Source organism: Silene latifolia, chromosome 6 (genome assembly GCF_048544455.1).
Source record: "Silene latifolia isolate original U9 population chromosome 6, ASM4854445v1, whole genome shotgun sequence".
Classification (NCBI taxonomy): domain Eukaryota; kingdom Viridiplantae; phylum Streptophyta; class Magnoliopsida; order Caryophyllales; family Caryophyllaceae; genus Silene; species Silene latifolia.
The window spans coordinates 92,864,293-93,008,471 of NC_133531.1; the positions used below are offsets into that span (position 1 = coordinate 92,864,293).

General features: G+C 40.2%; 6 protein-coding genes and 1 non-coding gene across 7 annotated transcripts; 3 read left to right on the plus strand and 4 right to left on the minus strand.

Annotated features, from left to right (window-relative positions):
- Positions 1-3,382: 3,382 nt before the first annotated feature.
- Positions 3,383-4,379, minus strand: LOC141588350 (uncharacterized). The gene is made up of 2 exons (XM_074409797.1): positions 4,174-4,379; positions 3,383-4,121 (listed from the first exon to the last, which is right to left on the minus strand). The coding sequence occupies exons 1-2, from the start codon at positions 4,377-4,379 to the stop codon at positions 3,383-3,385; spliced, it is 945 nt and encodes a 314-aa protein (XP_074265898.1).
- Positions 4,380-29,163: 24,784 nt separating this feature from the next.
- LOC141588857 (small nucleolar RNA R71) lies at positions 29,164-29,270 on the minus strand. Its single transcript, XR_012519825.1, has one exon. It is a non-coding gene; the product is annotated as a small nucleolar RNA R71 (small nucleolar RNA).
- Positions 29,271-30,493: 1,223 nt separating this feature from the next.
- Positions 30,494-43,999, plus strand: LOC141586991 (uncharacterized). Its single transcript, XM_074408400.1, has 2 exons — positions 30,494-30,707; positions 37,899-43,999. The coding sequence occupies exon 2, from the start codon at positions 39,518-39,520 to the stop codon at positions 40,505-40,507; it is 990 nt and encodes a 329-aa protein (XP_074264501.1). The 5' UTR covers positions 30,494-30,707; positions 37,899-39,517; the 3' UTR covers positions 40,508-43,999.
- On the plus strand, positions 35,701-36,810 carry LOC141588352 (uncharacterized). Its single transcript, XM_074409798.1, has 2 exons — positions 35,701-35,983; positions 36,098-36,810. Exons 1-2 carry the CDS (start codon positions 35,701-35,703, stop codon positions 36,808-36,810), a joined length of 996 nt encoding a protein of 331 aa, XP_074265899.1.
- A 44,558-nt stretch (positions 44,000-88,557) lies between the features above and the next one.
- Positions 88,558-89,226, minus strand: LOC141588353 (secreted RxLR effector protein 161-like). The gene has a single exon (XM_074409799.1). It carries the CDS (start codon positions 89,224-89,226, stop codon positions 88,558-88,560), a length of 669 nt encoding a protein of 222 aa, XP_074265900.1.
- A 25,773-nt stretch (positions 89,227-114,999) lies between these two features.
- On the minus strand, positions 115,000-127,692 carry LOC141586992 (acyl-coenzyme A oxidase 4, peroxisomal-like). Its single transcript, XM_074408401.1, has 14 exons — positions 127,546-127,692; positions 126,398-126,502; positions 125,719-125,825; positions 125,176-125,253; positions 124,974-125,097; positions 124,743-124,816; positions 124,601-124,660; positions 124,401-124,510; positions 120,529-120,688; positions 118,591-118,667; positions 118,121-118,292; positions 117,940-118,032; positions 116,753-116,876; positions 115,000-115,282 (listed from the first exon to the last, which is right to left on the minus strand). Exons 1-13 carry the CDS (start codon positions 127,595-127,597, stop codon positions 116,754-116,756), a joined length of 1,335 nt encoding a protein of 444 aa, XP_074264502.1. The 5' UTR covers positions 127,598-127,692; the 3' UTR covers positions 115,000-115,282; position 116,753.
- A 9,064-nt stretch (positions 127,693-136,756) lies between these two features.
- Positions 136,757-138,252, plus strand: LOC141588354 (uncharacterized). The gene is made up of 3 exons (XM_074409800.1): positions 136,757-137,332; positions 137,387-138,043; positions 138,097-138,252. Exons 1-3 carry the CDS (start codon positions 136,757-136,759, stop codon positions 138,250-138,252), a joined length of 1,389 nt encoding a protein of 462 aa, XP_074265901.1.
- The last annotated feature ends 5,927 nt before the right edge of the window (positions 138,253-144,179 follow it).

Sequence of the window (144,179 nt, forward strand, 5' to 3'; positions counted from 1 at the left end):
AAATTCAAAGTCAATTTATTTTTCCTTGCCTCGTAATTTATGTTGTCAAACCCATTTTTCTTCAAAAAATTAAATTACTAGATTTTGCTAGGAACTAGGTAGATTATATTTATTATGGGTCAAATTTGATTTTCCCCATCCCCCTCCCCTAGGTCGGTTTCTAGGCCTATAAAAGGCTGATTTGTATTTCATTTTTGATGATCTTGAAGAATTTAAAAATCGTTTTGAGAAGTTTTCTCTGAACCGTCAAAGCATTAGTGTGGTTTACACGAGTGTAGAGACAAAATTGAGATCGACGCATTTTCGAATCTCGACTTAGACCGCGGACGCGCTCCAACGTTTAAGGGGAACTTCCTTGTCGCGTTACGAGGATTCCAACCATTGTTATCGTTATAGGTCTAACGGTAGCAAATATCTCCACATTTCACACAAAACAAAAAAAACAAATCACTGTTCACGCGGTACTGTTCATCACCAAAAAAAAAAAAAAAAAAAATTCATCCGTCCAAATTCACGAAAATGGCATTCAATCACGAACAATTGCAAAATCCAAACCAAACCGCTTCCGCATCCATACCCCATACGTTGCAAAAGTGGTCTGTCAGTCAACTGCCTTTGTCTTGGCCTAGTGAAGGCTTGAAGTTGTTTTGTGAAAGGTTGCAGCAACTGGCTAGAGTCTTAAAGAGAATTTGTTTCACCCGGATTGTTGTTGAAAGAAGCTCACTCTTGTTGGTTTGCTTTAGAGCCTTGTCTGAACAAAAATGGTAACCTGATAGTGACCTTTCTTCTAACCATTTCCACCTGACTTGTGTCTGAATTGATGTTGAATTAAAATGAACTGATGCCTGGCCCTGGAATTGATTCTCAGACTGGACTAAGCTTGATTAAGGGGCCATTTAGGCACCCCAACACTAGACCTGGTAAACCTCTTTCTGACAGGTGGAGTTGATGTGGCAGCTGAGTCAGGATTGTTGCTTACCTGTGCCTCTGCTCCTGCTGCAACCTCTCCAAATTGAGAGGAGCTTGACCTCAAGCTAGAGTCTTCTTCATTATCAGACTCCCCATAGTATGGACTCAAATCTCCAACCTTAAAGGTTCCATATACACTATACTCACCAGGGAGGTCAACCTTATAAGCATTACGACCAGCCTTCTCAATGATCTCAAATGGACCTTCAGCTCTGGGCATTAATTTGTTCTTTCTTTTTGCTGAGAATCTCTCTTTCCTGAGGTGTAACCAGACTAGATCACCTGGTGCAAACTCCTTCTTCTTACATGAACTCTTGGAATGCTTCTGATAGGACTCATTTGTCTTCTCAATTTGCCTTCTTACTGCAGCATGCAGTTTGATAATCTATTATGTTCTTTTCTTGGCATCATAGTTGAGCTCTTCTTTAGGGACACTTGAGAGGTCTAAGGGCATCAGAGGGTTGACCCCATAGACTATTTCAAAGGGACTGTGCCCTACTGCAGAAGCTGGAGCTCTATTGAAGGCAAATTTAGCCTGTGACAGTTTGATATCCCAATCCTTAAGAGACTTGTTGACAATACATCTCAGAATTCTTGCCAAGGTCTTGTTTGTTGTTTCAGTTTGACCATCAATTTGTAGATGGTGAGATGCACTGAATAACAGCCTAGTGTTTAGCAGCCTCCATAGAGTTTTCCAAAAGTAGCTCATAAACTTCACATCCCTGTCAGACACAATGGTTTTAGGGACACCATGGAGTCTGACTACCTCCTTTAGATAGAGCTCAACAATGCTAGCAGCATCTTCAGTCTTCTTACAGGCTATGAAATGGTCCATTTTACTGAACCTATAAACCACAACCATAATGGCATCATTTCCCCTCTGAGTTCTTGGCAAAGCCACCATGAAATCCATGCTAACATCATCACATGGCTTGATTGGAACATGCAATGTGATGTAGGGGCCTGTTTGGAATGAACTCTTAGCTTGTTGACATACTGAAGACATTCTTAGGGCAATTTGGACCCCCCAACATTTTAGGCCAATATAATTGGTCCTGCAGAATCTCCACTATTTTTTGTACTCCAAAATGCCCACCTAAGCCACTAGAATGGACTTCCTTGATCAACAGTTCCCTGTAGGAACCTTTAAGAACACAGAGCTTGTTTCACTTAAAGAGACCCTTCCTGTAACTGATATTTGCTCCCATGAACCCTAGTTCCCTCTGTTAATAGTTTCCAGTCTTCAAAGAAATCAGGATCATCTTTGTACAATTCTTTCATGAATTCAAATCCCAGAACTCTTTGACTTGGAACAATTAACATAGAGTACCTCCTTGAGAGGGCATCAGCAACCACATTCTGTTTTCCTTCCTTGTACTTGCTGGAGAAGGTGAAAGATTAAAGGAACACAACCCACTTTGCATGCCTATGACTCAATTTATGCTGGCCACTTATGTATTTCAAGGCCTCATGATCAGAATGCAACACAAAGGGTTTGGATTTGAGTTAGTGGCTCTAATGCATGAGAGCCCTGATAATTGCATAGAACTCCTTGTCATAAGTTAAGTAACTCAACTTAGCTCTATTGAGCTTCTCACTGAAGTAAGCCACTGGCTTCCTTTCCTGAATTAATACAGCTCCAATGCCAACACTACTAGCATCACATTCAACTTCAAATAGACAGTTGAAATCAAGTAATCTGAGTATAGGAGCTTCACATAATAATTTATTGATCAGCCTGAAAGCTTGCAAGGCATTGTCAGTCCACTTGAACTCTCCTTTCTTCATACACTCTATGATAGGGGCAGCTAGGGCACTGAAGTTCTTTATAAATCTTCTGTAGAATGAAGCAAGGCCGTGAAATCCCCTTACCTCTGTAATGGTTTTTGGCACATGCCACGATTTAACAGCCTCAATCTTGTCTTGATCCACAGAGACACCTCTACCAGAGACAATGTACCCAAGGAACTTCACTTCTGGTGCAATGAAGGTACATTTCTCCAGCTTCCCAAACAGTTTATTCTTCCTCAGAATTTGGAACACAGTTTCAAGATGCTTTAAGTGTTCTTCTTTGGTGGTGCTATAAATAAGTATATCATCAAAGTACACTACAGTAAACCTCCCCAAGCAAGGACTTAACACCTCTATCATCAATCAAATAAAGGTGTTAGAGGCATTGGATAGCCCAAATGGCATAACCAGCCATTCATAGAGCCCTTACTTTGTTTTGAAGGCTGTCTTCCGTTCATCACCTTCTCTGATTCTGACTTGATGATATCCTTGCCTCAGATCAATTTTAGAAAATATCTGAGACCCACTCAGCTCATCTAGCATATCATCTAGCCTTAATTGGTATTAGGAATCTGTATTTGACTGTTATGTTGTTTATGGCTTTGTTGTCAATGCACATCCTCTATGAGCCATCCTTCTTTGGGACTAAGAGTGCTGGCACAACACATGGACTCACAGATTCCCTCACAAAACCCTTATTCATCAATTCTTCAATTTGTGTCTGTAATTCCTTAGTGGTAGTTGGATCACTTCTGTATGCAGGTCTGTTAGGGATTACAGATCCTGGTACTAGATCAGTTTGATGCTCTATGCCCCTGAGGGGAGGCAGCCCACTAGGAAGTTCATCAGGGAACACATATGAACATCCCTCCAACAATATCTGAACCTCTATAGGAATTTGAGGTTTCTCAGCTTCTGAGATTTCTTTGGCCAGTAATATGAGAACTGGTTGTTCTTGTTGTAGCTCCTTTACTATCTCAGATTCTGATAAGAATAAGACTCTATTGAGTCCATCAGTCACACTAGAACTCCCATAGCTTTTCTGATTGGGAGGTAAAGGAGTTAGGGTGATCTTCCTACTACCTTGCTTAAATGTGTAGGTATTGTTCCTCCCATGGTGAACTGTACTCTTGTCAAATTCCCATGGCCTGCCTAAGAGCAAATAAAGGGCATCCATAGGCACCATATCACAGAGGAACTCATCCTTGTAAACTATTCCAATGGAGAAAGAAATGAGACACTGCCTGTCTACCTTGACCTCAACTCCCTTGTTCAACCATCTGAGCTTATAAGGGTGGGGATGTATCTTAGTGTTCAGGTTAAGCTTTTCAACTAAGGTGACATAAGCCACATTGGTGCAGCTACCACCATCAATGATTAGGTTACAGACTCTCTTCTGAATGGTGCACCTACTTCTGAAAATTAATGACCTCCTCCTCAAGGGGTGCTTGTTGTGAGTGCATAACTCTCCATAAAACCAAGCTGTGGCTAGTGTCAGGTTGAGCCAACACAGCATCCCGACTAGGTTCCTTATCCACAGTCTTACTCTCAATAATCTCCTCCTGTTCATACTCCACTAGGCCATCTCTCTCCCATTCTTCTACTTCTATGGCAGTCATGACTCTTTTAGAAGGATAATCCTTCTTAAAATGTCCATAGCCTTGGCATTGAAAGCATTTGATTCTGTTTTCTGTGGGTGGGTGGGGGGGGGGGGGGGGGGGTTGGGTAGGTTTAGAGGTAGCAACAACTTTCCCCTTATCTGAGGTAGGTCGTGTTGTAGTTTTTGAGGTGTCACTGAATCTCACACCAGTGTAAGGTTTGAAAACAGGTTTGGTGATTGGTTTGGGTGTAACAGGTTTAGATCTCACCATTTTTTCTACCCTGAGTGCTAGGTTAACTACATCGTCATATGACCACAGTGGTTGCATCCTAACCTTAGCAGCAATGTTTTTATCAAGCCCTTCTAAAAACCTAGCAATCCATTGCTTAGGTTTCTCATTAATCTCACATTGCAAGGTTAGTTACTCAAATTCCCTTAAATAAGTCTCAATGGGTCTCTCATCCTGTCTAAGCTAAGACAATTTAGTGAACAAATCCTGAGTGTAGTCTTTGGTGACAAACTTATCCAATAATTTCTTTTTAAGTTTGGACCAAGATTTAACAGGCTCCTTCCCTTCCCTTAATCTCTGGAGTTTAAGGTTATCATACCACAATGAGGCATACCCTTTTAATTTCAACACAACAACCTTACAAGCCTTAGCATCATTGTAGTTTTTATGCTCAAATATCTTTTCAACATCCCTTATCCATTATAGTAAGTCATCAGGGTTAAGACTACCAGAAATCAAGAATTTCTACCTTTAGATGCGTGTATGTTTGCTCAAGGGCCTCCTCTTATGTCTGATTCTCTCATCTGAATCTGAGCCATAATCCTCTTCATGATGTGGCTGTCCTCTTCCTGCTCCCATATGAAACCCTCTGGCCCTACCTTGCCTCTATGTAGATACCGCATTTCTGCACCTCCCGCCAACCACCCAGTGATGATTGAGCCGCATGTTTGATACGCAGAACGATTTTATGACAGTTCGTAAGTTCATCGACAAGTGATAGCTCAAACACTCGATTCAACCTCACGGTCGTCTTCTACACACCGATACGGTCGTTTTGACAGTAATTAGAGTTCATTTGGAGTCCGGGTAAAAAACCGCTTCACTTTCTAAGAAATCGTTTAAATGCCGAGTCGGAATGTTCCGGGGTGTTCTAGAATTCTCTGGTTATTTATTCCTATTTAAATTTAATATTTTGAAGGAAATATCTTCCGTATATTGTGTTTCACGGAATAAGGAAGTGTATATCTACCGAAATTCCATAAAAAACGCGGAAATCTTTCTTGCTGAGGAGGAAACCTCTGGAGAAATGACGCAGCAGATGTTACGCCTCTTCCAAGAGTCGCAGTGGCTGCTGCGCCTCTTCCCCAACCCTCTTTTCACGCTTTTCAGACTATTTCCGTGATTTGTTTCCGTATCCGTGCCATACCTAAACTCTTTCGTTTGTTTAGAGTAAATAGAGACCTTCGGTCTCCATATTTGGCACGCGAGTGTCCGCCCTTCTCTTCTCTTTTTGCATTCTAGACCACGCTTTTGTTTTCGACGCCTACGTGCTTAATCAATCGACCACGTAAGCTCATATCATTCTGAGTCCCAGTCACGTTGCATAGACCGACCAATTTGACCAACCCCACTTAATCAATTTAATCAATCTCTTAAATCCTTTAACAAGGGCACTTTCCATGCATATTCGAGTCGAGCAATCACTAAACGATAAATTTAGTCAATCTCGTTTCGTCAAACATGTAAGTCTGAGGGTGTAAAATCCTATTTTATTTATTGTACTTTTATTTTGCATCATTAATGTAAGGTTTATATCAAAGGCACGTTCAAAACCGTCTTAAAAACCATCCTTTAAAACCGTATTTACAAAACAGCAAAGGTCTGACGTCAAGAAGAAACACAACAGTAGCTGCGCCTCTTCCTGAGGCTGCCGCTGCTCCTGCTCTTCTTCTTCTTCCTCGACCTTTCTACAATTTTCCTATTTCTCTAATTTCTTTCGTTTCTCTTGTTCGTATCGGTATATAATCATGTTTTATTAATTCCTTTCAAATTATAACGATTAATTCGACTTGAATCCCTTATAATCAATATTTGCGGGTTTTCGTCATCTATTCAAACCCGGATTTTAGAGGTTCGATTCGTTCATATCGATTCTCTGGAATTCATCTTTTGTACATGCTTTTCTTTATTTGATTTCAATTTATTTGATTTAATTCCGTTTTCAAGTTCAAAGTTCGTTCTTTTGTATTTCCGACACGAGTTAATCGTAATCATGTAAATCGCTGTAAATTCTCATCTTTAATTCGTTTTATGGCGATTCCAGATGCATGTAATCTGTTAAATTACTTCTACTCGAGTTCTAATATCAATAATCAACCTTAAATTACCAATGAACATTAACAATCCGCGGTTTTGACTTCACATCCAGAGTCCAACTGGAGAACAGACGCAGGAAGAGCTGAGCCTCTTCCAAAAGACGCAGCAGCTGCTGCGCCTGTTCTGCGTTGGCTTCTGTCCCTGAACTCGTTCTCGCTTTGACGTAGTTCCTAATTGTGTATTTAATCAACTATTATCCGTATTAACACTGCTAATCTGGCATATTTTCATATTTTAATTTAATTTTATTCTCTTTTATTTTTCTTCTTCAAACTCCCGTTTGAGCGTGCTTTTGACGTAGATCAAATAATCCTTGTAATTATTGTAATTTTAATTATTGAAATTTATTTTATTATGTATGATTTATTTACTTGATCTTTCACATGTAATTGAATCTAATATCCTACTTCGACCCAAATTGAGTGCTAAATTACGTGTTCATCGACATAGTCTAATCTCACATGCTAGGATTAATTTGTGTTTGTTGCATTGCATGCATTACATCGACGACATATCGAATATGAACGATTTCCCTAATCATTAGTAGAGGCCGCTATCGAGGCGGGCGAGATTAGGTGTTCGATTAAAGAGATTCCTAATACCTACCCTCACCCCTTACTCCACTTATCTCTGGACATCCATGTCCATTGGCATCTTTGAGAGTTATTCTAGACATAGAATACTAAGGGTAACGAGTTCTTAGTGTCTATGTCACTACTTTGTGTATTGACATGACACGAGGTATTCGAACGGTTTCCAATTTTTCCAAAATAAATTGGTGGCGACTCCACAAATGCAGGCTTATTCAACCTTTCATCGGTTTCAATGCCTCACCAATCGGCAACGGCCCATGACGTGCTTTGGCAAACCCAGGGCTCCGTGGGAGAAGTGCCGCCGCCTCAAGACCAACGCGTGGGTGGCCCATGTCCCCAGTTTGGCGACTCCGCTGGGGATGATACACTTATGTGTTACCCAGTGTGAAACTTGAACAAGGTTAGGGAATAGTTTATATGAGACAGTTGTCGGTTTTCATTACTTGACCTTCTTAGGTCGTTTTATTCGGCCTTCCTAGGCTTAACCCAACCCACTCGACCAATCGTCCCGTCCGGACGGTCCAAATTATTATCTGGGCCTAAGGATAGATAACAATTGACGTCAACCATATACCGTGGTACCTACTCATGTTTGTATCAAGGGCTTTCACTACTCGAGGAAATAGACTAGGAACCGACCTTACTCATGTTTGGCACGGACCTCTCCACAGACCAGGGTTTGATTTCTTGGTATGGCAACCCACCTTTTAAGCCCAAACCCTTTAAATGCACTTAGCATACCGTTATAATGTTCGTCTGTATGTTTTTATCATATACGTGATCACCGTTTTGCAAACAAAACCATGACGAAAATTTGTAAAATAAAATCCTTTTCAAAATGTAAATATTTTTGAAAATGGCCTAAAATAGCGCAAAATAAGTCGAAACTTTGTCCAAATGTCAAGTCAAAATTCGGGCCTCAAAAATCATTTCAAACCTCACTTCGAGTCAGCACTCCTACAACTCCACTACAGTTGTCTAGGACAAACATTTCAAATATTTTCATTTTCAAACCTCACTTGATACAATGGCACACGCTCACCTCACGAGTCGAGTCTCTTTTGAGTAAGTGTGCGAAAATGGTCGATCGTGTTTTGATTCGTCGTCGATCTCTTATCCTCAGTTCCAAAATGGTGGGAACTAGTCATGGAAGCATTAATGGTCAACCTCAACCGTCAGTAAATGGTAATGATCAAATCCTAGATGCACTCTGATGCGGTCGTTTCTACACCAAAAATAAATACCTAAGTACAACTAACTAATAGCTAGTAGTAAGTAGGGTCGATCTCCACAGGGAGGCTAAGTTGCTATTTATCTGTCTAATTCAGTCTGTCAGGGTGTCACAGAAATGGGGGTTTTGTATTGATTGTGAACTAACTAAACTACTGCAGCTAAGGGCAAGAGAAGAGGGATAAAGGAAATTAAAATAAGAGAAAGGAAGTATGCTAGGAGTCGGTCTACCGTGGCAGCTATACTATCGGTAATACTAAGGCGATTAGACTATTGATAAGAAGAGCTATGGTCGTCACCTTTCGGTCCTTAAACCGCCCTAGAGCGTAAACAGTTTAACTTTCGCCCTCACTGCAATACCCTATTGTAATTAAGCAAGCCTTTCCTTCCAATCTTTCGATCCAGGTCGGGGTTAACTAGATTTATGGTCTCCTGCATGCATTCATTCAACCGGATAACAATTATATTGCCTAATACAATTCTTATCGCAAGACTAACCTATATAAGTCAATTAAAACATTGCCACCACGGCTTCCCTAATCCTAACATACTACGGGATTTAGCTAGACATGGAAATAAGGGAAACAAACATAAAGGAAATAAGAATAATAAACATTAAATTAAAAGGAGAGAAAGGAAGAAAGAATTACTGAATTTAAAAGATCCGGAAATAAGGAAGTAACAAGCAACAGTAAACGTGATAGAAGAGAAGTAACGTGATAACTGGATGATTACAAATGACATCCTAACTCCTATTTATAAGAAAATAGGAGTATAATTAAACCTAATGACGGAATTAGAGCAAAAAGCCCAACCCATCAGCGAAATCCACTCGATCGAGTAAAGAAACCACTCGATCGAGCAAACTCAACAGAAAATGCACTCGATCGACCAAGTAAAGTGCTCGATCGAGTAAGTGCATATAAGGAACTGGTCGATCGACTACAAATTCTACTCGATCGACTGTTTATTCAATCTAAAACCACTCGATCGAGTGGTAAACTACTCGATCAGGTGGATCTTGACTTCAGCAGCTTATAATTCTCGTTAATTTGACCTTGACTTGTCCTTTTAGCGCCCGAAACACCTTCACGCATCCGAAGACAGCAATATTTCCCGCTCCAAATTATCTCTTCCTCCAAATGCATGCTAAACGGACGGTAAATAGCTTGATTTCACTACTTTCGGATCCATACCTGCAAATAAGACATAATAACCCAAAGTAGCATATTCGGGGCATTTCGTAGCATAAAACTACGATAAAAGCATAGAAATACGTGCATAAAATAGGCTAAAAAGACTATATAAAATGCACGTATCACACTCATTCGTCTTTAGACAAGCCAAGACCAAGCTTATGCTCGCCTTAATGCCATTGAAGGCCGAATTATCGCTGTAGAAGCTAGACTTCCTCCTGCAGAGGATGCCATTCCCGACATGGTCATACACGATAATATCCCACCCTTTGTTGGACAACCAGAAGTCAATCTTCCACCAGGTCCTACTGAAGCTGAAAAGCGACTCCAATATTTGGAGGAGCAACTAATGTATCTCAAGGGAGATGACATCTACAGGGAAAACAATCGCAAGTAAGAGGCAGTAAACGCTCAACTGCCAACTAACTTCAACATGACCGACATCTCGAAGTTTAAGGGGCATGAAAACCCGCTGAACCATACCCGTGCCTTCAAAGATTATATGTCTATCAAAGGCATCAAGCCAGAGATATTCCTAAGGATCTTTCCTTCATCTCTCGACACTATTCCTAAGCAATGGTTCTGCTCTTTGGAACACAAGAAAATCTCTACTTGGGATGATGATGCAATTGAGTTCACCAAACAGTATGCAAATAATGCTGAAATTCAAGTCAATATGCGCACTCTAGAGGTTCTTACCCAAAATGAGAAAGAAGGATTCACCGACTTCCTAAGTAGGTGGAGAAAGACTAGTACATAACTCGTCGAACGCCCAGATGAAGCTACCTTGTTGAAAAGTTAGTGGACAACTTAAGGCCAATCTATGCGAACCACCTAAGATACCAAAACATAAAGTCTTTTAAAGACTTGATTGTGTTATGCACAAGAATTGAAGACGACATTCGTAAGGGACTCTTGTCCAAAACGGTAGGTCGCGAATATCAAGGCACAACGAGTCGTTCTTATGGCTCCACTAGCAAGACCGACGAGGTCAACCTTGTCGAATCATCTACTAAGAAAAATGGCCCACAGAGGAAGTTCACCAACGTTGGTGACTCATACTCCAACGCTATGAAAAGACTGATGAAACAGGGTAAACTCCAACCTATAGGACCTACGCCTGACCCAGAGAAGAAGTCTAAGTTCTGGGATGAGAACGCCTACTGCGAGTACCATAGAGGCAAAGAGCATGATACAGAGAAATGTTTCAAATTAAAACATGCCTTTCAGGATATGATTGAGGATGGGCGCTTGCCTATACCTCCTACAACTAAGCCTAACAATACTCAGATTCCTCTTGGGGTCCTAATGATCACAGATGAGGAATCCACCTTGGATTGTTCACACCTCATTTCTCCAGCTGAAGACGAGGTCAATGCACTAGAAAATGAGGAGAGTTATTCCACCATCTCCCCTACTATCGCTGACTTTGTCGCATGGGCAAAGAGTACAAGTAGGCAAATTTCAAATCTAGAAGCTGTAATGGCATCCCTACGTAACACCAGCACTATATCTAGGAAAAACGGGTCAGTGGTTCCAAGTTTATCTCAAGAGTCCACAATGCACGAAGTGATCGCATTGACCGACGATCTAGTCGAGCAAATAATCAACCTAGAAGCTGAAATCATAAGCTTAAGAGAGCTTAATATCGTCAATGGGGTTTGGGAGGACGACAATAATGAAGATGTTTACCTCACAGTACATCCTCTAGTCAACGTTAGTGAGATCAAGATGTGGACCACCTTACTCGCTCAGGACGTCCATATCAAAATATCACTCAAACAAATGGTCCAGTCACTACTAACACCAATGTCATCACACCAAACGATGGCGAATATACTTCTCCTGACCATTTATTGAAACAACTTCAAAAGACAAAAGATGATCTTTCAGTCTGGCAACTAGTCGCAAGTTCATTTCCTCATCGTCAGGCTTTACTGCAAGCATTGGCTAAATTGAACGTAGCACATAACTCTACACCTGACGACGTCATCAACCTTGTCTTCCATGACTCGGTCAAGCTAAGTAACCCAATTACTTTCTCAGATGAGGACTTGCCTCCCTTTGGTGTCACTCATAACCTTGCTCTATACATCACAGTCACATGCTTGAAGAAAAATGTACTAATGAATCTGGTGGATGATGGCTCCGCAGTAAATGTCATACCACTAAAACAGCATACAAGTTAGGCATGAAAGAATCAGACTGGACTCCTACCAACCAAGGCATTCGCGCATACGACGGAACACGACGTAAAGTGGTGGGGCTAGTTAACCTTACCGTGGCCACTGTGCCGATCGAGCGAAAGGTCAAATTTCAGATAGTAGACATAAAGGCATCTTTCAATATACTTTTGGGTAGGCCCTGGATTCATGCTTCCAAAGTAGTAACATCCACCGTACACCAGAAAATCAAGATCCCTCTAGATGGCAAGGTAGTGACGATCACTTCGTCACCTATCAAGGCCGTGATAGAGAAAATATCAAGCAACCAAGTAATTGTAGATCCAGTGTATGAGCTTGGAGGATTTAAAATCATAAACCTTATAGAGAGCGAGCTGGCTCTCTTATACTTCAATCCATACTCCACCTTAGTGGTCAACCACATAATCAAATCCCAGGGATACTTCCCAAGAATGCCACTAAACCCTATCAGAAAGAATACCTTTGCACCTTTTAAGGAAGGAGAATCCCAAAAGATACCACTAGGCTTAGGGTACAAACCCACGAAAGCAGAACTCTTGAAATGCTTACTCAAGTTCGGAATCGCAAAAATAAGGGGGTCCAAATGCAACCCTATCTCCCTACACTAAATGGTTACTTCGTCAAAGAAGGGGACTGTGAAAATTTTTATGCATTTCCTGAACCTTGGAGATGCAAAGGCATTCAACTAGCTGGAATCGAGGTCTTCCACGATTGCTACTTCATTCCTCCAGAAACGGTTCATACCGTCAAAACTCGTCAGACACCTTGTGTCGACGAACAGGCTGTTAGCCTCCTGTTTGGAGAAGATCGATTCGTCAGGGCACCGCAGGATGAGATCATTACCATGATACTTCAAGACGACCATTTTAGCCCTACAGCATTGATCACCGACACCAACCCAAATTAGCAGAAAGGATGGAGAAAATCAATCAAATGGACCAACAATCTAGGAAAGTTCTTCAAGGTCACTACCGGAGAAGGAGAGATGTTCAAAGGAGAACCCGAAGACGATGAATTCGAATCAGAGTCGGAATCAGAGTCGGAGTCGGAAGCTAAGTCTAGAGAAGTTGCTAGAGAGTCTCCTCCTGTCTTCATTCCTCACCCCTCTATTTCACCTAGCATAGCGTCACCTAGTAACAGTAGCTTGGAGGATGCCCCAGCAACTGTCCCTTTACCGCCACTGACTACTGCGCAGATGGCTTCTTTGTTTTAGCTGTTTTAAAATTTTAATATGAATAAATCTGATTCTACTTACTCCTAATGCAATTCTATTTACGATGATAATGAGGATGATCCTGACCCAGAATCAATCGAGTTACCTCCCTATATAATCAAAGAAATACTAGAAGAGGGGGAAGGGGCACCAGTTATCGAAAACACCGAACCTATCAACGTAGGAACGGAATTAGAACCCCAAGAACTTAGGATAGGGACGACCCTAGACCCAACTGAAAGGGCCAATTTCATCGACCTCCTACACGAGTTCAAAGACGTCTTCGTTTGGTCTTACAAAGACATGCCAGGAATCAACAGGGATATTACAAAACATCGTATTCCAATCAAGCCGGGTTTTAAACCTGTAAAACAGAAGCTTCGTTGGATGAGGACAGAATGGGCTCTTAAGATCAAAGAAGAAGTCGATAAGCAATTCAAAGCCGGATTCATCAAAGTTTCCGAGTATTCAGACTGGGTGGCTAACATAGTCCCCGTACCCAAAAAGAATGGACGAATCCGGGTTTGTGTTGACTTCAGAGACTTGAACAAAGCAAGTCCTAAGGACGACGTCCCCTTACTACACATTGATATATTAGTAGATAACACAGCAAATCACGCGTTGTTATCCTTCATGGACGGGCATGCAGGGTATAACCAAATCAAAATGGCCGTAGAAGATATGCACAAGACAACCTTCGTCACTCAGTGGGGCACGTACTGTTACACTATTATGCTATTCGGGCTAATCAATGTTGGGGCTACATACCAACGCACTGCAACTACTTTGCTACATGACATGATGCATAAAGAAGTGCAGGTGTACGTGGATGATATGATCGTGAAATCCAAGGATAGAAAAGGACACATTGATAACCTTCGCAAATTCTTCCTCAGATTGCGCAAGTACAACATGAGGCTCAATCCTCAGAAATGTGCATTCGGAGTAACGTCAGGCAAGCTTCTGGGTTATGTCGTCAGCCAGAGAGGGATAGAAATTGATCCATCCAAGATCAAGGCCTTAATCGAAATGCCACAACCCCAGACAGAAAAGGAGGTTAGAGGATTCTTGGGCAAAGTGCAATACATAAGTCGATTCATATCGAAACTCACTATGATGTGTGAACCAATCTTCAAGAAACTCAAGAAAATGGACCATACCATATGAGACGAGGACTGTAAAAAGTCATTTGACAGGATAAAGGAGATACTCGCTAGGCCACCCGTGCTAATGCCTCCCCAACGAGATCAACTTCTTGGTTTATATCTCACAGTCACCGAAACAGCCATGGGGGCTGTGCTCGCGCAAACTATTGGAAAGGAAGAAAGAGCTATCTACTACCTTAGTAAGAAGTTGTTAGAGTACGAGTGTAAGTATACACCTCTCAAAAAGACACGCCTCTCTCTTGTGTGGGCAACGAAGAAGCTACGCCATTACATGATTAGCTACTCTGTCAAGGTGTACTCTAAAATGGATCCCGTCAAATACCTCTTTGAGAAACCCGATTTCAACGGACGCTTAGCAAGATGGACCTTAATGCTCTCAGAGTTTAACCTCAAATACGTGTTGGAAATCTAGATCGCTTTACTAACATATTCATATATGTTGATGTTAATTTAATCATAAAATTAATTGGTGATCTTATGCATGCAAACAATAAAAAAATTAAAGAAGAAATATTCATCCTTACATTTGGTTTTTTGGATCAAAGGGCACAAGAGAGTTCTCCTACTCTCTTGTTCTTGAGCTTTCCTTAATGGATGAACAAGGATTCAAGATGAGAATCCCTCCCAAGGATTTATACCCAAGATAAACTCTTAATAAAACTAATATTATTATTACTAGAATAATACTAATTTTGTATAAAAATTGACCCAACAATTATTTGGTTTCTCTATCAAAACCGGTTGAGAGAGAGGAAGAATAGAGGAATATTTTATCTTTCTAAAACTCTTGTTTTTAGATGGATGAATGAATGAATGTTCACTTGTGTGTATCATAGTGAATATTAGGCAAAAATAAGAAGAAAAACCAAAGTGATTTGCTTCTCAAAACCGGGTGGAAGAGGGGGAAAAAGAGGGAGCCAATGCATGCTCATGGTTGCCTTCACAAGAACAAGTAGGCATGCAAGTCTAGTATTAGGCAAACATGATTATGTTTACCACTAATACAATTATCCTAATATTTTCCTATTCCTCTCCAATATTTCGGTCATGAGGATAAAATGGACTCCATTTTATCTTTGTCAAAATGTCAATTTGTCATATGTCACATAAATTTGTTATGTATTTTTAACATATTAAAAATCAACGTATTGATAAAAATACGTCATATACAAAAATCGACTTAGTAATTCACAATTACTTGTACCAAAATATTTTACCAATTTATAAATCACAATAACTTGTATTTATAATAATTCATTCAATTTCAATTGTTTCCTTAAACAATAATTTCATCTAAGTAATGAAACAATTCAATTACCTAGACCGTATCTTATTTAATCAGATTACAATGAGATACGTAAATTTTACTTCCAAAATCGTCTGTCAATTTTCAAGTAATATAATTAACTCGTAACGTTATACGATTAATTAAATGATCAATTAAGAGTATTATCCTTTAGGTATGACCTAGGGGATCAACTGATCACCACCGTCGCACGACAGTAATGTCAAACTCTAGTCAGCCAATCATTACCGATATGTGTGGGCCAGTTGACAGTAAAAATACTTCCCAATTGTATTCTTTAAAATGAGACTTAAACATGTGATCATCATGATCAACAGTTGTGATCGCATTATTGTCGGAGGACACATATTCCAACAATCTCCCACTTGTCTTCGACAAGTGTGCGTCACCAATTCTCTTGACCTATTACTATCTCCCACTCAATGCAAGGTGTCTTTCAGGTCGTATTTGCAAGTGATCATATCGAGAGTGGTTTCCTCGATCTGGAGAATAACTGATTGACCGGATTTATCCACCATGGATACATTCCGAGCGTGGCCACGCATTTCCAGTTCATTACTCCTCGAGTGGCCCTGAGATATTGTTATAACCCTGACTAGGGGTGGACAATTCCTATCGCACTCATTCTCTTCGACTAGCCACAACCATCATAACCCAAAATATGCCCATTTGACCCCATTTACGAAGGTCGTAGTAACACAAATCAAAGTTAATCTGAAACTGTGCCATCTTAGGTGAATAGTCTTTAGTCAAAAGAATCGACTCATTAGAATACTATAGTAGCTCTCGCCACGACCAGGCTATATAAATTTGCCAGAACTCTATAAGCGGTCATAAGGCCCGACAAAATGTTCCTAACAGTCTGCCTATGTGATCGACTAGTCATCTCACATGACTCTATGGCACTTGAACTTGCCATCAATCGCTTCACACTCTAGTCACTTCGAGACGTCACCTCATACAAGTGACTATGGGCAAATACTATGTTAATCCGTGTTCACTTTAACGGGGTTCAATTGTCACTACAACCCGTTTGGATGTAACAATGTATAAATTAAAGATAAAAGACAAATGTGATTGTGAACATGAACAAAAACAACACTTTTATTTCATTTCAAAATCTAACAAAAACTTGGTACACGTTTAAGTCCCATGGATGCAACATGTCCATCATGCTTAGCCTGCGATAAAGGCTTGTGAGCGGATCGGCTATGTTGTCATCCGTCCCAACCTTACAAATCGCAATTTCCTTTCTTTCAATGAAATCTCTAATTACATGATATTTTCTAAGTACATGCCTAGATCTATTACTAGACTTTGGCTCCTTAGCTTGGAAGATCGTCCCACTATTATCACAATAGAGAGTGATGGGATCATTGGCGGTAGGTACTACTTTTAGACCTTCCGTGAATTGCCTGATCCACACAGCTTCCTTGGCGCCTTCGATCGCAATGTACTCACCTCCGTTGTTGAATCCATGATTCTGACTTCCTTGAAGCTTCTCCAGCCTAACGGCTCCACCATTGAGCATGAAAACAAAACCAGCTTGTGATTTCATGTCATCTCTATCTGTTTGGAAGCTTGAGTCCGTGTAACCATTAACACGAAGTTCGGTGTCTCCTCCAAACACTAAGATAGAATCCTTAGTTCTTCTCAAGTACTTAAGGATGTTCTTGACGGCAATCCAGTGACTCTCACCTGGATTTCCTTGATATCTACTCGTCATGCTTAAAGCATACGAGACATCAGGACGTGTGCATATCATGGCGTACATGATTGATCCAACAGCGGAAGCATAAGGGACCGTCTTCATGCGTTCAACATCATGGGGTTCGGAGGGAGATTGAGTCTTGCTCAATATCGTCCCAGTTACCATAGGTACCAAACCCCTTTTTGATTTGTCCATGCTGAACCGTCGAAGAATCTTATCAACATAAGACTCTTGACTTAGTGCCAATATCCTCTTGGATCTATCTCTATGGATCCGGATACCTAATATGCGTTGTGCTTCTCCTAAATCCTTCATTTGGAAGTGGTTACCTAACCACTTCTTAATAGAAGACAACATCGGAATATCATTTCCAATGAGTAGTATGTCATCGACATACAAGATTAGGAACACAACATTGCTCCCACTAAATTTCATGTATAAACATGGTTCCTCAACACTTCGAGTAAAACCATTTTCCTTTATAACATGATTGAATCGATGATGATTCCAACTTCTAGATGCTTGCTTAAGACCATAAATGGATCTCTTAAGCTTGCACACTTTGTTAGGATTCTTGGAATCAACAAAACCTTCGGGTTGTATCATGTACACCTCCTCTTCTAAATGCCCATTTAGAAAAGCGGTTTTGACATCCATTTGCCAAATTTCATAATCATGAAATGCAGCGATCGCTAACAAAATCCGTATGGATCTTAGCATGGCTACGGGGGCGAAGGTCTCATCATAATGGAGACCTTGGACTTGGGTAAATCCTTTTGCCACTAGCCTAGCTTTGTAGACATCGTCATGTCCCTCTATGCCATTCTTGACTTTGAATATACATTTGCATTGAAGAGGTCTTGCCCCTTTAGGCAAATCTACCAAGTCCCAAACTTGGTTTTCATGCATAGAATCCATTTCGGACTTCATGGCTTCAAGCCATAAGGAGGAATTAGGACTAGAGATTGCGGTCTTGTAGGTAGCGGGCTCGTCACTTTCTATAAGCAACACATCAAGTGTTCCATCTTCTTCGATAAGTCCCACATATCGATCGGGATGACGAGAAACACGGCCCGTTCTTCTAAGAGGAGGAGGAATAACCGCATTAGACGACGAAGGAACTTCTTCTTGCGTCTCTATCTCGGTTTGTGGCTCTTGAACTTCATCAAGTTCAAAATTTCTCCCACTCTGTCTCTTAGAAATAAATTCTCTTTCTAAGAAGACAGCCTCGAAAGACACAAACACTTTGTTATCTTGAGGTTTGTAGAAGTAGTATCCTCGAGAGGTCGAGGGGTAACCTACAAAGATGCATTTTTCGGATCTTGGGGCAAGCTTGTTGTCGTTCTTAGTCTTGACGTAAGCATCACATCCCCAAATCTTCATATAGGATATATTGGGGATCCTTCCCGTCCACATCTCACATGGAGTCTTTTCGGTGGACTTTGTGGGACTATTGTTCAAAGATCTAATTGCGGTTTGAATCGCAAATCCCCAAAACGAGTTCGGTAACTCAGTTTGACTCATCATGGATCGAACCATTTCAAGTAAGGTTCGATTTCTCCTTTCGGCAACACCATTAAGTTGTGGTGTTCCGGGTGGAGAAAGTTGTGATATTATACCACAACCTTTCAAGTGTGAATCGAATTCAAGGCTAAGATATTCTCCACCACGGTCGGATCGTAGTGCTTTTATCTTTTTGTTCAATTGGTTCTCTACTTCATTCTGAAATTCCTTGAATTTCTCAAAAGCTTCACTCTTATATTTCATTAAATAGACATGCCCATGTCTACTCAAGTCGTCGGTGAAGGTTATGAAGTAGTCATAATTTCCACGAGCGGTGATACTCATTGGTCCACATACATCGGTGTGTACGAGTCCCAACAATTCACTAGCTCGTGTCCCTTTACCACTAAAAGGATTACGAGTCATTTTGCCAAGTAGGCAATATTCGCATGTACCATATGATTGATAATCAAATGGTGTAATCACATTACTTGAAATTAATCTTTTAATGCGATTCTCGTTTATGTGACCTAATCGACAATGCCAAATGAACGATTCACTTGGGTCACTTGATTTGAGTTTCTTTGATTGAATGTTATGGATATCATTTGTCGGATTTGAGGTCTCTAAAATGTAAATGCCATTGATGGAAGAAGCTTGGCCTATGACCAAATCATTCCTTGAAATAGTACAACGATTGTTCTTAATGACAAAACAAAAACCGTCCATGTCTAGCATGGCGATTGAAATAATGTTTTTAGAGAGTGTAGGCACATAAAAACAATTATGTAAATACAACTCAAATCCGTTAGGCAAAGCTAAAACATAAGGTCCTTTGGATTTGGCCGCTACTCGAGCTCCATTTCCAAGGCGTAGATCCACATCTCCCTTGCTAAGCCTCTTCACGTCTCTTAAACCCTGTAAATGATTATAAAGGTGAGAACCACAACCGGTATCTAGTACCCATGTCGTAGTGGAAGTATAATTTATATCAATAACATAAATTTCTTTAGGAATTTTACCTTTTGGAACGATGATTCTTTCCCTTATATTTCGCAAATATACGGGACAATTCCTAAGCCAATGTCCCATGCCATAGCAATAATGGCACTCATCATTAACTTGCTTGAAGTTTTTGATTTTCTTTCCCTTCTTCTTGAACTTTTTGCCCTTTGAAGCAAGAACTTGATTGCTTGAGCTCCCACTAGTTTTGGCATCTTTATCTTCCAGAGACAAAGACCCTATAGATTGTATGAGGTAGTCTTCCTGAGACGGGCTCACACGAGATCTAGTAGTAGTAGGTGGTTTATAAGAAGTGATGAAGTTAAGGTTTCCATCCGAACCTATCCCAAAATGAAGTTCTCTAGTAGTGTCGAAATCATTGTTGGAGCAAACGTCGTCAAAAACATTGTGGTAAGACTCAATAGTTATCGGTGCGATAGCATTTGATGGATTCATTGTAATGAACTACAAGTATGGAGGAAAAGGAAATATTAACATTTGTCTTTTTAAATCATACTTGCAAATAAATTAACAAGATATGAACATTTATATAGTGACCTCTACCCAACTATAATAAATGATTCCAAGACCCAAATTCATATCGACTTAGGCACGGTAGGGCCGATTCATCCTTTATCAATATAACTCGGTGGATTAACGTTTAATCGATTCTACTTTTAGAACTCTTGGTCGATAAAATTACTCTAATGTTTATCTATAGCCCGGAACACATGCGACTACGGTCACGAATACTTCCGTTGAGCTCAATCCAAATTTCGAATAAATGTGTCCATGATCCAAATCCACATCAACTTGGGCACGGTAGGGCCGATTCATCCCTTATCAATATGAATTCGGTGGATAGACATTTATCACCCACTTCCCCTATGTAACAAGTTTTGTACCCCGGTAGGGCCGAGTGCACTCCCTCGCGAAATAGGTTTTCATGGTTTCTACTATTTGGTAAGGCTATGTCTCAATTGATTATTTTAGCGAGAGGTCATGTCAATTTATTATCTATCACGTTTTAAGTGAACTAAAGCGGTGAACTACGATAATTCTAATTGACACGGTCGATAAAATCGATGAAGATGATGATGCATGTTTTAGTTATGGCGATTTATCGATGCATGCGACATATAAATAAAATGCAAAGCATAAAAATAAATCCTAGTATGGCCTTCCTAAAATAGAAAACTATTTAACTATTACATATTCGGAAACCAACTCCATTGGTCCCTTGAACTTCGGTTGTGGCACGCATCTCGAGGTAACACCGTCTTTATGTATCGCCTCCTTGAAGAAATCCGTCTTTATGGAACTCCGGAATAAATAAATTACATAACAAATTACATAATTTCCTATTATACATTTCTAACTAAAATAAAATAAATCTATTAAATTACAAAACGGTGATACGAGATCACAATAAATTACAACCGAATCGATATTCCCATACATTTCGGGTAATACCAATTAAAACTAAGGCCATACTAAGTAAAATTACATAATTCAAAAATTACATAAAATAAAATTTATGACAATCATAAAGAAAATGCATCATTATAATATGTATGAACATGCCCAATTTTATGCTAAATCGCCTTTAAGTAGCCAATATCGTATATTACTCGGTTTTTACGGATTTGCGTGATTCAACGTTTTATAATCACAAAAATTACATAAATTCATATTTATGCATAAGTTAATTACCCTAACCTCTTAGGACTCAAAATTTAGTCTTCACTAATTATTTGACCATAATTAACTCATATTTCTAAAATTGTTCATTAATGGACCTAAAATACAATAAAATGCTATTAACTTCAAATAAATCACCAAAAATTCAAATAAATTCAAAATTCAAAATTTAAACTTATGAACATTCTGTAAAAATACCATGTCACTCATAATGTTCAAAAACTTAGGTTAAAATTTCGTAATATTATCGGAAAAACTATGTTGCGTTTTATCGGATTTAACAATAAAATCATAAAAACATGAGAAAAATTATATTCACCAACTTTTCAATTTTAGATCTAAAAAAGATAATAAAATGCAACATATGAAGTTTTTCCTTAGTCATGGAGTATGTTTTATTAATATTTCACTTAATTAAGTCACTATTTATGCTATTTTTCTTCAAAAATCCATAAATCATGCAAAAAGACTTCAATATAGCCTATTATTTTACACACATCTTGTAAAATTGCATGTGACAACATACTAAATTTCTATGACCAGATTCGAAATTTATCTCATATTAACCTATTTTTCATCTAAAACCGATTTTAATAATGAAAAATCCATTTTTCGAGCATAAGAACTCCAAAAATTATGAAAATTTACAGGTTATCTCAAAAGAATATAAGTGACAACATATCCAAAAATCACTGGAAAATTCGAAGTTTAGCTAATTTTAGACCGAAAATGACATTTTATTCATAAAATCATATTTTAATGCCATTATTATGAAAAATGAACAATAAAAATCCATAAATTAACCAAAATATACTAAAAACATTTTAGGACCAGAAACTTTGACATGCATAATGATTTTCGTGATATATCATAATAACACAAATTAAACAAGTTTTATATGTTAAACAAATAACTCGGAAAAACTTTTAACCGATTTGCATGCAAACAACCAAGGCTCTTGATACCGCTTGTTGGAAATCTAGATCTCTTTACTAACATATTCATATATGTTGATGTTAATTTAATCATAAAATTAATTGGTGATCTTATGCATGCAAACAATAAACAAATTAAAGAAGAAATATTCATCCTTACATTTGGTTTTTCGGATCAAAGGGCACAAGAGAGTTCTCCTACTCTCTTGTTCTTGAGCTTTCCTTAATGAATGAACAAGGATTCAAGATGAGAATCCCTCCCAAGGATTTATACCCAAGATAAACTCTTAATAAAACTAATATTATTATTACTAGAATAATACTAATTTTGTATAAAAATTGACCCAAAAATTATTTGGTTTCTCTATCAAAACCGGTTGAGAGAGAGGAAGAATAGAGGAATATTTTATCTTTCTAAAACTCTTGTTTTTAGATGGATGAATGAATGAATGTTCACTTGTGTGTATCATAGTGAATATTAGGCAAAAATAAGAAGAAAAACCAAAGTGGTTTGCTTCTCAAAACCGGGTGGAAGAGGGGGAAAAGAGGGAGCCAATGCATGCTCATGGCTGCCTTCACAAGAACAAGTAGGCATGCAAGTCTAGTATTAGGAAAACATGATTATGTTTACCACTAATACAATTATCCTAATATTTTCCTATTCCTCTCCAATATTTCGGTCATGAGGATAAAATGGACTCCATTTTATCTTTGTCAAAATGTCAATTTGTCATATGTCACATGTCATATGTCACATAAATTTGTTATGTATTTTTTAACATATTAAAAATCAACGTATTAATAAAAATACGTCATATACAAAAATCGACTTAGTAATTCACAATTACTTGTACCAAAATATTTTACCAATTTATAAATCACAATAACTTGTATTTATAATAATTCATTCAATTTCAATTGTTTCCTTAAACAATAATTTCATCTAAGTAATGAAACAATTCAATTACCTAGACCGTATCTTATTTAATCAGATTACAATGAGATACGTAAATTTTACTTCCAAAATCGTCCGTCAATTTTCAAGTAATATAATTAACTCGTAACGTTATACGATTAATTAAATGATCAATTTAGAGTATTATCCTTTAGGTATGACCTAGGGGATCAACTGATCACCACCGTCGCACGACAGTAATGTCAAACTCTAGTCAGCCAATCATTACCGATATGTGTGCACCAGTTGACAGTAAATATACTTCCCAATTGTATTCTTTAAAATGAGACTTAAACATGTGATCATCATGATCAACAGTTGTGATCGCATTATTGTCGGAGGACACATATTCCAACAATACGTACCCTTGAAAGCCATAAAGAGACGTGTCGTGGACGAATTCTTCGCAGACAATCCAATCAACGATACACAAGCAATTGACACGTGGTCGTTTCCAGATGTGGATATTCTACAAACCAGTATGAATTCTTGGGATCTTTACTTTGACGGGGCATCCAATTTGAGGGAATTCGGAATATGAGTGTTGCTCATTTCTCCTGAAGGCGAGCATACACCACTTTCTGTCAAGCTCGAATTCGAGGTGACAAATAATGCAGTAGAGTATGAAGCTTGCCTCATTGGTCTACAAGCAGCAATGAGTTTAGGCATCAAGCATCTTCGAGTTCACGGTGACTCATCTTTAATCATCAATCAAATCACCAGATCCTGGAAAATCCGAAGTAAAAGTCTAGCACCCTATCAGGCTAGGATAGATCAAGTCGCTCAATTCTTTGATCAAGTTACTTATCTACACCTACCTCGCGAAGAAAATCAATTTTCGAATGCTCTTGCAAAACTCGCATCCTTGATTAATATGCCAGACGACATGGTTGAAATGCCCTTGTGCATCGAACGACGGTCAGAGCCAGTCTATGTACACTTCCTTACAGAAGAAGAAGAAAACCCAGAGGAACCTTTGTTCCAAGCTATTCTCAATTTCAAGCTCAATGGTACATACCCACCAGATATCGATAAGAGGGAACAATGCGTCATACGCCTACTTGCCTCTCAATACCTCCTCATGCAGGGGGAATTGTACAAAAGAACACCTCTTGGTGTCGTCTTGCATTACCTTGATCGTTCACAGGCACATAAAATAATGGAAGAAGTTCATGATGGAGAATGCGGTCCTCACATGAGTGGGACTATGATGGCAAGAAGATTACGCGTCTAGAGTATTATTGGACGACAATGGAGTCAGATTGCATCAAGTATGTTAGGCATTGTCATAACTGCCAGATTTTTGGGAATGTGCAAAATGTTCCTCCCTCAATGTTATATACCATGACATCTCCTTGGCCATTTTCTGCTTGGGGAATAGACATCATCGAGAAGATCACTTCAGTTGGGACAGAAGGTCACTGTTTCATTTAAGTAGATATCGATTATTTTACTAAATAGGTCGAAGCAGCATCTTACACCAGCCTCACAGCCAAACATGTGGAAAATTCATACAAACCAATCTCATCTGTCGATATGGTTGCCCACATGAAATCATCAGTGACAATAGATCACATTTCCAGCCCGAAGCTGTGCAATTGCTAGCCAAATATAAGATCAAACATCACAATTCCTCGCCGTACAGACCTCAGACTAACGGCGCGGTAGAGGCGGCTAACAAGAATGTCGTCACAATCCTTAAGACGCCCACTGGGGCTAATCCTTTCCATTTGACTTACGGCATGGAAGTTGTACAACCAATAGAGCTAGAGATCCCATCTCTACGCATTTTACTCAAAAGTCAAATCCCAGAAGCTGATTGGAAAAGGGGCGGGTATGACGAACTCGTCCTCTTGGACGAACAAAGGCTACGCGCATTACATAATGTACAGACATATCAAGCACGTATCAAACGAGCCTTTAACAAAAGGGTCAAACCCAGAAATATCAAGGAAGGAGATTTAGTACTCAAGTCAGTTAGAGCTCTCTTACCCGTCGATCCACGAGGAAAATTTAAGCCTAATTGGGCAGGACCATTTTTGGTCAAGTCCATACTTTCAGGGGGTGCGGTTAAGATCACAGACCTAGACGGGAATGAGTTTTCTAACCCTACCAACCTAGACCAATTGAAATGGTACTACCCTTAGAAATAGGATAAAACGCGCCACGCGTGACCTACGTACCGCTCATGCGACACGAAATAAAACCGGCCTCCGGCCCGCTAAAAGCTCATGACATCACGCTCTTGCGTTTTGACGTTTTGACATCCTTATATCATCAAATAAATTAAATTGCACTTCCTTAGGAGTAAATAAAGCACATGCTTATTTTCTAAGTTCATTGCAAGCTCTTGCTCCGAACATTTATTCTTCTACATTTTCCCGAACTACGCACAGAGTTTGATTTCATTTTTTCTAATGAATACATAGGCAATCCTTCACCGGATACAACCCACCATTTTTTTAAGATGTAAATAGAAGGACATTTGCGTGTTGCATTTGAAATTCGACAAGAATAAATAAAAGAAATTCATGTAAGTTTCTTAACTAATAAATCTTTTATTCATTGTTCCATAAATAATATACCCCAAATACATATAAATTTAAATGCTAAAATTTAAAATGCTAGGCTAGGATTCTAAAAATACCGCCATTTATTACAACGCAAATAATAATAAATAATACTATTATAAAATGACTAAGGCTATGCTATTCTTCCATTTTCCCCTTGCCTTTGTCACCCTTGTCATATTTCTTGTCTCGACCACGAGCAGGACGCTCTTGCGTTATCTCTGACCTAATCACCAACGGTCGTTCTCGCGGTCTAGCATTACCATTTTGATCCACCACCATCTTCTCAGTAGGAGAATTCTTTTGTTTGTTCGACGGACAAACAACCCGATATCCGGCCTTTTCTTCTTCCTCAGTCAAGTACCTTTGATTCTCCTTCGCCACTTCACGGATTTTGCAGTCTACAGGCTCGTGCTTCCTTAGCTTTTCATGTTCCTCAGGGTACTAGCTTTCCTCCATTGCCGATATGAATGAGATACCCATAATGAGCCAACCGGGACAGGTATGAACCACATATTCTTTTGGGCCCAACGAATAGCCAACTCCCGACAAGACTCTGCAGTATGTGCCAAGGCAGTTTGAGGGACAGTGTCTAGATTCGGGATTTTTTGTCTTAAGCCCACTTACCTCATCAATCTCCCCGGAAAGGTATGGACCATGAATTCCAAGCCGGGAACGCGAATGGACCGGATCAGATCCAAGGATGATACTCCAGTCACTGACCTGAGATGCCATCATGGCACTATCCACCTGATCAAGGGCCCAGCTTCATTCTTCAGTTTATTTTCCCAATAGTCGCATACTCGACTGAAGTCCACCATGTATAGCCTCATTCTCAATGCGATAGATCGGGAGGGATAATGATGAGTCATAATTATATACATATTTATGCCTCCCCTTAATTACTTTTGATACGGTTTTCGTGCTAGTTTATATCATTTACATGCCTTTTATGTTCGAATGTCGATACTTCCGCTTTTTGATGTTTAATGCAGGAATGATGCATTTGAGGAGCAAAGGAATGAAATAGGCATCGCGGAGTTTGCATGAAGGTATACAAGAAGCATGGCACGAGAATCCATAAGAATGAAGGAAGAGAAGTTAAGAAGAAAACACGAAGAAAAGAGTTTCTTATTACTAGTGCTTATTTTGAAGAGCCATATCTCGATTTATACAATTGCTATCTAAGTGATTCCAACTGGAGGTGAAAGCTTATCTTCTTAGCTTCCCAACGCCGTGAAAACTGCTTGTTTCTGACAAGTAACGAAGAAATGGCGGCAGTTTGAAGTTCAGTGCGCGAAGCAGGAACTTGGTTCCTCGATCGAGTACACCTTGGGATTGATCGAGGAACCTCCATACTCGATCGAGTACACCTTGGGCTCGATCGAGGAACCAACCTAATCAATTAAAATTTGCAATATCGAGAGTTGGGGTTCCTGAACTTTGGTGCCTCGATCGAGTAAGACCAGGCTCGATCGAGGAAGTGGTGACTCGATGGAGTACACCTTGGGCTCGATCGAGGAACCATTATTTTCTATAATTCTCGCAATTTTCCTTAAGTCGGTTATGTTTTGCTATAAATACCTAAGCTCGTATCCTAGGTTAATTATGCTTTTAATTTCCGTAGGTTTAGTATAGCTACTCTAAAACTCTCTCAAATACTTTTAGTTTAGTTTAGTTTTATTTTTTATTGTTCTTCCTTCCGGATCTAAGCTTGTTCTTCATTACTATGGTATTACTATTAATCTTTCCTCAATTATTGTTTAATTCATTATTCATCTTTTTTATTGTTCATCATGTTCTTAATTGTTGCTATTATTGTTATTATAATTATTATGAGTAGCTAAATTTATTATCTAGGGTGAAAGGGGATCTAGGTTGTTAGAAAAAGGGTTATTATGAATTGATTGTTAAATTGCTCTTTATTGTTGTTTAATTATCGTATTACTTCTAATTAGTTGATTACTGATCAGAGTTAATTAATTAGTCTCGCATAAACTAGGATTATCACCGACAGGGTTAAGACTAGTATAAGCCACGATAATTGAATTAGACCGACTTAGTAATAACGATTGCATGTTAAGTTAGATCTAAAAAGGAATATTGAATCAACCGATCATATGACTTTCAACAATATAAATTGCCCAATCAATGAATTAAATCTTACCCTTTGATGATGAACTAGTGAACCCGATCCCTAGATTCTCTTAATATTATTGTTATACATCTTTATTTAATTTGCTTTTAGTTGTTAGAAATCAAACCAATCAAAACCTCATAACTTGTTACCTTTAAGACGAATTTAAATATAAACAAACTAGATAATCACCATCTCCCTGTGGATTCGACCCTGACTTACCGCTAGCTATTTTGTTAGTAGTAGTATAGGATTTATTTTGACTAAGGCAAACGACTTAAAATAACCTTATCAAATTTGGCGCCGTTGCCGGGGAGGCAACAATTGTTCTGTTTGTTTCTGTTTATTTTTGTCTTTTGTTTCAAGGAACTTCAGTTCCTTGAGGCAGTTTTATCTTTTCTTGTAGGTTTCGTGTATGCCCAGGTCTAACAGGTTAGAGATTATACCTTTTGATACCGAGCAAGAAAAGACTTTTTTGCTACAGACGAAAATTTCAAAGAGAAGTAAGTCAAGTGGAAGACTTGAGTACACTTGACTATGAGCGGTATACTTTTGCAGAAGATTCGTCCTTTGAAGAGGACACTCTTATTTCTGCAGCTGTGAATTCTACAACACCAAAGATGCCTACATTAGCAAGTCACTCCGAACCCACGGTTGCTTCCATTCCAAAAGGCTTCAAGCTCCCTACTACTGATAAAGGGACTTTTGAGATCAAGCCTTCCTACATAAGCCTAGTTTAGAGGAATTTATTTGGAGGAAAAGCTGGAGAAGACCATGCAAGGCATATGGAGAAGTTTATCACTTATTGTTGCTCTATCCCTTTAACAGCTGGAGTAACTCAAGATCAGGTGAAACAAACTCTCTTTCCTTTTTCTTTGAAAGATGATGCAACTGAGTGGTTAAGGGACTTAGACATGGTGACCGACGCAATTACCAACTGGACTTCATTGGCTCTTGCATTCTACAAGAGGTATTTTCCACCACAGAAAACCAATGCTCTTAGAAGTCAAATTACAAGTTTTAAACAAGGTCCTACTGAGGATTTTAATGAAGCTTGGATACGGTTCAAAAGATTAGTTCGGTCCGTCCCTCACCATGGATTTGAGATTTGGTTCCTTTGCAACCAGTTTTACTATGGGTTGTATGATGATCATAGAGCCTTGCTTGATTCAGCTGCCAATGGGAGGTTCCAAGATAACACTAATGACGGTAATGCTTGAAGTTGATTGATCAGATAACTACTCACACAGCTGAGTACGGTAACCCTAGAGGAAGTAAGAGAGGAAGTGGTACACATGGTGCTGTCGCGGAACAGTTGGAAGCAATACTTGCTCAAATAGCTGAATTGAAGACTACTCGGTCTTTGGGTAAGCAAGAAACGGTTCACATGGTTCCACAAGAAGTGTCCTGCGAGAGATGTGGGATAGATGGCCACACTGCGGCCAAGTGTATGAGTACCATTGAACAAGTTCATGCCTTCCAATCTTTCAAGCAAGGTACTCCATATTCTAACTTCTTCCCTGAAAGGAGTCAGAATACTTTTGCTCAACCTCCACCACAAGGTGCTTATGTTATTCCTCCTAATCGTGGTAACCAACCACAAGGAAGCTTTGTTCGGCAAAATCAAGGAGGTTTTCAACAAATACAACCTCCTCTTCAAGCTCCTAACAATGAAGTGTCGGAGTTAAAAGCTCTCTTACATCAAATTTTGATGATGCAACAAAAGCAAACGGCTCAAATCTCCGAACTCATGGCTCACAACAAGATGTTGGATACTCAAGTTGCTCAAATGGCGGCTCAAAATCCATCAAAACAGTCTGGTCTTCCTCCTCAAGGTAAACAAGCTTATGAGCAAGTGATAAAGCCTTATTTTACGTCTTTTTAACCCGCATTTTATCTCTTATTTAGTCTAATTAATAACCCGAGTTAGGTTAATTCTCTCATTTTAGTATTAAATAAAATATTAGTGGTCTAGTTTTATATAATGCAATTTATACACTTTTTGGGATATTAGTACTTCTTTTTGTTATATTATTTTTTGTAGGTACCGATCGGATTAGCAACCGAATAAATTAAGCGGATCAGACAAGCAAAATCAAATATGAACCATGAATATCATGACCAATAACCAACAAATAATACATGGATAATTGCATTTGGGCTGTGTGACATGTCACGTGAAGCTCTTGTGTCCATTGTGCATTTCAGCAATTAATTGGGCCAGCTTTGTTTATTCAATCCAAGATGGCAGTGGACTAAACTCTCAAAAACAAGGACAACCAAACCAACCCTCTATTCATTCTTTAAGGAGAAGGCAAGTAGAGGAAAAAGAGACAAGCCGTCTTTCGGGTGTTAGTTGGCTGGTCAGAGAAGACGAGAACAGGAGGAGTAGAGTAGTATAGTTAGGGTTTGTTCTACAATAAAATCACAATAAAATCCCATTTTTCTTCTTTGTTTTTAGTTTAGATTTAGTTTATTATCTCAACTTACAATATTTGTATGAAGATCTTTCATTTCAATTCCATTTAATTACAAGTTGGTATGAATTATTTCTTCCCTTTCTCTTTTTAATTGTCATTTCTATTATTATTGTGTGTTAATTAATTTAGTCAAGTTGTAGTCTTTATTACTCTTACTATGATTAGTGTTAATTTATTCATGTTTAGTCTTGAGATTAGTTGTTAAAGTTTCAATCTTTATCACTTTATTTTGTTTAATACCATGTTTAAAGTAGTTATAAATGTGTCTTGTGTTAGTTTAAGTATGTTTAGTGAGTAGTATTTTCACTAGGATTCGATTTAACCCCGACATGTGTAAGTTACTTGATTAATTCCATTTTAATTAGTTGTTGGGGTGTAGTAAAGGTTGATTAGGGGACTTGATTTGTCTTATGGGCTTATTTGTGGTAAGTATTGACTCTTGACCCTTGTCCATTGGCGGGAGCCGATTAGGTTGGGAATCGGGTTACCATATTTAAGTTTAATTGCCGACCTAGGTTGAGACCGAGAGGGAGAACCAAGGGAGGGCACCCCTAATCTTATGTTTGAAATCAACCTTTGAGAGAAGGGGAGGGATGACCCGGAAACCGACGTAGGCTTAATAACCTTAGTCAATACTAGGCTACCTTGAGAATTACATGTGTTTTCGGGTAGTTGGGTATTAAACTTGGGATACCGACTTTCGAACCTGAGAGGGGGGTTAGTTGGGATAGCTAGTGTCCTATTATGAGCCCGGGAGGGAGTTAGTAGGCGAATTAGAGGCGTTTTTCACTTTACACATCACCCTAATGACCAATTAACGGGATTATGGTAGTAAATGAACATGTCGGAGGTGAGATCGGATCCTAGACTTTCCTTTATTGTTAGACCTTTATTATTTACATTACTTGCTTTCTTAGTTTAATTTAGTAGTCTTAGTTATTTAATATCAATCAATTTCATGATTCGCGTAGCTAGTTTGTAATCTGAGATAAAACTAGTACTCAAACTTGATCTCCTTGTGGTTCGACCTCGACTACCCTTACTAGTTGAGAATTTGTTTGATCGGGTACGACGACCTCTACCCCGCATATCAAAATGGCGCCGTTGCCGGGGAGATCAACGGATTGATATTAGTTTAGTTTTAGATTTGTTAGACTACGTTTTTTGTTGTTATTTTTGAAAATGTTGTTCTATCTTGGTTTTCCTCAATATGAAAACGAAAAATTTTGGGCTTATATTGATAGACTTGTGCAATTTTGTTGAGTCACTAGATGATCATGATTTTAGTGAGGAAGAATTGCGTCTTACAATTGGAAAGGGCATGAATAGTCAAGTTAAATCTTTTCTTGATTCCTTATGTGGTGGTGATTTATCTTCCAAATCGGATGATGAAGCTTATAATCTTTTTGATTGATTGAACCGTGAAAGCCGAAAGCCTAATTTTTCTTTGTCGAGTATTGAGGAGAATGCTATTGTGGATGTTGGTGAGGAGATTGTGGGTGTTAGTGAGGGTGTTGTGGAGATTGAGGAAAGTGAGGATGTCTTAGAGGAGAGGCTTGAGATTGAGGAGGAGAGACCTTTTGAGCAAGTTGAGGTTGAGACAAATCCTAAAACCCTAAAAATGTTAATGATTAAGGCGTAAAGATTAGTCAAAAAAATGTTAGAGATAGAGAGAGAGCGAGCGATATTAGAACGATAAACCCTAAAACCCTAAAAATTACAAAACAATAAACAAAATCAATCAATAATCCTTAATTTTTCCTCTAAAATTCCAAAAATATGTCGATTAATTGTTCAGATGTTGAAAATTTTCCTCCTCTAGTCTCTTCTGTATCGAAACAAAGTTCAACTTCCAAAAATTATGTGCCAGAAATCTCAGTGGGTGCTGTTGTTGGAGGACCTAGTGTGGATGACGTGCAGAAGACTAAGAACGTGAATGAAATGGTTGGTGTGCAACCTTATGATCTGTATTCCATTCAGGACGAGCAGGAATGGCAAGTTCAGAAGAAGCGTAAGGGCAAATCACCATTAACTGTGATTGAAGAGGAGCCTTTGGATTTGCTGCGGTTCACTGCTGAGGACGTTAAGGATGAACTAGAGTACTGGCAAAATTCTGTGTTTTGCTTTATTCTAGGGGCTAATCCTCCTGTCGAGGTGGTGGACGGCTTCATCAAGCGTATCTGGGGGCATCTTTCGATTGACAAGGTATCTTTCCTTCCCAATGGGGTGTTCCTTGTTAGGTTTACCACGAAAGCTGCGAAAGATCGTGTCTTGCAGCAAGGACATTACTTATTTGACAATAAACCTTTGAGTGTACGCCCCTGGAGTCCTGATGTCGAACTAAATAAAGATGATGTTAAGGAGGTTCCAGTTTGGGTAAGACTTGAGCATTTACCTCTGAAATTTTGGGGGAAATGTTTACCTAGAATTGCTGGTTTGTTGGGTAAGTTTGTTCAAATGGATGTGGCTACTAAGGACAAGACTAGGTTAGGGTTTGCTAGGGTGATGCTAGAAGTTCCTTTTGGTAAACCCCTCCCTGGGAGTGTGAAATTTATGGATGAAGATGGTGTGGTGGTCACAATTAAAGTTGTGTGGGAATGGAAACCTACCCTTTGCAAACACTGTAAGGGAGTGGGTCATGAATCTGAGAAGTGTAGGAAAGTAAAACCTAGTCAGCCTCAGCAGAATAAGAATGGTAAGGAGGTTCAGAAGCAATGGAGGCCAAAGGTCCCACAGGGGCGTCCAGGTGCTCCTGTGGTGGTGCATGTCTCTACTGTTTCTCCTACTGAGACTGGTTTGGTTACACCTCTGGAAAAGCCCAACCAATTTCAAGTTACCTGGGAAAGGAATGGGAAATATCATGTTGTCAATACTCCAGCCAAAAAGATCATAAGGTTTAGTAGACAGGAGCTGATTGATAAGGGGCAGAGTTCAGGAAAGTTTGGCAAGGATACTTTCCTTGAATCACCGAATACTGCTACTCCTGTTACTGGAATTGGTGTGGTGTGTTTAAATGGTAGTGCATTACCTCCCTCTGGGGGTAATGTATAATTTTAGATTTTGGAATATCAGGGGACTGAATAGCCCATCTAAACAAAACAATATCAAGTGGTTCCGCATCAAAGATCAGTTGGGTTATTTGGTCTCCTTGAGACAAAGGTTAAACCTGTGTCTCTAAATAATGTAAGAAATAAGTTGTGTGCTTCTTGGAGTTTGTCTACTAATTCTTCTTATCATAAAGGTGGTCGAATCTGGGTGTTGTGGAACCCTTCTATGTTTAGTGTTAATTTTCTTGATTATAGTTCTCAGGCTATTCATATGGAGGTTAAAGACTTAGGCACTGGTTATTCTTTCTTTTGCACCATGATATATGCTTTCAATGATGTGACTGAAAGGAAGGCATTATGGGAGGATTTAGGTGCTTATAATAGAAGTTTAAAGGGTCCTTTGGTCATTTGTGGGGATTTTAACACTGTTCTGGTCCCTTCGAAAGATTAGGTGGTAATTCTACTTTTGAAGAGATGGATGATTTCAGAGGTGTGTTCTTGATTGTGGGGTTATCGATCGCTTTCCGCTATTGGGTCTTACTACACTTGGACCAATAAGCAGGAGCCCTCTTCAAGAGTGTTTAGTAGGCTGGATAGAATGCTAGTGAACTCTTCTTGGCTACAGGATAATGCCTCAACTTATGCTCATTTCTATCCTGAAGGTACATTTGACCATACTCCCTGTGTGGTGCAAACTATTGGGGATTTTGATAAACCAAGGAGAAGCTTCAAATACTATAATATGTGGAGTAAGGCTGCTGAGTTTAAGAATTGTGTTAGTCAAATCTGGCATAAGGATTGGGGTGGCTCTCATATGTTTAATCTGGTCAAGAAATTGAAAAGCCTTAAATGGCCTCTTAAGCAGCTCAATAAGGATAACTTTGATGATGTAGTTAATAACACTGCTAGAGCTAGGATGAACCTTGAGTTTATACAGTTAAAACTCAGGGATGATCCTCTGAATGCTCATTTAATTGAACAAGAACTGGAAGCTAGTGGCAGTGTTCGATATCTGGAGCAAGCCTATCATGAGTTTTTACTGCAAAAATCTAAAGCCACTTGGGTTGACAAAGGAGATGACAATACTAGGTATTTTCACATCATCATTAAAGGCAGGCAAGTTCAAAATAAAGTTATCAAAATTGAGGATTCCTATGGGCATGTGTGTGAGGAGCCTCCAAAGATTCAGAATGCTTTCCTGGATTTTTATGTTAAGCTTCTAGGGACCTCTGAGGATGTGTTAAAGTTAAGTGAAAATGTTATCAGAATGGGGAAGGTGTGTTCTAATACTCATAGGGTGATACTTATGTCTCCAGTCTCTGATGATGAAATTAAGAAGGCCATGTTTTCTATTCCTGGGCATAAAGCTGCTGGGCCTGATGGGTATTCAAGTGCCTTCTTTAAGGATGCTTGGGATGTTGGGGGGGGGTCTGTGTGTAAGGCTATTCAAGATTTTTTCCACTCTGGTAAGATGCTTAAGCAACTCAATCATACCCTCATCACTCTCATTCCTAAGTGTGAAATGCCTCAAAATGTGACTCAGTTTAGACCTATTTCTTGTTGCAATGTGGTTTATAAGTGCATTTCTAAACTACTTTGTAATAGACTTGCTGAGATGTTGCCTGATATTATTAGTGATAATCAAGAGGGTTTCATCAAAGGTAGGAGTATTGTAGAAAATATCCTTATTTGTCAGGATATTGTGAGGTTATATAATAGGAAGTCAGTTTCTCCTAGGTTTCTCATGAAGGTTGATTTGAAGAAAGCTTATGATTGATCAATCGGGATTTCTTAGAAGGGATGTTGGCGCCTTGGATTTTCCCGAGCCTTTTGTTGCCTTGGTTATGGAGTGTGTTAGACGCCAGTTATTCCTTGGTTCTTAATGGAAATTCTTTTAGGGTTTTCAAGGGTCGAAGGGGCTCGGGCAAGGTGATCCCTTGTCTCCCCTCCTTTTACAATCTCTATGGAATATCCGAGTAGAGTTCTTTCTTATGTTACTGAAAATATGGGCTTCAAGTATCATCCCTTGTGCAGTAAACTTAAGCTCTCTTATTTAATGTTTGCTGAGGACCTCCTTTTATTCAGTAAGGGTGATACTGCCTCTATTATGGTTCTTTTGAGAGCCTTTGCCACTTTCTCCAGGGCATCTGGTTTGCAGATGAGTCCATCCAAAACTAATGCCTATTTCAATGGAGTGCCTGGAGGGGTTAAGGCTGATATTTTGCAGATAGCATGGTTCCAGGAAGGATGTTTGCCTTTTAAATATTTGGGAATCCCTATTACTGCTGGTAGAATGACCAGAGTTCAGTGTTAAGTGTTGATTGAAAAGCTCACTGCTAGGATTACTAGTTTTGGCACTAGACACCTCTCTTATTCTGGTAGGTTGGTCTTGATAAATTCAGTCCTCACTTCTTTGTATTCTTATTGGATGAATATCTTTATCATTCCCAAAGGAGTCTTGAGTAGACTGAACTCCATTTGCAGAAACTTACTTTGGGATGGGACCATTGATCATATCAGAGTCCCTCCTGTCAGTTCGGAGAAAATTTGTTCAACAAAGAATGAAGGTGGAGTTGGTATTAGAGATAGTTTTGTGTGGAATACTGCTGCTATTGGTAAGCTAGTGTGGTGGGTCTATTTTAATCCTGATAAGCTGTGGGTTAAATGGGTTAGCCAGATTTATTTAAAGGGACAAGCTTGGCCTGATTATCAACCCAGTGGAGATTTGAGTTGGGGGTGGAAATCTGTTTGTAAGGTTAGAGACAAGATGAGCCAGGGCTATGTTCAGGGGCAGTGGGTGTTGGATACTAAGGGGTATACCTTGAAGAGTGGTTATGAGCTGTTACGTGTGAAGTTTCAGCCTGTGGTTTGGCATAAGGCTATCTGGAACATGTGGTGTGTGCCAAAACATAGGTTTATTTGTTGGATGATGGTCAGGAATGCTATGCAGGTTAAAAGCAAGCTGTTTCAGCTTGGCATTAGCCCTGATGATCTTTGCTTGCTTTGTGGAGTTGCTACTGAGACACATGTGCATCTATTTGAGCAATGTGTCTATAGTAGGAGTGTTGTGCAGGAAATGGCTACGTTGTATTTGTGTTCAATAAAAGGTGGATGAATTTGCAATTGAGTCATATTTTGAAAAGAATGAAATAAATGGTTAGAAGTGACAATCTTTGCCATATTTTGTGAAAGAATTCTTTTGCATTGGTACGGTTTAGTGAATTGGTTGGATGTGGCGACTACTCGATCCGATAGCCTCACATGTCATAAAACGGTGCTTGCACCGATCCCTTTTCACCTAACGCAAGCCCCATTACAACCCGATTGTCTCTTGTGTGTGCATCAATTTGACATTTCTATTGCGGATATTGGATGGAGTACCATATTAGAATGCGGGCATGCTTCGCAAGTCGAGTTAGGAGAGTGATTTTGGTTACTTTTTGTCACAAAAATCACCCTGTTCTTTCATTTGAGTGACTAGTGAAACCAGTGAGAGTCGGGCTTTAGTCTTCTTTTTGGTCAAAGGTTTGATATGGAGTCGAATCTTGCGTGTGTCGTGTCAATCTTGGGAGTATAGCTACGTACTTCCCCTTCCCCGCCTAGAATTTGTTTCTTAGGCACTCCGTCTTGTCAATGTAGGCTACTTGAGCTAGAATTAGGGGATAGACACCTTGGTAAGACCCAGAGACGACATCCTCCATTAATGACTCTCTTTGTTCGATTTTTGAAAGAAAAACGGTCGCTTAGATGAGGAAAGCGGGTTGACTTTTTGTAGATGCATCCATTGTTTGTTTCGTGCTTCATGTTAGGATGTGTCAAAAATTTCCGCAAGCCCCCACTTGCCTTGCAAGGGAGCACATACCTCATTGTGCTTCGTTGTGAGTTGAAGGGACGGAGAAGGCCCGTTAATTGCCTTTCATCGGATATTAGTAGCTTAGATAGTCTTTATATTAAGGGTCTTAGTTCAATTAATAAACTTACTCGAGGACGAGTAAGAGATAAGTGTGGGGAGATTTGATAAAGCCTTATTTTACGTCTTTTTAACCCGCATTTTATCTCTTATTTAGTCTAATTAATAACCCGAGTTAGGTTAATTCTCCCATTTTAGTATTAAATAAAATATTCGTGGTCTAGTTTTATATAATGCAATTTATACACTTTTTGGGATATTCGTACTTCTTTTTGTTATATTATTTTTTGTAGGTACCGATCGGATTAGCAACCGAATAAATTAAGCGGATCAGACAAGCAAAATCAAATATGAACCATGAATATCATGACCAATAACCAACAAATAATACATGGATAATTGCATTTGGGCTGTGTGACATGTCACGTGAAGCTCTTGTGTCCATTGTGCATTTCAGCAATTAATTCGGCCAGCTTTGTTTATTCAATCCAAGACGGCAGTGGACTAAACTCTCAAAAACAAGGACAACCAAACCAACCCTCTATTTATTCTTTAAGGAGAAGGCAAGTAGAGGAAAAAGAGAAAAGCCGTCTTTCGGGTGTTAGTTGGCTGGTCAGAGAAGACGAGAACAGGAGGAGTAGAGTAGTATAGTTAGGGTTTGTTCTACAATAAAATCACATAAAAATCCCATTTTTATTCTTTGTTTTTAGTTTAGATTTAGTTTATTATCTCAACTTACAATATTTGTATGAAGATCTTTCATTTCAATTCCATTTAATTACAAGTTGGTATGAATTATTTCTTCCCTTTCTCTTTTTAATTGTCATTTCTATTATTATTGTGTGTTAATTAATTTAGTCAAGTTGTAGTCTTTATTACTCTTACTATGATTAGTGTTAATTTATTCATGTTTAGTCTTGAGATTAGTTGTTAAAGTTTCAATCTTTATCACTTTATTTTGTTTAATACCATGTTTAAAGTAGTTATAAATGTGTCTTGTGTTAGTTTAAGTATGTTTAGTGAGTAGTATTTTCACTAGGATTCGATTTAACCCCGACATGTGTAAGTTACTTGATTAATTCCATTTTAATTAGTTGTTGGGGGTGTAGTAAAGGTTGATTAGGGGACTTGATTTGTCTTATGGGCTTATTTGTGGTAAGTATTGACTCTTGACCCTTGTCCATTGGCGGGAGCCGATTAGGTTGGGAATCGGGTTACCATATGTAAGTTTAATTGCCGACCTAGGTTGAGACCGAGAGGGAGAACCAAGGGAGGGCACCCCTAATCTTATGTTTGAAATCAACCTTTGAGAGAAGGGGAGGGATGACCCGGAAACCGACGTGGGCTTAATAACCTTAGTCAATACTAGGCTACCTTGATAATTACATGTGTTTTCGGGTAGTTGGGTATTAAACTTGGGATACCGACTTTCGAACCTGAGAGGGGGGTTAGTTGGGATAGCTAGTGTCCTATTATGAGCCCGGGAGGGAGTTAGTAGGCGAATTAGAGGCGTTTTTCACTTTACACATCACCCTAATGACCAATTAACGGGATTATGGTAGTAAATGAACATGTCGGAGGTGAGATCGGATCCTAGACTTTCCTTTATTGTTAGACCTTTATTATTTACATTACTTGCTTTATTAGTTTAATTTAGTAGTCTTAGTTATTTAATATCAATCAATTTCATGATTCGCGTAGCTAGCTTGTAATCTGAGATAAAACTAGTACTCAAACTTGATCTCCTTGTGGTTCGACCTCGACTACCCTTACTAGTTGAGAATTTGTTTGATCGGGTACGACGACCTCTACCCCGCATATCAAAATGGCGCCGTTGCCGCGGAGATCAACAGATTGATATTAGTTTAGTTTTAGATTTGTTAGACTACGTTTTTTGTTGTTATTTTTGAAAATGTTGTTCTATCTTGGTTTTCCTCAATATGAAAACGAAAAATTTTGGGCTTATATTGATAGACTTGTGCAATTTCTTGACTCACTAGATGATCATGATTTTAGTGAGGAAGAATTGCGTCTTACAATTGAAAAGGGCATGAATAGTCAAGTTAAATCTTTTCTTGATTCCTTATGTGATGGTGATTTATCTTCCAAATCGGATGATGAAGCTTATAATCTTTTTGATTGGTTGAACCGTGAAAGCCGAAAGCCTAATTTTTCTTTGTCGAGTATTGAGGAGAATGCTATTGTGGATGTTGGTGAGGAGATTGTGGGTGTTAGTGAGGGTGTTGTGGAGATTGAGGAAAGTGAGGATGTCTTAGAGGAGAGGCTTGAGATTGAGGAGGAGAGACCTTTTGAGCAAGTTGAGGTTGAGACCCCCTTTTTTGATGATGAGCCTTATACCCTTTTCGAGGATGTGCACACTACCTCCGCCACTTTCTTAGCCACATCCACTGATGAAGAGGATGCTCTCTTTGAGGATTATGAGAGTAAGAGTGATGAAGAGAGCATCATGTTTGAAGACTTGGAGGTTAAATGGGATGATGAGTCTCTTGGTGAGAAAGTCTTATTGGAAAAGTGGGATTGTGAGGTTGATTTAATCAAGGAGCCTATCTTTGAGAGATTTGATGCTCTTCTTCTTGATGTTGATGAATACCTTAAACCCATTGATTCTATTGATCTCATCTCTCTTGATCCTTTGTTGGAGGTGATGTGTGTTGAGGAGGAGAGTGTAAACTTTGATAGTGAAGGGGATTGTGAGGTGAATCCTCTTAGTGAACCTATCTTTGAGAAATTTGAGGTACCTTTTTGTGGTGAGGATGAACTCTTTGTACCCACCGATGACCTTGACCTCATTTATCATGCCCCCTTACTTGAAATAATGTATGTTGGTGAGGAGTATGATGCTCCTTTACTTGACAAAGCTTGCATGGGTGAGTTGGTTTAAACCCTCCTCCTTTATAAATTTGATGATTGTGATGCTTTCCCGTCTCTATTTGAAAAATTTGTATTTGATATGGATGGGTGTCATGATGAAGTAAGGGACAAGGAGACTAATCAAGTCTCCTATGTTGTTGATTGTCCCTTGCTTGTTGGTTTTGATCATTCTCCTCCAATGAAGGAGGAAATATTTTATGAAATTGAGTTTGAAAATGTCGAGGAGAATGATCACAACCTTGATGATTGGAGGAAGCTAAAAGATGTGAACTTAATTGACTTGGGCAAGGAGTTAAGTGGCCTTGCCCATAGGTTGTGGGATCCCGGTTAGTTTTGGGACCAAGCTTAGGTTTGGCGGTTTCCTTAAAACCGCGCTTCTTGGGAGGCAACCCAAGCTTTATTTGCATTCTTTTTCTTTTTGCTAAATTTTTCTAAAAACCCAAAAACATGTTCTTTTCTTTGAAAAAAAAAATAAAAATTGAAAAACCAAAAATATGCATTTAATTTCAATTTCCTCGACACATTTGTTTCTTTTTGAAACATAGTAAATAAATAAGTGTGGGGAGGAAATTTTATTATTTAAAAATACAAAAACATGTCTTTTATTTTTCACATTTCTTCCCTACATTTCGTTCCCTCGAGGACGATGTAAATTTTAAGTGTGGGGAGGAAAATATCCACCTTGTGTATATTTGTTTATATTTGTATATACTTGTTAATTTTGAAAAATTACAAAAAATACCTAAAAATTGAAAAAATTGAAAAAACAAATTCCAAAATATTGCATTGTTTATACATATTGCATTTGTCCTAACCATTTTGATAGGCAACACATGAATCATCAGAGAAGACGCTTGGTAAAATTCTTCCAATCCTTTCTCCTTTATCCTTCCTTTTCTTTTTGTATATATAAGCATGGAGGAGGACGGGATATATGATATGGGTGTTCCCTTTGGGAACCGTTTTGGATATGGTTGTGTTGTTAGGACTAGAACTTGTGTGCATTTAGACTAGAAATGTATATATGTGTTCACTCTTGCATTCACGTAGCTTGTTCATATGTTTAGTTGCATTTCATACACGTTGCATACATCTTGTTTGTAAATTTTTGCATGAGGGTCTCAATGTGAAGGGCATATGTTGTTAATGATGTTAATTCGTTTTACCCGTGTCATTTCCCTCTTGATAGCTCATACCTCTTGATGACACATGTTAGGATTTTTGCTTGCAAAACCCGGAAGTCTAGCTTAACAACCAAGTTGCGACCACCTTGTGAGACTGTATTGGACCCGAGACTTGACCTAGGTCCGACATAGCTACTAAAATGTGAGGATATAGCCTCCATATGGCCGACCCATCAAACCGGTCCCGTTTAGGTCATGAGAGTAGTTCTCCTTACGTGGTATGTCATGTCAAAACGCATAAGTATGGTGCTCATTCCTTACCGTAGAAGTGTCGGTATGCATACTGAGACAATTTTGTTCAAATAAGGTAACCTCACATAGCCAAATAAGCCTTGTTATACCCTTAAGTCAATTGTTTCCTTTTTTTAACCCATTTTGAGCCTAAGCCTTATCATTTCTATTGCCAACAAAATAACTACATCCCATAAACAACTCACCTTGGTTGAGTAGTTCGTCATTGTGGTTCTTTTGTGGAGTATATTTGGGTTGAAATTTTGACTCATCTTGAAGTGTATGATCTTAATGCCACATGAGTGAAATGCAACTTTGGCTACTTTTGCAAGAATAAGAGGTGAACAAGTCATAAAAAAATGCAAGAAAGAAAATCAAATAGAAAAGAAAAAAATGAAGAAGAAGAAAAACAAATAGAAAAGGAGAAAAATGAAATGAAAAACAAAAAGAAAAGAATGTTGTATTTGTGTTCAATAAAAGGTGGATGAATTTGCAATTGAGTCATATTTTGAAAAGAATGAAATAAATGGTTAGAAGTGACAATCTTTGCCATATTTTGTGAAAGAATTCTTTTGCATTGGTACGGTTTAGTGAATTGGTTGGATGTGGCGACTACTCGATCCGATAGCCTCACATGTCATAAAACGGTGCTTGCACCGATCCCTTTTCACCTAACGCAAGCCCCATTACAACCCGATTGTCTCTTGTGTGTGCATCAATTTGATATTTCTATTGCGGATATTGGATGGAGTACCATATTAGAATGCGGGCATGCTTCGCAAGTCGAGTTAGGAGAGTGATTTTGGTTACTTTTTGTCACAAAAATCACCCCGTTCTTTCATTTGAGTGACTAGTGAAACCAGTGAGAGTCGGGCTTTAGTCTTCTTTTTGGTCAAAGGTTTGATATGGAGTCGAATCTTGCGTGTGTCGTGTCAATCTTGGGAGTATAGCTACGTACTTCCCCTTCCCCGCCTAGAATTTGTTTCTTAGGCACTCCGTCTTGTCAATGTAGGCTACTTGAGCTAGAATTAGGGGATAGACACCTTGGTAAGACCCGGAGACGACATCCTCCATTAATGACTCTCTTTGTTCGATTTTTGAAAGAAAAACGGTCGCTTAGATGAGGAAAGCGGGTTGACTTTTTGTAGATGCATCCATTATTTGTTTCTTGCTTCATGTTAGGATGTGTCAAAAATTTTCCGCAAGCCCCCACTTGCCTTGCAAGGGAGCACATACCTCATTGTGCTTCGTTGTGAGTTGAAGGGACGGAGAAGACCCGTTAATTGCCTTTCATCGGATATTAGTAGCTTAGATAGTCTTTATATTAAGGGTCTTAGTTTAATTAATAAACTTACTCGAGGACGAGTAAGAGATAAGTGTGGGGACATTTGATAAAGCCTTATTTTACGTCTTTTTAACCCGCATTATATCTCTTATTTAGTCTAATTAATAACCCGAGTTAGGTTAATTCTCCCATTTTAGTATTAAATAAAATATTAGTGGTCTAGTTTTATATAATGCAATTTATACACTTTTTGGGATATTAGTACTTCTTTTTGTTATATTATTTTTTGTAGGTACCGATCGGATTAGCAACCGAATAAATTAAGTGGATCAGACAAGCAAAATCAAATATGAACCATGAATATCATGACCAATAACCAACAAATAATACATGGATAATTGCATTTGGGCTGTGTGACATGTCACGTGAAGCTCTTGTGTCCATTGTGCATTTCAGCAATTAATTGGGCCAGCTTTGTTTATTCAATCCAAGACGGCAGTGGACTAAAATCTCAAAAACAAGGACAACCAAACCAGCCCTCTATTCATTCTTTAAGGAGAAGGCAAGTAGAGGAAAAAGAGACAAGCCGTCTTTCGGGTGTTAGTTGGCTGGTCAGAGAAGACGAGAACAGGAGGAGTAGAGTAGTAGAGTAGTATAGTTAGGGTTTGTTCTGCAATAAAATCACATAAAAATCCCATTTTTCTTCTTTGTTTTTAGTTTAGATTTAGTTTATTATCTCAACTAACAATATTTGTATGAAGATCTTTCATTTCAATTCCATTTAATTACAAGTTGGTATGAATTATTTCTTCCCTTTCTCTTTTTAATTGTCATTTCTATTATTATTGTGTGTTAATTAATTTAGTCAAGTTGTAGTCTTTATTACTCTTACTATGATTAGTGTTAATTTATTCATGTTTAGTCTTGAGATTAGTTGTTAAAGTTTCAATCTTTATCACTTTATTTTGTTTAATACCATGTTTAAAGTAGTTATAAAAGTGTCTTGTGTTAGTTTAAGTATGTTTAGTGAGTAGTATTTTCACTAGGATTCGATTTAACCCCGACATGTGTAAGTTACTTGATTAATTCCATTTTAATTAGTTGTTGGGGGTGTATTAAAGGTTGATTAGGGGACTTCATTTGTCTTATGGGCTTATTTGTGGTAAGTATTGACTCTTGACCCTTGTCCATTGGCGGGAGCCGATTAGGTTGGGAATCGGGTTACCATATTTAAGTTTAATTGCCGACCTAGGTTGAGACCGAGAGGGAGAACCAAGGGAGGGCACCCCTAATCTTATGTTTGAAATCAACCTTTGAGAGAAGGGGAGGGATGACCCGGAAACCGACGTGGGCTTAATAACCTTAGTCAATACTAGGCTACCTTGAGAATTACATGTGTTTTCGGGTAGTTGGGTATTAAACTTGGGATACCGACTTTCGAACCTGAGAGGGGGGTTAGTTGGGATAGCTAGTGTCCTATTATGAGCCCGGGAGGGAGTTAGTAGGCGAATTAGAGGCGTTTTCCACTTTACACATCACCCTAATGACCAATTAACGGGATTATGGTAGTAAATGAACATGTCGGAGGTGAGATCGGATCCTAGACTTTCTTTTATTGTTAGACCTTTATTATTTACATTACTTGCTTTCTTAGTTTAATTTAGTAGTCTTAGTTATTTAATATCAATCAATTTCATGATTCGCGTAGCTAGCTTGTAATCTGAGATAAAACTAGTACTCAAACTTGATCTCCTTGTGGTTCGACCTCGACTACCCTTACTAGTTGATAATTTGTTTGATCGGGTACGACGACCTCTACCCCGCATATCAGCAAGTCAATTCTATTTCTTTGAGGAGCGGTACTTCTTATCCAGGTCCGGACATGCCCATTAATGATGATGAAGTTCCCTACATGCATCCTAAGGGATTGAGAAATTTGGAGCTAAGTGACAATGACAAAGAAATTGACGAAAGTGAAACACGGGATTTGAAGAAAAGCGAGAAAAGCAAAAAAGACGGAACTGACATGGTGACTCGATCGAGTAAGACGAGGCTCGATCGAGGAATCAAGCCACTCGATCGAGTACACCCCGGGCTCGATCGAGGAACCCCCCTTGTTGATGATTTTTCGTCTGTTTTAGCTATGACATTGGATAAAAATAGGTTCCTCGATCGAGTCACTACTGGGATCGATCGAGACACCTTTGCACCTGACGATAATATTTCCAAACCGTCTCCTAATGTAAAAGAAGCCGAGCCAATCAAAATTCAACTACCTTTTCCCCAACGATTGCAGAAAACCAAACTTGAACAACAGTTTGAGACGTTCATGGAATTAGTGAAGAAGCTTCAAGTGACAGTGCCATTTACTGAATTGGTAACTCAAGTGTCGGCGTATGCTAAATTTTTAAGAGAAATCTTATCAAAGAAGCGGTCTTTTGATGAAGTGGAGACAGTAGCATTTACTCAGGAGTGCGCGGCCGCATTGCAAGCTTACTCACCACCAAAGCTTAAGGATCCAGGGAGTTTTTCTATTCCATGTCATATTGGTAGTATAGCTATTGATAGAGCCCTTTGTGATTTAGGGGCTAGTGTTAGTGTCATGTCATATTCAATATGTAAAAAGTTAAATATGGGTCAACTCCGTATCACTAATATGACCTTACAAATGGCTGATAGATCGTTAAAGAGGCCTATGGGTGTCTTAGAGGATGTGCCAGTTAGAGTAGGGAAGTATTTCATTCCAGTTGACTTTAGTGTAATGTATATGGCCGAGGACTCCCAAGTACCCATCATTCTTGGTAAACCATTCTTACACACTGCAGGAGCACTCATAGATGTTAGGGATGGTAGTTTGACACTGAGAGTAGGGGATGATACTGTTAAATTTGTTCTTAATAACGCTATAAAGCGTCCCCATTCAGTGGCTCCTTATTATATGCTTAATGTTGTCAATCCACCTATTGATGAATCCTCTTCTTATTGTTTTGACAGGAACCCGTATGACGCCCCAACTGCTGCATCATATCCATGGAGCAAGGAAGTGGATGAAATAGAGAAGTTGATTTATGGGGATGATCCTCCCCCTGAGATGGTTTACAGATGTGATGAGAATGTTGACATAGAAGCTGAATTGGATCCTTTGGAAGCTGAAATTTTCAGAGATGAGCCAGTTGGAGTTTTCGATGAAGCTTCTATAACGGACGAAATGCCTTATCTTCTTCCTCAAGAGGATGACCGGAAAAATGATGAACATTGCCCATATTTTGTATTAGACTTTGAGTTTGATGAGCCAGGACATTTTTCATTGTTTTTATTCGCTTGGACTATTTATTGATGCTACTTATGTCTTTGTGTAGCACATGCGCTACTTTTTGATTTACTGTTACGAGCTTTAACTTGTATTGATTATGATTTGTTTGCGCATTTATTTTAAATGCAGGAAGTAGCTCGTCCAGATGGTTCCTCGATCGAGTAAGACGAGGCTCGATCGAGTAACCACGTTTTTGGGTTTATTTCGTAGCTGACTTGATGTGGAATTGCGCGGTTGATGATTTTCCCCTATTTTTGCAGCTGGTTTGGGGGAATCATAAGCTCTTACCCGGTATTCTCTTCCCTTGTACCTTCTTTAATTGTATTATCTATTTCTTTTCCATTCCTTTTGTTAGTTGTGTCCTTTAGGTTGCTGGATATGTGTGTGATTACTATGCTGTAGGCGTCACAATGAGGACACTGTGACATTTAGGTTTGGTTGAGGAGTCTTTATTATGTTTTGTGCTTTATTTCTGTTGTGTGCTTTTATATCAAAAATCTATAAAAATTAAAAAATTTATAAAACACACAAACATGTCTTTTCATTTGTTTTAGTTGAGTCTTGGCGAATTTATATAACATTGATGTTAAATTGCATTGTTTTTGCATTTGAATCCCATATAGTTGTCCATGTACAATGTTTTGACTCGTTAGCCATGGAAACAAAGCTCATAATTCAAGTCTTAGCCGTATTTGACATGCCTTATATTGATTAGATTTAACACAATTACGTTGGTAAACTACTAAATTTTGAGGTCTATAGAGCTTTCTAGGCCAGGAACATCAATAAACTGGTCTCATTATTGTCAATTAGGCTTGAGTGTGGTTTCTCCTTGTGGAATGTGTAATATCAAATTGCATAAGTGTGACATTGATTTCTTGATACTTTTATTGCTTTCATTTGTCTAAGTACATGTGGATAGGCGGTTCTTACCGTTCAAATAAGCCTTACAAATTACCCTTTTTGTTAGCCCGTTTGAACCCTTATAGCCGTTCTATATCCTATATTTATTAGCTACAATCCAAGAATTTGCCTACCTTTTCGGGACAGTCGCAGTTGCTTATTTATCATGTTTATTTTGCTATTATGGTTGGGTTGGGACTTATTGTTGTCATGTGGGTATAGCAAGATCATTATTTAGCAATTGTGTTGTATTCTTGTGTTGGAAAAAGAAAAATATGAAGCAAAAGAAAAAAAAAAAGAAGAAAGAAAAAATTGAAAAAGATTGAAAGAATTGAAAGAAGAAAAGAAAAGAAATTGATTGCTTCATTTGGTTTTGTCAAGGATCAAAAGGATGGTCATAGAGTAATGCATATTTGGAGAATAGTTTGTTAGCTCTCATGTGTTGTAAAGTTGAGATCATTTCTCTAAAGTTGGGTTCATTTGTTATTTTAAGATTTGGTTTTGGTTTAGCGCTGCGACTACCGTCTTAGCTCTACATATCCATAACGTGCTTTGGCACAAACCATTTCTATCCCTTTAACCCATTTGCCACCCTTATTGTCCTTGATACATGTACTTTTGTCTATATATGGTGATTGCATATTAGTTAGGGAAATCTCTATCACATTAGATTGCATGCATATTTCATAAGTCGAGTGAGTGTTTCTACTTATTTCTATCTTCACATATAACTCACCTTTACATACTTATGAGTGCATGAGTGAATTCGCGAGAATCCAACTAATTTGTCTTGCAAGATCGAAAGGTATTTGGCGTTTGTTTATAGTATGGTGACTTGAGACTGAGCTGCGTTTTCTATTTCCCGTGCCTTTGAATTTGTTTTATTGGTACACTTTGGTCATTACTTTGTTACAGATATGGATACCATGGGATTTGTATGTGCATTAAACATTAGCTCTTAGTTGTTTATTCGCCATTTGTATGATTGCCTTTTGTATTGTGTGTTGCTTTGCCTGAGGACAATCAAAGAGATGGTTTGGGGGAGTTTGATGAGTCATAAATATATACATATTTATGCCTCCCCTTAATTACTTTTGATACGGTTTTCGTGCTAGTTTATATCATTTACATGCCTTTTATGTTAGAATGTCGATACTTCCGCTTTTTTATGTTTAATGCAGGAATGATGCATTTTAGGAGAAAAGGAATGAATTGGCATCACGAAGTGGGCATGAAGGTATACACGAAGCATGGCACGAGAATCCATAAGAATGAAGGAAGAGAAGTTAAGAAGGAAACACGAAGAAAAGAGTTTCTTATTACTAGTGCTTACTTTGAAAAGCCATATCTCGATTTATACAACTGATATCTAAGTGATTCCAACTGGAGGTGAAAGCTTATCTTTCCAACGCCGTGAAAACTGCTTGTTTCTGACAAGTAACGAAGAAATGGCGGCCGTTTGAAGTTCATTGCGCGAAGCAGGAACTTGGTTCCTCGATCGAGTACACCTTGGGATTGATCGAGGAACCTCCATACTCGATCGAGTACACCTTGGGCTCGATCGAGGAACCAACCTAATCAATTAAAATTTGCAATATCGAGAGTTGGGGTTCCTGAACTTTGGTGCCTCGATCGAGTAAGACCAGGCTCGATCGAGGAAGTGGTGACTCGATGGAGTACACCTTGGGCTCGATCGAGGAACCATTATTTTCTATAATTCTCGCAATTTTCCTTAAGTCGGTTATGTTTTGCTATAAATACCTAAGCTCGTATCCTAGGTTAATTATGCTTTTAATTTCCGTAGGTTTAGTATAGCTACTCTAAAACTCTCTCAAATACTTTTAGTTTAGTTTAGTTTCATTTTTTATTGTTCTTCCTTCCGGATCTAAGCTTGTTCTTCATTACTACGGTATTACTATTAATCTTTCCTCAATTATTGTTTAATTCATTATTCATCTTTTTTATTGTTCATCATGTTCTTAATTATGCTTTCCATTGTTGCTATTATTGTTATTATAATTAGTATGAGCAGTTAAATTTATTATCTAGAGTGAAAGGGGATCTAGGTTGTTAGAAAAAGTGTTATTATGAATTGATTGTTAAATTGCTCTTGATTGTTGTTTAATTATCGTATTACTTCTAATTAGTTGATTACTGATCAGAGTTAATTAATTAGTCTCGCATAAACTAGTATTATCACCGACATGGTTAAGTCTAGTATAGGCCACGATAATTGAATTAGCCCGACTTAATAATAGCGATTGCATGTTAAGTTAGATCTAAAAAGGAATATTGAATCAACCGATCATATGACTTTCAACAATATAAATTGCCCAATCAATGAATTAAATCTTACCCTTTGATGACGACCTAGTGAACCCGATCCCTAGATTCTCTTAATATTATTGTTATCCATCTTTATTTAATTTGCTTTTAGTTGTTAGAAATCAAACCAATCAAAACCTCATAACTGGTTACCTTTAAGACGGATTTAAATATAAACAAACTAGATAATCACCGCCTCCCTGTGGATTCAACCCTGACTTACTGCTAGTTATTTTGTTAGTAGTAGTATAAGATTTATTTTGCCTAAGGCAAAAGACTGAAAATAACCTTATCAGATAACCTACCACGTCAACTGGGGGCTCGATCAGCCGCAGTCTCTCCATCAGCCAAATCTGCAAAGACAAGAAACAGGAGTTAATCCCATTTTTCGGCAAAAAAAAAACGGAAATAAAAACGGCCAAATAGGATAAGAGACGGGTTCTTACCTGTAAAATGATAGGACTCCCAAGATAGGGAAGCTCGCAGTTCGCCTTCCTATTGTCCAATCCAAGGATGGTCTCCCATAGAATCAAGCATGCTGGGCTCCTGCGCAGTTCCATTTGCTCCACTATGCCCAGAAATTGAGGGTCACCCCTGATCTCTTGGTCCACATGCCCTCGAAGGATGTAACAATGAAGAAGGCATAATCCATAAGCTCGGCGCCTCGCCACATAGGAGATAGTAGGGTCCTCTCTATTTATAAATCGGTCAACAAAGTCAAACATACAGACTCCTTTTAACGTTACGAGACGGTCCACCTCAGCCTTGGTCAACCCAAGCAAGTCCTTGAATTTGTTCTTATACCCTTGAGAGCTAAGAGGTATAACTGGAACAGTTTCTGCATCCCATCCTCCAACCGCAGCAATTTTTTCAGGAAAAAGGCAAATGTCGCCTCCCGGAGGGACAAATACATGGAAGTTCGGGTCCCAATATTCAAGACATGCATCCAAAAAGGGCCTCACAACCTTCACTAACTTCAACCTTATAATTGATCCCAAATTGAAAGCACCTATGTCATGTTTCTCCACATTCGCGAATTCATTCGTCCACTCCTTAACGCGATTTTCAAAGGCATCCATATTTTATTTGGAAAAATTTGGAGAAGTTTATAAGAGATTATATGCGATAGACTGATGTGACTCTTAATTGCGCACATTTAGTCCCCTAATTGAACCTATTTTTCATACAGTATAGCATTTCATGACCATTTCGTCCGTCAATTCCTTCATATTTTGCTTTCCTAGTGCATTTTACATGTCTTATAGGAAAGGAGATAATGAGGCGTAATTCCCGTCTCCCGTGCGTAGTCGAAAGGTTGGTGACGATCTTAGATGGACTAGTATGAAGAGGAGGCAAGAACAACGACCAACGAAGAAAGAATAAAGAGTATACATAGATCGTAGGCTTTGAAGCAAGAGGATGGAAACTGTGCCAAGATTCGTGCGTCTTAAGCACCAGACGAGCGGATTGCCATGCCCAGATCTGAGCGGCCCGAGCACGAGACGAGCGGATCCGGGAGCTTTGATCCGAGCGTCTTCTTAGTGATACGAGCGGATCTCCAGACAGACTGGCCGTGCCTCAAGCCAAGACGAGCGGGTCGTGTTAGGAGTAGCAACATGATCTACGCATCTCCCTCGGGACTTGCAATTCCCTATTTAGAACTTAGCATTGCTATTTAGTAAACCACCCTTGCTTTTAACCTAATGATGTACCACTATATATACTCTATTTGTAATAATCAAAAGGGAGAGCCCTCTTAGTGGAAGCAAGCATTCCTTAGATTAGATTAGGAGTAGATTATAATAGATTAATCTCAATCATTCCACAAAACTTACATTTTAATCTTTCCTTAATCATTGTTCAAGTTTATTATTATTGGGTAATTGAAGATTATTGGGTTATTATTGGAGAATTGACAACTCTTCATCAATAAATTAAGTTTTCTTCTATTAGATGGACTAGTATGAAGAGGAGGCAAGAACAACGACCAACGAAGAAAGAATAAAGAGTATACATAGATCGTAGGCTTTGAAGCAAGAGGATGAAAACTGTGCCAAGATTCGTGCGTCTTAAGCACCAGACGAGCGGATTGCCATGCCCAGATCCGAGCGGCCCGAGCACGAGACGAGCGGATCCGGGAGCTTTGATCCGGGCATCTTCCTTGTGATCCGAGCGGATCTCCAGACAGACTGGCCGTGCCTCAAGCCAAGACGAGCAGGTCGTGTTAGGAGTAGCAACATGATCTACGCATCTCCCTCGGGACTTGCAATTCCCTATTTAGAACTTACCATTGCTATTTAGTAAACCACCCTTGCTTAACCTAATGATGTACCACTATATATACTCTATTTGTAATAATCAAAAGGGAGAGCCCTCTTAGTGGAAGCAAGCATTCCTTAGATTAGATTAGGAGTAGATTAGAATAGATTAATCTCAATCATTCCACAAAAATTACATTTTAATCTTTCCTTAATCATTGTTCAAGTTTATTATTATTGGGTAATTGAAGATTATTGAGTTATTATTGGAGAATTGACAACTCTTCATCAATCAATTAAGTTTTCTTCTATTATTCTTTGCTTTACTATTTGGATCATCTCATATAGGTATAATCCCTTTTACTCTTGTTTAACTATTGTTAATCACATCATTTATTCATCATGTTTTGCTTTGTTAGTATGATTGACAACCTTATTAACATGTTAAACTTGATCATTAGTGAGTAATCCTTTAGCTAGGATTAATGGGGAATTAGGGGAAATAAACATGGGGATTAATCTATGCTTAATCTAATATGCTTTCATAATTAATTTGCTTGCTTGTTGTGATTTCAACTTATGCACATGTTATGTTCGATGAAATGCGAGCCTATGAATCCTTGCATTTTTTTATCCATCACCTATCTGTTCAATGAGGCTTGTAAGCATATAAACCAACTCGAGCCTCATTAGACCATGCATATAGTTGAATAGGAAGGATTAAGTCGACTTGTAGGTGTTGTACAATCTAATCGATTCGGCTCCGGGACCCAAACCTTCTTAGGGATTGTAAACTTATACACCAACTCGATCCCATCACAACTATAAGTGCTTGCTATATAATTGAGAACATGTTTGTATGATTTACTCCCATGAATCCCCTATGAACCTATGATATCCTAGCATCTTTAGCCATTTGTTTACATCCTTCCTTTTATTACTTGTTTTAATTTATTGCTTGCAATACAACTACAAACCCAAATCAATTGTGACACTAGCATAAATTGAGATAGATAGACTTAGAACCCAAAGCACACTGTCCCATGGATCGACCTCGAATTAACCACTAACTAGTTGTTTGTTGAGAATAATAAATGTGTTTGATTGGGCGTGTGACAACCGCGACACCATCATAGACGAAGTCGAGAAAGAAAGAATTGTGAGAATAGAAGCTCAACCGAGGTCTTTATTTATACTATTCGTTGTTTCCTAATTTCAGCTGAAGACAGACCAGCTGGGGAAATGACGCGGCAGTTGCTGCGCCTCTTCGAAGGATCGCAGTTCCTGCTGCGCCTCTTCCCCATGTCCTTTTCCTCGTTTTGACGGCCGTGGATCTTTCCTAATTCTGTTTTAGTTAATATTTCCTATTCCTACGAGGATTTAATTCGGTAATTCCATGTAATTACCAAATTTGTGTTTCCTAGTCGCTACGGGTTCGTTTTTCAAGGTAATATCAGCATTTTCGCCATATACGCACACTTACCCATTTTTATTTTCTTTTTCTTTTCGGGGAATCATTTCACTCCCTCTTTTCAACACATTTCCAATAAACTTAGACATTTCTTTTAATTTCTTTTTTTAGGGGGTAGCCCTCCCTACCGTCGCGTCATTTTGTCCATTTTTTGACAACGTTTTTTCATTTTCGCGCTTGTTTAGGTCATTTATTTAAGCTAATTCCTTTTATTTATATGCTTTGCTATGTGATTTTCTACGTGAATTTCGGCAGCATGAGGGCGCAAACCGTCACATGCCAAACCTGTTTTTAAGTTAACCTGCAGATACAACAAACACCCAGTAGCAAAGGCACACAGGCCATCATATATACAACTGAAAAGCAAAATGTAAATCAAAGGAAGGGCTCCTGCCCAAAGTGACAAAAATAGAAATGTATAAATATACAACAAGCAGCCAACAAACTAGTCCTGACGACCCCTCAGCTCAGCTACTGTCGCCTCAATAGTAGCGATCTCGGCGTCTGTGGTCTCGAGCTCTCTCAACAAGCGGGCCGTCTCCTCCTGGGACTGTGCCAACTCTCACTCCAAGGCATGCTCCCTCTACACGGAAGAAATGGAGCAATGCTTTACTTTACTTCACAAGTCTAGAAACAAGAAATAAGAAATAGGAACGAAAGGTTCATACCTGCCTCCCGGAGCCATCACCAAGGGCCTCGATGGCTGTAGCTCGCAGTCGGTTGGCCATCCTCCACATCTCCACGTGCCTGGACGGTGCCACTTTCATTCAAATACAGAAAAGGTTCAAGCAAATGCATTCATATGTAATAAAGCATAAAAATACAAAAGACAGCCAAAGCTGGGGGCTTACCCTCCTCACGATGTGCTGCCACTCATCCAGACCTGCGTCGGTCACCGCCTCGCCAAAGTCACGGATCTCCGAGATCATCGCCATGCCCATCGAGTTAGTGTACTCCAGTGTCTCTTAAAAAGCTGGGGGCTCAACGCCCGCCACCTCGATCTTCTGTAAAGATCAAATGATTCATTATTTTGATGATCATTCATCATTTATCGGTTTTATCAAAGACAAATAAGCAGTAAGTATGCTTACCACGATCGGACAGTACGCCAGCCTCTGACGAACAAACTCCGCGTACTCCTCGTCCGGAATAAGGAGAGCGTCACCACTCGCACCGGCCAGGTCCGTCGTCCTCTCAGCCTCCGAAGGCTCCATAAACATCGTCCGTGGAGGATCGATGGGAACCGTGAAAGCGTCACAGGAGCACTGCCGAGCCAAACGCTCACCCAAGTACCACACAGGGCCCATGGGCGACGTCAACAGCAGCCGACTCGAACTCCAAGGACGGAAAACCCCAGTCACGAAAGCAGGAGCTCCAGTGTAGCTCTCCCAGGGCCGGAGCACCCACTAAAGTAAGAGAATATGGGTCATTCCTATGATCACCTCTAAGCAAAGAAAAAGATATGAAATGAAAACCAAGATACTTACGCCGTCTAAGCTCGGAGCGTTCATGCCCCTCCGGCAAACGTCGTAAGAAGACCGCTGACTCTTCCGACGGCATACGATCCAGTCTCTAACGATAGGGTACTCCCTCAGTACGTCCGCCGCCCTCGTGGGCGCGAAACTAGGAAAGTAGGAGTACACCCACGCCTGCAGACAAATAGTAGTGATTACAACTCATTCTCCACAAAAATGATCTTTCATATTTTCAAAATATAATAAAATAGAAGAATAATGACAAAATGATCTTTCATGTTTGCAAGAAAGGTTCATACCTCCAACAGGAGTCCGGGACCGACAGTGGCAGGAGAAGTCCCTTTCTTCATCAACTCCAGACGAACCATGGCCCTCATGTAGCGAGTGAGGACTGCAAAGCTAGGAGTAACCCAGTCCCAACGACCTAGGCTACTCAAGTCAGAAAGAAACGGAAGAAGCTTCGTCGACAGCCTCTCCCCCTTGTCTCCGAGGTAAATCGAAGACAAGAACCACCACAACCACAAGCGAGCCCGCTGCTTAGCAGTACATGGAGGGGGAGGCTCCATGCGCCCATTCATCCATCCTCACCCTCGCCGGAACCCTACCGCCAAAGTAGTCTCTCACGTACGTACTCGGCACTAAACCAGGAACCTGGGCTGCACTCGTAGCCAGGTTCCAACTGATCAGACTCCTCGCCTCGACCGAGTCTGCTCTCATGGCCGTCGACGACCACATCACCAGCTCCTCTCCACACGGCAGACCCGAGATCATGTCGTAGTCCTCCAGAGTGACCCCGATCTCTCCAAAAAGCATATAGAAAATCGAGGTCGTGTCCCAGAACCGATCAACAAAGGCTCGAATCAGGCTTAGGTTAGCCCGAATCTTCCTTTCCTTGATCTCTCTCCAAGCCCGCACCAAGGCACCAAAAGCTCCCTGCTCGATGATGGCCTACTCCTCCTCTGTCAGCTTCCCAAAGGCATCCATCATCGTCGTGTAGCCGGAAAAAGACCCCATGTTCCCGGCATCCTGCGTGGATTCAAAAGAAAAACTTCCTTAGGCATAGAAGAGCACGCAAACAAACAAGCAAAGAAGCAAACAAAGATATATACAAGAAAAGGATTAAAGGAAATGACAAGTGGAAGGCTCACCATACTCCTTGCCATCCTATACGACAAGTGACTCTCCGCCGCCCAAATGAGATGTCTACCATCTCATTTCTCGGCCCACTCAGGCGCTCCTGCGAGCTGGTGGCCGCCTCGTCCCAAGTTGGCCCTTTGTGGGGCCTCCTCCTCCTCCTCTAAGTCCTCCTCCATCACTTGAATGGCAGAAGGCTGAAGCTTGATGTCAGTCTCCATGAAGCCTCTCCCCAACGTAGAAGGAATATTCTTTCCAATCAAAGCAAATAAAGCGTTATTAGAAGCATTTTCCAGCATTTCAAGCATGAAAAACGGCATTTCTGGCCATATTTGGCCACGCTTTCCTAATTCCAATCATTCATGTGTTAGGACGGGTCAAGAATAGTCTAAGTTCGAGCCTAGTTACGGGTTTGAGTCGAAAATTCGGCAGCATTTCGCTACAATGTCAATTATGCCATATAAAAGTGTCCCGGAGGAGCTGTCACAAATCAAAAATATGGCATGATAGCAAGTTTAAACATTACTCAAGGGTTCCAAAACACCAAGTTTCATCAAAAATGGCCTAGTATAGGGCCATTTTCGAAGGGTTTTACGGTTTAGTTGAGAAACCGTCACATTTCGCCCTCAAATCCTTAATACTCGAAGAAAATTCGAAAGGGATATATGGTTGTGGTCCTAACATTGCCAATTACTCATTTCTAATGTCAATTTCATGAGGCAAATCCATTTAAGGTGAAAGCCCTAAATTTTCGAAATATAAGGGTATATAAACCCTAATTTTTGACCTAAAATCAAGCTCAAATGTGAATTAAAGCAAGTACAAGACACATACCTTGATTAGTCATGATTTATGGCGAGATTTATCAAGTTCTTGACGGGATTAGGTTGGGTTTTGATGAAAGAATGAAGAAATTGTGTTTTGAAATGAAACTGAAACACGACTTAAAGTCGGGTTTTTACCCAGACAGGGACGAGCTTGGGAAAGGACGCAACACTAGTTGCGCCTCTTCTAAAGGTCGCAGCTCTTGCTGCGCCTTTTCCTCAACAGGCTTCCTCAAAATTCGTTTAAACTTCGTTATAAGTTCGTTATTCGTGGGCCCAGGTTTCACGCGCCTCTTCCTCAACATATGGCTCCATTTTGGCATTCTCTTCGTCCGGATCGGCATTTTCGCTGCAATAGACTACAGACAACCACGACATTTTGTTTCCATCAAGAATTTATGATCACTAAGTAGAGTTCATGGGTTTCTCCTCTTTTTAGCGGAAATTTGCTTGCGATGACCCGAGCAGACATTTTCTTCAGCGATGCTAAGGACGCGCCGTTGTCGATACATTTACTTTCTCCTCAACAACGCTGATGGCGCGTCGTTGTCGATACCTTTATTTTCTTCAGCGGTGCTAATGGCGCGTCATTGTCGATACCGATACCTTTATTTTCTTCAGCGGTGCTAATGGCGTGTCGTTGTCGATACCTTTATTTTCTTCAGCGACGCTGATGGCACGTCGTTGTCGATACTCTTTAGTTTCCTCAGCGGTGCTAATGACGCTTCGTTGTTGATACATTTACCTTTATTTTCTTCAGCGGTGCTAATGGCGCGTCGTTGTCGATACTCTTTATTTTCCTCAGCGACGCTAATGGCGCGTCGTTGTTGATACCTCTACCTTTCTTGTCAGCGGCGCTAATGGCGCGCCGTTGTTGATCCAGCATATGATTCAACCCCGACAGAGTCATCAACATGTTCCCCCGCGAGAGTTCGTGAGTTTGTTTGAGGACCGAGACAAGCAGATTCCCCAGGTATAATTTCTTCTTATGGGTGGCGAGCTTCCTTACGTAATCTAATGGACTTTAAACGACCATCCCCGATAGTCGACAGACTCTAAAATGTTCCCAACGACAGGTCCTTGGCTCAGACCCCTTGAGCCGCCTCGCATCGCCATAGTCATGAGGTTGTAATCTTCTATTGACCTGATGGCTATACTTTGACTTTCACCTTGTCCAAGCCTCAGTCAAAGTGGGGGCTCTGTAGATACCTCATTTCTGCACCTTCCGCCAACCAGTGATGATTGGGCCGGATGTTGGATACGCGGAACGATTTTATGACAGTTCATAAGTTCATCGAAAAGTGATAGCTCAAACACTCGAGTCAACCTCATGGTTGTCATCTACGCACCGATACGGTCGTTTTGACAATAATTAGAGTTCATTTGGATTCCGGGTCAAAAATCGTTTCACTTTCTAAGAAACCGTTTAAATGCCGAGTCGGAATGTTTCGGAGTGTTCTAGAATTCTCTGGATATTTATTCCTATTTAAATTTAATATTTTTAAGGCAATATCTTTCGTATATTGTGTTTCACGGAATAAGGAAGTGTACATCTACCAAAATTACATAATAAACGCTGAAATCTTTCTTGCTGAGGAGGAAACCTCTGGGGAAATGACGCAAGAGGTGCTACGCCTCTCCCAAGAGTCGCAGTGGATGCTGCGCCTCTTCCCCAGCCCTCTTTTCATGCTTTCCGGAATATTTCCGTGATTTGTTTCCGTATCCGTGCCATACCTTAACTCCTTCGTGTGTTTAGCATAAATAGAGACCTTCGGTCTCTATATTTGGCACGCGAGTGTCCGCCCTTCTCTTCTCTCTTTGCATTCTAGACCACACTTTTGCTTTCGACGCCTACGTGCTTGATCAATCGACCACGTAAGCTCAGATCATTCAGAGTCCCAGTCACATTGCATAGACCGACCAATTTGACCAACCCCACTTAATCAATTTAATCAATCTCTTAAATCCTTTAACAAGGGCACTTTCCACGCATATTCGAGTCGAGCAATCACTAAACGGTAACTTTAGTCAATCTCGTTTCGTCAAACATGTAAGTCTGAGGGTGTAAAATCCTATTTTATTTATTGTACTTTTATTTTGTATCATTAATGTAAGGTTTATATCAAAGGCATGTTAAAAACCGTCTTAAAAATCATCCTTTAAAACCGTATTTACAAAATAGCAAAGGTCTGACGTCGAGAAGAAACGCAGAAGCAGTTGCGCCTCTTCAAAGAGTCGCAGTATATGTTGCGCCTCTTCCTGAGGCTGCCGCTGCTCCTGCTCTTCTTCTTCTTCCTCGACCTTTCTGCAACTTTCCTATTTCTCTTATTTCTTTCGTTTCTCTTGTTCTTATCAGTATATAATCATGTTTTATTAATTCCTTTCAAATTATAACGATTAATTCGACTTAAATCCCTTATAATCAATATTTGTGGGTTTTCGTCATCTATTTAAACCCGGATTTTAGAGGTTCGATTCGTTCATATCGATTCTCTGGAATTCATCTTTTGTACGTGCTTTTCTTTATTTGATTTAAATCGATGTAAATTCTCATCTTTAATTCGTTTTATGACGGTTCCAGATACATGTAATCTGTTAAATTACTTCTACTCGAGTTCTAATATCAATAATCAACCTTAAATTACCAATGAACATTAACAATCCGCGGTTCTGACGTCACAGCCAGAGTCCAACTGGAGAACGGACGCAGGAAGAGCTGCGCCTCTTCCAGAAGACGCAGCAACTGCTGCGCCTGCTCTGGGTTGGCTTCTGTCCCTGAACTCGTTCTTGCTTTGACGTAGTTCCTAATTACGTATTTAATCAACTATTATCCACATTAACACTGCTAATCTGGCATATTTTCATATTTTAATTTAATTTTATTCTCTTTTATTTTTCTTCTTCAAAATCCCGTTTTGAGCGTGCTTTTGGTGTAGATCAAATAATCCTTGTAATTATTGTAATTTTAATTATTGCAATTTATTTTATTATGTATGATTTATTTACTTGATCTTTCACATGTAATTGAATCTAATATCCTACTTCGACCCAAATTGAGTTCATATACTGGAAAGATTCGAATTTGTCTTGGAAAAGGGAAAATGTTAGGATTAATCTGTGTTTGTTGCATTGCATGCATTACATCGATGATATATCAAATATGAACTATTTCCCTAATCATTAGTAGAGGCCGCTATTGAGGCGGGCGGGATTAGGTGTTCGATTAAAGAGCTTCCTAATACGTACCCTCACCCCCTACTCCAGTTATCTCTGGACATACATGTCCATTGGCATCTTCAAGAGTCATTCTAGACATAGAATGCTAAGGTTAACGAGTTCTTAGTGTCCATGTCACTACTTTCTGTCTTGACATGACACGCTTTATTCGAGCGGTTTCCAATTTTTCCACAATAAATTGGTGGCGATTGGTTCGAAACCAGTCTGAAGGTTTCATTGCAGGGAATGCTCTTTAAATAGAGCTTGCTGGGAGTTGATGCTTGGTTACATTTGAATCCTAGGGCCAGGATTAAGCTAGTACATAAAGTTCGGACAAATATCTTACAATGGGGGTAAAACTAATACAGCTAAGTAAATAACAAGTAAAAATGCAGAAAAGTGGTATGTCAGTCAACTGCCTTTGTCTTGGCTTGAAGTTGCTTTGTGAAAGGTTGCAGCAACTAGCTAGAGTCTTAAAGAGGATTTGTTTCATCCGGATTATTGTTGAAACAAGCTCACTCTTGTTGGTTTGCTTTAGAGCCTTGTCTGAAAAAAAAAATGGTAACCTGATAGTGACCTTTCTCCTAACCATTTCCACTTGACTTGTGTCTGCATTGATGCTGAATTAAAATGAACTGATGCATGGCCCTGGAATTGATTCTCAGACTGGACTAAGCTTGATTAAGGGGCCATTTATGCACCCCAACACTGGACCTGGTAAACCTCTTCATGACAGGTGGAGTTGATGTGGCAGCTAAGTCAGGATTGTTGCTTACCTGTGCCTCAGCTTCTGCTGCAGCAACGACCACCAAATCAGCATCAAAGCCCCATGTAAGAAACAATCTACAACCTACTCATTCATTAAAAATAAATGGCACAGTCAGTAGGGAGTAACTCAGGATTCTCTCGGCCATATTACATCATAATTAAGTAATAAATTAACAAAAATAAGTAAACAATTTAACATATGAATCATGTGAGAATGATGAATAAAGGATAAGTCGTAATAAACATGATAATATTATTTCTTGCCAAGATAACAACCAATACCACCAGATATGATCATAATCGATATCACAACTTTAATTCAATATCAAAATCATGTTATGAAGATAACAATAGGACAACAACACTACAGTAGCAGCTGACATACAGGACTCATCTGATCAAGCCACAGCTCAGGCCAAGGCCAATCAGGCTTAACCAGTGTTCAGGCAGGTTCATCCAATGCTCAGGTTACCAAGATATTCACAAGGTCCAGCTATCAGTTGCCAATCTGGCCAGCTGATAGCAACCTTAATTAAGCAACAAGTCTTTCAAAATCCAGGGTTGATCAAGCCTAGTTAAGTCTATTAGCAGCAAATAAAATGGGAGAGACAAAAGCAAGAAGTAGATGAAATGTCACTATCAAGAAAAGCAGATTTCTTTATTTGATCAGGCAAGGCTTTAGTTGAGAGCTCGAGGCAAATGGACTTGATGAGTCATATTTATATACATTTATATGCCTCCTCTTAATTACTTTTGATACGGTTTTCGTGCTAACTTACGTATTTATATGCCATTTATATTAGAATGGTGTACTTCCGCTATTTGGTGTTTAAATGCAGGAATGGTGCATTTGTGGAGCAAAAGAATGAAATGTAGCACCGCTGAGATGGCATGAAGGAATAAACGAAGTAAGACACGGAAATCTAGAAGAATAAAAGAAGAGAATTGCATAAGACTAGACGAAGAAAAGAGATGAGCCCTCTTGTACTGGATCGAGCCTCCTTGTACTCGATCGAGTTGCCTTGTACTCAATCGAGTGGTGTGTACTCGATCGAGCCCCCTTGTACTGGATCGAGTATACTTCGGTCTGACAGCTTTTCGCGCAAGTTTCCTAAATCGATGTATGTTTAGTATAAATACCCAATTCGTGCCCTATTATATTTTTACGCCTTATTTTACCTAGTTACTATACTTTTACACATAATTATCCTAGAAACCCTAAGCTTAGTATTATTGCTATTACTTTCGGATCGAGACTTTGATCCTCCTTAATTTACTATGGTATTCACTCAATTCCCTTTTAATATTCGTTATTCATCTCTTATGCCTTTAATTATGTTTAATATCCATATTACTGTTGTTATTCCTTCTAGTATGCGTAGCTAATCACCTTATCAAGGGTAAAGGGGATCTAGGTTGTTAGAAGAGGGTTATATTAATGAATTGATAGTTATATTATTTTTGGTTGTTGTTCAATTGTTGTCTTAAATCTAATTGATTAATTACTGGCCAGGATTAGTTAATTATCAATGCGAATTAGGATTATTACCGACCGGATTAAGACTAATATAGGCTACGACAATTGAATAGATTTACTTAATAATTGCGACCGCATGTTATGTTTAGACCTAAAGGACATATTAGAATCGACCGATCATATGACCTTAAACAATGTAAATTGCTCTATTAATTAGTTAAATCACACCCCAGATAACTACCCAGTGAACTTGATCCCTAAACTCTTTAATCTTATTGAATTTATCTTATTTACTTTCGTAATTATTTTTAGTAATCAACTCAAAAACAACCCCAGAATTGTTACTTTAAGACGAACTTAAATATTAGCAAACTGAACAATTACCATCTCATGTGGATTCGACCCTTTCTTGCCACTAGCTACCAGTTAGTAGTAATTATAGGATTATTTTGATATAGGCCACACGACTAAATCCTTATCAAATTTGGCGCCGTTGCCGGGGAGGCAATTATTTTCTATTTGTTTTTGTTTATTTTTGTCTTTCGTCTTAGGGAGCATAAATTCCTTGAGACAGTTTGATATTTTTCTTATTAGTTTTGTATATGCCCAGGTCTAACAGGTTGGAGATTATACCTTTTGATCCCGAACCAGAGAGGACTTTTCGGTACAGACGAAATTTTCAGGGAGAAATTAGTCAGATGGAAGACTTGAGTACACTTGACGCTTGTTGATCAGTCCTTAGAACAGGACAAGCCAGCTTCTGCCACAGATTCAATAAAGATGCCTATTCTTGCCAGTCATTCCGAGCCCACTTTGGCTTCTATCCCCAAAGGATTCAAGCTTCCTAATACGGATAAGGGCACTTTTGAGATTCGTCCTTCCTACATTAATTTTGTGGAGCGAAACTTGTTTGGGGGAGGAGCTAATGAGGATCCCGCCAAACATATGGAGACGTTACTGATTATTGTTGCTCCATTCCACTGACTGCTGGAGTAACCAAAGATCAAGTGAAGCAGGTTCTTTTCCCGTTATCTTTGCGAGATGGGGCGGCCAAATGGCTCCGATATTTGGACATGGAGGCGCAAGGTGTTACTTATTGGAATACCTTAGCTCTTGCATTCAACAAGAGGTACTTCCCACCCCAGAAAACTAATGCACTACAGAGTCAGATCACAAGTTTTAAACAAGTTCTACTGAAGACCTTAATGAGGCATGGTTCCGTTTTAAAAGATTGGTTCATTTTGTTACTCACCATGGCTTTGAGATTTGGTTCCTTTACAACCAATTCTATAATGGGTTATATGACGATCATAGAGCTTTACTTGACTCCTCTACTAATGGGAGATTCCAAAACAATACTAATGATGATACTGCCTGGAAGTTGATAGATGAGATGACTACTCACACTGATGAGTATGGTAACTCAAGGGGAAGTACGAGAGGGAATGGTTCAGATAGTGCAATTGCAGCACAGCTGGAGGCCTTAACTGCTCAAATAGCTGAATTAAAGACATCCCACTCCTTGGGAAAGCAGCAAAATGGTTCATGCCATGGTTCAATAGGAGGTGTCTTGTGAAAGATGTGGGATTGATGGCCATACTGGAGCGCGATGTATGAGTACAATTGAACAAGCTCATGCTTTTCAGTCATTCAAGCAAGGTACTCCCTATTCCAACTTCTTCCCTGACAGAAGTCAGAACGTATTTAATCAAACTCCGCAGCAGAATGCCTATATTTAAACAATACGTACTCGATCGAGTAGCCTCGGGCTCGATCGAGTATCCCTCTTGATTACGCTGATTCTCATTTTTCAGCTACGGCTTTTGGTGAAAATAGGGTACTCGATCGAGTGACCCCTATACTCGATTGATTAACCCCCCTGATTGATGACGGTGATTCAAAAACTTTGAGTAAAGCAAAAGAAGCCGAGCCGATTAAAATTGCATTACCTTTTCCACACCGACTACAGAAATCCAAGTTTGATCAACAGTTTGGAAGGTTCATGGAGGTAGTAAAGAATCTTCAAGTTAGTGTGCCATTTACTGAATTGGTCACTCAAGTGCTGGCTTATGCAAAGTTTTTAAAGTAGATATTGACAAAGAAGAGGTCTTTCAATGAAGTGGAGACCACTACGCCTATTCTGGCAATCAATAAGGAGCGTATCACAACGGTTTAATGCATTTAATAACGACACTTAGATTACCGTTTTCAAAATATTGGCGGAAACCTAGACCACGCTAATAAGAATAACGATTTCCATCGAAAACCGTTCTTATTATAATGTGACAACGCTTGTTTAACAAACCGTTATCAAAAACGTTTAACGGTTTCCAAAAGCGCGTTATAAAATCTCTCTTATCAACGGTTGTTAGACAACCGTTACCAGTTTAAGAAAACGGCATTTCGAAAACCGTTACTAAATTAGCACCAGTAACGGTTTGTGTTACCCGTTGTTATGTTATAGATACGGGTTTCTTATAACCGTTATCATTTTCTATTATGAAAGAACGGTTTTTCAATTCAAGCGTTGTCACTATTTGATTAGATTTCTCAGTTTGACCACTGCATTCAAAACTTTATCAGAACTTTAATAAATATTCAATTTGACCAACCGTTTTCAATTTGACCAAAATAATTCTATAAATATGTCTTCATAATGTTAAAATCTAAATTATCACATTTACTCTTTAATTTCTCTCTAAATTTCTCTCTAAAAAAAATATGGCTGGTGTATCGGAGCTACAATAACGTAATCGTTACGCACAGCCTTTTACTTGCATTCTCCATAATCTCCCGGTTCGTTATGATGGGAATGGAAAGGGTTTAAACCCTAATTTTTGGTGGTTGAGGCAAATGCTTCATGACTCCGGTTAAAAAAGTGTACCCTGTGTCTACAAACAAGCAAGGTTTTGTAGGCTTCGCTTTTATCGAGTTTGACGAAGCCAACTGCCATGATAGTTTTCGGCAGGCAAGAACATTAGGGGCTAGATTTGCGGAGAAAGATGCGGGGAAAGAGGACTTTTATTCGGATGTTAAACAAAAGGGCCCTCATCTATGGGTTGCGACCCATCTTGATCATCGTCTGCTGACACATTACCGGAGGCAGTACATTCCTGCCAACGTGCCTATGTCATGGGAGAAAGAGGCCATTCCACCGATTCTTGCGCCGCCATTTGATGATGAACAGTCGATCTACGACTTAATCTATTCCGAAATTGGGCATGAAGACTATCCTAATTATTCATCATATTCTAATTAAGTCTTTAATTATTATCTGACATTATTAGTTGTATTTTGATTATGGTGGTTATTTGAATAAAAGTTTAATTATTTATATTATTTGTTACTACGTTTTAATCAATTCCTTACACTTAAATTCAATCCACCAAATAAAATATTATAATGACTAACTTTCTACTTATAATAATAAAAAAGAATGGAAACGGCATAATAAGATAATAAGAATTGGAACCGTTATGTCAATAATAAGACAAAATGATAACGGTTCTTTGTTAAGCCGTTATCATATTACATATATCAACAACGGTTATTTTAAAGCCGTTGTCATATTACAACAATTAACAACGGTGTTTCTTAAAACCGTTGTAAAAACAGTTCCCGCGCTATGATAGCAATATAGAGTTTATTTTTTTAGGGTCTTATTTATAATGAAAAACTAATTAAAGAAGTCATTTATGCCGTCGTCGCCGTCATTAATCTTTATAGCTTAAAAAAGGTAATCTCATTTTCATAGCTACTGGATTATATATGGGTCGTACTTGGATGATTGATGGTGAAATTGGTGATCCCATTTATAATGATGGAATTGCTGAATTTTACAATTTCGTTAGTGAAAATTTTCATCTCCACTCATCAATCCCCTGCCCTTGTAATAGATGTGGTAATATTAGGGTTTTGCCTATCCCAGATGTCAAAATACAGTTAGAAAAGAATAGTTTCAATAGAGATTATAGGCGTTGGATTTTTCATGGAGAATTAGAGGATGAGGATGGGGAATCTGATGTAGAGGTAAATAATCATACACCTGAAGCTGCTGGTTTAGATATAGGGGATGGGGCATATGATAAGTGTGTAAACAATCGTTCACCTACATATGAAGTTGTTTTAGGTGAGAAGTTTGCTGAAGATGACGGATTCGATGATTTTGAAGCTACCGGTGATGGGGAAATAAATGCTGATGATTTAATTGAGAAGTTGAGTCAATCTGAAATGCCTTTATTTACTGATTGTAAGAAGTATACCAAATTGCCCGCGGTGGTAAAGTTATATAACTTGAAGGGGGCAAATGGGTGGAGTGATAAGAGTTTTACGGATCTTCTAGCTTTGCTATGTGACATGCTTCCTGACGGTAATGCTCTTCCGAGTCGGACATATGAGGCTAAAAAAATGATTAGAGAATTGGGCATGGAATATGAGAAAATACATTCTTGTCCCAATGACTGCATATTGTACCGTAAAGATTATGAGAAATTATCATATTGTCCACGCTGCTCTGTATGGCGTTATGAGGCTAAGGAAGGGATCCCAGCTAAGGTGTTGTGGTATTTTCCAATAATACCAAGATTCATAAGGATTTATTTGAATGAAGAAGATGCAAGAATGTTGACTTGGCATAATAGTGGAAGGATTGAAGATGGAAAGTTAAGACACCCAGCGGATGGTCAACAGTGGAAAGAGCTTGACGCTAAATATACTGACTTCGCCAAAGAAGCAAGGAACTTGCATCTAGCGCTCTCCACAGATGGAATGAACCATCATGGAAACATGAGTACCCAACACAGTACTTGGCCAGTTTTGTTGGCCATCTATAATTTTCCCCCATGGGTTTGCATGAAATGGAAGTATCTGATATTGTCTTTGTTGATATCTGGCCCTCGACAACCTAGAAATGACATAGATGTGTATTTGGAACCACTTCTAGATGATCTGAAGATTCTGTGGGAAAGAGGGATACCGGTGTTTGACGGTTATAAGAAGGAAAGTTTCAATCTGAGAGCTATGTTATTGTGTACAATAACTGAATTTCCGGCGTACGGCGATCTTTCTGGACATACTGTACATGGGAAAGAGGCTTGCCCATTGTGTGGGGGGGGATGTTGAATCAGAATATTTGGATCATTCTCACAAGCATGTGTACAAGAGAAATCGTCGATGGTTATGCCCTGATCATCATTATCGTAAGCTTCACAAGGCGTTTAATGGGTGTCCTGAGCTACGTGGGAGTCCTCAGATTTTGAATGGTCATGAAGTGTATGATAAAGTGAAAGATATTGAGATAACGTTGGGAAGAAGGGGCCTAAGTTGTCTACTCGTGGTTATAAAAAAAACATATTTTGTACTAAACTTCCGTACTGGCGTGACCTCCCGGTTAGACATTGCCTAGATTTTATGCACATTGAAAAGAACGTTTGTGATAATATAATCAATACTCTGCTGAATGTCCCGGGTAGGACAAAAGACAACAAGCCATCTAGGGATGATATGGTTGAGATGGGTATTAGGCCCGAGCTGGCAACTAAAACAAAAGGAAATCGGACTTTTTTGCCGCCTGCAGCTCATACTCTTTCAAAAAAGGATAAAAAAGAGTTTTGCGAATGCTTGCATGGTATTAAGGTGCCAGAGGGCTATTCATCTAATATTAGAAGCCTTGTTTCGTTGCATGACCTAAAACTTACTGGTTTAAAGTCACATGACTGCCATACATTGATGCAACAACTACTAGCTGTGGCCGTTCGTTCCATTCTACCTCCAAAGGTTCGACATGCTATAATTAGATTTTGCAATTTTTTCCAATCAATCAACAGTAAAGTCATTGATCCCGATGAAGCGGAAACTTTGCAGGAGATCCTCGTCACCAGTCTTTGTCAGTTTGAAATGTATTTTCCTCCCTCATTTTTCACTATCATGGTTCATTTGATTGACCACCTAGTCCGGGAGGTTTTGTATCTCGGGCCAGTGTATTTGAGATATCAGTACCCATTCGAACGATTGATGAAAGTTTACAAGGATTACACATCTAATAGGTATCATCCAGAGGGGTGTATTGCTGAGCGAGCAATTATCGATGAAGCTCTTTCGTATTGTTACGCGTACCTCTCCTTGGATGAGTTAATTGGAGCTCCTACGAATCGTCATAGTGACTGGATGAATGGAAAAGGTTTAAGGGGTCGTGTTTCCAAGGATATGTCATTTGACATGCGACATAGAGCTCATACATACGTTCTATTTAACGATGATCATGTCCGGCCTTACAGAGCAGAACACCAGAGTTACCTTAAGGGAAAACACCCTCATAAGAACGAAAGGTGGTATGCAAATGAGCATTACAAGCAATTTAGTGACTGGTTTAAGGATACTATTTACGATGATGACAACCCAATTGATGATAGCTCAACCAGCCTACGACATCTCGCTTTCGGTCCTGATGCTCGTGCAGCTTTTTATAGTGGGTATGCGATCAATGAGTACACTTTCTACACCCGCATTCAAGATGAGGCGAGCACACTGCAAAACAGTGGAGTTTGCGTAGATTCTCAGGCTATATACTTTGCTAGTTCAAAGGCTAAAAATCCTATTTTGGGTACAATGCAATATTATGGAGTTATTGAATAGATATTGGTTTTAGACTACATGGATTTTGAGATACCTCTATTTCGGTGCAAGTGGGTTGACAACAACAATGGTGTTAGAAAGGATGATTTAGAGCATCCGCAAAGGAGGGAATAAGCTCCCCTTTTGCCTTCTCTTTCCTCAAATGAGCAACCCCATTGTTGCACCAACCTCCCCATTTGTTGGGGTTCCACTGTTTTTAGGGAAGGTCCCCAACAAAAAAGTAAGGCAATTTGTGTTATTTTTGGGGAGCTTCCCAAATTTGTGTGTGTGAATTGGGGAGCCCCATTTTTGCATTGATGTTGTTATGAAATGGGGAGGTTAAATGAAAAAGTTAGTGGAAAATGAGGTGGACGAATAAAAAAAGGAAAGAGAAATTATGGGGAGCCTCACCTTTGCGGATGCTCTTAGGATTCACATTAGTAAATTTTGACAAGGTTGGAAACAATGACGATCCTTTTATATTAGCGTCACAAGCAAAACAAGTTTTTTATGTTACCGATCCTATGGATAAGAAGTGATCAGTTGTTCTATCTTGCCATCGCCGAATTCCAGATGATGAAGACGTCGAATTTGAAGGACTTGATCACAGTGCTATATATCGCAATTTGGTAATGATGTTGAAAATGTTAACATTCCAAACATATATACACGGGATGATCATGATGAAGGTATTTGGGTTAATGAAGAGACTAGCAAATCCAAAAAACGTTCCCGACAGCCGTGAAAATATCAGCAATCCAATCGAGTTATCTTACGTCATGTGTAATTATTGTCTTGCTGTTATATATATCAAAGCGTTCATTTGTAAACTTTTTCTGCTATTGCAGCGGGCGGGTTAGGGAAAAATCGTATCAAACAAAATGATGCTTTATCTATATGAAAATGATGCTTTATTTCTTGGCGGTAAAATCAAACAAAATGAAATATAAATTAAAACGGATATACCCAAACCGTTGTTCTGGACGTGTACAGTTATAACGGTTGAGGCCGTTGTTATGTTTATAAAAATTTTGCTTTATTTCATGGCGGGAAAATCAAACAAAATGAAAATATTTCAGACAACGGTTATTTCTAACCCGTTGTAGATAGTACTAATCAATTACGGTTTCACACAAAACCATAGTCTGTTTGGAAACAAAATATAACGGTTTTTCTTATACCGTGTTTATTACTTTCCGATAAACAAGGTCTTGCAAGAAGTGTTGTATTATTCACACATATATACTCTGAGCTTCCCCTCCCCCACATAATATTCTAAAACATTGAGCTTCCCCTCTACCACCAGCCTACCCCATCGTCGTCGCAGTCATCGTCATCGTCGCCATTCCCGCCGCCAGATCAATCCGGATTCTCCTCTTTAAAGAAGTAATAAACCCTCCTCTCTAGAGATTTGTTTGTTTTTTATAAGTATGCATTGTTATTATTTGTTTATTAATTTCTGCTTTAGATATGGTCCAAAAGCGCAAAAGAAACGATGGAAATGCATCCGAATGCGCCACAGGTTTTCCCTAGAAGCAATAAATTCAAAGATACATAATCCTTTACAATGGGATAAAGATACGGGGCTGCCATATGGTGAGTATGCCGGGTATTTTGCGAGTTGGATTGGTTGTTGTGTAAGACAATATGTGCCTCTCGGTACGCCGCGTATCTGTGAACTGAGTCAAATACGGAACACCATGCTAATAAACAGAATAAAGGTATGTATATACAATAATAAATGTTTTAGCTGAAATTAAGTTACTACTTGATATGTGTATTAGCCGAAACACTTGTAGCAACTATGCTCATCATATATGCAGTTAGCTTACGTTGTCCCCGAAATGTATGATACGTACCTAAAAAAAAGACAGGGGAAGCCCTCAGATCTTGGAAGTTAAAGATGGATGAGAACCACTTGTTCAACAAGGAAACCAGGGAGATGAACAAGAACCCACCAAAAAAGAAGTATCCGTATGTCAGTCAGGACCATTGGGATAGCTATATCGCTTATAAATGATCGACAAGTTTAAGGTAACTTAATAATAATAATAATAATAATAATAATAATAATAATAATAATAATAATAATAATAATAATAATAATAATAATAATAATAATAATAATAATAATAATAATAATAATAATAATAATAATAATAATAATAATAATAATAATAATAATAATAATAATAATAATAATAATAATAATAATAATAATAATAATAATAATAATAATAATAATAATAATAATAATAATAATAATAATAATAATAATAATAATAATAATAATAATAATAATAATAATAATAATAATAATAATAATAATAATAATAATAATAATAATAATAATAATAATAATAATAATAATAATAATAATAATAATAATAATAATAATAATAATAATAATAATAATAAGCTTTGTTGAGGACCCACGGAGCCGGCTACCTGGGGTCTTCCCCACTTCTATCTCTCGGCCATTGCGCGGTGTTCTGATATTGGGAGGACCACAAGACTTGTCCCGGGTTTAGCGGTGAGATTGTGGCGACGAGAGTAACTAAGACCATTGAGCTAATGGACTTGGTTGCGAGGATTGAGGACCCGCAATGTGAGTTGCTTCTTCTTCGAGCTTGTCCTGGTATTTCTAAGCTCTACTTCTCCCTTCGTACTTGCTCCCCTAGTGTTTTGGGTCTGTCCATCTTCCTTTTGATGCCGCTCTGCGTTCTAGCTTGGAACGTATTGTCACCGCGTCGGGCGGGATTTGGGGATTGGCGGTGGCGCCATGCTACATTCCCTTTTCATCTTGGTGGACTTGGTGTCTATGCGGCGGGAGATGTTTTATTTTATGCTTTTATTGCGTCCGCTTGCGGTCTATTTGGTTTGCGGGGCTAAGCTCCTCGGCCCTTCCCGGTGTTGTAGCTGTTGGCCCTGCTTTTGATGATCTTTCTTGCAGTGTTTTCTGCGACTACGAGGTTCGATATTTTAGGTCACCCTAGTGAAATTCGCCCCAAACTTATGAAGAAATTGGCGGACATTTATTTCAACGGTTGTTCTTGGCTCGTAGTCTGTTTTCTCTTTGACACCGCCTTGACTTGCTTTATGGCGATCTCGGCAGGTTCTCACTCCTACGATTGGTTACGTGCGGTTCCTATCTCGGGGTTGGGCGGACTATGAACGGGAGGACTTACCGTAGTGTCTTTGGGGTATCGTCTGGGTGTTCCGTTATTCACGGTATATAGGCCCTGTCCGGCTTGCTCTCGGGTTTTTCTTTGGGGATGTTTTTGGGGACCACGCTGTTTCTTGTCTTGTCTTGTGGGCGTTAAACATCGGCATAACCTTGTCGGGACACTCTTTTCGACATCTGCTATAGATCCGGTAGTTGCGGGAAAGGAGGTTGATATCGGTTTGGTTGATGGGCATGGTGGCTCTCTTCGTCTTGCGGATTTATTGCTTTATTCTTGGGACAGGGGGCGTGATGTGTGTGTCGACCTGACAGGTTCTTCACCTTTGACTCAGACTGGGTTGGCAGATTTTGTGTCGGGCCGGGTTGTCGCTGATGCTGCTCAGCGAAAGTGTGCTAAGTATGGGGATTTGTGCGCGATAGCGGGTTATGGCTTCCTTCCTTTCTCCTTCTCTTCACTTGGGAGTGGGTTCGGATCTTGTTGCCTTGCTCAAGCGGATCCGAAATTCTCGGTATCTCAGGATGCGGGGGCTCGGGTGGCCGCTTACATTTTTACTAGACTTAGCTTTGCTATTGCTAAGGGTGTGGGAGCCCAGATTGTCTCTCGGCTCCCCACCAATTTCATGTAAACTTTTATTCTTATTTTAATGAAATCTGCGCGCATCCCTTTATAATAATAAAAAAAAAAAATAAAAAAAAAAAAATAAAAAAAAAAAATAATAATAATAATAATAATAGTGAATAATAATAATTAGGGTTAGTGAGGGAGAGAGGAGAGGCGATCAACAGGAGATTCACGCACGTCCTTCACGCACGTCCATCTGCCGTTAACTGCCACGCCTTTCTTCACCACCAGGACTGCCGCCTCACGCCGGCCCTTCTTATCGTCGGTTTAGGGTTCAGGTTAGGGTTCAGGTGTGTGGTTTTCTGTGGTTTTGTGTCACGGCAGGTGTTTCGCGTTTTCTCTCTAGGGCTTAGGTTGTGCTCTCTTCCACCGCTGATAGCCGCCATCCACCCCACGTCGACCATTTGGACCTCACGTCGCCGGTCAGGGGAAGGAGTGGTGGTTGTTTTCACGGTGCATTTTGGTTTAGCGGGGGTTTTTCGTGCAGCGTTTTATTTTCAGGCGGCCATTGTCGTTTATCTGCGGCCATTGTCGTCCTGCGCCACCACCCATTGGCTCTTTGACCTCAAGTCGCCGCCATTGCTGTGGTGGTTGTCGGCGCTGCCCCCTGCCGGTGAGTTTTTCTTTCCTTTTTGGTTTGGTTTCTTTGCCTTTTTGTGTTACGTGTTTGTTTTCTCGCTGTTTTCCTGTTTTCCGGCGGTGGTCCGGTGGTGCCCTGGTTCTTGGACGGCCACTGCATCCCTGTGTGTAGGTGTTGTGGTGTTGGTTTGGGATCCGGGTTGTGCGAATCTTCTAGGGCTGTTGTCAACCATTTTTGTGGTGGTTGGTGTGTTGGTCGCTCTAGCTGTTTCAATACCGCCTTGCGCGAGGAAGGGTGTTGGGTTAAACTGTCCTTTAATGCCCGAGCTCGTCCGGTACCATTGTCCTTTTTCGGGTCTTCATGGGTGTCGGGATGGTTTCGGTAAGGGCCTTACAAAGGCAGCTTGGAAGAAACATTTGCAGGACCGACATTGTCATGACGGGGCGTTGGACCTTACGCGCGGACTCTTTCGATAGTTTGTTGTTTATTCCAATGCCGAGAGTTCTTTGAGACGGATGGGGTTCTGGTTGTGTGGGGTGTGTTTTATGACCCATACTCTTGGTGCTAGATGTCGGCATAATCGGGGTGATATTGTGGAGCATCCGGAGTGTGTTGACGGCATTTACACCTTCCATATTTATGGTATTCCGAGACCTTTGGCTCCTTCTACTTCGGTTTCTTCTGATGATAGTGTGGAGCTCGTTCAGTGGTCTATATCTTCGTTGGATCGTTTGATGTCTTTGGGCCTTCGCACTGTGAAATCTATTCCTCCTAAGTGCCGTCTTGGGTTTGCTCGGGCTTTGAAAGGGGCCTTGGATTCGGTTTTTGATGCTCCTAGTGATCTCTCCCGCTGGGTTCGTTTGCTTGCTTTACCTCTTTGTTTGCTCAGGACTTTCGCTCCTCGGAGTAATCATGAGTGTCGGTCTGCTATTCGGCGTCAGCATCAGGAGGAGAGTATTGCCAGGGCTATTCTTGCTTGGGGACGCACTGGGGGGGTTTGCGGTTATTCTGGAGTGCTTTGATGAGGGTCCTTCTTCTTTTACGTGGATGAGGATCTCGATTTGAGTGACCTTAACCTCATGATGCGCGGGAAGATATCGATGGCCATTATCCGCCGATGTACGAGTGCTTTCTTCCTGCGGGGTAGCCCCTACTCCGATGCCACTCTCGTGGCCTGCGTGAGAAGCATCCTGTCGCCCGCCTCCTTCATTGCCTCCTCTGTCTGGGGATCATCATCCTCTGGTTGCCTCCTCCGCGGTGGTCTTGGATATGATTCGGAGCTTCCCTCGTGGTACTTCTTGTGGGAGGGATGGTTTCGTACTTGACACCTTATGGGATTTGTTTGAGTGGCGCTCTTTGTGGCTATCTCCGATGATTTGATCACTTCTATTACTAGGGTGGTTAATCTTTTTCTTGAGGGTCGGTGCCCTCTTCCTGCAGGTGAGTACATTGCCGGCGCTCCTCTCACACCACTCGTTAAACCGGGTGGTGGAGTTCGTCTATTCTTTGTCGGTACGGTTTGGAGACGGCTTGTCTCTAAGGTTGGTGCTTCTATGGTTGGCCCGTCTTTATCTTCTTATTTTGATGGGCTTCGGTTCGGGGTGGGTGTGTCCGGTGGAGGAGAGGCTATCTTGCATGCCTTGAACCGGCTCATTGAGGCTCGGGGGAACAGGTGGGGCTTTCCATGTTGCCTTGGTTGATTTCGAATGCGTTCAACCTTGTTGACCGTTCGACCATGCTTCGGGAGGTCCGCCGTCGGTGCCCGGCTCTCTCCCGTTGGGTGGAGTTTTGTTATTCCAGCCCGGCCCGCCTTTTTATGGGGAGCACTGCTTGTGGTCTTGTCGGGGTGTTCGACGGGGTGATCCATTGGGGCCTTTGCTTTTCGCGTTGGTTTTGCATCCCTTGGTTTGCAAGATCCGGGACACTTTTGACCTCACTTTGCAGGCATGGTACTTAGATGATGGCACCATAGTGGGAGATACTTTGGAGGTGGGGAAGGTGTTGGACTTGATTAGGTTGGATGGCCCTTGTTTTGGTTTACACCTTAATGTCTCCAAGACGGAGGTCTTTTGGCATTGAGGATCCACGGAGCCGGCTTAGGGGTTTTCCCCACTTCTATTTCTCGTCCATTGCGCGGTGTTACAAAAAGATTGGGAGGACTGTCGATTACTTGTCCTGGTTTTAGCGGTGAGATTGTGGCGGACGAGAGTAACTAGGACCATTGAGTGATGGACTTGGTTGCGAGGATTGAGGACCCGCAGTGTGAGTTGCTTCTTCTTCGAGCTTGTCTTTGGTATATCTAAGCTCTACTTCTCTCTTCGTACTTGCTCCCCTAGTGTTTTTGGGTCTGTCCATCTTCCTTTTGATGCCGCTCTGCGTTCTAGCTTGGAACGTATTGTCACCGCGTCGGGGCCGGGTTTTGGGGTTGCGGTGGCGCCTTGCTACATTCCCCTTTCATACGGGTGGCCTTGGTGTTTATGCGGCGGAGATGTTTTGTTCTATGCCTTTATTGCGTCCCGCTTGCGATCTGTTGGTTTGCGGGCTAAGCTCCTCGGCCCTTCTCGTGTTGTAGCTACGGCCTGCTTTTGATGATGCCGCACGGTGTGTTTGCGACTACGGGTTCGATATATTAGGTCGCCTAGTGAAATTCTTTGCCCCCAAACTTATGAAGAAATTGGCGAGATATTTATTTCACGACGGTTGCTTCGCCTCAGTCTTTTTTCTTTGACACCTCGCCGGATCGCTTTATGGCGGTCTCGGCGGGGTTCTCACTCCTCCGATTGGTTGCGTGCGGTTCTATCTCGGGGTTGGGGCGGACTATGAACGGGAGGGCTTACCGTAGTGTGTTGGGGTATCGTCTGGGTGTTCCGTTATTCTCGGTATCTAGGCCCTGTCATGCTTGCTCTCGGGTTTTTCTTTGGGATGTTTTTGGGGACCACGCTGTTTCTTATCGAAACTTGTGGGCGTTAAACATCGGCATAACCTTGTCCGGGACGATCCTTCGACATCTGCTATAGATCCGTATATCTCTGCGGGGAAGGAGGTCGATATCGGTTTGGTTGATGGGCATGGTGGCTCTCTTCGTCCTGCGGATTTATTGCTTTATTCTTGGGACGGGGGGCGTGATGTGTGCGTCGACACGACGGGTTCTTCACCTTTGACTCGGACCGGGTTGCGATTTTGTGCGGGCGGGTTGTCGCCGATCTTGCTCGGCGGAAGTGTGCTAAGTATGGGGATTTGTGCGCGGTAGCGGGTTATAGTTTCCTTCCTTTCTCTTTCTCTTCACTTGGGAGTTGAGTTCGGATCTTTGTTGCCTTGCTCAGCGGATCCGAAATTCTCGGTATCTCGGGATCTTGGGGCTCGGGTAGCCGCTTACATTTTTACTCGTATTAGCTTCACTATTGCTAAGGGTGTGGGAGCCCAGATTGTCTCTCGGCTCCCCACCAATTTCATGTAAACCTTTTATTTTTATTATAATAATAATAATAATAATAATAAAAAAAAAAAAAAAAAAAAAAAAAATAATAATAATAATAATAATAATAATAATAATAATAAGTAAAGAAGTATACTTAATTTAGTGTTTGGTCATGCTTACATTTCTTGATACAATTTATTTGAAAGAAGCCCTAAGCTCTAAGCTCTTATATGCAATGGCCTGACAAACTCATCAATGTTTTCATCCCCGAGGTACCTATATGCAGACGTTAATCTTTACTGAGGGGTCACTTGTTCTTTAAATATATTAGGGTACGAATATTAACATATCGTAACTACTTTAATCTTTACATTTGCAGAACTTAAGCAAAGCCATGATGGCAGCTAACGCAATTACTACTACGTTAACGAAAGTTGTTGCAGGCAAGCCTGCTTATGATTCTTATTATGAATCGTATGAATATAAGAAAAAGATGAAAATCGCCCATTTGAAGGCTTTGCACAACCTGGTCAGTAAAGAGGTCACCTACGGGTGATGTAGTCATGATTAGCATTGAAAAGGAAGTTATGGGCGCGGTGATATAGCCATCTTTGGACCCAAAGCAACTGATGGAATTTGTCGACCTTGACAATTTAGATGTTGTTCACATTTTGATTTGGATGAAGTAAATTTTATTAATATAACTATTAAATCATTTCCATTTACGAATAATGATGTTTGTTAAAATTATCAATTACAATAACAATCTTCGTTCCATGTGGCGTAATAGGTACCTCAATAATCAGTTCGCTGAGTGGAAGGTCCATAGTCACGCCTACGGATTCTTGAGTCCTAAGGCGGTCTCTGTTAATAGAATTTCATACGAAGAACAAATCAATAGTATCGGTCGTCGGTTGATGGCGTCCAAAAAACTATGGCTTGCCCCCTACAATGAGAATATGTATGTATAGTACGTGATTATTGTAATGAATCACGGTTCTATAAATTTATTATTAACATGCTTAAATGCGTGTAAATGAACTAACAGTTCAATGTCTCAAAATGAATAGGAAGCATTGTGTGCTACTGGCAATCCAAGTGGAAACAAAAACAGTGTTCTGGATTGACTTTCGCGAAGGCAAACCCTCTGACAGTTGTGTAAGGATGATAACTGAGTAAGTTTACAACCTTCAATAATGTCATTTGTTATTGTATGACTTGAGCCATATATATGCAAATAATAATGGCATGTGTGTATATTTATGAATTAGTGTTTTTGAAGCAAAAAAAAGATTATGTCCATTTGGGAAATATGAAAGCAACACTGATCTCAATTTTATTACGCCAATAGTAAGTGTATTCTTAATAATTACTCGTACCATTTAATTAATGTTTATGCGAGAGGTTGATTATCTAATTCAGCACATATGTGTGATATATATAATAGTCTCCTAAAGCACCAGACGACAAACAATGCGCCTTTTACGTTTGTCACTCCATGTGGAAGGTTATCGACGGAAAATTTTCTACCATTCCGATACGGGTTTGTGTGATTTAAAAACTATTTCAGATGTAAATTGAGTTCAATTATGTATACTTCCATGTATTATATCTATTTTGATTATATATATTTTGAATTGTAGTTTCCACTGATACTCAACAAAGCCCCAGAATATTCGCCAGAGGACATCAATCGGATGAGAAATATGTGGGCCAGTTATGTTGTTTCATTAGCGGAGTCTCAATAGTTTGCTCATGCTTTATGTACGTGTGTGTGTGTGTGTGTGTATATATATAGAGCCATTGTGTATTGGCTTCTTTTGTTTTTTTGAGGAAGTTGTGTTTTGGCTTTTGATCATCCTGTTTGTACTGTTTTGAAACTGGGTTTAATTGATCACGGGGTGTAATATTTTGATGCAGGATTGAATTTTTGCAGTGCACAGCTGCTGGAATGCTATTTTCAGCAGCAGCTGAAAAATAGCATTCCAGCAGCTGCTACAAACGCTGCTGAAAAACTAGCATTTCAGCAGCTGCTAGAACAAGCTAAATTTTAAAAAAAAAAAAAAATTAAAAACGAAAATGGTTAAAAACAACCCGTTGCAAACAATTATTTGACAACGGTTTTATTTAGATAAATAACTGTTGACATCTTTTCCCTCCCCATTCAAACCGCCAAAAATATAAGATAACAAACGATAACCGTTGTCGACTTCAAAATTTTAACAACGGTTTATTTAAGAATAACCGTTGTCAAAGTTTCATCAATTGATAAATATAACAACGGTTTATCACGCAATAAAACCGTTGTTAAATATTGACATTTAATTAAATAAGATAACGAAATGAACCGTTATCATAGATAATATTTAACAACGGTTTTGGAACCACTAAACCGTTGTCAATAGTAAACTAGGATAACGGGTTTGAAACCGTTATTAATATCTAATAACGGTTTCTTAAAAGTATACCCGTTTGCCATAAACATAATTAACAACATTTTTATAACGGTTCTTGAGTAGTGATAACGGTATTATAGATCCGTTATTGATGTTATATAACGGTCATACAACCGTGGTATATATTTAACAACAGTCGTTGCAATAACGGTTCCGTATTTCTATTTAAAAACGATAATTGCATTATTTGACCGTTATTGGATGTCTTATTTGGCGTAGTGGGTCGCGTTCACTGCAGAGTGCAACGCCGCATTGCAAGCAAATTTACCTCCTAAACTCAAGGATCCAGGGAGTTTCTCTATTCCTTGTCATATTGGTAGTATTGATATAGATAAAGCCCTTTGCGCTTTAGAGGCTAGTGTTATGCCGTATTCTATTTGTCAAAATTAAATATGGGTCAACTACGTGTTACTAACATGACCTTGCAGATGGCTGGTAGATCTCTTAAACGACCTCTAGGTGTCTTAGAGGATGTTCCAGTTAGAGTGGGGAAATATTTTATTCCCGTTGACTTTATTGTTATGGATATGGTTGAGGACTCCCAAGTCCCTATTATTCTAGGTCGCCCATGATGGTAGTCTTACACTATGAATTGGGGATGATAAAATCACTTTTATTCTTGAGAATAGAACCAGACAATGCTTATCAACCTTAACTTCTGCTCCCTTGTTTAACCATCTCAGTTTGTAGGGATTTGGGTGATCCTGAGTCACCATATTCAGTTTGTTGACCATGGTTATGGAAGCTACATTGGTACAACTACCTCCATTTATGATCAAGTTACAAACCCTTCCCTGAACTGTGCATCTACTTTTGAAGATCGAATATCTCTAGCCAGCTTCTAATGGTGCCTGTTGTGAATGCATGACCCTCCATAAGACCACGTTGTGTCCTGTATCAGGGTGAGCTACAACCTGATGTTGGCCTGATCCTTCCTCAGTTCCCACTTCTTCTAATACCAGAGTTTCATCTTCCTCATACTCAACCAGACCCTCTCTTTCCCACTCTTCTACTTCCATTGTTGTCAAGGTTCTGTTCGAACGACAATCTTTGTTAAAATGACCATATCCTTGGGATTAGAAACATTTGATCTTATCTCTAGACAAAGATGGGTTAGTTTTTGGGTACATGGGTGCCTTCCCTTTGTCTCATGTGGGTTGGGTTACTAGTTTGGGTGCCTCACCAATCCTGAGTGTAAGGTTTATAAGCAGGCTTAGGTTTAGACATAACAGGTTTGGTCTTTACCATCTTCTCTACTCTGAGAGTTAGGTTCACTACATCATCATATGACCATAGTGGCTGCGTCCTAACTCTATTGGCAATTCCCTTATCCAACCCTTCAAGAAATCTGGTAATTCTCTACTCTGGTTTTTAATTTATCGCACACTGAAGAGTTAACTGCTCAAACTCTCTTAGGTAAGCCTCAACAGTTTTCTCATCTTGCCTGAGCTTAGACAACTTGATAAACAAGTCCTGAGTATAGTCTTTGGTGACAAACTTATCCAATAATTTCTTTTTAAGTTTGGACCAAGACCTGAGAGGTTCTTTTCCCTCTCTCATCCTTTGATGTTTAAGGTTATCATACCATAATGAGGCATAGCCTTTTAATTTCAACACAGTAGCCTTACAAGCTTTAACATCAGTGTAATTTTTATACTCAAAGACTCTTTCAACATCCCTAATCCATTCTAGTAAGTCATCAGGGTTAAGACTACCAGAAAAATCAGGAATTTCTACCTTGAGATGTTTGTCTGTATGCTCATGAGCTTCCTCTTGGGTCATGTTTCTCTCTTCTGAATCTGAACCATATTCCTCTTCTTGTTCTGGTTGTCCCCTTCCTGCTCCCACATAGAAACCTTTTGCTCTGCCTCTGCCTCTACCTGATGGTCTTCTTCTAGGGTCAGGGTTTGGAATCCTCTCCATGACAGTGTTCATATCATTAACCATCACATTAAGAGTTCCTGCTAGTTGATCTATTCTTGTTTCAATAACAGCAAGTCTCTCTTCACTCATGGTTGTTTTTTGTGTTTTTGATGTAGTTAGGGATAATGAGCTCACATTTCTTTCAATCCAAGACTAACACAAAGGTGGAATTGTGATATAACCTGGCTCCCAGATACCAATTTGCAGTGTATAAGATAAATACTTGATAGAAGTCAGGACTAACTTGGCAAAACTCAAGCATAATTTCTTAAAATGCAATGATCTTTATAATTTCATTAAAAATAGCAAATGACCTCCTAAATTCATGAAACTTTAGGACAAATTAGTTCAAGGATTAAACTAAATATGTACCAAATTTCAGAATTTTAGCAACAATCTAAGTATTTTTAATAATTCAATGAACATGCTCTAAGAAGGCTATTCAGACAAGATGAGCTCATGAATAAACTGTGACTGTTTTTCTATGATATTTGAGCAATAAAATGAGATATAATTATTTAAATGGCTCCCAAGCAAGCACAGGAAGCAAAGACAATAATTTGGACGACCAAATTAAACAAACTAAGCAAGCACAAGCAGTTTAACTTGAATCAACAACAAAATTTAAGCAACCAAGCAAGCACAGGTTACTCAAATCTTACCACGTCCTTAATCACCTCCTAGGCAAGCACAAGGAGATATTAAGCCTGAATAATAACTACAACTAATAGCACATTTGATAAGATTTAAAAGTTTGAGAGAAATCTCGGGTTTTTTATCCATAAAAGTCTGCCTCAGTACAGTGGAGATAGAGGACCTTATATAGGCCTGTCCTGTGGCTTTAAGTTCATTGCAACCCTATAAATCTCATCTAAGGGCCAAGATTGATCTTATAATACAACTAAAGTACTTGGAAATATATTACAAATGTCTACAAATGATTTAAAGGCAAGCTAAAAAGGGACAAAAGAAATTGCAGGGTGAAAGGGACAGGTTGCTCCTTGGCTGTTGTTCCCCTTTGGCTGGGAGTGTTCGTTCCGATCTAGGATTTGAATTGTGTTCAAGGTATTATCTGAAATATGGAGAAACAAGGTCAAAGGTCTTTTGTTAGAAACGTCCTCCTTGTTTGGCCAGAAATGGCAATTTACTTTATGCACAATTGTCCTCTTCTACAAGTTGCTTTCAGCTTGATTCTTCTGTGATTTGCTTTGAGAATTTAGCCTGGCTCCTTAGGATTAGTTTGGACCTGATTAAACAAGGACTCAGCTGGCAGCTAAGAGTTGGCCCTGAACTGGTATTTATGGCCCTCCAAAAGCGGCCCGATAGGAGCCGAGTCCGGTCGTGCCATTGATGTAGCTCTTTGTGGCCTAGGTTGGTCAGGCTGGTGCTTAAGCTGTGGCTTGTTTCTGGATTGGTGATGGCCTGGCTAGTGGCTCCTGCTACATTACTTCGCATACAATCAATCACGTCATACAAAACAACCAAACGATTATAGAATAAGCCTACTTTAACTTACCCTCAACTAAAAGCAGTAAACACAGACAAACAGTTTGGCGCCCACCGTGGGGCAAGGTAGTAGTCATCTATAATCGTCCGAGCACCATCATGTCAGGAAAAAGCAAGGAAGCCCAGGTCCAACAACTAGGTCATAGAAAAGTCAGACATCACCTGTGACATCAAGCCCGGTAACCACGGCGGCGGCAAGGACACATATTCGAGCACAAAGACCTCCTCTTAGGGCGGATCTGCCTCCAAATATAATCACCCACCTTCCACAAAAGGACCCGCAACGACAACGGTTCCACCCATAACGGAAAAGGGGACATAATCCACCCAGACGGAGCCAATAATCTCTCACCAGGAGACGAGACATGTCAGTCACACCAAACGCCAGCAACCACTACCCAGTGCAACACATACTATGTTGGGTACGCTGGATGCTCTGAGGCAGTCCATGGAGAGCCTGAGGGAAGAAAACAGAATCATGAGAGCCGAGGCTGTAAAAGAGAACAGAGCAATATGGGCCCAGATAGATGTCATATGCCAGCATTCCTCAGGCTCCACACCCGCATAAAGAGACCAGGTTCAGCGGAGCTAGGCAGCAGCCGCAACGCACCAGGCAGGCCCATCTCACAGCCAGGAGCCAACACACCCGTTCCCATTGGACCTAGTTACCAGGCTAGATCTAGGAAGCACACCCGCATGCGGCAACATTGTCCGAACAGGCCTAGGGTTCCTGCCCAGATATGACCCAGACAACTCTGACGAATGCTAATACGGAATCTCACATCAGGTAACATCCCCTCAAGTGATTTGGTTACTACTAACCGTGTACCTTTTGCAGCATGCGACAATCAGCAGGTCGTCGGGTGGCAACCACTTAAACTATGTCTTTATACTGACTTGAGTCTACTCTTGACAACATTGTATTAGACATGTGAGTGAGTGAGTGAGCTACAAGTTACAACAATTTCATTTGCTTGCGTAATAATCTTTTAAAACCCAACAGTAATGACAAAATAATTTCTTTTTTGACAATTAGCAAGAGTGAGTTTACATATTAATGGCTCTTTGGGCTAGTTTATGAGCCATTTTATTGTATTTTCTAGGAATTAAACAAAATGAAATACAATGCAACATAGAACATAAATTAAGGATGTTTGTCACCAAAACTCTAGTCTTCAAGCCAATCTTCAAATTGCATGATTTGAACGAGCACATGTAAGCAGTCATAGAAGATACTAATATGGTAGATATTTATTTCTAACGCCCATGTAAGGGCTTCCAGGATACCTGCAGCTTCCGCTTAATCCCCTCAGAGAGAAGAGTCCACCTTTGGTACAAAAATAGGAGTCATTATTCCCATATTTGACGCACCATCCAAGTCCGGTACTTTTATCATCCTTCCAAGTAGCGTCCACATGGATGATAGTTTGGGTACAATTATAGTTGATACCAATAAGCTTACACTTGTATCCTTTTCTAAGATTTAAAAGGTCGTAATCCAGGTCATCGTCTGAGACTATGCTAGTCAAAGACTTTGGTAGATTGTTGTTGGTCGTGACGACTTTAAATAGAGAGTCTTCATAAATGCCAATGACACCTTTCAACGAAAAGGAATGCTCCCCCAAAGCAACTTTATTCCTAGCATGCCAAATAGTCCACAACGTACAAAGGAACGAAATGATTACCTCATTAGGATCAGTCATTTTTAGCATAAGAGAAAGCCAATTGATAATCCAGTCTTGGAGGCTTAGATCATGCCTTTCTCTAGAATTAATACCCAAGTGACTACCCCTCCATATTCTTGTAGCCAAGGTACAATCCTTGAATAAATGCTCCAACGTTTATACCTCCATATGATCACAAAGCAAACAGACACAAATACCATCCAAACTCCTTTTTTGAAATTCTTTTCCAACAGCTAAAGAATTAATAAGAATTTTCCAAAGAAGGGTAATCCAAACCTTTGGACCAGGCAAGTGCCACAAATATTTTTTTCATGAAGTTTCTGCACGAGGGGGAGATCCTAAAGAGATCTTTTGCCGAAGTCATACGATTCCAGTACGACAACCAAGCTTCATAGTAGTCTCGTGCAACTGAGTAATCTCCCTTATGATCTTTAGTCCAATAAGCCCAATCCTTATCAAAACTGGGGCTAATTGGAGTGGCCAAAATAGTTGTAATATCATTCTCCTGAAAAAAACTATAAATCATGTTAGTATTCCAAGATCCATCACTATTGATACGATTTTTAATTTTAAGATTCAGTAGCGAAGGGATTAGTATCTAATAGATTATCGCTGCTAGGAGAAGGTTTCACTCCATTCATCCAATTAGAATTTCAAACAGCTCAGACCACCTCCCAACTTGCCAGGCCCAATCTCCAGCAAAAAGAGTGATGCCCCAAAGAACACCTTTTCCAATCCACGTCGAGTTCGGTCGTTTATGGGAAAACGCAGCCCCACAGTTTTTCCAAGTGAGTTTATATTTTGAACCAATAGTACGAGCTAACAGAGAATTTTCCTTTCTAAAAATATTCCACCTAACTTTCGCGAGGAGGGCTTGATTAAAGCAGAAGACAATACGAATTACTAATACCTGAAATAATTGGTGTTAGTTTGTGAACTACAAGATCCAAACTTTTATAGCCATAATTTTTTACAACCCTTCTTAACTGTTTTGACCATTTTATCATCGTCATTTACTTCTTTATACCAATTTATCCCATACTTGACTAATTCCACAATTCGTTATCTTTTGGAAAAAATGATAAGAATAATCCGACCTTTTGCCTCTCTTCCGAAAACAATCCCACCTTTTATTAATTTCATAATAATCCTACCTTTATATCTTATCTTCTTTAAATGAGCCTGGTGACTTGTTACTTGATTATCCAGTTAATTTTAATATTTTTTACTTTTTTTAGTCATCGTCCTTCCCCTCCTCTACTCCTCTAAGGTTGTGTTTATCGCAATACCAAGTTTGGTATGAGCAATAGTAAAATCCCATTCTCAACCAAAAAGTAGGAATAAAGTGGGGGGTTGCTGTAGCAAAATCTGAAGATGGGCCTTTGATTTCCCAGACGGTGCTTAAGGCTTGTAAATAGTATTTTGTGTGGGTAAAAACGGGTCCTATTTATTGTTGTTGAGTCTAAGGGATAAAGTGGAAGAAATAAAAGAGTCTGAGTCGAGTCTTTAGAATAAAATAATAGTATTTTACTGTTGTTAAGACTCATTTTGAGTCTGTGGATAAACATAGTCTAACATTTACCAGCCGCCATTTTTTTTTATTTCTGAATTGAACTCCCCCATCGCCATTACCATTTACCACTACGTATATCTTTGCAGTCCCTCCCCCATCACCACCATCATTTATCTCTCTTTTACCTCTTATTCTCACTCCCTCTCATATCTCTTTAATAATTTTTCACAATTTTTAATTGAAGAGGGTATTTACAATTAGAAGAAAAATGACTAAATTGAGGAGGGAATAATTACGAAGGAATATTCTCAATTCATTTTCGAAGTAATAATTATGTCTTCTACTGTCTAACAAATGAGCTAAGTACATTGATATATTAATAAGCTAAAGTCAAAGCAGCAGGATTACAATGGAGAAAGTCGGTTTGGTTTGAGATTATTGGTGGTCGCTATGGTTATTGGCAATGAGAGTAATTAGAAATCTTAACAACTGAACCCATTCCACGCCTTTAAGCCCTGTTCTTTTGGACTGAAACGGATCTGATATGGACTGAACTGAACTTATAGGATCTGAACTGAACTTAACTGAACTTATAGGATATGAACTGAACTTATAGGATCTGAACTGAACTGAACTTATAAGATCTGAACTGAACTGAACTTATAGGATCTGAACTGAACTTATAGGATCTGAATTGAACTGAAATTATAAGATATGAACTGAACTTATAGGATCCAAATTTAAATTAACTTAATTTAATTTAACTTAATTATTGTTGTTGTTGTTGTTGTTGTTATTATTATTGTTATTATAAACACAAATTTTCATTTGTGACGGATAATATCCGTCACAAGCTTCTGACGGGTCAAATAAAATTCATTTAGGTAGATGAAGACAAGGTTTTTGTGATTCCCTATGCACTATTACTTTTGTCTTATCTACCCAAGTCGGTGATATTTGACCCGTCACAAGCTTGTGATGGATATACCCGTCACAAGAGAGACTTGTTGTATTATAAAAAAAACGCAAATTTTTATTGAGATGAAATAAAAATTTTATAAGAAATTAGTGGGTAGCCAAGAGAGAACATTGATAAGAAAATATTGTTTAAAGCACAAGGTAAGATAATAACATTTTTCGCTTTATATACATTGGTTTGTTCATACATTATACTAAGATTACATTACGATAAAAAATAATGAGATGAGTGATAATTTTGTACTAAAAATAATAATGTATATATGTATCGAATAATTAATGTCAAATGATTTTGCATCGGTTTTTAAAAATAATACTCCGTATATAATTTTGTTGAACTGAATTTATAGGATCTGAACTTATATGATCTGAACTGAACTTATAGGATCTGAACTGAACTTATAGGATCTGAACTGAACTGGACTTATTGGATCTGAACTGAACTTATAGGATCTGAACTGAACTGAACTGAACTTATAGGATCTGAAGTGAACTTAAATTAAGTGACTTTAAGTCCAAAAAAACAGGGCCTTATTGTCAATGTGTATGTACATGCCTTTATGTGATACAACATCAATCCAATTAATTTGTTTAAAGTGATCAACTTTATGTCAAATTGGGAAAATCTGGAATTGGTCTTTTTAATCAAAATGTTATAATCTGGAATTGGTATAGAGTATCATAGTACAGTACACTAAAGTTCTACTGGGTTTGCGAAGAGTAGACTGTTCTTGCGCTATTAACGTGGTGGTCAATGGTCATGTCTTTCTCGTGCGCGCTGCACATCGAACCTAGTGATGACTCGTGAACCCTAAACGAACAGCCTATGGTGGTGGTGTGTGCCACAAACGAACCTCCATGAAGGCCTTGATGGTCTTATTGCTTGCTCCTTTCACGAATAGAGCCATGGTGGTGTCGTCTAGGTTGTGCGAACAACGCACACCTTTGAAATGATGACAATGGCGGTAAAAGGCCAAAAGGACGATGTTGATTAATCGTGTAACCAGTGTAAGTTTTATAGTCTAAAATTAACATGTTCTAATCTCATAATGAACATGTATAAACTGAATGCGGAAGCGATAAAAGAGATCGATTACTTACCTACAGCCATTGCTTGAAATAATTGATCTTTCTTAATGAATGACCCAATTTCTGATGCCCCAAATCTGACTTGGTTTCCAAACCCTCGGCCTCACAATTTAGATGGTGTATTTTCTTAATGAGGTAGGCTTAGTGAACATTAATCCGAATAAATATGTTACCCTTATATAGACTCTTGCCATCAAAGAGTCAATTGAACAGTTTCCTAAATTGTGAATGGTAAGTTATGGGAGATAATAGTGAAAACAGAATCCTAGGTAAATTCCACCATACAATGGACCAACTTAATTTCCATAAAATAACTTAATTAAATATTAATATAATACTTATTTATTTTATGGAAATATCTTACATTCTCCCACTTGGTCCATTTAACAAGAGACACAACATATGGATCATGGCAACGAATTCTCTTAGAACAAGAATTAATCTTCCATGTATCACAATATATCAAGTCACTCACACCACACACATTTAACTTAATGAGTAAACCCCATGTTTACTCGAGGTTCAAACAAAATGATATTTCTCAACATTACTTTATAAATATGCGCATAAATCCAAATGAGAAAATATCCAACTTAATAAAAGTTTCTTACAAAATACTTTATGAATGTACTACATAATGGAACCAAGTCCCATTCTCACTACATGATCCTTGAAAGTCTTAATTGGCATGCCTTTAGTCAAGGGATCTGCAAACATCAACTCTGTGCTAATGTGTTCAATGATCACTTTCTTTTCCTGAACACGCTCCTTTATGGCTAGATACTTTATGTCGATGTGTTTACTTTGACTTCCACTTTTATTATTCTTAGCCATAAACACAGCAGCTGAATTATCACAATACATTCTTAGCGGCCTACAAATAGAGTCAATAACTCTAAGCCCATATATGAAACTTTTCAACCAAACACCATGTGAGGTAGCCTCAAAACAAGATACGAACTCAACCTCCATAGTAGAAGTAGCCGTCAAGGTTTGCTTTACACTCCTCCATGACACAGCTCCATCAGCTAGCATAAACACATATCCTGATGTGGATTTACGTGAATCTATGCAACCGGCGTAGTCGGAGACGGAGTAACCTACTACTTCAAGATTCTCAGTCCGTCTAAACATAAGCATGTAATCCTTAGTACCTTGAAGGTATCTCAACACTTTCTTTGCAGCCTTCCAGTGATCAAGTCCTGGGTTACTCTGATATCTTCCTAACACTCCAACCGCATATGCAATGTCGGGTCCGTGAGCACCGAGCATACATAATGCTACCAACAGCTGAAGCATATGGAATATTCTTCATTTGTTCCTTTTCAATGTCATTCCTGGGGCACTAGTCCAAGCAGAACCGGTCACCTTTCACAATTGGTACTACACTTGGTGAACAATCTTTCATCCTGAATCTTTCAAGTACTTTATTGATATAGGCCTCTTGAGACAACCCCAAAATGCCTCGAGATCTATCTCTATGGATCTTAATGCCAATGACATAAGATGCCTCATCCATATCCTTCATATCAAAATTACTTGAAAGGAATTGTTTCACCTCATGTAGAAACCCTTTATCATTGGTTGCTAGCAAAATATCATCCACGTAGAACACTAGAAAACAAACTTTACTCCCACTGAACTTAAGATATATACATTGATCCATTATATTTTCTTCGAAACCAAATGAAGAAATAACTTCATGGAATTTCTTATACCATTGACGGGAAACTTGTTTTAAACCGTATATCGACTTATTTAGCTTACAAACCAAATGTTCACCATTTTTAGAGAAGAATCCTTCAGGTTGTTTCATATAAACCTCTTCCTCTAAATCATCATTGAGAAATGCTGTTTTCACATCCATCTGATGTAACTCGTAATCAAAATGAGCTACTAACGCCATGATAATTCGAAAGGAATCTTTCTTTGATACAGGAGAAAAGGTCTCTGTGTAGTCAATTTCTTCCCTTTGAGTGAATCCTTTAGCAACGAGTCTTGCCTTATGTCTCTCGATGTTGCCAAGTGAATCTCTTTTAGTCTTATAGACCCACTTACACCCAATAGATTTTACACCATCAGGCAATACAACGAGATCCCAAACTCCATTAGATGCCATAGAATTCATCTCATCTTTCATAGCATTCAACCATAAGTTTGAATCTGTAGAACTTAGGGCTTGTGAAAACGACATAGAATCATTATCAGCTCCAACATTATAATCCAATTCTTGTAGATATACTTCATAGTCATCAGGAATAGCCGATCTCCTTTCACGAATAGATCTTCTTAATGGAACTTGTTCATCCTCATGCATGGTGAACCTCTTCCTCATTATGATCTACCATATTTTGATCGACATTTTGTGGAATTTCTATCACTGGTTATGTAACACTCGATTGAACTTGAGGAGTGTGAATAACAACCAATCTGTCACTTGAATCAGAGGGTGGAACTTCATGATGATCCCTCTCCAGGACAATGTTCTGAATTAGGTCACTCCCACTGATCAAGTCATTCTCAAGAAATTTAGCATTTCTTGATTCCACAATCCTTGTACTATGAGATGGACAATAAAACCTATAACCCTTAGACTTTTCGGCATATCCAATGAAATACCCACTAATAGTCCTTGGATCAAGTTTCTTTTCTTGTGGATTATACACTCTCACTTCCGACGGGCATCCCCAAATGCGTATATGTCTCAAACTCGGTTTCCATCCTTTAAATAGCTCAAAAGGTGTCTTAGACACAGCCTTGGAAGGAACCCGATTTAATATATACGATGCCGTCTTAAGAGCATCAACCCACAAAAATGAAGGAAGTTTAACATTACTTCTCATACAACGCACCATCTCAATTAATGTCCTATTTCTTCTTTCTGCTACACCATTCTGGTTTGGAGAACCAGGCATAGTGTATTGGGCAACAATCCCATGCTCTTGAAGAAATTTAGCAAATGGACCAGGTGCTTGTCCGTTCTCAGTGTATCTACCATAGTATTCACCACCTCTATCAGATCTCACAATCTTAATGCGCTTACCGCATAGGTTCTCTACTTCAGCCTTAAACAATTTAAAGGCATCAAAAGCTTCATCTTTAGAACGAAGTAAGTAAAGATACATATAACGTGAGTAATCATCAATAAAGGTGATAAAATATTTTGGATCATTAGCGTTCATGTCCGGACAACAAATATCCGTATGTATGATTTCTAATAGGCTAGAACTTCTCTTTGCACCTTTTTTAGACATGTTAGTTTGCTTACCCTTAATACAACTAACACAAGTATCAAAATCAGTAAAGTCTAAAGTATCAAGTAATCCATCTTTTACTAATCTTTTTACCCTCTCAATGGAGATATGTCCCAATCTCCAGTGCCACAAAAAAGAAGAATTCTCATTCATAATACAACGTTTTAAACCAGCATTGACATGCATAGAATTATGAGTAATATTATTTTGCAGTTCAAGACGATATAAATTATCAGACAAAATACCATAACCAATAATTTCAAAATTTCTGAGAATACTGAATTCAGAGTCTGAAAAATTAAAGGTAAAACCTAAAGGTACAAGTCTTGATACTGAAATCAAATTTATAGAGAAATTCGGAACATAAAATGTCTTTTCCAAATGCAAAATAAAACCACTACTTAATATTAAACTGCATGTTCCAATGGCCTCCACATGTGAACTAATCTGGTTTCCTGAATAGATTGAAAGTTCATTGCCTACTGATTTCCTTAGGTTTGTCATACCCTGCAAGGTATTCGAAACATGGATTGTAGTTCCAGAATCAATCCACCATGTATTATGATTAACATTAACCATATTAGATTCATAACAAACAAACGCATGAAAATTACCTTTCTTCTTTAGCGAAGCCTTAAACTTAATGCAGTCTATCTTCATGTGTCCCTTCTTTTTACAGAAGAAACACGTAGACTCCTTTTTTATGGCTAGCTCAGCTGAAATCTTTCCCTTATCTTTAGTGTGATCCTTTTGCCTCTCTGAAGAAGAAGCAACAGTAAGGTTCACCTTTTCACCTTCCTCCATTAACAATCTGCCCTCCTCTTAAACACATATGGCCATAAGTTCATTAATTGACCATTTATCCTTATGTGTTGTAAGAGATCTAATTAAAAGGAGCATATTTTGGAGGAAGAGTGCATAAAATGAAGTGCACAAGGAAAGTGTCAGACATGGTAACTTCCAAAGTCTTAAGTTGAGCTGTAATATCCCTCATGCGCATGATATAATCACGCAAACCCTTAGTCTCGGTGAGCCTCAAAGATGAAAACTTCATTATTAAGGTACTAGCAAGAGCTTTATCAGAAGTTGCAAACTGCTCATCGATGGCCATAATTAGATCTTTAACCTTAGTATGCTGATCGACAGAACCACGAATACTAGCACACATTCTGGTCTTTATGAACATAATGGAGAGACGATTAGATTTCTCCCACTGTTCATAAAGATCAATTGCTTCTTTAGTGCTTTCTTTAGTTACTTTAGGTGGTTCGTCTTTCCGAATAGCATAATCAATATCTAACCATCCCAACTGCAGTAGCATTTTCTCTTTCCAGACCTTATAGTTATCACCATTCAATTCAGGAATGTCAAATTTAACATCAACAGAACTCCCATGTAAAATTACTGCAAATATAATAAAATAACATGCTTATTACCAAAATTGAGACTTTAAATTTAATCATGCTTTACCAATGTAAATCATGCTCAAATATGAATCTAGAGACATAAAACTTGCATGTGGGCTAAAGTCTTACTCAATTAGATACATATAAATTTTAACTTTATGACAATACTATCAAATCATATACGTCTCTTAACTCCTGTGGGTAGATTAAGAAACAAGATTCAATATTGATGGGGCATATTCTGCACCCGCTGACCGAGTCAACATATTGACCAAGGTCAAGGCTAAAAGACAACAGGTCAAAAGAAAGACGGCCTAGCCGACGAAGCCTGTCGGCCTGTCACTTGGGTCTCGGCTCGACAACTAGCCGGCCGAGAGACATATCCGTGTACTCACATCCAGCCCCCTCGGCATGGAGTCGACCAGGCCTTCCAGCCTGTCATGGGTCCCTCGGCCGAGGGTAGGACAGTCTTTCCACCTGCTACGCCACTTGGCCACTTGGCCACTACGTGACAAAAGGTGAAAGTCTATAAATACTCCACATCTCTCATTGAGAAACAAAAACTGAAATCACAATACTAATCCATTAATCTGGTATAAACTCCCTTATCTCTCTACAATATACTTTGCCAAGTTAACATACAACTTATCTCTCTAAGTTTACTGACTTGAGCGTCGGAGTGAGTACGCTTGGCCCCAAGCCGAGTCCTCAGTTTGTTAATCCTTACAGGAAAGAGTGAAAGGAAGAGACGAGCAACGACATCATTCTACAAGCTCACGTGGTCACAATCCTGCTTCGGAATTACACCCGGAACAATTGGCGCCGTCTGTGGGGAGACGTACTAAAAGCTAGTCACCTCCATTACCAAAACAAAAAAAAACCATTCAGGGAGCTAAGAAGATGTCAAAGCAACTAGAAACTGTGAGTGAAGGAACTGCATTCTTCCAGGATGACACGGTTCGTAATTCTGAGATCGGGCAGTCCCCCACCGGCCAAGTCACTGACACGGCGTACGGGATGCCGAAAGAACCAGAAACACCGCTGCCTACCGACCAAATCACTGTCATGGGACATGTGGTCGATGCGGCCAAATTAAAGCTATTCCTGGACCTGATGGGTAGTACGCCGGTAACCCCTGTCACGATGACGGTGACGGCAGCGCACCCACAGGTGACCAGGGCCCATAGAGTGATCCCGAATAACTTGTCCGGAGCGATACAAGGAGCTGGGCAAGCTAGAACGCCAGCGGAGCCCGTGGTGCCAGTGGCAGACCTGAGTCCTTCCCCCACTCGCGGGAGGACAGCGTCGCCGCGGCAACAACGAGGCCCGCCCCGAAGGAATGAAAGAAGTCCGACTCACCAAAGTCGGACAAGAAGCCCTTCCCGCTAGAGGGAGGTAAGCCGGACTAAGGGTGCGAGGAGCCGATCGCCGCGTGTCATTCGACACGTGGTCAGACAGCCCCTCAGTCCCTATGTCCTAGAGGTCCTTGTGCCGACTAAGCTGAAGCTGCCGCCCTTATCATACAAAGGGGATAGCGACCCGACCGACAATGCTGAGGCTTTCGAGTCGTACATGTCGGTATGGGAGCAGCCTGATGAGGTGTGGTGCCGAGTCTTCCCAACGACCCTGCATGGGATGTCTCAGAGTTGGTACAAGGGGCTACCTAATGGCTCGGATATCTTTGTTATATACGGCGAGAGACAATTTCATAGCCCAAAGATGCTTGCAACAAGAGAAGGGCCGTGGAAACATCGGATCTCCTAACTATCCGACAGGGGGAGGACGAGTCCCTCCGAAGCTACGTCAAAAGATTCGACGCTAAGGTTCAGCAGATCCGTGAGTGAACACCGGCGGCGGCCTTCGCGCCGATGAAAGGCCTCCCGAAAGGCGATTTCAAAAACGAGCCGATCAAGTGCGAAGACCTCAACTTAAACTCCGCGAGGAAAAATGGCCGACCGAGCCGTAAAGGTGGAAGACTATCACACAAAACACGGGTAGGCCACGGTGAAGCCGGGCACCCAGAGAGGAAGAGCCGCCGGGACAACATCGATGAAGGTCGCCGTGACGGGAATAGGTCACGGCCCGAGAGATTTAATAGGAAATGTAAACTCGGCGGGCGCGGGGAGTTCGGAACCATACTACCGAAGCGGACAGTAGTCTCACCCCCCGGTCGCCCTATAGCCGAGGTCTTTACCCTAAGCAAGAATGATGGACAGAAGTAGGCAAGGCCTCCAAGGCGAGGGGGGACGGTGACGCAAGCCAGTTTTGCGAGTACCACGGCCACACCGGCCATAAAACTGACAACTGTCGGCACCTAAGGAACGCCATCGAGGAGCTAATCCTAAAGGGGAGCCTCGGCAAGTATGTAGCTGGAGGCCCGGGGAACAAGCTCCGACGGGCGAATAGAAAATCCGTTTTTCAACGGATGGGAGTAATCCACGTTGTCATCTGGGAAACGAGAACGGTGGATCACTAATGGGCACAAACAAGACCTAAATGAGTTGTACCAAGCCATCAACTTTGTGCCTAAAACAACGATCCCCGCTTCCACCATCCCTGATATAACCATTGGAAAGAAGGACTACGAGGGAGTCGTCGCCCCCACAATGACCCGCTTGTTGTCCACCTGGATATAGCCAACCACTTGGTCAAAAGGTGCACGATTGACATAGGCGCCTACACAAACATCATGTTCGAGTGCTTTCTTAATCTCGGTCAAGATTGGAGACCGAGCCCTCGCACTAACCCGCTATCTGACTTCTCGGGGGCCTACTGTACCCCGGGTCAATGGGATCACGGTGATGTTCGGCCAGGCGGATGCGGCTAAAAATGTTTTATCTGAGTTCGTAGTCATCGATGGTTCGTCTGCCTACAATGTTCTCATAGGCCGGGTCACTTTGAGCGAGGCCGATGCAGTGATGTCCATCCGGGCCCTGACATTGATGTACGTCTCGGACCGAGGGGAAGCACAAAATCTCGTCTCAAAGGACGAGAATGATGAAATAGTCAACATCCAAGTGTCTGTCAGGGGGTGCAACATGCAATCCTTCAAAGTAGCGAAGAAATCGGAGAAGGGGAAGAGCCCATCCTTGCAGCAGGAGGGCGATCCAATGAATACTAATGTCGGCATGGTCGAAGGAGCCGAGACCGAGGAAGTGGAAATTGACCCAGGGCGCACCGTAACTGTCGGTGTCAACCTGGAGCCAAAATTCAGGGCCGATCTCCTAGACCTGCTGAGGAAGAACAAAGATGTCTTCGCATACTCAGTCGCCGAGATGCCAGGCGTGAGCCGGGAGGTGATCGTTCACAAGTTGAACGTACTCTCCACCGCTCGGCTGGTCAAGCAGAAGATGAGGAACTCCTCGGCCGAGAAGGATGACGCCATCAAAGCCGAGGTAGACAAATTATTAGCCGCGGGCTTTATCATGCCTTGTACTTACCCTGAGTGGCTAGCAAATGTTGTAATGGTGAGGAAATCATCAGGGGCGTGGAGGATGTGTGTTGATTTTACCAATCTTAATAAAGCGTGCCCTAAAGATTGTTATCCCTTGCCTCGAATAGATAGTTTAATTGACGCCACGGCAGGCTACACTATGCTAAGCCTGCTAGACGCCTTCTCAGGGTATCATCAGGTATTTATGGACGAGGAAGATATGCCTAAGTGCGCATTCATCACCAGACACGGCACATACATGTATAAAATGATGTCGTTCGGTTTGAAGAACGCTGGCGCAACTTACACTAGGCCGGTGGACAAAGTATTCCAAAATCAAAAAGGGCGAAACATCGAGGCTTACGTCGACGATGCTATTGTAAAAAGCAAGTCTGACAGCGAGCACTTGGCCGATTTAGGCGAGACATTTTGTTCACTAAGGAAGTATAAAATGAAGCTTAACCCAAAGAAATGTAACTTCGGTGTCCGGGCCGGCAAGTTCCTCGGCGTGCTTGTCAGCGCCAGAGGAATTGATGCCAATCCGGAGAAAGTCCAAGCAATACTAGACCTACCGGAGCCGAGAAATCGAAAAGAGGTTATGAAGCTGACCGGAAGGATGGCGGCTCTCGCCCGCTTCATCTCTCGGTCGGCCGACAAGAGCACTCCGTTCTTTACAGTGCTGAAAGGGAATAAAGACTTTAGCTGGGGGGAGCAACAGAGCACGGCTTTCAGGCAACTGAAAACCCACCTTCTGACACTGCCGACCCTGTCCAGGCCGACTGATGCGAATTTGGTGCGGAAGCGTTTTGAAGAATAAGAACGATAATGATAAAAGGGATATTTGCCTTAAATTCATGGGTAGAATTCAAGTCAATGGGATATTTACTCGGTGCTAGACCTATAACACGAGTAATGGGTGAGAATACTCAAGACCTATTGAATATTACTCGGGTTAAAGCTTGATCGCGTCAAACTCTAACGATTTTTGGCATGTAAACTACATACTCAAAAACAACAAAAACACAAGTGTTTTCTTTTCTTAATCTTTCATAAATTTCTGGTTTTTTTATTATGGAAAAACTCATGGCCTTATATAATAAGCCACAATCGAAACTCTTAGGTAAGTGAAGAGTTGTCATCACTCCTTCACTAATTACAATCATAAAAGCTACAAGTTCAATGTATCAAGACAAATATTAAAAAAGCTTATATTTTATTTTAACAACAATAATCTGAAAATGCTAATAAAAACGTGAAGCTTGGACCGCATCATCCGCCCTTTCTTCAAAAAGAATCGTCCCGATTCTTGAACCTATGATATGGGTTATCAAAAGTCGATCAACCCTCGAACTACCTCGCTCGAGTTTAACCTTTGAATTCCAATCGCAACCGGAAATTCAACCAATATCTTGACTTCGACACACCTTAAGACCGTTTGGGACCAAATTTTTTTTTTTTTTTTTCTCACGGATGAACAGTAACACGGCTGTGAACAGTAACTTTTTTTTTTTTTTTTGTAATTTTTTTTTTGTCTCCGTCACGCCTTGAATAACAAATTACTAGAAACTTGTTCCCGAAATGCAAAACCGATTAACCCTCGAACTACCTGTTCAAGTTTAACCTTTGAACTCCAATCGCAATCGGAAATTCAACTAAAAATTTGGCTTTGACACGCCTAGGACCGTCTCGATTATGGAAAATCAAGAGCCGAAGCTCTGATACCACTTATGATGCGAATTTGCGGAAGCGGTTTAATAGAAAATAAAATAAAAGGATATTTGTCTTGAATTCTTATGTCGAATTCTGCCATGGTATTTATATTTTTTTTATTTTTTTTTGAATTTGGTTGAACGAAAAAGGAAATGACAATCCCAAGATCGTCTTGAATATTTTTTTTTTTGACGACAAGCAAGACTGATTTTTGTATGATTTCTGAATTCTCACTTACAAACAAATAATGGTTATAAATAGCCTAGCACAAACAACCGTTTTGGCCTTTCACCATCCCCTAATTATGGCAATAACTAGCTAATTAAGGCCACTAAATAGAGCACTTAAAAGACTACATAAATTGTCAAAGCTATTAAACTAACAGGGTAATAAATCCCTTTTATTAACTCGAATAAAACTAATAGCAATAGCTTGTAACTACTGCCCACTAGTCTAAACGGACTCGAGCCAAGTTACCATACAAACGCAGCGAGCCATCGAACCCCAGGTAGTGTCGATTCCCACCGTAAGCATAAGATCATTTCCTCCCATTGAATCATTTGTATCGACAACCGTATCATCCCCTCTCTCTTAGAAGAGAATTGACTTCAATTCTTGTAGTAGAAGTCCGCCTGGATCAAAAATGAATATTACTAACAAGAGAGGAAATATAATGACGATTCTAAGAAAAGAGCTCAAACCATCTTCGACACATAGCCGTGTTTCATTTCTCCATTTAAATTTCAGAAATCCCTTGTGCCAAAATGAACTAGACGATTCTAACATAACCACAATACTCCCTTCTGTTTGAAAATCGATCAAATAACAACTTGGTTGATCTTGGAACGACTCAATAGAGTCTAATTTCTCTTCCTCGTGATAGTCATCGAACATAGGAGGCAATGTCGGATCGAATTGAATATTGTCCTCGTAGATGCTTTCAAAATCGAACAACTCCATATCTTTTTTTTTTTTTCGCATCATCCGCCCTTTCTTCAAAAAGAATCGTCCCGATTCTTGAACCTATGATATGGGTTATCAAAAGTCGATCAACCCTCGAACTACCTCGCTCGAGTTTAACCTTTGAATTCCAATCGCAACCGGAAATTCAACCAATATCTTGACTTCGACACACCTTAAGACCGTTTGGGACCAATTTTTTTTTTTTTTTTTTCTCACGGATGAACAGTAACACGGCTGTGAACAGTAACTTTTTTTTTTTTTTTTGTAATTTTTTTTTTGTCTCCGTCACGCCTTGAATAACAAATTACTAGAAACTTGTTCCCGAAATGCAAAACCGATTAACCCTCGAACTACCTGTTCAAGTTTAACCTTTGAACTCCAATCGCAATCGGAAATTCAACTAAAAATTTGGCTTTGACACGCCTAGGACCGTCTCGATTATGGAAAATCAAGAGCCGAAGCTCTGATACCACTTATGATGCGAATTTGGTGCGGAAGCGTTTTGAAGAATAAGAACGATAATGATAAAAGGGATATTTGCCTTAAATTCATGGGTAGAATTCAAGTCAATGGGATATTTACTCGGTGCTAGACCTATAACACGAGTAATGGGTGAGAATACTCAAGACCTATTGAATATTACTCGGGTTAAAGCTTGATCGCGTCAAACTCTAACGATTTTTGGCATGTAAACTACATACTCAAAAACAACAAAAACACAAGTGTTTTCTTTTCTTAATCTTTCATAAATTTCTGGTTTTTTTATTATGGAAAAACTCATGGCCTTATATAATAAGCCACAATCGAAACTCTTAGGTAAGTGAAGAGTTGTCATCACTCCTTCACTAATTACAATCATAAAAGCTACAAGTTCAATGTATCAAGACAAATATTAAAAAAGCTTATATTTTATTTTAACAACAATAATCTGAAAATGCTAATAAAAACGTGAAGCTTGGACCGCATCATCATTGTTCCCAAACGGTCTTTAAGGCGTGTCAAAGTCAAGATGTTGGTTGAATTTCCGATTGCGGTTGGAATTCAAAGGTTAAACTCGAGCGAGGTAGTTCGAGGGTTGATCGACTTTTGATAACCCATATCATAGGTCCAAGAATCGGGACGATTCTTTTTGAAGAAAGGGAGTATGATACGAATATGGGCTCGAGTATTATTATTGGAAGACAAGTTAGCTCGTGTCCAAGTTCGTTAGTTTGCTCTCACATTTGGAGGAAGTCGGATCATTCTTTTCAAGTGTCTTTATTTCTCTTTTAATATTTAGACAAAGTTGTAAATGTAGAATAAGAGTCTAAGAGTTTAGCTTTTATTCCTCCTAAATAGGTGCTCTTATTAGAGACCTTTCGTTTGTACTCAGGATTGCTAGTCTCGGCTATTTAAGCTAGCAATTTGGTTGAATAAAATAGACATGAAAAAGAGAGATTTGAGATGAAAATAAAAAAGATCGATGAGTTCGATTAAAAAAAATGTTAGAGTTTGACGCGATCATGCTTTAGCCTGAGAAATATTCAATAGGTCTTGAGTATTCTCACCATTACTCGTGTTATAGGTCTAGCACCGAGTAAATATCCCATTGACTTGAATTCTACCCATGAATTCAAGGCAAATATCCCTTTTATTTTATTTTTATGTCTTATTCCGCTGCCATTTCGCATCATATGGTATCGGAGCTTGGCTCTTGATTTCCTAAATCTAGACGGTCCTAGGCGTATCAAAACCAAGTTGTTAGTTGAATTTCTGATTGCGATTGGAGTTCAAGGGTTAAACTCAAGCGGGTAGTTTGAGGGTTAATCGGTTTTGCATCTCAGGGGCAAGTTTCTAGTGACTTTAATTCCAAGCGGGACAAAAAAAAAAAAAAAAAAAAAAAAAAAAAATTACTGTTCACGGACGTGGTACTGTTCATCCGAAAAAAAAAAGAAAAAAAAATTGTTCCCAAACGGTCTTTAAGGCGTGTCAAAGTCAAGATGTTGGTTGAATTTCCGATTGCGGTTGGAATTCAAAGGTTAAACTCGAGCGAGGTAGTTCGAGGGTTGATCGACTTTTGATAACCCATATCATAGGTCCAAGAATCGGGACGATTCTTTTTGAAGAAAGGGAGTATGATACGAATATGGGCTCGAGTATTATTATTGGAAGACAAGTTAGCTCGTGTCCAAGTTCGTTAGTTTGCTCTCACATTTGGAGGAAGTCGGATCATTCTTTTCAAGTGTCTTTATTTCTCTTTTAATATTTAGACAAAGTTGTAAATGTAGAATAAGAGTCTAAGAGTTTAGCTTTTATTCCTCCTAAATAGGTGCTCTTATTAGAGACCTTTCGTTTGTACTCAGGATTGCTAGTCTCGGCTATTTAAGCTAGCAATTTGGTTGAATAAAATAGACATGAAAAAGAGAGATTTGAGATGAAAATAAAAAAGATCGATGAGTTCGATTAAAAAAAATGTTAGAGTTTGACGCGATCATGCTTTAGCCTGAGAAATATTCAATAGGTCTTGAGTATTCTCACCATTACTCGTGTTATAGGTCTAGCACCGAGTAAATATCCCATTGACTTGAATTCTACCCATGAATTCAAGGCAAATATCCCTTTTATTTTATTTTTATGTCTTATTCCGCTGCCATTTCGCATCACCGACGCTGGGGGAGACGCTATATCTATACTTAGCAGTTACCTCGGCCACGGTCAGTGCCGTAATCGTCAGGGAAGAAAATAAGCAGCAATACCCAATTTACTTTATCAGCCATACACTGTTGGACGCCGAAAGAAATTACCCACTAATCGAAAAGGCAGCCCTCGTCGTCGTCGTTGTCGCAAGGAAGCTAAAACCCTACTTCGACGCACATCCCATGACGGTCTTAACCGACCAGCCATTGGAGAAATCATTAGAAAAATTCGAAAAATCCGGCAGACTTATCAAGTGGGCAGTAGAACTCTCCGGCTTCGGCATTCAGTACAAGCCGAGGCCTTCGATAAAGGGGCAAGCGCTTGCAGACTTCCTGGCCGAGTGCACATATCAAGAAGAATCACATCCCGGCGTGTGGGAAGTGTATACCGACGGGTCCTCCACGGCGAACAGCTCAGGAGCCGGCATCCTTATCATCAGCCCTAACGGAAACGAGTTTGAGTACGCCTTGAAGTTTACCTTCTCGGCCTCAAATAACGAATCCGAATACGAGGCGGTGATAACTGGAGTCGAGTTAGCTAGAGCTGCCGGGGCGGAGCATATTGTGTTGAAGACAGACTCGCTCTTAGTGACTAATCAAATCCGAGGAGAGTATGAGACTCGAGACGATGGGATGGTAAGGTATTTGGAGAGGGTAAAAGCTGACACCTCAAAATTGAAATCTTTCCAAATACAGTGCATTCCCTGTGTCGAGAACAACCGAGCCGACGCTCTCTCAAAACTTGCCAGTTCAAGCATCAATAATGTCGTCGAACCGTTTGGTGGATATCGAAATGCTAAAAGCATCACCGAGACCGTCGGCATGGTGGGCGACATCGAAACCGAGACGACGTGGATGACTCCGATAATGAAATACAAACTGACAAATGAGTTGCCGGAGGACCGCGCTGTCTCTCTTTAAGATAAGAAGGATCGCCGCAAGGTACTCGGTGTTCGAAGGAGAATTGTACAGAAGGTCCGTAATAAGACCACTCTTGAAATGTGTCGGCCAAACCGACGCAGAGCTTATATCCGACGAGAGATTCACGAAGGCATCTGCGGACATCACATGGGGCGAGAACGCTAGCCCACAAAGCTCTCCGAGCCGGCTACTACCGGCCTACCATCTTTGAAAGATTCCAGGGCAAAAACCACGAAGTGCAAGAATCGTCAAATGCATGCTCCGTGTAATACATGCACCTTCCCGAGACGCAACCCGTGACTTAGTCCCCTACCATTTGCACGTGGGGGATGGATTTATTAGGACCATTTCCGACGGCCTCCGGAGGAAGGAAGTACCTGATCGTCGTCGTTGACTACTTCACCAAATGGGTCGAGGCTGTCGCGGTACCTGCCAAGACCACGGCGACCGTAAGAAAGGTGATTTGGGAGAACATCATAACTCGTTTCGGGCTACCCCAAGTCATTGTATTTGATCACGGCCGAGAGTTTTGGAGTGACCTGGTGATGAATTGGTTGGAAGAGCTCGGTATCAAATTTGCATACTCCTCCGTCCGCCACCCTCGGAGCAACGGGCGGCGGAGGCGCTAATAAAAAACAATGCGAACGGGTTGAAGAAGAAGGTTGAAGATCTAAAGGGAAGATGGGCCGATGAACTACCGGCGTCCGTGGTCCTTTCGAACCACGGAGAAAGAAGCAACAGGGTACATTCCATTCCACCTAGTCTATGGGTCTGAGGTCGTCCGCAATTGAAGCAGCGGTGCGAGCATTCGAACGCAAACCTTTAACCCAATCGAAAATGACGAAGGCCGAGAGCCTCCTAGACACCGGGTCGAAGAAAGTCGAGATACGGCACGGCTCAACTTGACAGTATATCAAAACCGAATGAGAAGAGCCTACAACCGTAGGGTCCACAAAAGGGACTTGAGAGTAGGAGATCTAGTCCTGAGAAAGTCGGCCGCAACTAACAAAGGAAACATCCATGGAAAGATGTCGGCCAACTGGGAGGGACCCTACAAAGTGGTTGCAGAAATGAGGCCGGGGACATACCGGCTGACAGACATGGAGGGTGTGCCTCTAATGAGCCATTGGAACACAGACAACCTTAGGAAATACTTCGTATAGCGGCGGAGGTGTCCGAGACCGTTGTGGGCACCCCAACGCTTAATTATATCTTATGAAGAATGATCCAAGTTTTCCATCGAAATGCTTGTCCCCTCCGTAGTCGTACCAAAGTAGACGCCACGTCCAAAGCCGGGCAGTCACTACCAAAGTAGACGCCACGGCCGAAGCCGGGCAGTCACGCCAAATGCAGTTGATACTCGCGAAAGCGACCAACATGCCCAATGCAGTTGATACTCGCGAAAGTGACCAACATGCTTAGGAACGTATAAGTACAGTTGAGAACGCAATTCTAGTCGCCTCGGCCAATCCGGGAGTGGCAGAGGAAGCGATCAATATGTCTACAGATACGAATGCAGTCGAGCCGTAACCTCGATTACCTCGGCCAAAGCCGGGAGCGACGGGGAAACGACCGATATGCTAACATGTTTACAACAGCAGTTGGGAAGCGCAAATCTGACCGCCTCGGCAAGACCGGGAGTGGAGGAGGAAGCGACCGACATGCCAACATGTTGAAAACGTTTAAGTACGATTGAGATACGCAATCTAACTGCCTCGGCCAAGCCGAAGGTAAAAACGAAAAAAAGCGCTCAATATGTTTAAAAACGTAAGAAGACAACCGAACGAAGGATGAGATCAAAGCCTCGGCCAAGCCGAGGGCAAATAAACAAACTTCATTAAAAATGTTTACAAGAAAGACAAAGTCGACGGCCGTCCCCATAGGGATAGCCTAAACAAAACCTACCAAAGTTTAACAAAAAAAAGAAGGAACAACAAAAAGGACCACATTGAGACATGAAGCGCCAAAAGGATGGCAGGGAGGAAAGGCTCAAAAGTTGGCCCCCGAACAGCTGAAGCTGTCCGAAGGACCGGGTGAATCTGGTGACGACCGCCCGTCTCCCTATGCTTTGCCGCCGCCACCGGCATAGAGAGCAAGCATCACCATCGGTGGGCGGCCCAGGGGACGACTTGGCAGCTTCACCTGCCTTTGCCCTCTCAGCCTCCTCCCTAGCCTCCTTCACCTTAGCAGCATGGGCCGCCTTGGCCGCAGCTTCCTGAGCAGCCTTCGCCGCCTTCGCCTTGGCCTCCGCAGCAGCCGCCTTCTCATCCAGAAGCCTGTCAAAATCCTGCCACGGAAAAGTGCCTTCAGGAAGGAGCTCCTTAATCGCATCCCTTGTGGCATCTTCAGCTTGGTCCCTGTACCGGGCACACATATCAGGGATGATGACAGTTTTCAGCGTCTCAATGTCCTTCTCCCTCTGAGCAAGGATGGCCTTGGTGTTCTTATGTTTCTTCGCCTCGGCCGAATGCAGGGTCTTCCATCTTTCCCTCTGCTCAACCATGGCCTTATAGCCGCCCTCAAATTTGTCTTTCTCCTCCCGCATCTTGGCGACATCAGCCAACGCATACTCAACCTTGGCTCTCTCGGCCAGGACCACCTTCTCAGCGTCCTCCTTAAGCTTTCGCTCAGCGAGGAAGTCCTTCATGGTGGCCAGGAAGTCCTTCTTCGTCCTCTCGGCCTCCTTCCTAGAAGCGGCAAGCTCAAGCCTAAGCCGTTCGAGCGTAGGAGCAGTTTGAGCCACGAGTTTTTCTTGCTCGATCATATGAGTGCTTGGTGACTTGACCACTTCACCAGCCTTTTGGCCAACCTTATGCCGTCCGCCCTGATCTGAACGGAGGAAGCCTTCTGGGATGAGGCGTCGGCGGAGACACTTTTGTCGCCCGTCTGCGCAGGCTGCTTCTCCAATTGCCGTTCGGTGAGAACAACAGCTGGCGACGGCTGATCTACAAAAAACCCAGACAAGGCGTCCATGTCAACATTCATCGACATATCAGAAAGCCTGTCATCAGGAATGCATAAGGAACCTGCTAAATCCGAGCCATGGGTTAGATCCGTACCAGTCCTGGCCTTCTTAAATTGAGGGTCGGCTGACCCCTCCTCTTTCCCTGCCTCGGTAACAGCAGCAGCAGCAGGCGTTGCTTCCTTCCTCTTATTTGAAGGAGGAGGACCCTCCAGAACGGTGACGTCCTCATCAACATTGACGACCACCTTCTCCTTTTGGACTACGGGGATTGGAGATCGGGTCGGAGTTGACGTCGTAGCCGCCGAAGACATTGCTTTTGGTTTTCGGCGCGGCACGTTACCGCCAATCTCTGCCTGAGTCGCCCCCACATCAATTGCCTTCAACGCCTGCTCCATGAGTTCGTGAGGGGTCTGCTTGCGATCACGCGGCGCGGCTTTAGGCTGCAGCTCAACAACTCTCCCGTCCTGGTCAAGTCCCAACTTGTTTAGGATGGAGACAGACAGATCCCGGCCAAATCGATCTGCAAAAGAAACAAAGCAGGAGTTAAGCAAAAGAAGTAAACCGGGGCTAAAACATCGAAGCATAAAAGCAAAGAGGGGCCTCACACCGACTCTACTCACCCTGGCTGAGGGCCGGTATGAGGCCGACGTGGCAAAGCGGCTCGTCTTGAAAGACGATCTGCGTCGGAGGCATCCATCCCTTCGGCGTGCCATCCTTCGTCGCCTCGAACATGCTCATGGCCCGCACTTCGTCATCCTTAAGATAGACCTTCTTGGCGTCCATCTTAATCTTACTACGGGAGACATATCTTTCATGCTCCCCCTGACTCTCACACCGCAAATTGGCGCCTGGAAGGACCGGGCGGTGGATAGTCCTCCGGAACCTCGGCGTATACCCACCGCCCCTTCCAGTCTTTGCAAGATGTCACTTGAGACGGTCACATAACCCGCTCGCTCCGCACGCCGTACCACCCCGTGCCGCCTAGGGTAGTCTGCCGAAGATGGTGGAGCCGGCGGAAAAGGTTTACCGTTGGGGCCTCCCCCTTAAAGAGACAGAACCATACGAAGCCAATAATCGTCCTGATGGACAACGGATGCAGTTGTGCCACGACGACATTCATGGCTTTAATTATGGCCGCGACGTGTTCATTAAGAGAAAACCAGAGCCCATACTCCAGGTGTCTAATATACACGCCGATACAACCTTCGGGAGGGCAACAGACTGCCTGATCACCCTCAGGGACAACAATTCTATACCCCCTGCCAAAGGAGTAATGGTCTTCAAAAAGTTCAGACCCGGAGACACTAGCGAACTTGTTCGTCCAAACACGGTCGGGTTTAATCGAGCAGGCTTCGCCGTGCCACAAGTAATGCGGCCTCTCGGAATCAGATTGGGTCTTTTCATCATCGTCATCATCAAAATCCTCCAAAAATTTCTCATCAATTTCAGGAGAAGGCGACTTGGAACCCCCGAACCCTACTGGGGTGACAACTAGTGGCTCCTGTTCATCAGGATTCGGCGGTTCGCCCCCCGGGGATGAGGTACTAGGTGGAGCGTCAGCAGCAGACATTGTATTTGAATACTTAACAAATAAAAGATTGGGGAAGAATTTGTGTTTACCTTGAAAGAAAGTGTTACGCCGGGTAACGCTTCGAAGAATAGAGAGAGAAAACTCTTTGAAAACTAGAAAGAAGAAATTTTTTGAAAAAGAGAAGTTTGCACGTCCAAAATGAAGGGCACACTGCTCTATTTATAGAGCAAAGCCCATTCAGTGGACCAATCAGAGCAAAGCCCATGAAGCGTCCACCAACCAACACCAGGCCACGTGTCAAGCATGCGCACCACGGAATGTCAATCGACATACAAAGAACCAATCTTCTTTGACACGCTCCTTGGTATCTACTTGCCAACGGCCAGCTGATCAACCAAGCTTGGCAAAGACGTACGGGGCAATCAAAAGCACACGGCACTCTCAACCTTGGTCTCGGCCAGCGCCATTTCCTTTTCCACATTCGATGTCCATTACACAACAATGTGGAGGGGGATATGGTACGGCACTGAACAGACCAAGCCGAGGAAGAAATTCGACATGCGCAGAATACGCTCAACACGCATCGGAGTCCATACCACGGCATAGACTACGCTGGGGGCAAATTGATGGGGCATATTCTGCACCCGCTGACCGAGTCAACATATTGACCAAGGTCAAGGCTAAAAGACAACAGGTCAAAAGAAAGACGGCCTAGCCGACGAAGCCTGTCGGCCTGTCACTTGGGTCTCGGCTCGGCAACCAGCCACGAGAGACATATCCGTGTACTCACATCCGGTCCCCTCGGCATGGAGTCGACCAGCCCGCCGGCCTGTCATGGGTCCCTCGGCCGAGGGTAGGGATCTTTCCACCTGCTACGCCACTTGGCCACTTGGCCACTACGTGACAAAAGGTGAAAGTCTATAAATACTCCACATCTCTCATTGAGAAACAAAAACTGAAATCACAATACTAATCCATTAATCTGGTATAAACTCCCTTATCTCTCTACAATATACTTTGCCAAGTTAACATACAACTTATCTCTCTAAGTTTACTGACTTGAGCATCGGAGTGAGTACGCTTGGCCCCAAGCCGAGTCCTCAGTTTGTTAATCTTTACAGGAAAGAGTGAAAGGAAGAGACGAGCAACGACATCATTCTACAAGCTCACGTGGTCACAATCCTGCTTCGGAATTACACCCGGAACAAATATATTATCCTAATTAGACATACAAATACATACAACAAGATTCATGTGGGTAAGTCTAATTATATTACATATGACTAATCACAAATTATGTCTAATTTCCACGCGTGATTCCAAAATAAAATTTCAATTAATTAGATATGTTGTGGCTATTATCTAACTAACAAAATTTTGAATTACTCAACATTAATTTTAGTCTATATACTAATAGCTCAATGTATATAGAAGTCTTAATGACCAAAAAAACACAATTGGTCTAAGACAATACTTCTTATCAAAACAGTTAAATATACAATAGACAAGGACCGAATGAAACATAGCCCACAACAGACAAAAGATATCCATGACAATTAACAAAGCACTGTATCCGAATATCATGTCATTACCTTATGCTATCAATTTCCAATCTATTCAATCTATTAGTCACGATGGAATTAAGACATGGCAAGCTCACTGAAGTATTCATGGGGAATGCAACTTGCGCAAATTTCCAAAACAAATTTAAGAAACATAGGTACTCGTATATGGAATAAAACGAGCTAAGCAGTACAACATGTGTTCGTTATGTCACAGCAAGCGAGTACAACAACAACAACAAAATATTGAAGATTTTTTCCAGATCTAATATCATACCACGAAACAGATTCAGTAATAGTTGCAAAATAAATTCTTGATCGCAGCATACAAAGTTAGAAGGGAAATTTAGGTTTTCATATTCAAGCAAGACAGAGGCGATTATTCGCTCTGATACCAACTGTAAGTTTTATAGTCTAAAATTAACATGTTCTAATCTCATAATGAACATGTATAAACTGAATGCGGAAGCGATAAAAGAGATCGATTACTTACCTCCAGCCATTGTTTGAAATAATTGATCTGTCTTAATGAATGACCCAATTTCTGATGCCCCAAATCTGACTTGGTTTCCAAACTTTCGGCCTCACAATTTAGATGGTGTATTTTCTTAATGAGGTAGGCTTAGTGAACCTTAATCAGAATAAATATGTTCCCCTTATATAGACTCTTGCCATCAAAGAAAGTCAATCAACGCTTTCCTAAATTGTGAATGGTAAGTTATGAGAGATAATAGTGGAAACAGAATCGTAGGTAAATTCCACCATACAATGGACCAACTTAATTTCCATAAAATAACTTAATTAAATATTAATATAATACTTATTTATTTTATGGAAATATCTTACAACCAGAGGTTTAGGTCAAGCTCTAGCTAATCGAAATGATGAAACGAGGTCATCGTGTTACATTTTCATGTTTTATGACGTTTTGTTACCCATTTATTTCCTAAATTGAATTTGAAATTAGTGTCTGAGGTTTTTTAATTTTGTAAAAAACTGAGTGATAGTGCGGAGGAATTGATCAACCGTTTGAAGATGGTCACGTTACCTACTATAACAGTTCATTTTTATAGAGGGATTGTTTAAAGAATATGGGGTTTAAAGCCGAGATTATTTTATAGATTATTGAAAGCTGAAATTATTTATGGAAGACGACCTAAAAGTGAGATTATTCTCATCAATTTTTCCTTATTTTTTTGGGACATGCTAAATCCCGCACACAATTTTACTAAATCCCGCACATTTTTACATCCTATTCCGAGTTTATCCCTCTCATTTCTCACCCCACAAAGAGAAAGACAAATCAAAACTTTAAAAAAAAAAAAATCCACAATAAATGCCCCAATGGACCACCGGGCTAGGTGCCCCCTCGGAAACTGTCTGATGACAGGGAGAGGGGAAGGGGACGTCGGTGACAGAAGTCAATCGACGGTCGTTCGGTGTTGGCCGACGACGCAGGGTGGTTATGGTGGAGGATTGGTGGTCACGGATGGTGTTATGCTGTGTGCCCATGATTTATTAAAAAGAAAACGCTACACCATTGATGAAGAAAGCAAAGCAAGCTATACTCATTGATAACTTGGTCATTTAATTTTCTTTAGTTGATTCTGGCCATTGATAATTTAACTTGCTCATCATAATTTGGTCAATCAATCTTTTCAACGACAAAAAATAAAACCCTAATTTGTGATTTTTATTTTTAAAAAACATCCATTCAATCAATTAAAAGACGTGTATTACAAAATTGTTGATTAAACAACAAAATTACTTACAACATGTGCGAATTAAGATACATAATTGTTAAACTATTAACCAATTGTTATGCGGAAGCGTGAATATCCTTCTGTTAGGCCTCTGTTGCATCTCTGTCCACTGCTCATAATAGTACGATATTGTCCGCTTTGGGCCAAGCCCTCACGGATTTACTCTTGGGCTCCTTCCCAAAAGGCCTCATACTATTATATTCTCTAGACACTTATAAAGATGATCTTCCATCTTTATTCTACCGATGTGGGACATGAGTTTGCACCCTAACACCAATTTATTAAGTTTTGGGAGGGGAAAGGGGGAAAAACTTTTTTACTTTTTTTAGGATAAAGGGTAGGATTGGAATAAAGGTGATCATGGGTCGGGCCAATGCGGGCTTGGGCCGGGCCTTTCTAACAAAAGCGGCCCATTTGTGTGGGTCGGGTCGGGTCGGGCCAGATGCGTGGGCTTATTTAGCAAGCCCAAATCCGGCCCTTATGGGCTAATGCGGGCTTTTGGGCCTAAATGGGCTTTTTCAGGCCCTAAAATTTACGACTTACTGTAGGAAATAATTAGCGTAATACCTTCATTTACAACTTTTAAAACATACATAGTGTATAAAATTGCAGAAAATATGATGAAATGCATATAAATTGCTCTCTAAAATAAAATAATGACAAAAATCGCCACTTTAGAATGCTTAATCATGCATTCTTAGATATGATTTATGTTATGTATACTTTGTTTTATAAATCTAAAAAAATATACTTGAGTTTGTAAAGAGTTGGGTATAACTTTAACGATACTTTAATAGGTTTTATTAGAAAAAATATTCATTATTAATAAATCTGGGCCGGGCCGGGCCAAAATTTGGGCCAAACTCTTGGCCCAAACCCGGCCCCAAAATATTTTGGGCCTTTTTAGGCCGGCCCATGGGCTTTTTTGGGCCAAAACTAAAGGCCAAATCCCTTCAAAAAACCGGGTCGGGCCGGGTAGGGCCAATGGGCTTGGGCCATTTGATCAGCTCTAGAATAAAGTGATAAAGTGTGCGGGATTTAGCAATTACGATTTTTTTTACACGAATAAAGTGATAAAGTGTGCGGGATTTAGTAAAACTGTTGCGGGATTTAGCAATTACGATTTTTTTTACACCAAAAACAAACAATTCATTTTCGTTTACCAATTTTAACAATATCTTTCTCCACCATTTGAGGATCTTGAAAGAAGAATTTGGCTCGAAACGTGATACAACAAGTGGAAATTTCAAAGATCCTACTTGGAATACACCCAAGTACGCTGTACGCAATAGTAGTAGTTGAAATTTCGTAGAATCCCCCTCTTAAGCTGCAACCAAAGTTTGTGTAAGGCAGCAGGTACAAGTTAGAAAGAAGATCCTCTTTGACTCTAGCTTCAGTGGAACGAGCCATTCAGGAACACAAACACATCCTTACGGCCAGAGAAGAAGCTAATCGCAATTACGCAAACAGAAACAATCAAAACACAAGGCAAACAATGATCACTTTACGAGTATATTACCACTTTGCCAGTAGATCAAATGAATATATATATAAGACCGTAAGAACTTGCTATAGAATATGCGTCATTTTTAAAAGGCGTCATTGCAAATAGAAGGGTTGGATGTTATTATCCTTTTAACAGCAATCAAATTTGCAGGGTAACATATTCTCAGACCACTCAAACTGCAGCACCAGACAGACAAAGCAAAGGTGCAACAGCATATCAAGTGAAAGGATTGAGATATCTTTTGCCTCAAAGAAAGCTCATTACAGAAACCATGACATTCTTATGAGCCAACCATTTGAGGCTTTTCTATATTCTTTCTTGTGCGAGACGGTGAGACTTGTAAATAATATCGTCTCTCCTTGTTCTCCAAGTAAATAATATCTCGTCTATAATTGTATTTAGGAAATTGTATCTTTCTCTAGGTCCTATTTCCTTATTTCATATTTCCGTATATTTTGTACATGGTTTAGGAAAGTCGTAGTTTTCCATATCGTATGTCTTGTACTAGTATATAAGCCTTGTAATTATGCCTTATGAAATATATACAACACAATTTTTTACATGGTATCAATAGAGTCATAAATATCAAACCATCCGTCCCTGTCAAGCCAATTTCCGTCATCAATTTCCAAAATTGCATTCAACTCACCGACACCCTAACCTACAAACAATGGAGCTTCCAAATCCGAGCCACCATGAACGGTCATTGCCTATTCCCTTACCTCAACGGCACACTATCCGCACCTCCCCAAACCATTACCACGGCACCCACAAAAGAAGGTGAAAAATCCGAAACCAAACCCAACCCGGCCTACACGACTTGGTATCGCCAAGACCAATTCATATTAGGAGCCCTAACCGGCACACTTTCCTCCACCGTTGCCCCGTTAATTGTCCATGCCACCACGGCTCACGAAGCATGGATAACCCTCTCCCGTACCTTTGCCAACAAATCCCGTGGCCGTAAACTTCAACTAAAAGCTCGCCTCCAAACCCTCAAACTTGGTGACGGTACCATCACCGAATTCATGCAAGCTGTTAAATCTTGCACGGATGACATCGCTCAACTTGATCGCCCTATGGACATCGAAGACATCCTCACTGTCATCTTCGATGGCCTTAACTATGACCTTTATGGACCCGCAATTGAATCCGTCAAAGCCCGTGACACACCCATATCATTCGAGGACCTCCATGAAAAGCTTATCCAACACGAACTCACTGTCCGAAACAAAACTATCGTTACCAATACCTTCAATCCATCTGCTCAAATTGCCCAAAACCGAAACAACAACTACAATAGACCCAACTATACCCCACGACCCAACTCATACCCACCTAAAACAACCTACCCGTCTACTACACCCAACCCCAACCCCGAATACAAACCCGCTCCATACAAAGGTCGATGTCACTACTGTGACATCAAAGGCCATGTCGCATCCGACTGTCGCAAACTCAAAGCTGATTACCCCATGATTGTCTTCCCCACTCGTCAATATCGCACCCCTGCCCCTCATGCTCACACGGCCAGCCATGCTTCCTCCTCTAACCCGCACACATGGACCATCGACACAAGACTAAGCTAAATCCTATTGTATTCGTCGTATGATTAATTGGCTATTGAATAAAATTTGCTCAAACTTATAAGCTGCAGCACCATTAATATAGTGCACTGCAAATAGTAACATATACTCCGTAATAAATAAGCTTGAAATATATGTTGCTTCAACGAAAGCTAAATCAGAAACTCAATTATTCTGACAGCCAACCAGTTCAAAGCTCTTGAGAAAATCAAAGGCATATACGTATAACTCAACAAGTTAATATTGCATAAGACGGTTTTATAAAACAGATTCAAATACAAAGTCTATTATTCAATAAATTATCAGAGATGGATCAAAATGCTTGAAAGACCGATACTCTTACAAACAAATAAAATGAACCAAAAAGTGAGAGTTAGAGAGATCTGAGGTGTGAGAATGAGCGAACGGGTGGAGTTGAAGAACCCTAGTTTAAGTAGGCTACCCCATTCGAGCTTTAGGGTTGGGATTAGCTCATCAGATTTGGGCCTCTTTGATTCTAAGGTGAAACTTATCAGTGTTAAATGGGTTATTCGTCTTAATATTAAAATGAATCAAATATCATGCATATATTAGGAGTTTTTCACTTTTCCCTACGTATTATGTTTTTGTCTTATTCATCTCAGACGGACATATTTGACTCTTTTTTACTCAATTCCTCCGTCGCAGCAAAATCTTCCTTTCCCACCTCCTTAACCTTTAACCTTTGGTGTGTGAGGGAAGTCGTGGTTGCATCGGTGGCGAATTGATGAAGGATAATTGAAGCTCTGAGCCTCCAACAAGTACTCAAGCCACGCGACTTCTGCTGCACCTCCATGTATCCGTTTCCCCACCATTCGTTGAATTGAATCGCTAGGGCGTGGGGGTGTTTGGCGTAGTTGATAGGGAGGAACGAGGAGAAAGAAGGGCGTGATTGTCGGGGACGGATTGACAACAATGGAGCTGGTAAGGCGACAAGCCACGCCATTTGTTGGAGGCGGCGACGGTGGTGGCATCGGTTATGAGATGGTATTAGGGTGGTGATTTATGGGTTAATTTAGGGTAGTGGTTTATGGGTTAAGGTGGTTGTGAAATGGTGTAGTTATGGTGGTCATGATCTCGTGGAGGGTGGGGGTGAACGCAAGTGGTTTGGGGTTGGGTGTAACCGCGTAGGTGGTTATGAGTGCATGCTGGTGGTTGTGGTGGTGGTGAAATGATGAGAGAAGGGTTGGGGTGAGTTGTTTTGTGTGGTGAATAAGGGGAGGTGACTTGCTAAGCAAATTGTCGATCACTCTAGTGTCTTGTGGTAAGATGCAATATTATGGTTAATTATGAGTTAAAATGAAGTTCAGATTATTATAAGAAGACAACCTGTACTTGAGATTATTGTTATTAAATAATCCTATTAGCCACTTGATAAAACTAGTAAAATTACTTTTTAACTAGAACTTCACATGTTTAGAATGAGCGAGAACTGTGAAATAGTTATATGGTGGGAAGGTGGGAGATGTAGGCTAGTAGTGATCAAAGACGACAGTTGATTCGAACTTGATATGGGCCATGTGAGGTGTTGAGGCGCGTTGGGAGCGGATGCTGATCATTAGGTGGCCAAGAGTTGATGTGGGATGGACAGAGACTTGGTTGAGGGATGATAAACCATCATGCTGGAGGGAAATGTTGGTGTTAGGTGGTTGGAGCTGATTGTGGTGTGATTGGGACTTGGGAGTGGCTAGTGGTAGGGATGGTGGATATGTAAACAAATTGATTGCTCCCATCCATGATAAAACCATTCTTGGAAAAATAGTTACGAAATAGCCTCGTTTGACAACACCGAGTCTAGGACTAAAAGAAATGGGAGCAACACTTGGTTTTTGTGTTTCACACAAATAATACACAATGGTACATGTTCTTTGACATTTATTCTCACTGTTAAGTTACAATCATGCATGTTCACATCAAAGCTGAAAACTGTTTCTTTCAAGCATACATGCACATTTCCTTACTGCAAATAACTTCAGAGACTTCCAGATTTCTAGTATTTTCTTTGCATCTAATTATCAGTGTTGCTGAAGGTACGACACTGCACAGAACCTGAAGTTCTACCTGCATGACAAGAAATCTATGATTCATAAATTCACACGCACTAAAACTATAGCTAGCATCCAAATACTGCAAGGAAATACCAACCTTTGTGCACAAACACACTAATACTAACCATGGTTTGAGCCGACACATCAAATCATGACGTAGTTATCAAGGTTTTTAGGTTACCGTGACAATGTTGAATTAACAAACCAAGATAAGGCTGTGACGACTTTTGATATTTACATATCAAACTAAGATTTCATACCATTTTGTAAACACCTAGTAACACAGCACAATGTATACTACAAAAACATTGCACTCACGCCTCAAAGACCTGCAAATAGAGGGATGGGGGCAAATGCAAATAGGTTGTTTCCAAATGACAAACGAAAATTTCATCAAATAATTACAATTTATATTTTAAAAAGAAAGGACATTAGAGATTTATTTTGATTTATTCCATCATAACCTAGTGTCAAAGAATAGCGCATTGTGGGCTCTATTGAACATGTAAATATAGCAAAATGTTTCCGTTTCATCATTTAGCAATCTAACTTTATGCAGCTTTCCATTCTTGGAGACAGAAAACAGATCTAGCCAGTTGTAGCATCGTTGCCGTGGAGAAGGTATGAGATGTTATGCAAGGCTTGGAAAGTTTGGTATGGGGTTCTCAGGAAAGGATAATGAATCAAAAATTAATCATTCCCTTTGTTTGTGGTTGTTTTTCTATAGTTCTCTTTACCCTTCCTTACCCCCAAACTCCTCTACACTCATACCCCCACCGCATCCACTACCACTACCACCCATAACCTCAGCCGCCACAACCACCAGTCCACCACTACCTGGCGGCACCTTCCTTCCGCCCATCGCTGATCGTCGACTCCCCGAGCCGTCGCCCTCCATGCTCCATACCACTGTCGTCCTCGTCACATCCCCTTTCACCACGACCTCGCCTAGTAAAAACCTCCCCCACAACCAAAAACACCTCCCGCAGCCCCAAAAACACCAGATTCTGGCGTTTTTGGGGGGTGTGGGAAGGGTTTTCTAGGATGAGTGGTGGTTTTAGTAGGCGATGAAGGAGGTTTCGACGAGGATAACAATGCCATCGCCGGGACGGTGTAGCAGAAGGTCGCCGGCGACGGCGTAGGAGTAGGTGGGGTTTTCGTGGTGCCAGTGTGGTTGTGGATTTTAGTGGAGGTGGTTGTTTATGGAATAGTTTTCGAGTGTTCGAAACCAAACAACTATAATCATCAAAGGGCGTCTTATTCCTTTTCCTTCGTAACTTTTTTCTTGATTTCATTCCCATACCTTTTCTCGAACCAAACACCCCTAAGCTAATTTCACTGCTAGCCAATAAAATTTGTCTAGATAGGACACATATACAATGACTCCAAACATTTCTCGTAGTTTGCCGTTTTAATTTTGACAGTTAACACAAATGCAAGTAGCTGACCAAGAACCAAAAGAGAAAATTAGCAGAATATTTACACTATAGGCGACTCCTTGAGGCTGGTTTGAAGCTGGCAATGCCAGTAACTTCCCTTCCAGTTATCAGTGTGTTGATGTCATAGGTTCCTTCATATGTGTAAATGGGTTCAAGATCACAGAAAGCCTGAGGATCAAATTCAAGGAGATCAAACATTGTTAAGATGAGAAGCGTTAGAGAATAGGAACACTTCTAGCAAACTCAATAGTTTAAACCAATATTTACTACAAATAAGTATTTTTTACAAATTAATACCCAATATAGTATTTTCAAAAATTACTACCGACTGAGACACTCGTGTTACAAATTAATACCTAAAATGAAATTCGGTCAACTTTTTTTTTTAAATAATCTCAAGCCGATTTTAGTTGGCTATATTCTTGTAATGTATTGTGTCTTTTAATGGCTAGTAAAATGAATCTAATCTGCATAACATACGGGAAGTTACTTTAAAAGGCCTACAAAGTTCATTTTAGTTTGTAATAAAGTGTCATAATACGTAGCAATTTTTAAAGAGAATTATATTAAATAGTAATTTGTTAAGAATTGTAAAAAATAGGTAGGTAGTATCAATTTTTCCAAATTAATTCTCTTATCTAAAGAAAATTTCCTACAAGAAGACCATCAAAAAGCCTGTGGTAGCCAAACTCGCAAATTAAAGATGGACTATGTAGTAAACATCATATCGGCCATTTTCAATTCTGAATCAGTCAACAAAGAAATAAAACGGAAATATTAAAAGACGGAGACCCAATAAAAAATAATGTAATAAACTATTGAAATAGCTTTAATCTGTCAAGGAAGGGTACAACAGCTGAAACCATGCACATTAGCTGGAGTAACTACCAAAATTACTCAAGTCACTTGCAACAAATTTGTACATATGTCAGCAATCAAGAAAGCAATGTGATAAGTAAACAGTTCCTCCAATGTTAAAAACTATGCAACGGTTGCACAGAAACACTATCCAGGAAACAAGGATGAAGAAAAAGACTTTATCAACAAGGAAATCGCCAAGAATTTTTCTACGTCCAAGTAGTTACTCAAGACACTGACAAGTAGTTTATTTCTATGACAGTAATTAAAAAAAAAAAAACAAATGTGGCTACAGAACAGGTTCTCAAGGACCAAAAACAAAACAATGTCATGATTGCACATAAATCCAGAAACAAAGGATAAAGAACAAGACCTTTGCAACAAGGAAGTCGCCAAGGATTCCATTGCCTCCAAGTAGCTCCCGGCCAAGAGCAACTGTCTCTCTAGCTTTAACGGTTATCCATGACTGATAGTTCATATAGAATCATTAAATTTAAGATTTTTCTTGAAAATCATGAGATTCTTGCTGAGTTATAGAAAATTAGAAATTTCACCTTTCCCAAGCTTGCATGGCCAGCAGTCATTTTTCCACTTTCATATAATTTACAAAGGCGCCAACCAATTAGTAACATTGCCTGAACATTTCCCAGCATTTGAACAAGCTTTTGTTGGTTTAATTGGAATGCAGCCAACGGAACCCCAAACTGCTTCCGCTCTTTCAAGTACCTTCGAGATTGTTCATGTTAAAAAAAAAATCAGAAATGTAAAGCAGCTTAGTACTACCTCCATCCCATTTTTATTGTCTCCATTTGACTTTGGCCAAATGGAGGTCAACTGATGTAACTTTTGACAATTTCTCTAAATACATGAAAACAATTGTAAAATTATCATGTTTGTAGTTGCAACTACTATTTCGTGAAAGCATATCGCTCAAAGTCGACATTGCTTAACCACCAAAGTCAAATAAGGACAATATAAACACGATGGAGGGAGTAATATAGTAATAAGTATATCCTCAAAATACCTGTGACACATGTCATAAACACCCATACAAATGCCAATTGGCTGCCAAGCAACCATGACCCTGGAAACAGCAAGTACCTGAATTCAAAGACATGATATTATTACTGATAGCATGAGTAACTGAAGGAAGTAAAACGATGTAGTACTGCAAAACATCCCTACAACAAAAGCTGAAAGAGAGCGTGAGAGTGGAGTGTTGGACTTTGCATTAACCCATTCACCTCTTCCTATGCAATTATTACTGTTAAACAATCTCATTTTCCAACACATCAAACAGAAAGCCATATTCCACAGCAAACACGTACAACAAAAATTCAGCCAACAGCACACCTGAAGATCTTAGAGAGATACTAAATGGAAGATCTTACGTTGTTCATTTATTTTGAAGGCCACCCTCTTATATATAAGAAATTCTTGTGTAAATCAGTTTTACGAAACTCAAGCTCGTAATAAGATCATGTCAGTTTCCTAAGACAACAAAAATTCAGCCAACAGCAAACCTGAAGATCTTAGAGAGATACTAAATGGAAGATCTTAAGTTGTCCATCCATTTTGAAGGCCACCCTCTTAGATATAAGAAACTCTTGTGTTAATCAGTTTTACGAAACTCAAACTCGTAATAAGATCATGTCAGTTTCCTAAGGTGAGGGGTAAGATATCACTTTGTGATGCACTCCCGTAACTTTTAAGATAAACGCTGATCATTAATTTAGGGTGAGGTGATTAACTGATTTCACCGTAAGAGGTAGGATTATCTCGTGTGTGCGTGTGTGTGCGCGCGCGCTCAAAATTTATCTTAAAGAATTCTCCACACATATCATTCCATCAGAAAAATATTAGAATTGGGTCAAATTTGATAGTTTTTGGGTTATAATATAAGAAGGCTCAAAAACACCATACTATCTCTCCTGCGCAAAACATCTTGCATCTTGAAGATGAATCTTTATCATAGACATGCCCTAGCAACTTAAAATTATTTTGTATCCATTTTCTTCACTTATTCCAAAGTAGTATATTAAGATGGAGTGATGGAACAAGCTCTCTTGCTACTTCACAATTAGTAGTATAGATTATATCAATTCAATCCAAGTTCCTCCAACATTTGTTAATGCATCAGCCTCCAAGCTTTACATGTCCGTAATTGAAATATTGAATATGTTAGTTCAGTGACCGTTGAAACAAAGGAGGGTTATGATGAACTTTTAAAGGAAATTCTTAATAGCTCAGTTATTGGATCTTGCATTATGTTAATATATTGGAGTTATGACGAACATTTAAAGAAAATATTAATGGATTAATGATCTTCCAGAAATGAGAGGGTCCCAGCAATTGATGAACCAAAGAAGTATATTGATTAGAATGATATTTATTTATTTATTTTCCTCTAATAATATATCGTCTTAAGGATCTACGACTAAGACAAATCAAAGGAAACTAGACTGTCTTTATTGGAAGCTAAATGGTTACAATGTGGGTGTGCTTGGGATAGGGTAATTGTTACGGCCTACGTAAGCAACTGAAAAGCATTAAGAATGTGGGCGAAAGAACAGAAGGTGCAGTAAGGAAGGAGGTGTAATAGTTATTCCATAAAGGGAGGTAATGTGTACCGACCTCTCTTCTAGGTAATGCTTTAACTACTGATGGGAGTAATACTTCCTCCATCACCTTTTTTTCACCCTAAGTACCACCAGTTTGTCCCTTTTCCCCCATTTGTTTTTATCCCTAATAAGTAATAACCAGGTAACAACTACCCTCATCCCATGTAAGCCATGTGTTTATTGATAATGAACTTTTAAAGCAGTAACATAACCCCAATGGATTAACATATATGCAAGATAGAATAACACTTCAAAAGTTGATGGTAAACAAAATAGGAAGATATACATGAAAATGAATCAAATCTTAGGCTTCAGAAACCAGACAGATGGCTGAATATTACCTTGCTTGTATCTTGGAAGGAATTGACACCGGTTAGCCTGTCCTCATCAGGGACAAAAACCTTTTTCAGGACTATGTCCCCATTCTGAACCATCCGCAATCCTATTTTATTCGCTATTTTCGTTGAAGTGAGACCAGGAGCATCCTTTTTTACTATGAATCTGAAAAAAATAATGCAAGGCCTTTAGGTCTTTAGGAGAGAGAGCGAGACACAATCATGATCACAGAATGTTAAGGCTCCACAACATAGAAGTAAACAATATAATCAATCATGAGGTTTCTTTTGTAGATATAGGTCTGAGGCAGTTCAATTTCAAATACTAAGGCATTGTTTGGATACCAAAGTAGGAGGGAAAGGGAGGAGAGAGGAAGGAGGGAAGGGAAAGGGAGGGGAGGGAGATTGGGAAGTGGATGTTTGGATACAATTTCCCTCCAAATCTTGCCTATTGTGGAGGGATTTTGATTTGCCTTGGAGGAGGGAAAATGGATCCCCAAATCCCTCCCCCTCCATTTCCCTCCACCCTTATTTGATATCCAAACAAGGGATTTTAAATCGGGTGTGTTTAGATGGAGGGATTTGGAGGGAAAGGAGAGAGGGGGGAGTAGGGGATTAAAAAACCCTTGTTTGGATATCAAATAAGGGTGGAGGGAAATGGAGGGGGAGGGACATTTTCCCTCCTCCACTTTTGCTATCCAAACACACCCTAAGGCCTTGTTTGGATACCAAAAAGGAGGGAAAGAGAGGGGAGGGGGGAAGGGACGGGAGCCCCCCCCCCACAAAATTCCCCCCATCCAAACAGACCCTAGCAGGTTTGTTGAAATGAAACTGTTGACGATGAGATTTATCAGTCTTCCTGATCAAGATGGCACTGTCTATTGTAGAAAAGGTAGTTTATGCCAAGTGCCCACCAAACACTTTTAAGGCAACTTACGCGAATTTCCAATTCAAGTAAATTTCAAGTTCATGGGAATTTCAAGTCCCTTATGCCAACCAACTATGTACTTAGATCCATAGATAACCAAGACGTCAGAACTTGTGGAGAGGATTTTATCAAACTTCCCGGATCAGGATTTAGGAGGGTAAAACATGTAAGGATCGTGAATCGTGATCCCACAAGATCCTGGTGAATATCACAAACAGAAAGGTTCCCTAGCTGTCTGGAGATCGATAAGAAGATAAAGTAAGCCTCACCCCACAAGAAGGCCCAGAGCTAGAAACTAGCTTAGACGTGTGCAACTTAATAACAGTCACACTCGCAGATATTTTTCTTTCCAAGGAAAGTTAGGCATTTTAACCAAGTTAGCTCCACAAGCTCTAACACGAAAGTGACGTCTTGCTGCAGCCGTGAAATAACATCCATTTTGAAAAGTCCTAACAGAGGTACACTCCTTCCTATTATTTGGAATTATCCCCGTTTAGCCGTTTTCCTTTTTTAGGCAAATTCCACGTCTCTAAATTTTGGAAGGTTTTGAGTACACAGAATGTCTTTTTCTCCATTACAATTTGAAAAAAAAAAAAAAAAGTGAACATGTACACCTCATTAACCTTCCAGCAACAACATGACCCTAGTGCCTCAAAGGCTCAAGTCTCAACTAATTAACCTTGTATAATTGTATTATCCTTAGTTAATCCAGCCTCCCACCACTACAAAGTGCAAAATCGCAAACCCAAACCAAGGCCGACGCATAAATACAACCACCAAACGACCACTGTCAACACAGTGCAAAACCGTAGCCACGGTTGACAATTGACACCACAATTACAAGGGCGATCAATCACTCACCCACCATCTTCAACATCAGCACAACCACCCAGCCATGACGGACACTATCACTGTCAACTTCAGTCACAGTTAACACCACCACAGACATGCTGGCCCACCGCCAATCTACTTTCTCCTTCCTATATTTGACCTCTGCCAACTACGACCTAACCAGTATTCTTCCTTCAACATCACAAACTGTAGATGACCATTGTCATACATCTTGATCTCGACCTTGACCATATATCTTCACCCCCTTCTCTCCTCCTTCACAATGGATTCTCGGCCAACAATATTCACCATTCCGCATAGGTGGAGAGCTATGTTACTCCGACACTTCACTTAACTGCCGTGTCGCGTGTCAGACACGTGTGGTGTCCGACACGACACGACACTTCGACACTTCAATTTAGACCACAAAACAGGAAAATTCACCACAAATAGCCGTGTCCGACACGCCGACACGTGTCGGCGTGTCTGAGTAACACAAGTGGAGAGGGGATGGTCAGGTTGGCCAGGAAAGAATTCAGATAGTTTGTCTTGGAGACGGATAGGAATAGATCGTTAGCCAATCTGGGAGGTGAGGTGGTGAGAAGATACGGAGGCCAGGGTTGTTCGGGCGGAAGAAGAAATAAGAAAGTGAGTTGCCAAGTACTTTTCTTTAATCAATCTACCCCCCCCCCCCCCCCCCCTAACATCAAAAAAGATAGACATCTGACTAGTAGATGCATACTGTGGTGTTTCAACTTTCAAGTACTCCTTGCCAAGTGAGGCACGAGATGTTATTGCAACAAATATGAAAAGAGGATTGCGTAGTGACTCTTGACTTCAAAAGGCGAAAGGTGTACCAAGCAATGACGACCCATGGCAATGAGGCGCAAGGTGCGAAGTGAAAGTGTGAGCCTCATGCACACGAGGCACGCTGTTTTTTAAGACAAGTGTATATTTTCAACCTGAAGTTTTATGATACATATATAAAAAATGCTGTTAGCCAACATCAAATCCATTATGGATTTTAAAGAGGGTTAACATATATAAAAAATAAACGCTTGCTATAATGGGGTAAAGGAAAGGACATAATAAAATAACTACAAGGATGGAAAAGTGCTGTTAGCCAACATCAAATCCATTTTGGGTTAAGACTCTTGTCGTTGTTGTATGCAAATTGTATAGTAGTGCACCTTGTTAAGTGCAATAATCACTAAGGCACTAGCCAAAATGCCTTGGGGATGTTCGTGTGCCTTTTGCATAAGGCGCACTTAAGAGCGAAGCGCAATGTTATAAGCTAAAGCAAAGTAGGTTCTGAATTGTTATAACATGGTTTAGACCCTTGCACAAAACTCATATTAAATAAGAAACCGGATAATGTATTAAGACCTAGGTTCAATTTAGTTGGAAACAATCTTAATTACTTGACTCATTGACCATTCTATAAAACTAATAAATAGTCTAATAGTGTACAGGCAGGAAACTTACACACAAGTCAAATACCGTCCTATTACAACAACAACAACAACATCAGAGCCTTAATCCCAAAATGATTTGGGGTCGGCTGACATGAATCATCCTTTAGAACCGTCCATGGGTGAACGGACACCTCAAAATGCGAAAAAAAGAAAAGGGAAAAATGAAAAACAAAAGGGAGAGCGAAACATAATACAAAGTCAAGGTAAACTTATAGGTTTTAAAATTGAAGTCCGGATTTCTTTTATAAAAACTTAAAATTTAAATCGAGAATAAAGATTAAAACGATTTTGAAAACCGAAGTAGAGTTTAAGGGTTCGAAATACCTTAAAAGTAAACCAAGTAAAATACCGTCCTATTAACTGGAGTATGTTAATTCAGATACAAGGACATTTCACACATACTTAGTAATTCGACATTGAGACACTGATCAGCTACGCATTTAGTACAAGTCTAACAGAACCACCGTACAAAACTGCATTTGAAAGTTGAAACCAACACAAGGCTAATCTGACATTTAAGTGAGTTATTTTAATCTCGTCAATGGTCAGCGCCCTGTAAAGTATGAACTAACAACACTTCACACATACAGATATCCCAAGAGCAGCTAACTTAATGAAACATTTTAAAGGGTTTTTGCACAAACCCATTTATCTGATTTGTAGTCGTGTTCCTTGCGAATATGACGAGCACGTCTGCAAAAGTACTGTTCCCAATCCAGCGTTTCTGACCTTCTATCAACCAGCCTCCAGCAACCTAAACATGGACACACCAATACTCCACTTACAAGTAAGAATATATTACTATTTCCAGTAAAAATATCACATAGGCAAAGAAGCCTCTAACCTTTGTTGCTGTTGTATTCAACCCACTTGCATCACTACCATTGTCAGGCTCCGTCAATCCCTACAGCAAACAAAGACGACGTTCAGGAAGATACTACCCAAAATTTACATATGGTATTAAATACAGAAAATGTGGAACTTACCCAACACCCAACAGTTTTAAATTCTGCTAAAGAAGGCAAATATTTCTGCTTCTGTTCCTCTGAACCGCATAGTGCTATCCTCGATACACAATAAAGTGTTATCAATATTAGTTACACGATAATTTTTTGCTTTCAATAGTACCCCATGGATCATAATGCGAATGATATACACTTATGCACTGAACCAAAGTTTAACAAATGAAACGGAATAAGGAAGACAAAAAAAGTCACCAATGGTAAGCATCGCCAGTGAAGAGTGGACCAATATGAACGTCGAACAACTAGCATCAACTCTAGCAACCTCAGCTGTTGCAATAGCATTGGCAGTGACAGAAAGGCCTGGGCAACCATAACCCTGATCAACCGAAGTTATGAGCATAACATCGAAATAAGCTAAGGTATGACCCTGGAAAAGCTACAAAATAACAGTTACCTTAATAGTTCCCCCAGCAACCCTCAATGCCCCCAACTTTGGAATAATTTGGAAAGGAAATTCCGCTTTCTCCCAGTACTGCAACAAGCAAAAGGTGTATCAACTTCAAGTCTCCACCTATTAAAGGTAATTGAGATCTTATGGTATTTCCCTAGAGAAAGAAAGAAGAGACGACTCGGAATCATTCGCTGATATACGGTTATAGACTAGGGGTCCACAAACACTGTAAAGAAAACTTTTCTGGTGCATTTCTCCCACGTTTTGTACTAGAAAAATTTGGAAATATAAAAATTCACTGGGACACCAAAAAAAGAAATTTATGGGTCTGCCACTGCTTGGATATTGGACAGCAAAGCAGATTCAGAAAAGAGCTTCCACTACACACTTCCTTTTGCCAGCCATCTATGCATCTCACTCAAACTTTTTAACTAGTAACAGACACTTTAGAGCAAATGTTTTAAACAATCCGAGCACAGAGACTAGATAGCAAACCACACAACAAGAGGATTTCAGACTACACATGCTCATATAACTTTTAATTACCTCTGCCATAATAGGAGCAACTTCTTTTTCCATACACTCTCTGACTTTTGAACGCACAGCTCTCTCCTCCGCACTCAGTAGATCATCAAACTGATAATAATCAGATGCTGACATTCAAAGGATGAAATTTAGAGCATACACATTGAAGTATTGTTTAAAGAACCAATAAACATCAATAACCCAAAAATATCCTGCTATTTCTCTCTCCATATAGTTTATATTGTCATCATGTAACTTCGGTAGTCAAAGATGTCGACTTTGACCACTATTTTCTCACAATATAACACAGTTTTCACTATTTATCAATGAGATAACATGAAGATACTTGTTTTGATCATCAAAATATGACAAACTTACATTACATCTCTCTCTATATATTTTGAAGAACTTAATGGTCAAAAATGGCATCAGCTGACCTCCAAAGTCAATTGCTACAATAAATTCGAATTAAAGGTAGCACTTACTAGAGTAACAGAGTTTAATATTAAGTGATAAACTTCAATCTTTTCTTAATTATCAATGACAAATGTCACTAATCTCCACCAAAGGTGCCAGCCTCCAATATATTCCTTATCGAACGGTATCTCAAAGGGAGAAAAAAGAAACATTTTTTGGCGGAAAGCAAAAGAAATTGGAAGATCATCCAGAAAATACAAGTTCATAACGAATAAAATCTCACTGCAGGGGGGAAACACAGATGCAGGTGTTGCCTGCGGAAATGCTGCTGAAACATCAAGTGGTGGCAGTTTGACATAAGAAATATTCCCTTCCTTGTAAACATCATCTGCAACATTAATACCATTACTGTCAACAATAAGCAAAAATGTGATAGTATGTTATAGAGTACAACAACTGCGGAAATAGTATTTAGAGTCAGGGGACAAAAAAATGACCAGAATTGCAGGGGGGCGGATTAATAAATTAGTAAACTAATAGAGTAGACTAGAAGAAAATCAAAATTTTAACTAAAGAGCGTCAAATTTTCACCTTTGAAAGATGTATTCTGACAAAAAAGAGAGAGATTTTCTCAACTGTAGGCTGTACCCTTGAATTCCCTCTTTTTAGAAAGGAAAAAAAAAACTTTTTAACTTAATTTTTGGTTACGATCGCAGAAAGCGAAGATTTTTTTTTTTAAATTCACCCACATTATGAGATCTTTGACTTGGAAAAAGAAAATCACTCGTAGTTTATGGTCCCTTTTCACCAAATAAACTGGAGTGGCCATAACCTCACGTTCAGAAAGAGGGTGCTTTTTTTCTCGTATTCACAGTCTTTACGAGATCTTTGATTTCAATAAATTTTCAGTACTTTCTGAACTCGTAGCTGGAGTTATGATCCGTCAAAGCTTTTTTTTTTTCACAAAAAGAGGGATACCACTTAGAAACTACTCCTTTTTATATGGTTCATTTGTTTACCTTTTATATTATTTGGCAGAAGTGATCAAATGTAAGAAATGATTGGGGCGGAGGGAGTAAATAGTTTACGAGTACAAGTGAGAAAATCCAGAAGACTAGAAGCAATTCGACATGAAAAAACAATTGAAAGAGAATGATGCAACCCAACTCATAATCAACGGTTGTATAACATAAAAGGTAATAAACCAGCAACGACCATGTTGTTTCCTTTGCATGGGATCGAACACAAATTACAGGTAACTTGAATTTTGAGGTTAACACAAGTTGCAAATTTGGCAAAAAAAATAAAACTAGAACCTGTTAATTATTAGTCGTATTACGGTAAGATGAGATTGATGAGAGAATTATGATGGCATAATAAAAGTGAAAAAACAAAGGTGAAAAGGAAATAATTAAAGAGTATGAGACGCACCTTTGGTAGAAGCAGAAGCAGAAGCAGAAGCAGGAGTTTTAAGAATCGCCATTGTTTGAGAGAAGAGAAGAGAAGAGGAAAGATGGAGGCAGAGACACGCAGTTTAAGAAACGTGTAAAATTGGCAAATTGGATATGTATTGTGAATGCCTGAATGGGACGTGTCTATATTCAACAATATTCAACATTGCATTAATTCAATTCATCATCATTGTCTTCATTTCTGTAGATCTAATTCTACCATTTAAGAATCGCCATCATTTAGAGACCGGATGGCAAGTATTTGTCTCGGCTAAATGCTTTAATCGCCAACTAGTATAGATCCCGCGCAAATGTGCGGTTTTTTAGATATGGATATTAGAGAATGTAACATTTGCGGTATATATAGAGGTTTTATTTTTAGTTATTATTTAAATATTTTAAATTGATACATTATTAATTTTTCATATTTTTCATATACCTCATCGAATTTCGATATGAGAAAAAAATGAACTATGAACTAATCAAGAGAATTTAGTAAAGTTATAAAATATGTTTAATGATTTTTTTCTTTAACATAAAACTAATGATTACAAATAATAAATTTTCTCAAATTATGTTAATGATTTTTTTATTTTATTTTTTTTTGTGATGAAGCTAATTATATCAGTTTAATATTTGTTTTATACAAAATGTGTCAGGTCATTCTCTCATATATAATAATACATAACAAAAATTTAGAAATTTACAGTTTATAAAATTATTGTGAATTTATCTTCTTTAATTAAAATATTATAATTTAGATTTTCAAAGAAAATATTATTATTTGATTAAAAGGTTATATTTTGATGAAATGATAATAATTTAAAGAAAGAAGTATTTTTGTTTTCTTATTTAGCTTGATACCTTTTTGGACGAAAACTTTGGAGAATTTTATTCTCTTAGTATATAGGAGGATTCATTCCAAATTTTATACCTTCAAATTTTTATATTTCACCTAATTGTATTTTAATATGAGAAAAAAAACGTATTATTTCATGAATTTTTTTTTAACATAAAATTAATGATTTTATTTTATAACTTTGCTTAAATTATCTTAATGAATTTTTTTCACGTAGCTAATAATATTATTTTATTGTTTTATATAGTTTAAGTAGGCATTAAGTCATTTTCGAAGAAAAATTAACGATTTTGTATTTTATAATTTTATACTCCTTTTATTTTATTTTGATTAAAACATTATATAATTATAATTTAGAATTTAATAAAAAAAGCCATGCTTTAAGAAAAAGATTATAGTTTAATGGAAAAAATTTATTTCTTTCCTTATATAAGTAGGTGGAGTTTGGAGGGAAAACTTTTGAGAATTTTTATTCTCTTAGTAGTAGGGGATTTTGTCATCTTCCTATAATTTTACGAAATTACTACCACACTTTTCCTTAATCATAATCAAACTAACTACTCCAATCATATTAATTAATCTAAAAACTAAAACAATGAATTATAATTCTTTGACTAGTGAAGTAATTTTTCGTTTTTAGCAATCTAATTAATTAATCTAAAAACTGGAACAATGGATTATAATTCTTTGACTAGTGAAGTAATTTTTCGTTTTTAGCAATATTAATACGTCTTTTTGAAATTATTAGGTTTAATTTTGAGTGAATGAAATTAATATGTAAAGCAATTATTATTAATTAGGGTGGTCAGTGTTGGTCGGGGGAGTGCAGGCGAGGGAGTGGGAGTACGAGGCGGGGGGAGGGGGAGGGAGGTCGGAGTTGGTGAACGAAAATGAGAGAGGGGAGTGCAGGCAAGGGAGGGGGATTGCGGGGCAGAGGGAGGTCAGTCGAGGTTGGCCAGCGTGAGGTCGACCGGAGCGATGTTTGTTCTCGACTGATCGGAGGAGTTTATAGGAGATGGTGAACGGAAATGTTGATGAGAGATGAGGGAAGAAGGTATAAACCCTAATTAAAAAATACGAAACAATAACATGTTTAATTGTTATCGTTGATAATTTCATCATGGTGATGGTCAATGTACTCCTTGACTGGCTGATCAGATGAGATCGTGTAACCATCCTTGAATTTCATGGACTTACGTTTTACCTCAAAAACTATCCAACACTCACCAACATCCTCCAGAGTTTTTTCCATGACTACCAACTTGTTTATACCCCAACCAAATACTCTCCCTAGCATTTCCCTTTATCGCACTGCCAACAAGAGAATATAACATATCTTGCATTCCTAAAAATCTCTCGACACCGCATGCTCTATAACCTATGCAAACCACCACCCCAATTGGTTCCATACCACTAATATTTACCTCAACCACTGTAATACTACGGTTTTCTATGACTATGGGTACTCTATCGAGTGGGGCTTACTCTGTCGAGTAAGTATCTTTTTACGCAAAACAGTAGCCGACCTGATGGGTACTCGATCGAGTATGTGTGACACTCGATCGAGTAAGTCACTTACTCGATCGAGTAAGTGCGTATTACGGGTTGTTTAGATGGGTTTTGTTAATAATGCGAGATTAATATAAAAGGGTTTCCGTCACTTTGCTTAATCACTTTTTCATCTTCTTAAACCTTTCAAAGAAAAGAAAAGAGTTACGTAGTCCGCATCCATCGCATTATTAGCAAATCTCAAGGCTTGGTTTGTCGGATTGTCTCGTTCTCTACGCCGTTGTGATCGTTGTGTCGAGGGTAAGCTTCTTATATAATTTTTATAATGTTTTGATAAGTTTGGTTAAACCCTAATTGGGTAGAATTGGGGGATTTTGGTGTATTATGATGATTGCGTGGTAATTATGTGATTATGTGTTATAAGAGGAGGATTCGTAGAGGAAAGATTTTGATTAGCTGTTGTGACGGTCTCGTGTGATTGCTATTTCAGGTAGGGTTTTCCTACTCAGTATTGATTACATGGTGTTGTTGGTGATTAATTGTTGTTGTTGTATATCATATTGGTATTGTATTTGGAATTGGTGATTGTTGATAGTATAAGGTGATTGTTGTATAATTGTCTGTGGTTTGCGAGGTGCGTCCTCAGCTGAGTGGAGTCACTTACGGGAGTGGCTTCACGCCATTGATTCGGCTTCTGTGGAACCCGCCACAGAAGGGATGTGCACATTTAGGAACTTGGATTTATCGCTCAGATGAGATGAGCGGGGCTTAGCTGGGAACGGCTGCGGTCCCCCACTAGCGGTGTGGAATACTTGTTGCGATGAGTATTTCGGCAGAATTACACACTTTAGTGTGTAGTCAGGTGTGTGGTGATGTGACGGAGTTTGGTTGATTGGATTGGATTGTAGTATTGTTTTATTGCAGCTGTGTTGTTTTGTGTAATCAGTACTGACCCCGTTTAAATTGTTTTAAAAACTGTGGTGATCCATTCGGGGATGGTGAGCAGTTATTGAGCAGGTGTGGGTAGATGCGCATGGGATAGCTGGGTTAAGTCATCACGAGCTGTTTAGAAGTCTTCCGCTGTGTCGAACATTATTTTATATTGTTTTAGTTGGTTTGATAGTTTGAGGAACATTTGTATTTTACTTTATCGGTTTTGGGATTTGTACTTGTATCGCTTTAAAATTAATTATTAAAGTATGTTTCTTTATGGTCTATTTGATATTCATTGCCTCGGGTAACCGAGATGGTAGCATTCTCATGCCTTAAGTGGTCCTGGTAAGGCACTTGGAGTATGGGGGTGTTACAAAGTGGTATCAGAGCGACGATTTTGGAACCTGTAACTAATGAACCCAATGAACTTAGGGAGTCAAAATAAAATGAACCCGGGTAGGAGTTGTTAGGAGCTAATGCAAAGACTTGGGAGACGTCCTAAAGTGGCGATCTCGCCCTACAATTTTGAACCGGTCACTATGGGGTGTGTCTTGGGATCGTTATGTGTTTGTCTTGTATGTTGTATATCTATATAGAAATGCGTCGTGTGAATTGGTGGATGAATGCATGTGGAGTGTTGGGCCCAGAATTACCCTGCATCATCATATATGAATCAGGCAATACCTAAAGCTGAGCCTGAACATTAGTTATCTCACACAAATAATTAGAACGCCTGATCAGGCACCAACCAGGAGGGAAAGACAGGACATGCATCTACTAGGCCTGGCCTGAAGGGATGCCACGTTAGCCACAAAGTCAGCATAGCCAGGGCAAGGCAGACAACAATTAAAGCACGGGCAAGGCTTAGGAAAACAGTTCCTACAATCAAGGGAGACCCATTCAACATTCCACACAAAAAGCATAGAGGATTTGACTAAGCAAGAATAACGGCTGGAAGGTTATAAGAAGTCAACCAACCACCCCCGGGTAAATAGGGCACGAGTCCAATTTACCAGGAAACCCTAAATTACCCAGAAGAAGTCGTTGCAAAGCTATTATAAATAGAAGAGAAGAAAAGAAGAGGATCACTTGCTTACACATTTACTTACTCTCACACTTGTATTCAATTAAATATCTTAGCATTACTACTAAGCAGACGTACTATACATTTCACCTGACATACACATTTCCTGTCAGGGTATCAAAATTCATAGTAATAATCCCTCCTGACTTGGTGCCCGTGGTTTTTTCCCTTATTCCTAGAGTTTTTCCACGTATAAATCTCACTGTCATACTTTTGCATTTATTCCTTTATTCGTTCTATTATACTAGTCAGGCTATTTGTTTTGAGTTAGATCACCCTGCAAATTCTTCCATGGCAGAATATTATCTCTGTGAAAATTCCTGCTAAAATAATTGGCGCCCACCGTGGGGCATCTAGCTCAAAAATAATCAAAACCTAAATCTAAACAACACAAAAACAATTTCAAAAAATGTCTGGAGATAGCATTGAACAACAACTGGCTGCTGCCCAGCACCAATTGTTGGAAATGGAACAACTGAAACAGAAAATGGCCCAGGTTGAAGCTGAAGTTATGAAACTAAAGGAATCAGAATCTAATCTGAAACAAAGGCTAGGAGACAAAGCCTCGGGCTCAAAATTAAAAATTCAGCCTGGCACCACACCATTCTCTTCAATCATCAAGAACAATGATTTCTCCAACTTTGGTACTCAAACTCCATCAGAATCCAGAGCAGGAGAAGGTGATACAGACTCAGAAGAGATCCCAAAAGAAGAGGCTGTACCAGATCAAACCAACACAGCAATAATGATGGCCATGCTCCAGGAAATCCAGAAACTCCATGAGAAATTTGAGAAGATCCCTGAAGTACTCACACCCATTGAAGAAGAAAATCCAGAAAGCTCTGCTGACTCACCCTTCGTGGATGAGATAGCAAAGATAGATCTACCAAAAAAGTTTGTGGTGCCATTTGAGAGTTTATGATGGAACTACAGACCCACAAAACCATGTAGCCTACTACAAACAAAGAATGTTGGCAGCCTCCATGCCTAGTGAACTGCGACAAGTTTGTATGTGCAAGGAATTTGGAACAACCCTGAATGGGCCTGGCCTACAATGGTACATAAATCTACCAAATGGAAGCATCAAGTCCTTTGCTTATCTGATAAACTCCTTCAACCACCAATTCGCCAGCAGCAGGGAACTTGAAAAGAGACCCGGTGACCTTTACAGGATCAAGCAAAAGCCTGGCAAATCAATCAGAGCATTCATGACCAGATTCAACAAAGAGAAAGTATCAATTCCCAGATGTTATGTTGGAACAGCCGTGGAAGCTTTCAGGAAAGGGCTACCATTGGACAGTGATTTCTATGATGAAATGACTATGAAGCCTTGTCAGACCTTTGAAGACATCCAGACATTAGCCCTTGGCTACATCCGGCTGGAAGAGGATAAAGGTTTCAAAGCAGACACCACTGATAATAATTCAGGATATGACAGGTCCAACAGAAAAAGTTCAAATCATAGAAGAAGCAGTTCCAGGCCATCCCCTTATACAAGGCCTGACAGATCAGAAGTCAACTATGCACATGAACAACGAGGTAACTCCTATACTTATCCCCCTATTCAAGAATATAACTTCTTTGTTGACACTGCAGGATTGATCAAAAGGCTTGAAAACATGGGAGACAGTGTCAACTGGCCAAAGAAGACAAATAACCCTAATTCAAGGAAAGACACAACAAGATGGTGTGAGTTCCACATGGACATAGAACACACAACAGAGAAATATCTGGGACTACGCAAGCAAGTGGCTTACCTGTTAAAGAAAGGCTACCTGAAAGATCTAATGCCATCAAAGAGCAGGTAAGACAATGGAACAAGAAAGGACCAGGAGAGACCACAATGTAACCTATCTCCAGCACCGCCCATCTATGAGGTCAAGTTCATCAATGAAGGATCTGAAATCTGCGGCCTAACAAGCTCTTCTGCAAAGAAAATAGCCACGGAGTCAAAAATGAAATCTCCTTTTAAACCTAGAAATTTACCTCAAATTACTTTTGATGATACTGACATGCATGGAGTCTCTGATGTCCATCATGATGGCCTGGTCATTACCATGCAAATAAGAACCGCACGTGTCCTCAGAATTTTAGTAGATGGGGGCAGCTCAGTCAAGCTAATCATGCTTGACGTCCTGAAAGCAATGAAGATTGATGAAAGCCAGATCATAAAGAAATCAAATGTCCTGGTAGGATTCAGTGGTGAAACAAAGAACACTCTGGGAGAAATCTACCTGCCAACATACGTTGAAAGAGTCTCCTCATATGAGAGATTTGGAGTTCTGGATTGCCTGTCATCCTACAATGCCATCCTAGGCAGACCCTGGATCCATAATGTCCGAGCTATCCCTTCAACTTACCACCAATGCGTCAAGATACCAATAGAGTGGGGAATAACAACCATCAAAGGTGAACAAAAATCTACCCAGGAATGTTATACTTAATCATTAAAACCTTCCAAGGCAGGTAAGTCACTCGCCTAACAATTACAGTACCCTGTCAGGAGCACTTATGTGGCAGAAACCAAAATGGAGAAAGATCAGGTAATTTTAGACCCTAAGTATCCTGACAGACATGTACTGGTAGTATCTGATGTCCCTTACAATATCAGACCAGAACTAGTAAGTTTTCTTAAAAATAAATTTTCATGCTTTGCATGGTCCCACTTTGATATGACTGGTATAGACGCCGATATTATTGTTAGGGATAAAAATTACAAATTTATTAATTAATGACGTGGCATCTATCCATTGGAAGAAACCAAGTGGGAAGGATTGATGACGTGGCGCGATATGGACCATAAGATGAAAGTGGAAAAAAACAAACATAAGGTCAAAGTTGTTACTTGCATAGTGTGAAAAATATAAATATCTTCTTTGGCAAGGTTTGAACAAGTCAACAAGGAATCTTTAGCATAATGAGTAAATGATGAAATAAATAGGTCAACAGCTGTTACCTATTATTTGGGGATTGAAGGCTGAAAATCAGGAGCAGATTCTGGTTCGGAAGAACCTGGACGCAGATGCAGAAAGGGGGAATATGAAGATTGGAGCATTCCATGGAAAAAGTCAATAATGGCTAGTCTTAAGATAGAGGAATATTTAATGGAGAATTTAAAGGAGCAACTAATGGGACATTGAATGAGTCAAGCAACCACCTCCTATTTTGGTGTAACCGACGCAAGAATTCAGAAAAAGAAATTGAGAGGATGTTGTTGACTCAACCCTAGCATTCAACAACAACTATATACAGAGGAACAAGTCACAATTACAAGGGGATCTCATTCCACACACTCCAACGCTCATACTCACTCAATTCCGTCTACCATCTAGCACTATCCCAATAGAAAATTAGTCCTTGTATTTCCTTACTTACATAATTCCGTCTCGATTATAGTGCCAAATTGGTGGGATTCCGACTCCCCCCGCGGTTTTTCCCACACCGGGTTTTCCGCGTCACCAAAATTCCTCGTGTCACTCTCTTATTTCGTTGTTCATTCGTTCGTTAAATTCGTTGCATTCTTTCCGTCGTTGGCCATAGATTAATCACTATCACTCACTAATTAAATTAATAACTCGGTAAATTTTTACCAAAACAGTTTGGCGCCCCACCGTGGGGCATAGTGATCATTTTCTATAGCCAAATCTCGCAAGACCATACCAACCGTCATCATGTCCAGAACCAGCCAGAATCCTTGCAGCAGTCAGAGTATGTCAGCCCCGTCCTCTGGAGCAGGAATCACCCCTGCATCTGCAGGATCAGTAAGCGCTGCTCCAGCATCCAGCCAGACGGTTCCCGTCAGCATGTCGCCCAGAACCATGCCTCTGCCTCTGAAGCCGCCGCAGATACCCAAGGCAGCAGGCGCACCCAGCCAGTCCAGATCCAGCAGGGATGCAGTCCCAGCAGAGGTGAAGCTGCGTCTATAACCCCGACCCAGGAGGGATTAGGTGCAGATGTTCTCAGAAGTAGAGGACCTCCAGCGCTTGACCCGATGCAGGTGATGATTCAAGGGATGGATACTCTGCGTCAGGCCGTTGAGGATCTGAGGAAAGACAACCAGAACCTGATTGCTCAGATCGTGACAGCAGTCCAACCCAAACCAGCACCAGCACCTGAGGCCCTGAACCTGACCAGCGGTGGAGGATCAAGTCGGTCAATTCCGTCAGAACTAGTCACCAGACTAGACCTTGCAGGTGTAGCACCAAGCGAACCAATTGAGCCCAGAGGATTGGGATGCTTGTCGTTTGACAATCCACCCAGTCTGCAGCAGACGCCAGGTAATGCCTTGTTTAGCACTCCGTCAGGATCTAACCTTCCGCCCTTTTCAGGTACTCCCGCACACCAGACATCGGGATGGCAATCTGGACCTGTCATCAATGCAGCAGTTCCATCATACAGCCAGTTCACCAGTGGAGCCTGGATTAGAGGTCTGCAGCAGACACCTGGATGGCAGCCAAGATCTATAATCAGTACAACGCCAATGACAAGTCATCCTGCATCTGGCCAATTTTTTGGAGGACCCTGGTTGGGAGGTACACCTGCCGGTTCCTTCCCGCCTGTTTCTAACCCTCTTGCAGGAGCAGGTAGTTCGCTGAAGCAACAGTACCCGGAGCTGAGGGACCTGATGTACAGGATACCAGGCGTAGCGCGTCCACTAGAGAAAGCAGCACGAGACAGCTACACAGACTCACCTTTCGTGGATGACATAGCCCTTATCGGCATTCCTAAAGGATGTGTCCCACCAGCTATGACGCTCTACGATGGGACCACAGATCCAATTGACCACGTCAACCACTACAAGCAAAAATGATGGTGATAACCGCGGCCGGGCCCTTAAAGGAAGCTTGTATGTGCAAAGGATTCGGATCAACCTTGTCTGGAGCAGCCCTACAGTGGTTCGTCGGCCTACCCAACAAGAGCATAAACAACTTTACCGACCTGGTTAATACATTCAACCAGCAGTTCGCCATCAGCAGAAAGCCAGAGAAGCAGACCAGCGACCTCTATCGAATAGTGCAAGGATTTGAGGAATCTACCCGTGATTACTCGAACAGGTTCAACAAGGAGAAGGTGTCAATCCCGAGGTGCGATATAACAACTGCTATACAAGCCTTCCATCGAGGACTGCACCAGAATTCAGAGCTATACAAGGACCTGACCATGCATCCGTGCACCACCTTTGAGGAGGTACAATCAAAGGCGATTGCTGTCATGAGGCTGGAGGAAGATTCTGCACCCATAAGAGGCACTTACGATTCAGAACCAGTATCCAGAAAAGCCCCGGTAGAAAAGAAGAGCGAAAGGTCCAAACCCTACAACAGAAGCGTGAACAAAGTTTCTGGAAATTCTGAAGGAAAGGGCGAAGCAGATCTGCTTCCAAAAGTAAGTTAGTATGGTTTTACTACTAATCTTGCAGGATTATTCAAAGCCCTGCAGGAGCTAGGACGCAGAGTCAGATGGCCCAAGCCTCCAGCAGAAGGATACTCCAGCAGCAGAAAGGATACCGGCAAAAAGTGTGAGTTCCACGGCAGCAACACCCACGACACTGACGAATGCCATTCCCTCAGAAAGGAAGTCAAGTATCACTATGACCAAGGAAACTTGGATCACCTCCTACCCAGAGGCACAACCAGGGTGAACTCTGCAGATCAGGTTCTGCCATCTCCTCCTCCTCAATGCACTAGAACTGTGAATGTTATTACAGGTGGCTCGAAGCTGTGCGGACTGACGTACTCAGCAGCAAAGAGCCATGCAACCAGAACCAAGGGAGACAAACCAGAAAATTCCTGCAGGATCAATCACCAGAATCTGCCATCAATCACCTTTGATGAAACAGATGCTCAGTCTGCTCCAGAACAACACCACGATGCTCTAATCACCATGCTCCCCATAGGAAATTGCGAGGTGAAAAAGATCTTGGTGGATACCGAAAGCTCCGTCAACTTAATCATGCTAGAGACGCTCAAGGGCATGGGATTCACCGAGAAAGATCTAACAAAGAAGGCGGTCCCCTTGGTTGGTTTCAGTGGCGAAACAAAGCATTCCCTAGGAGAAATCGCCATCCCAACTTATGCCGGAGGTGTCAACAAGAAGGTAAGATATCTGGTTATTGACGGACCCTCTACTTACAATGTGATCCTTGGCAGGCCCTGGATCCACAAGATAAAAGCAATACCCTCAACGTATCACCAGTTTCTGAAGTTCGCAACGTCTTGGGGGTGCAAGAAATACGTTGGGACCAGGAAGAAGCTAAGGATTGCTATAAAGTGGCTCTGAAGTCAACAACCGGCTCGCCTGCATAGCAATTACAGAGCCAGCGCATCCAGGACGAGTACATTGAGCCCCAGCAGGCATAACTAGACGAGGTCATCCTGGACGCGCTGCATCCAGAATGAACCATGCTCATTGGATCAGAATGTACAGGTAACATTCGCGAAGAACTCGTTCGGTTATTGCGAACTAACATGGATTGTTTTGCTTAGTCACATAATGATATGATAGGGATAGACCCAAGTGTGATAACCCACAAGTTAAGTGTGGATCCAAGCTATAAACCTGTGCAGCAGAAAAGAAGAAAGTTTGCTTCTGAAAGGAACCAGGTCATAAATCAGGAAGTAGATAACCTGCTTGCTGCAAAAAAGATTCGAGAAGTGAAATATCCAGAATGGTTATCTAATGTGGTGGTGGTTCCGAAGAAGAATGGCAATGGGAGGGTCTGCGTTGATTTCACAGATTTGAATAAAGCTTGCCCAAAGGATCCGTTTCCACTACCACAAATAGACGCCATGGTGGATGCTACTGCAGGTCATGAGATGCTGACATTCCTGGATGCCTGGAGTGGAATATAACCAGATAAAGATACACCCAAGCGACCAGGAGAAGACGGCCTTCAAGTCCGAGCGAGGTATCTATTGCTATAACGTCATGCCTTTTGGGCTTAAAAATGCATGATCCACCTATCAGAGGCTGGTAAACATGATGTTCAAAGAACAAATAGGCCAAACTATGGAAGTATACATAGACGATATGGTCGTCAAATCGAAGCAGCTTCGCAACATCACCAGCACCTGACAGAAACTTTCAACACCCTCAGAAAATATCAAATGAAGCTGAATCCGATAAAGTGTACCTTTGGTGTATCCAGTGGAAAATTTCTGGGGTAAATGATGACCCAGAGGGGGATAGAGGCCAGCACCAAGCAAATCAAAGCAATTCTGCAGCTGGAGTCACCACAGAAACCAAAAGACGTCCAGCGCCTGACCGGAAGAGTGGCAGCTCTAAACAGATTCATATCCAGATCCTCGGACAGATGCAGGCTGTTTTATGATGTACTCAGAAAGAGCCAAAGATTCGAGTGGACAAAGGAGCATGAGAAAGCATTTTAGGAGCTGAAACATTATCTCAGCACCCCGCCACTCCTGTCGAAACCAGAGCCAGGAGAGCCGCTATTCATGTACCTGTCAGTCACAGAAGCAGCAATAAATGCAGTACTAGTATGAGAGCAGGAAGGATCGCAGCATCTAGTGTATTACGTCAGTAAGTCTCTGCCTCCACCAGAGACCAGGTACACGTCACTAGAAAAACTTGTCCTTGCACTAGTTACAACATCTTATAAATTGCGTCCTTATTTTGAGTCTCATACCATTTTTGTGATGACTAATTATCCTCTTAAGACTATCATGAGAAAACCAGAATTGTCAGGAAGGATAGCTAAGTGGTCCGTGCACCTGAGCGGTTATGACTTGAAATTCGAACCTCGTACAGCAATAAAGTCTCAGGCTCTGGCAGATTTTGTGTCCGACTTCTGCCCGGCTCTTCAGACCCAAGCAGAACAAGACATCCTGAACCTGGAAGAAGATAAAAGAGATCAAGTGTGGGAACTGCATGTGGACGGAGCCTCCAACGCAAAAGGTGCAGGAGTAGGGTTGGTCCTCAAATCACCCCAAGGAGATCTCATAGTCCAAGCTGTACGATGTGAATTCAAAGCCACAAACAACGAAGCAGAGTATGAGGCATTGATCTTGGGTCTGAAGCTGGCTCTGGATCTGAAAATCAGACACCTCAAGGTTTACAGTGATTCTAAACTTATAGTTAACCATGTAAATGACTGATATGAAGCCAGGGACTCCAGGATGATGACCTATCTAGACGTAGCAAAGGAGGTGACCCTCAGATTTGCCACGTTCAACATCAAACAAATCTCCAGGGACTAGAACGCAGAAGCAGATGCGCTAGCCACCTTGGGGGCAACCATCAAAGCAGGAACCATTTCCATAGTACCAATTGTTCACGTACTGGAACCAGCGATACTGAAACCTGAGCAGGAAACAGAGGTGTTGTGCAGCATCAGCAGTAAAGAAGATATTTCAGACTGGAGGAAACCGTACCAGGACTAGCTGCAGAACGATATCCTGCCGGCAGATAAAAAGGAGGTAAGGAGCTTCAGAATGAAGGCATCCAGATTCATACTAATTGATGGTGTCTTATTCAGGAAATCCCTCGCTGGACCCTACCTCAAATGCCTGGATCGGGAAGAGCCTCAGGCTGTCTTGCATGCTCTCCACAGTGGAGAATGTGGAAACCATGCAGGGGGCAGAAGCCTGTCCAATAAGGCACTGAGGCAGGGATACTTCTGGCCCACAATGCGTAAAGATGCCATGGATTTTGCAAGCGCGCACGTGAGCCACCAGCCAGCAGAGCCTCTGCATCAGGTCATTTCACCATGGCCCTTCATGAAGTGGGGAATGGACATCATGGGACCATTACCCAGGGCACCAGGAAACAAAATCTATATGCTCGCCATGACGGACTACTTCTCCAAGTGGATAGAAGCAGAATCATCCTCCCAGGTTACAGAAATCCAGGTTATATCTTTTATTAAACGCAATATCATATGCAGGTTTGGCATTCCATCTGAGATTATATGTGATAATGGATCCCAATTTATTGGAAATAAGACAGAAGCTTTTTGTGCTAGGTGGAATATCTCACTGCAAAAGTCTACTCCCAGGAACCCCCAGTCCAACGGACAAGCCGAATCCAGCAATAAGATTATCGTTGAAAACTTAAAAAAGAAGCTGGAGGAGATAGGGGCCAAATGGGCGGTAAGAAGCGCCTCCGGTTTCTCGGGTCGACGGAGAACCACACCCAAGGTTGCAACGGGACAAACTCCCTTCAACCTGGTGTTTGGAGCAGAAGCAGTCATTCCATCCGAGGTCAGGGTCCCAACCCAAAGGTATGGATGCATAACAGAAGACCGGAACCAGGTGGAAATGGCAAGCAGTCTGGACACAATAGACGAGCTCAGAACTAGTGCCCATATTAGGATGGCTTCATACCGACAGACAATGGCCAGAACCTATAACAAGAATGTGAAAGTAAGAACCCTGCAGGTAGGAGACCTGGTCCTGAGAAAAGTCTTCCAGAATACCAAGAACCGGCAAGCAGGAAAATTCACCTACAACTGGGAGGGGCCATATCAAGTGGAAAGCATAGTTGGAAATGGAGCTTACCGACTCATGACTATGGAAGGGCAAATGGTTCCCAGATCCTGAAACATCACCCACTTGAAAAAGTATTTCACCTAAGCCACCAGCATGGTCAGCAACTGGGTAATCAGTCTACCAAATACAACTCAGCCAGGTTCTAGATTTTGCTTTGAATATTCTCTGGCTCTAAAAAATTGATTGAACTCCAAAACCCATTTACATATATTTTCCTGCATATTTTAACCATCAATATCCTTTGGTTCTGAAACTCCTGCGTATATATTTTTTGATTTCAACATTTTCTGGTTCTGAAGATTTCTCTACGTCTATTCCGATTTTAACATTTTTTAAGTTTCGCAAATTTTTTCGCATATATTGTAACTTCAACATTTTCTGGTTCTGAAAGTTTTTTCAATTTAATAAACAAACTTTAAGCATTTTAAATGTGTAAGTTCCTTTTCATAAATGTCTTTCAAATAAATGACCAAGTGGATAAAAATGCAAACTAATCTGGCAGGGTCTGTATTCACTACAGAAGGCGTGTATCCGTGGCTAAGCACGTACAACCGGGACAAACCAGTCTCCCGCGCTGCATTAGCACCCACGCAAGCCTGGCTTCTCGGAACGAGTGGGCGTACTAGATCCCTTAGCCAGCAATCAAACAGTGATGGCCAAACATACGAAGTGCATGCACAAATCAAAGTACACCAGAAATGGTACGATACAAAATATTCCTAAAGGCATAAATACTGCATTTAGATGTAGTGCATAAATGTTCATCAAAATGATAAATACATCTGGTCCTCTGAACCAGACCAAAGTATACCGAACTGTTTATCAGAAACTAAAACAAAATACTACGCCCCGCAGGACCAGATACTAGCTAACAAGCAAAATAAGTTTCAGCTGCAAGAAACTATCACTACTCTAGGTCAGTATGTTCCACATGAAAGATCACAGATCCATATTAGACTCTCTAATAAAATTTAATTTATCTCATAAATTATCATTTAGGTGATCTATGTAACATGCATGCTAATATGAAAGCATAAAAAGAAAGTATAAGGAAAAACAATTTCCTTACATTGAATTAGTGGTAAAAAGGGCACAAACTAGTTCACCTTACTAGCTTGTTCTTGAGTTTAAACCAAATGGAAGACCCTCCTTGCAAATCTTCAATAAGAAGATCTCCTTCTTGTTGCACCCAAGAACTAACCCAATAATAATAACAAGTATTAAACTAGAACTTGTTAATATTGTACCCTTGATTATTATTAATAATATTACTAACTAGTCTTAGTAATAATATTTATTTTTACTAACAAGCTTAGTAGTGATGAATATTATTTTAGAGAGATGTTGGAGAAATTATTCACATGCAAAAGTGTTGAGTGAAGTGATGAGGTAGTGTGAATAAATGAACAATATATGGAGTGTATAGGAAGGGAAGTGGCGGGTGGAGGTGGAGTGAGGGAGTGGACAATTTTGTCTTATGTTTTTATCTTACATCACATGCAAACGCTTACATAAGATAAAATATGGTAGTATACAAAATAAGGTGAAATGATTATGTGAGTAATCATCCACTACTCTTATTTTACACGGTCCACTTGACCATATACGGGTCCATGTTGGTTCTTATATTTGTCGCACAAATCCGTGTAATTTTTATTTTAAACATTGTATCATGTTTAAATACTTCCATAATTAATTCGTCCAATTCACTCCGTAAATATACGTGTACCACTACACATATTATTTACGTACTAATATTAATCACATTAATCAATTAGTACAATTTTAGTAAATTAACAGTTAATTAACTAAAACCCGTCTCCCAAAACTTATTATTCAATTATCGCATAATTAAATAATAACTGCCTCTCCTCGAGTTCGCAACTCGCAATCTTTCTAAAAATAATCGGCTAACCTCTTAGTCTATAAATCAAGGGACTAAATAAATTGTATCTCATACAATTAATTAGTTGTCTATTGGGGTTCGTTCCTTTAGGTGTGACCGAAAGGGGTCAGTTGATCACCGCCGTCTCACGACAATAACGTCAAACTCTAGTCAGCCAACCGTTATCGATTTACGTTAATCAACTGACGAGGATCAAATAATTAAATATCTGATAATATTCCATTAATGAGATTTAATATGTTAACGCACTATTGTGGAGGACACTAACTCCAACAATCTCCCACTTGTCCAACACAAGGTGTGCGCTACCAATTCTCTTGTCCGTTTTAATCTCCCACTCAATGCAAGGTGTCTTTCAGGTCGCACTTGCACATGAACACATCGCGAGTGGTTTTCTCGATCGGGAGTGTGACTACCTGACCGGAAAAATCTCTCACATATTACTTCCGAGCGTGGCCACGCATTTGTAGTCATTAACTCCTCGAGTGGCCTTGAGATATAGTTACCCAACGTGGGTGGACAATTCATGTATGCCCTATTTATCCTATTGCACAATACAACTCACCATGACCTAGTAAATGCCCTTTTGGCCTCCTTTCACGGCACGACCTAGGACAAAAACCAAAGTCACTCGGAAACTGCACTTACTCAAATAATAGTCTCCAGTCAAAAGAATCGACTCATTAGAACATCTTAGAGATCCCCGCCACGACCAGGCGTCTATAATAGAACTTAGGGACTCTCTAAATGGTCACTGTCCGGCAAAGTGTCACACACTCTGCCTATGTAATCGACCAGTCATCACATATGACCTTATGGT

Excerpts from the sequence above, each read along its gene's own strand:
- LOC141588350 (XM_074409797.1), bottom strand. The coding sequence starts at position 4,379 with ATGACTGCCATAGAAGTAGAAGAATGGGAGAGAGATGGCCTAGTGGAG. Across the intron at positions 4,122-4,173 it reads GAGGTCATTAATTTTCAGAA|CTGCACCAATGTGGCTTATG; the intron begins GTAGGTGCACCA and ends TGATGGTGGTAG.
- LOC141588352 (XM_074409798.1), top strand. The coding sequence starts at position 35,701 with ATGGGCTTCAAGTATCATCCCTTGTGCAGTAAACTTAAGCTCTCTTAT. Across the intron at positions 35,984-36,097 it reads GGGAATCCCTATTACTGCTG|TCCTCACTTCTTTGTATTCT; the intron begins GTAGAATGACCA and ends TGATAAATTCAG.
- LOC141586991 (XM_074408400.1), top strand. The coding sequence starts at position 39,518 with ATGTTGTTCTATCTTGGTTTTCCTCAATATGAAAACGAAAAATTTTGG.
- LOC141588353 (XM_074409799.1), bottom strand. The coding sequence starts at position 89,226 with ATGCTTCAGCTGTTGGTAGCATTATGTATGCTCGGTGCTCACGGACCC.
- LOC141586992 (XM_074408401.1), bottom strand. The coding sequence starts at position 127,597 with ATGGCGATTCTTAAAACTCCTGCTTCTGCTTCTGCTTCTGCTTCTACC. Across the intron at positions 125,826-126,397 it reads ATCTGTGTTTCCCCCCTGCA|CATCTGATTATTATCAGTTT; the intron begins GTGAGATTTTAT and ends TTTGAATGTCAG. Across the intron at positions 125,254-125,718 it reads TTGCTCCTATTATGGCAGAG|TACTGGGAGAAAGCGGAATT; the intron begins GTAATTAAAAGT and ends TGCTTGTTGCAG.
- LOC141588354 (XM_074409800.1), top strand. The coding sequence starts at position 136,757 with ATGATGGTGATAACCGCGGCCGGGCCCTTAAAGGAAGCTTGTATGTGC. Across the intron at positions 137,333-137,386 it reads AAGCAGATCTGCTTCCAAAA|GAGCTAGGACGCAGAGTCAG; the intron begins GTAAGTTAGTAT and ends AAAGCCCTGCAG. Across the intron at positions 138,044-138,096 it reads CCGGAGGTGTCAACAAGAAG|GCCCTGGATCCACAAGATAA; the intron begins GTAAGATATCTG and ends GATCCTTGGCAG.